This window comes from Juglans microcarpa x Juglans regia, chromosome 6D (genome assembly GCF_004785595.1).
Source record: "Juglans microcarpa x Juglans regia isolate MS1-56 chromosome 6D, Jm3101_v1.0, whole genome shotgun sequence".
Taxonomy (NCBI): Eukaryota; Viridiplantae; Streptophyta; class Magnoliopsida; order Fagales; family Juglandaceae; genus Juglans; species Juglans microcarpa x Juglans regia.
This window is the reverse complement of record NC_054604.1, coordinates 1,297,614-1,439,836: the sequence shown is the minus strand read 5'-3', so window position 1 is coordinate 1,439,836 and position 142,223 is coordinate 1,297,614. Positions and strand designations below refer to the sequence as shown.

At 36.3% G+C, this 142,223-nt stretch overlaps 13 protein-coding genes and 1 pseudogene across 20 annotated transcripts; 8 read left to right on the top strand and 6 right to left on the bottom strand.

Moving 5' to 3' along the window:
- The first annotated feature begins 3,708 nt into the window (after positions 1–3,708).
- On the top strand, positions 3,709–6,170 carry LOC121268781 (annotated as a pseudogene).
- Positions 6,171–7,220: 1,050 nt separating this feature from the next.
- Positions 7,221–12,752, top strand: LOC121234840 (uncharacterized protein in hydrogenase 1 5'region). Of its 2 annotated transcripts, XM_041130960.1 has the most exons (12): positions 7,221–7,549; positions 7,658–7,786; positions 8,241–8,435; positions 9,098–9,145; positions 9,215–9,343; positions 9,632–9,756; positions 10,096–10,206; positions 10,738–10,846; positions 11,080–11,198; positions 11,654–11,807; positions 12,135–12,279; positions 12,421–12,752. In XM_041130960.1, the coding sequence occupies exons 1-12, from the start codon at positions 7,433–7,435 to the stop codon at positions 12,483–12,485; spliced, it is 1,446 nt and encodes a 481-aa protein (XP_040986894.1). In that variant the 5' UTR covers positions 7,221–7,432; the 3' UTR covers positions 12,486–12,752. The 2 variants fall into 2 exon arrangements, with proteins under 2 accessions (XP_040986894.1, XP_040986895.1); XM_041130961.1 differs by lacking the exons at positions 9,098–9,145; positions 9,215–9,343.
- A 24,127-nt stretch (positions 12,753–36,879) lies between these two features.
- Positions 36,880–38,756, bottom strand: LOC121235303 (GRAS family protein RAD1-like). The gene has a single exon (XM_041131639.1). It carries the CDS (start codon positions 38,715–38,717, stop codon positions 37,134–37,136), a length of 1,584 nt encoding a protein of 527 aa, XP_040987573.1. The 5' UTR covers positions 38,718–38,756; the 3' UTR covers positions 36,880–37,133.
- Positions 38,757–47,232: 8,476 nt separating this feature from the next.
- Positions 47,233–48,578, bottom strand: LOC121234537 (stemmadenine O-acetyltransferase-like). The gene is made up of 2 exons (XM_041130500.1): positions 47,812–48,578; positions 47,233–47,701 (listed from the first exon to the last, which is right to left on the bottom strand). Exons 1-2 carry the CDS (start codon positions 48,576–48,578, stop codon positions 47,233–47,235), a joined length of 1,236 nt encoding a protein of 411 aa, XP_040986434.1.
- An 18,442-nt stretch (positions 48,579–67,020) lies between these two features.
- LOC121234745 (glyceraldehyde-3-phosphate dehydrogenase 2, cytosolic-like) lies at positions 67,021–71,229 on the top strand. The gene is made up of 12 exons (XM_041130825.1): positions 67,021–67,074; positions 67,180–67,203; positions 67,322–67,422; positions 67,884–67,999; positions 68,130–68,229; positions 69,269–69,415; positions 69,499–69,559; positions 69,649–69,746; positions 69,914–70,056; positions 70,271–70,354; positions 70,510–70,599; positions 70,881–71,229. Exons 1-12 carry the CDS (start codon positions 67,071–67,073, stop codon positions 70,924–70,926), a joined length of 1,014 nt encoding a protein of 337 aa, XP_040986759.1. The 5' UTR covers positions 67,021–67,070; the 3' UTR covers positions 70,927–71,229.
- A 708-nt stretch (positions 71,230–71,937) lies between these two features.
- LOC121234032 lies at positions 71,938–76,798 on the top strand. 3 transcript variants are annotated; one of them, XM_041129830.1, is made up of 8 exons: positions 71,941–72,748; positions 73,468–73,635; positions 73,932–74,030; positions 74,171–74,272; positions 74,397–74,516; positions 75,680–75,817; positions 75,969–76,286; positions 76,485–76,798. In XM_041129830.1, exons 1-8 carry the CDS (start codon positions 72,245–72,247, stop codon positions 76,767–76,769), a joined length of 1,734 nt encoding a protein of 577 aa, XP_040985764.1. In that variant the 5' UTR covers positions 71,941–72,244; the 3' UTR covers positions 76,770–76,798. The 3 variants fall into 3 exon arrangements, with proteins under 3 accessions (XP_040985766.1, XP_040985765.1, XP_040985764.1); XM_041129831.1 differs by lacking the exon at positions 73,932–74,030 and having other exon boundaries at positions 71,939–72,748; XM_041129832.1 differs by lacking the exons at positions 73,932–74,030; positions 74,171–74,272 and having other exon boundaries at positions 71,938–72,748.
- Positions 76,799–77,693: 895 nt separating this feature from the next.
- LOC121234031 (transcription factor GTE10-like) lies at positions 77,694–85,803 on the bottom strand. Its single transcript, XM_041129829.1, is given in 11 exon segments — positions 77,694–78,500; positions 78,584–78,714; positions 78,827–78,893; positions 79,001–79,086; positions 79,089–79,115; positions 79,196–79,276; positions 79,413–79,482; positions 79,585–79,655; positions 83,149–83,307; positions 83,403–83,451; positions 83,556–85,803. Coding segments are annotated over 11 exon segments (2,337 nt in total). The 5' UTR covers positions 84,876–85,803; the 3' UTR covers positions 77,694–78,224.
- Positions 85,804–91,777: 5,974 nt separating this feature from the next.
- LOC121235241 (malate synthase, glyoxysomal) lies at positions 91,778–94,802 on the top strand. Its single transcript, XM_041131564.1, has 4 exons — positions 91,778–92,604; positions 92,898–93,223; positions 93,341–93,671; positions 93,936–94,802. The coding sequence occupies exons 1-4, from the start codon at positions 92,212–92,214 to the stop codon at positions 94,590–94,592; spliced, it is 1,707 nt and encodes a 568-aa protein (XP_040987498.1). The 5' UTR covers positions 91,778–92,211; the 3' UTR covers positions 94,593–94,802.
- An 11,216-nt stretch (positions 94,803–106,018) lies between these two features.
- On the top strand, positions 106,019–107,341 carry LOC121236201. The gene has a single exon (XM_041132736.1). It carries the CDS (start codon positions 106,162–106,164, stop codon positions 107,083–107,085), a length of 924 nt encoding a protein of 307 aa, XP_040988670.1. The 5' UTR covers positions 106,019–106,161; the 3' UTR covers positions 107,086–107,341.
- A 3,646-nt stretch (positions 107,342–110,987) lies between these two features.
- On the top strand, positions 110,988–116,071 carry LOC121268779 (cyclin-dependent kinase G-2-like). 4 transcript variants are annotated; one of them, XM_041173038.1, is made up of 9 exons: positions 110,988–112,997; positions 113,244–113,379; positions 113,484–113,569; positions 113,714–113,825; positions 113,924–114,027; positions 114,160–114,242; positions 114,702–115,328; positions 115,640–115,701; positions 115,780–116,071. In XM_041173038.1, the coding sequence occupies exons 1-7, from the start codon at positions 111,511–111,513 to the stop codon at positions 114,803–114,805; spliced, it is 2,112 nt and encodes a 703-aa protein (XP_041028972.1). In that variant the 5' UTR covers positions 110,988–111,510; the 3' UTR covers positions 114,806–115,328; positions 115,640–115,701; positions 115,780–116,071. The 4 variants fall into 4 exon arrangements, with proteins under 4 accessions (XP_041028972.1, XP_041028973.1, XP_041028974.1 ...); XM_041173039.1 differs by having other exon boundaries at positions 114,336–115,328; XM_041173040.1 differs by having other exon boundaries at positions 114,150–114,242.
- An 882-nt stretch (positions 116,072–116,953) lies between these two features.
- Positions 116,954–120,618, bottom strand: LOC121234723. Its single transcript, XM_041130793.1, has 4 exons — positions 119,862–120,618; positions 119,010–119,441; positions 117,940–118,246; positions 116,954–117,439 (listed from the first exon to the last, which is right to left on the bottom strand). The coding sequence occupies exons 1-4, from the start codon at positions 120,291–120,293 to the stop codon at positions 117,408–117,410; spliced, it is 1,203 nt and encodes a 400-aa protein (XP_040986727.1). The 5' UTR covers positions 120,294–120,618; the 3' UTR covers positions 116,954–117,407.
- A 3,895-nt stretch (positions 120,619–124,513) lies between these two features.
- Positions 124,514–128,214, bottom strand: LOC121234722 (4-coumarate--CoA ligase-like 9). Of its 2 annotated transcripts, none has more exons than XM_041130791.1 (7): positions 127,052–128,214; positions 126,471–126,660; positions 126,157–126,302; positions 125,985–126,052; positions 125,490–125,592; positions 124,858–125,002; positions 124,514–124,825 (listed from the first exon to the last, which is right to left on the bottom strand). In XM_041130791.1, exons 1-6 carry the CDS (start codon positions 128,102–128,104, stop codon positions 124,877–124,879), a joined length of 1,686 nt encoding a protein of 561 aa, XP_040986725.1. In that variant the 5' UTR covers positions 128,105–128,214; the 3' UTR covers positions 124,514–124,825; positions 124,858–124,876. The 2 variants fall into 2 exon arrangements, with proteins under 2 accessions (XP_040986725.1, XP_040986724.1); XM_041130790.1 differs by having other exon boundaries at positions 124,514–124,831; positions 124,864–125,002.
- Positions 128,215–130,558: 2,344 nt separating this feature from the next.
- On the top strand, positions 130,559–137,316 carry LOC121233994 (WD repeat-containing protein DDB_G0290555). The gene is made up of 12 exons (XM_041129787.1): positions 130,559–130,737; positions 130,856–130,971; positions 131,702–131,731; positions 131,833–131,969; positions 132,106–132,285; positions 132,427–132,490; positions 132,593–132,700; positions 133,178–133,331; positions 134,329–134,418; positions 134,768–134,823; positions 136,187–136,244; positions 136,659–137,316. Exons 1-12 carry the CDS (start codon positions 130,656–130,658, stop codon positions 136,949–136,951), a joined length of 1,368 nt encoding a protein of 455 aa, XP_040985721.1. The 5' UTR covers positions 130,559–130,655; the 3' UTR covers positions 136,952–137,316.
- Positions 137,317–137,779: 463 nt separating this feature from the next.
- LOC121233995 (mitochondrial pyruvate carrier 1) lies at positions 137,780–139,669 on the bottom strand. The gene is made up of 5 exons (XM_041129788.1): positions 139,498–139,669; positions 139,090–139,209; positions 138,837–138,891; positions 138,603–138,738; positions 137,780–138,018 (listed from the first exon to the last, which is right to left on the bottom strand). The coding sequence occupies exons 2-5, from the start codon at positions 139,180–139,182 to the stop codon at positions 137,979–137,981; spliced, it is 324 nt and encodes a 107-aa protein (XP_040985722.1). The 5' UTR covers positions 139,183–139,209; positions 139,498–139,669; the 3' UTR covers positions 137,780–137,978.
- Positions 139,670–142,223: the final 2,554 nt, after the last annotated feature.

Sequence of the window (142,223 nt, the reverse complement as noted above, 5' to 3'; positions counted from 1 at the left end):
CATTAACAGTCCATCTTACTAGAACATACTGCTATGACAGTCTATCTAACTTCGATTTCGTGGCAAGGACACATAGGATATGCCTATAGAGAATCCTCATAAACTCAAATATGTGGCATGTACATGTTGCATGTTCTTCACCACTCTCGAATGTCACATAATAAAGAGGTGTTTTTTTGCCATAAGGTGCCACTCCATATGTCTTCCTTCCGCCCTCTTTGGAATTTTTTGTTGATTTGTACCGTTGACTATTAAAAAGCTCTTCTTGGAAGATCATGAAAAACTTTCTTATATAAACTATAGCCGCCTCCTCTTCAATTTTATGACATGTTTTCAATATCGCCCGTGTAGATTTTTTCTGCACATCCTTCTCTTTATCTTTAAAATAACGTGCATCTATAGCTTTCTCATATTGATGCACAAAGTCACTAACCATAATGCTTGACCAAACATAATCCTTGAAAAACTTGTTCTTGCTTTCACTCCTTTGAGTTGTTGACATACCGGCACAGAATGTTGAACGAAGGTAAGCCGGAACCCACTTATCACGTCAACTGTAAAGATTTTACAGCCAATTATTTTCTCCTAGTCCATACTTCACTAATATCGAACTCTATTCCTCTTCAAACTCATCAGTTGCAATTGTCTCATGTATACAATGACGAAAATCTTTTTGAAAGTCTGGAAACTTGTTATACACATGAGACAAGTGTTCTGGAAATTTCTGTAAAATATGCTACAATCACAACCGGTGAGTTGTATTTAGAAATACCTCTGCAATGGCCTTGGCCATGGCTTTGTCATCATCAGTAATTATGGTTGAAGGGGCACGCCCAAGTATTGCCTATTGTCATGTTCTCAATAACCATATATATGATTCGGCTGTTTCATTAATTAACAAAGCACAACCAAACATTATGGTTTAGTGATGATGGTTAACTCCAGAAAACGGCACAAATGGCATCTTATAAATATTGGTCAGGTAGGTGGCATCGAATGTGACAACATCCCCAAAATATTGGTATGCAGCTCTCGATCGGGCATCTGCCCAAAAAAAACTTCTCATGCACCCATCCTTATCAACTTGCATGGAGTACACAAAGCCGTGTTCTTTGCATTGTCGATCAAGAAAGTAGGCGTATAACCTTTGTGCATCCCCCTCAAATAATTTTCTCATTTTGTTTCCTAAGTAATTTTCAACATCCTTACCAATACAATCAATATTAAAGTCTCCACCTGATTCTTTACTTAATGCCAACATTATTTTCCTTGTTGGTACACTGGACTCATTCAAAGTCATAATAAGTTTTTTTTGGACTTTAGTAACTCCCTTATGTCCACGGAGCAAACTCGTACTTCTCGGTGTAAGTAAAATATGGTTATGTTCAAGTATAAACTTTTTAACTATCCATTTTTCACCATCTTTTTTTATTCCCATCAAAGTTTTACATCCAATCTTTGTCTCAGCAGGTTCAGGAATTGTTCGTTCTTTTTGTTTCTGACTTTCCTGCCGGTATCCTTCCCTTGAATAAACATAGTCGACTGCAACTAGTTTTTTCTCATCTTTTGACAAACAAGTATGGTTGGTGCGAATTGCAAAACAATTTCGTCTTGCATATGCCTTGTAAAATACTTGGGCGTCTTCCACGTCGTCAAATACCATACCAATGAATGGCCCCATAGGACCACTACTCAAACATGGGTTTAACACATTGACTCCATCATCCATACTCATTTCATTTTCGACATTCACTCCATCTTCTAAATTCACTATATCTTCGACATTCACTCCATCTTCCAAATTCACTCCCTCTTCCCTACATTGTTCTTCTACACTTTCAACCTCAAGTCCTGCATTCTCAACTTCTTGACAATCTTCATACATCTGTAATGATATACATGATATTTACGTTATGAAATGAAAAGTTGTAAAGAAAAACTAGATAATAATAATTTAATTTAAAAGATAAGGAATTTCTCATCCAAACAAGTAAATTATTATAAGTACCTATTTTTTTATTTTCAGACTCTAAGTACTATTGCTTTCAACAAATACTTTCTGTGCATAAGACTTGAAATGCTTTTTGTGCCTACCCTTTTATTTCCAAATTCATTTGACTACCAGACAAACTTTCAACAAATGTTTTTTGTGCATAAAACTCAAAAGTTCTCAAAAGCGGAACACCATGATGTCAGCTTGAAAACAGAAAACTGCAGAAAATAGAAATATCGGCTAAAAATATATATCGACTGAAAGGATTGAAAACTGAAAATAAATTGAAAACTAAAATATCGGCAACAAACTGAAGAACCTAGCTTTGAACAGATTCCATTGACCTCTAATATTCTAATGGTCTTGTGTTTGGTTTCATACTATGAAAATAATAGATTGCTGTTGATGAGAAAGAGATGGAGAGGGAGATTTCTGCATCTACGAACACATCTCCTACCCGAGAACCATAGGAAAAACCCCAATTTGAAAATTACCATGAAAGTGGCTGAGGGGACGGGCGGCGATGACGGACGACAGCGACGGACGACGGAGATAAGGTTGTTGAAGTGCACTCCTGCGGCAGCTGATGAGAAAGAAACTGTTGAAGTATTTCGGGTGTGAATACTGAATAGGGCTCGAATCAATATGATGTAATAAGTTTCATGCTGATTTGATAGACTTGTTTACGTGTCTTAATTTTAACTAAAGGCTGTTAAGGCCACAAAGACAGCCCGACCAGTCCAAAGAGGACCTGGGATGAAAATCTCGCTTGTACAATAATGAATTATTGTAAAATATGATGTGACTAAATAATTAATCAACGAGTGGAAAACATTTTCAATACCAAAATAATTTGTTTGAAAATAAGTTAAATTAAAGAATGATTATTAAGGAGTTTATAATGTTATTTAAAAATTAATATCTATTTATGTAAAAATATCAAAATTTTAAAAATTAAAAATTTATTTATTTAAAATATTTAAATGAGTTACATAAACACCGCAAAATACACAGTGGCAAATACAAAAATATAGAAAAATTTTATTCATTATTCTCATATCATATTACATTTTATTTTTTAATTTTTTTTATGATGAGTAGATGAATTTAATTATATTAAAAAGAATAAAATAAAACAATTTATAAAAATATGAAAAAATAAAAATAAATGTGTTTTATGATTTGTGATGCGAGAGAATGATGAGTATCAAGCCAAATATAAGAGTATTGGTATTGGCTTCATCAAAAGCCTAGTCAAATGCAAAATACAACTTATTTCTTTTAAACACAACTGTATTGAATTAGTTAAAAGATAAATAGAAAACTTTGAGTTACAATAAAACACTCTTTTTCTTCATATTTAGAGTGATATCGTCCACAACCAAATGTGTTTTTTATTCTGATTTAATCCCAAAACCATCTTTTTATTTTTCATGTGCAGGTACCGATAAAGGTAAACAAGTACTTGAGATATAGTGATGGAATGAGAGTCATTAAATTTGGCAAGTAATAATTATAATAAACAAGTAATAGATGATAAGGCTATAGAAGTATGACGTGGGTAATTAAGTTGAAAAAAAAAATTAGTTGAGAGATAATAATTTAAGTTTTAAATTAAATTATTAATATACATATGATTATATATGAAAAATATATTATTATTTTGATAAATTACTATATAAGATTTTGGATTTATTAAAAACATATATTTTCGTCAAATTTTGAAGATGGTTTTTATGGAGAGAATGACAATGCTCTAACATCTCTCACAATCACAGTGCCCCCTCACTCAAGCAAAGCACAGATTCACCCAACTCGGGGAGTTCGCACCGACGAGTCCCTATGGAAAGCCAGGAAGGAACTCAGGAGTTACATCTCGTGCTTGCGCACAAGCTCTTCCTTCTGAGGCGCCCGGACGTCCAGGACATCGAAAAGGTCCGCCTCAAAGAGGAGGTCTTCGCCATCGTTAAAGCCGATGGTAACTATCGATTCTCACCCAGCTTCACAATCTCATTTCTCCGTTTCCTTCTCACAAAACGGTCTTTATCTTTTTTTTTTTTTTTTTTTTTTTTTTTTTTTTTTTTTTTCCTGCATCGTGCAGATATGGCTCCGTTATATGAAACCCTTGTTGCCGATTCGGTGTTGGAGAAAGATCAGGGCGTTCTGGACTCGATGCGCGTGAAGATCGACGAGGAGCTCATTTGGCAAAATCCTTGTTTTTCATTCGAATTGGTGACAAGGTACATAAATTTCATTACTTATTGCTCTTGAAAAGTATTGCCTGCTTATAATGGTGTCACTTACTAAAAAACAAACACACAAAAAAATGGCTTCTAATTTTCACATCTAATTGCTTCCCTTCATAAACCCAGGATAAAGCATTGGAACAACTCAGGGTGACAGAAAACAAAACAGTTGAAGTTGGGCAAAAGATGGACTTGGTGTTCTATACGCTGCAGCTTGGTTTTTTCTACATGGATTTTGATCTAATTTCCAAAAGCATTGATAAAGCAAAGAGGTAACTAACATGAAATTTCCGACAATGCTCCGTATTTCTCTTTTTTCTTGAAGTTGGGGTGAAAAATGGAAGCATGAGTCATTGAATTCTAACTGTTTGCTTAATGGTGCCAGCTTGTTTGAAGAGGGTGGAGATCGGGAAAGGAAGAATCGGCTGAAGGTGTATGAAGGCTTGCACTGCATGTCCACTCGAAACTTCAAGAACGCAGCGACTCTATTTTTGGATTCTATTTCAACCTTCACCACTTATGAACTTTTTCCATATGACACCTTCATATTCTACACTGTTCTTGCAAGCATCATATCCTTGGATAGAGTTTTATTGAAGCAAATGGTATTGGGCTCTCCCCACTGCATCATTATGATTTAATGAAGTAATAACATTTTCTTTTTCTACTTCTGAGCAAGTTGTGTGCTAGTAATTTTACGAATTACTATTGACCTTGTTAGGTAGTGGATGCTCCAGTGATCTTGACAGTGATTGGAAAAATCCCGCATCTTTCAGGGTTTTTGAACTCTTTGTATATATAAATCATTTTTCTCAGCATTTGGTGAGTGGAGATCTAATTTGTTCTGTGATCTTTTACACAAAAATTGAATATGTTAAGAACTAGAAGTTCTTTTGGTTTCTCCGCACGGACTGTGCTCCTTGGCAGTATTTTCCATGATTTTTATCCATTTGGGGTTTGTAAAAATTGTGTGATATGGGATAAGAGCCCCTCCTAGTTGCAGCTGTTGATTTGTTCATAAATTGTCTGATTTTCTCAATATCTCAAAACTAATGTTTTGGATTTTATTTTCAGCTGGTCTGGCGGAGCAAAGAAAATTGGACCGCTATTTGCATCTACACTTCAGGTAATATATGAGGGAGGTCAGAACTGTTGTTTATTCCCAGTTCTTGGAATCCTATAACAGTGTTACGATTGAAGCAATGGCCAAGGCATTTGGAGTTACGGTGGAGTTTATTGATCTGTGAGTATTCAAATTTCATTGGTGCTATTATTTGTAATCTAATTTAAAAAAAACTCGGATTTTCTTTTGAGACACTAGTGTATTTAATCGAGTTACTTAGCCACCCTCGTCTATTATAGGGAGCTCTCACGATTTATTGCAGCAGGGAAGCTTCATTGCAAGATCGATAAAGTTGTAGGTGTTCTCGAGACCAATCGTCCAGATGCAAAGACTGCTCTTTACCAATCAACTATAAGGCAAGGGGACTTCCTATTAAACCGGATCCAGAAGCTGTCTCGTGTTATAGATCTATGAAGTATTCCCTTCCCATGCAATTTGGAAAATGGCGTCAAAATTTGCGCGCGCGCGCGCGCACACAGTTATATACGATAAACCTGACATTTTCACTTAGCTTAGATGCCACAAACAGGTTTATGTTTCTTTCGACCACTGGAAACCAATATTAGAATTGTTCACTTATCATTTATGATGAAAGGAGGTGGTTGGTTGATTTTGTCAAAGAAAGTTATTAGATTGAGGAAGCTTGGTGGTGATGGTGTCATTGCAGTTAATGTGGACCCATTTCCTTTCATTTCATGGAGCATGACAACAGGCATGGGGCTGCTACTCACTATCACGAGACCTACTGCTATGTTTTCTGTGGTGGTGTGTTATGTGAGGATGATGAATAGTGTTGTTTTCGTGTAAAGTTAAATACCTGAATTGCAGTCCAAGGAAACTAGTCAAAAAAGTCTAAATAACATACTGATATGTACCTTATACTCCACTTCTAAAAAGAAGCAAAGAAAAAGAAAAAGGAGGAGAGTCAATATTATAAAGTCGTACCATCACCCAATGAAGTTAGCAAATTAAGCAATACGTTACCCTCAATGCCCTGATTAATCCGGTATCTCTGAAGTGATTATTAAGGTTGTGTTTGGATGTTGAAGTGAGTTGAATTGAGTTAAGTTGAGTTGAGATGATAGAATATTGTTAAAATATTATTTTTTAATATTATTATTATTTTGGGATTTGAGAAAGTTGAATTATTTATTATATTTTGTATTGGGATTTGAAAAAGTTGTAATAATGAATTGAGATGAGTTGAGATGATTTATAGTTTCAAACGAAGCCTAACATTTCGAACTCTTAATACTCAACAATAGGGCATCCACTGAGACTTATTATGGAATCTTAGTATTAATTTACTGTTTTTTTAGTTACAAAGGCATGATAGAATTAATTAACATATTATTTATCAATTCGCCCTTATAATTGGAAAATGGAGAGACAAAATTATAAATTCGCAAAATACAATATGGTCTTTTCCAAGCACCAAATACTTTGATATCTTGCTTTATGAGGAATTTTACATAGAAGTCTTATACTACACACCTTTACCTAATCAACATGTGATTTATCAAATTTATTCTTCTGTTTTATGCTTAAATATGTGTTTAAATAGAATGACAAAAATGACAAATCACATGTTGATTAGACAAAGGTGTGTGGTGTAAGGTTTACTTGTAACATTTCTCATTTTGATGTAATTGTATACAAAGAGGTAAAGTTATGAGTAGTTACTAACGGCTCATAAGAAATATGAAAGTATTTGCTTTTTTTTAGCTCAATGAAATGTTGTTCTTGGGAAGAAAAGAAAAGAAACAATCGAACAGGCAACACACTGTAAAACAAAGGACAAGGAACAAAGTAAAAAACAGGGGAGAGACGGTGGCCCATGGGTCCAGCTTCCCGGCAGGAAACGTTTTAGCAATCCAACAAGCAAAAGACATACAAGGCAAGCAAAACAAACCTCATACGTTTTCACTAAGATCTCGCTAAGATTTAGAACAGTGAGTGAGAGCTTTGGTTTCTCAGCCACAATTCACGAATGTAATGGATAGCACTCCCACCCAAACCATGCACTGATTTGGTACATGCGTGGACAGGCGCACCACAACGAAAACCACTATGCTACCTCCTCTTGATTTCAAGGGTATTCAAGAAAAGTTCTCCTCCCATTTCAGACCTTGGCACCGCTCCTTTCAGTTCTGGGTACGAACCGCTGATATCTACACTGGCTACAAGGTCTTACTCTCTCTCCCTCTCTATGCATGATGTGCCTTTATGTGTGGATGCTTGTCTTTTTAAGAATCCGAGTGGGTTTATTTTTCCTTTTTGCTTGGGATTTCTTAGGCGTTTCAGCTTCGAGTGAGTTTCGAAAAGGATGTGCAAAAGCAAGAGGCAATGTGGGAAAGACAACATGAACTCGCGGCTGAGAAGATATATGCCATGTGCTTCGACCTCGGTGGATTTTTCCTCAAGGTACTTCAAAAGTTTTCCCTTCTAATTTCACATACGTACTTTCTCATGTGTTTCTGAATTTGAATTAAGGCGAAGGTCTGGCCTAATTAAAATGGGTTGTGGTCTATTTTCTTTGCCGGGTTCATATTGTCCTGTCTCATTTGTTCTCTCTGTTGTTTGTCAACTTCAAATCTGGATATTACTGCTTAGGATCTTAATCGGTTATCTTCTGGGAAAAATGATCTGTAATTATCGGCTTTGTGACTTAACCCATGGATTGGGAAGTTGGAAAGCCATAATTTATATGGGCTATGGTCCACTTGTCTTGCGATTATTCTCTATGGTTTGCCTTCTGCTCCATCTCTGGTTATTATCCAATTGGGTTTCTCGTTTGTGATAGCTTTTATGATATGAATTTTGGTGGATATTGATAAATTTTGTTTTATAAACGTCTTGGATATGAGCTGCAAATCAGGTTGCTCAAATTGTGGGGAAGCCTGACTTAGCCCCGGCAGCATGGGTGAGAAGGCTTGTGACCCTATGTGATCGAGCTCCTGCGACCCCATTTACCGACGTACAACTTGTGCTGGAGAAGGAGTTTGGTCGAAGTATTACTGAAATATTTGAAAGATTTGATGTGGATCCTATCGGTTCGGCTTCAATTGCCCAGGTACCTCTATCCATGTGAAATTTCTTGCTGGCTATCATGTGGAGTGGCATGAGGCACAAAGTGTGGTCATGATATGTGCTGAGATAATAACCACTTTGCACACACCCATAAACGAGCAAACAAACGAACTGACACTCCCACAGAGAAACTTTTTCTAGTTAATGCACACAATTACTTGTCAAAGTAAATCATTGAACCGGCCACAACAACCGACATTTAGAGTGAAGCATGTTGATTTGATAATATTTTCTCGGGCTGAGCCAACTTTCCTACTAATACTATAGATTTTATGATATTATGAACCTCAAATAACTATGCAGCAGAACATTGGCAGCACATTTTTATGCTTTTGAGCTGGAGCTTGTAATACCCAACTTTTTGTATTGTTTTTAACCTCCAATGTTTGTATGGCTTTCATAAATTAATTCTCGTTTTTCTTCTTGTTTCAGTTTATTATGAAGTCTAATTTAATTTGATGTCAAAGTTTAAAAGCTGTTTCAATCTGTGGCTTTTCTAAGTTCCACAGTGCTCCATTGTCACGGTCCATTTTATCCTTTTCTTTCACATTTCATTCTCTGTCAGGATGGCTGTTCAGTAGTGGAGTGAATCATATTGGAAGACTCCTAACTTTGCACATGACATGTCTTTTATGCTCAAATTAGGTACACCGAGCAAGATTGAGAGGTGATAAGAGTGATGTTGTTGTTAAGGTGAGAGAAGGTGGACTAATGTATGGCTCCATATTGTCTTCAGTATTAACTTGTTTGGGCATTTGATAGGTGCAACATCCTGGAGTTCAGGATCTGATGATGACAGACATCCATAACTTGCAAGCTTTTGCGTTATATATGCAAAAGACAGACATCAAATTTGATCTGTACTCAGTAACTAAGGAAATGGAGAAACAGGTCCCCAGAATTTCTTTACTGGTTTTTGTTGTTGTTTTCTCCTTCTCTCTCTCTCTCTCTGGTTTGGTTTTTGCCCGACATCTGAAGACAATAGTTGCCTGAAAAGATGGTGTTCTTTGTTGAGTCTGGTTCTTAGTTGTGGAGGTCTTTGATTCTTAATTGTTGAAGTTATGCTATACTAAAACTGAATCGCCCCAGGTTATATAAATGTAGTATTTCTTCTTTTGTGACCTTGAATCTGGCCATCAATTTCTGGATGCTAATTCTTTGTCCTTTATGCCATTCAAGATTGGATATGAATTTGACTTCGCCAGGGAGGCCAATGCTATGGAAAGGATTCGACATTTTCTATATGAGAACAACAAAAAACCTCCTGTTTTGGTTCCACGAGTGATACGGGATATGGTCAGCAGGTATATGCTTCATGTGGTCAGGACTTGCAAACATGGATGATAATTAAGTTATTTGGGGATCCAGTGTTGGCATTGAGAAACATCGTAAATGAAAATAGAACGTATTAAGTTATGGAACTAGCCATAAAGACGCCAAAAATTGCTATAACTTTGTCCCTATGTTACAGTCCATCACTAACTGAGAGTCCTCTGAGTGATGTTGAACGTGTTTTTTTACCTATAGAAAAATGTCCCTCTATTGCATCTGTAAATTCCACTTGATCAATTTCTGGTATTGATGGTCGGTATAATTTTATTTGATATACCTTTTAGTAATAAATTTTTTCTCTGTTTGGTTAGGAGGGCCTTAGTGATGGAATATATTGATGGAATTCCAATCCTGAACCTTGGTGATGAAATAGCGAAAAGAGGGATAGATCCTGGTGGTAAGATTGCAGTGGTGGCAAAGCGGTAAGCATCTAGACTATCCCTGAGAGCATGGAGTCCTTTTTCCATATTAATTTGGGTATAAAAGTAGCTGTTAAGTGCTTATAAAGTTCTATTTATTTATTTATTTTCTTGTTATTTATTTAACTTCAAGTCTCTTTCATTTTAACTTGAGCCATTCAATGATTCTGACTAAATGTAACTTTCTTTAAATCTCTTATTTTCTTGAAAGGTGACTTCTTGTTTGCTGATAGCATAATTTTTTTTCTTGCCTTCCTTTTTAAAGTCATAATTCTTTATATATTTTTTCCTAGATCAATTCCTTTTGAAGAGTCCCTTTTTTGAACTTGTAACATATGTTTGTCTGAAATCAAGTTTTCGTGTTTCTAAGCCTTCATGAATTTTTACGTAAACTTGCTCTATTTCCTTTGCAACCAATCACTTATGAGCCATTTTTTTTTTTTTTTTTTCCTGGCTCACCTTTCTAATGATGAAGTAGATATCATCTTCTTCGAGGTGATGGAGCAAGAATACTTATATTTTCTGTAACTACAGGAAAATCCTCGAAAGTTTGACACTAGCATACGGTCAAATGATACTGAAGAGTGGTTTCTTCCATGCCGATCCCCATCCGGGAAATATTCTGATCTGTAAAGGTTCAGAGGCAAGTACGCAAGCAATAACAGTTTCCTTTAAATCATTCGTTCTGTTATCTTGATATACATGCTCCTCATTTTTCTACTTATGGTCTTCTTTAAAATCAATCGCTTAAAGAAGAAAGAATATTTAAAAAGCTAATAATAAGAAAAGAAGAAAGAATATATCAAACTAATTAAACCTCAGTTTTCCATTGTTATATTAGCATGACAAACTGGTGTCTTTTTGCCCCCAAGTTAGGTTGGCTTGCTAGACTATGGGCAAGTGAAGGATCTCCCAGAAAATTTGAGGCTTGGTTATGCTAATCTTGTTATTGCCATTGCTGATAGTGATCCTATAAGGGTGTCTGAGAGCTACAGGTAGGTACCAAGGCATTCCCTGTTAATTGTTTACTTTGTATCCGATGAATTGCGAGTTGGCTTGCCAGGAAGCATACTGCAAACTGTTGTGCTGCAAACTAAAAAGTTTTGAATCTGGCACAAATGGAGATTCAAATGGAATAAGAGGAAATGAGAGATTTAACACCCTAATTACAGATTGCTATAATTTAACTGGCAGCTAGATTTGATAAATGAAAGGTTTGAATCCAATTCATGAGATGGCGGTGATCATTAGCCAAGCATGGACATAATGTGCTATTTTCTTCAGATTCATTAGAAACACCTATAGAAAAAAGTGATAAATGTCAGGTTTATGCAACCAGTTCTGTTTTTGTGAAATATGGCTCGGTGGGAGATGATGTTCAAGAAATTTTTGAGGTTTTATTGGTTTTGACTGCTATTTTTGTATCTAATTGATTTCTCCTACTTCATAGGGAGATGGGCATTGATACCTTAAGCAAATGTGAAAATGAACAGCTGGAATTGCTGAAGTTAGCAGAGACGATGTTTGATACAAAACTACCACCAGGAGTAATGATGCTACAACCTTTCTCAGAAGAGTCTTCAATAAAAAAAATTGCTGTTCAGGTATGTGTTAGACTCCGACCTTTCATCAATTATCCATGGTACTTTGCTTTTTGGACAATTCTGCTTGAAGGATGTGCGCTTGCATGCATGCTCAGGGGCACATTCACAAATGCCCCCACCCACCTGCCCAACCACACAGTTTTTATTTATATGTTTACCTACTGTCTAGTATAGACATTACTTTAAGTTTTTTCAACTTTCTTTTCCCCATTTCAATTAAAACGTTTGGATGTATCAAGAAACCAGACAGAAGTAAAATCATGTTATGCTGCTACATTTTCTTCTGATCTACTACATTGTATCATTATTGGGACTTGGCTATGGCAGGCTTTTCCAGAAGAACTTTTTTCTGTACTTCGGACGGTGCATCTCTTGAGAGGACTTAGTGTTGGTCTTGGAATCAACTACTCTTGTGCAGAACAGTGGAAACCCATTGCAGAAGAAGCTTTGTATCGTGCAGGCAGGTTAAAAGGTGACTATTCTGAACTTATATGTTTAATAATGGGCGTACATTGGTACACTGCATGGCAAGGATTTTTCTTTCTGCAATGCCATTTTGGCGTTTGAATGCTTAGCTTACGTATTTTAACATTCTCAACCGGCCCTATTACAGGCAAGGACATCAAGCCTCGGACTCGTAGGCGCAGTTTCTTAAGAAGATTATTGCAAAGTGACTAGCTGGCTTGCTGACATGAGGAGACATGAATCGATTTCCTGATATTCTAATTAAACATTTCCTATTTGTTTAACTAAAAAAAAATATAGAGGGAGAGGGGGATATGAGGGGGGTTGCTCAATCCATGTGTTGCATATGTTCAATCATGTGATATTGTTTACGATCACTGCAGGCACCATGCGTGCTGAAAATGCATTTTGGAGTTGTGAGTTCTCTAATGATCTCTCTCTCTCTCTCTCTCTCAATGAACTAGTGTTTTTTTTTCCCTTTTTAACACTCTTGAGACGTTTGCTCAGTAGATTGGATAATAATAACAAGGGTCGAGCTTCTATTAGCTCGACTTCAGTTTTGTTTATTTAATAAATGAGTTATCCGTGAACATTGATTTTGGTTCAAAAATTAAATATGTCAAATACATATAAATCTGACTCCGTCGGTTTGAAAACATAATTGTTCTCAAATATTCACAAAAGAAAAACTCTGGAGGCAATTACTTTTGCGCACTCCTTGTGCATGAAAAAGAGCTGGCATGGCAGCTAGAAAATAAGACGGTGTAACGGTCAAATGAAAAGGGGTTGGGTTATGTTATGCATGGGAGAGGAAATACGTCTGCAAATGTGTGGGAATTAAAAGTGCAGTTTGTCCCATCTAAAATGGTGCGTTTTGGAAATATTTGAGCCCAAACTAGTCAAAAATGAAACGATACGTTTCATTTTTTTCTCAAAACGCACAGAACATCCCTTCGTCTTCTCCATTTCTCCTTCTCCATTCCCCTGTAGCGAAGGACCCCTCCCTCTCAATTTGTGAACCCTAACCCTTGGCAAAGTGCAATTTGTCCTATTCTTTATCCTCATATCCTCTATTCGAGAGAAACTAGGCTTTTCATGTAAGCAATCACCTGCAACGTTCTTATTTTTCCATCAATGTGAAGATTAGTCATTTGCTCGGTTAAAGGTTCATACAAGACCAGCCATCGATCATCTATTTCTAGAAAAGGATGCCATTCTTCCAAAATTCTAACGGCCTTAAGGATCCTTTAAGAGGACCAACGATGTGTAGCTTTGTCCAAGACTCCTGATTACCATATTCATGTAACAACCACACATCCAAGAACAAACCAGATCGAAAACTAATAGCCATAGCAATCGATTCATTAAACAGGAAAAGTTTGGTCGAGCAATACCATCATTATTTTCACATATTGCATCTGGTTGCAACGTTGAGAAGAACACCTCGTTGCTGATATCAAATGACAAAATACACGCCCAATCGTTTCCCTTATCGTCTTCCTTTTCCAACCAAGAACCTATCACATTCTGGTCTGTCCTCATACTTGTCCAGTAAGCACTGACTTCAAAAACATACTGGCTGTCAATCTATCTCCAAAAATCTGTGCTCAAGTGGTATACCTCGCTAGTGTATATGAATTCCTTTCCATAAAAGGCCAAGAGTAAATAAATCCCGATTATCTTGTAGTTGTGAGTTCTGCCATCGAGAGTTTTGCCATCAAAACCAAATCCGATAGCAATAAAGACTGGACTATAGGCAGAAGGAAAGAGGGCCTGTTTGATATAGGGACAAGCTTTGTTTCTTGAGTTGCAGGGTTCTAGAGAACAATATTCAAGTCATAATTATCGTGAACATAAACGAGATTGTTGCAAGAACCCACGATGTAAACCCTTTGATCGTTCGTATTATGTATTAGAGGTAGACGTGTGGGAATATCTAGAGAGTTTCATAAGAAAGCCTGGAGGCAACAAAATCGAAGGTGGTTATATCACACTGATCAACGAGAAAAAGGGCATTCTTAGCCTTATTGGAAGGGGTTTGGTGTGGAGTAGGTGTTTATAGACGAAGTTTTGACCAGAAATGAAAGCGTTCTATGATTTGGAGACACACTTGAATCGCATGAGAGAAATGATTGGTAGCCGTAGCAGAATCTCTTGCAGCAATCCATCAGGGAGTTCGTCCTCCATCATCAAAATGGTTCTTTATTACAATGTAATAAGAGGAAAAGAAAAAGATGATTACAATGATGTAAACAACAACAAAATTAGGAAGAGAGAATAACAGTTAAAGGATTCTAGTTTTTGAGAAAGGTGAGAGGGAACAAAAGTTAGAGTATATATATATATATAAGTGTGTGTGTGTGTGTGTGTGGGTGCTACTCAAGGCCGACTCTTTCAATAGGCGACTTAGGCAATTACCTAAGGTCCCAAAGCTACAACCTTGCAAGCATAAGATACTCAACAATCGTTTAGTGCGAATGTCTTAACTGCAGCCTGCTGCCTATAATTAAATATAGGTTTCTAATTTTTGTACCTTGTTTTTTAATACAAGAAACACACATTTGCTAGAAGTTGGAAACTCCAACTGTTATTGCAGTGATGGAGGAGAAGCTAGGATCAAAAGGTGGTCTAGCATACTTTATCTCTTCTATATTTGTCGAAATTCTATATCTGCATATAATAGTTTTTATCAGGTGGAGACAAATGTAAGGTGGTGTTGCTGATGTTAGAGTTGATTTGGGTGCTTCCTCTAGTGAAAGTTGTGTTCTCTTCCAGACTGGGGAGTTGTCCACAAGGGATATTATTGTATTGTGTAAGTGGTTGGCAATAATTATGTATTCTACTGCCTGTGTCAGAATTTCCTCAAGCACTATAGTTTATAAAGTTGGTTGCAGTGGCTAGTTTGAGCTTAGTGTTGCTTTATTTTCTTATGAAATAAATGAATTATTCAAGAATTCAGTCATTCTAAGTGATAGATTGTGATAAAATTATGGTCAAGCAATACTATCATTATTTTCACGTTCAACATCTAGCTATAACATTGAGAAGAATACCTTGTTGCTGATGTCAAATGACAAAATACCTTGCCCAGTTGTCTCCCTTTTCCAACCAAGAATCTATCCCATTATGGTCTGTCCTCATACCTATCTAGTAAGTACTGACTTCACAATCATACTGGCTGTCAATCTGTCTCCAAGAATTGGTTCTCAAGCTGTATACCTCGTTAGTGTATATGAATTCCTTTCCATAAAAGGCCAAGAGTAAATAAAGTGTGATTATCTTGTAGTCATGAGTTCTGACATCAAAACCAAATATGATACAAATAAAGACTGGAAGATAGGCTGAAGGAAGGAGGGGCCTATTTGATATAGGGACAAACTTTGTTTCTTGAGTTGCAAGGTTTTAGAGAATAATATTCAAGTCATAATTATCATGAACACAAACGAGATTGTTGCAAGAAGCCACGATGTAAACCCTTTGATCGTTCGTATTACTAGAGGTAGACGTGTGCAGAATACCTTGAGAGTTTCATAAGAAAGCCTGGAGGAAGCAACAAAATCGAAGGTGGTTATATCACGCTGATCAACGAGAAAAAGAGCATTCTTAGCCTTGTTGGAAGGGGACTTAGCATGGATTAGGTGTTTATAGACGAAGTTTTGATCAGAAATGAGAGCGTTCTATGTTTTGGAGACACATTTGAATCGCATGAGTGAAATGACTGGTAGCCGTAGTAGAATCTTTTGTAACAATCCATCAGGGAGTTTATCCTCCATCATCAAAATGGTTTCTTTATTACAGAGTAATAAGAGGAAAAGAAAATGATGATTACAATGATGCCAACAATAAACGAGCTAGGAAGAGAGCGTAATAGTTAGAGGGGGTTCTAGTTTTTTAGAAAGGTGGGAGGGAACAAAATCAAAAGCAGGAGTGTGTATATATATATATATATATATATTTGGGTGCTGCTTTGGGTCGACTCTTCCATTAGGCGACTTAAGCAATTGCCTAAGGCCCCAAAGCTACAAGCTTATAGGCATAGGATACTCAACAGCCGTTTAGTGCGGACGTCTTAGCTGCAGCCCACTACCTATAATTAAATATAGGTTTCTAACGTCTGTATGTTGTTTGTTAATACAAGAAACACATTTGCTAGAAGTCAGAAACTCCAACTGCTCTTGCAGTGAAGGAGGAGAAGCTGGGATCAGGAGATGGTCCAGTAGACTTTACTTTTTCTGTGTGTATCGAAATTCTATATATGCATACAACACTTTTTATCAAATAGAGACAAATGGTAGGTAGTGATGTTGATGTTAGAGTTGATTTGGGTGCTTCCTCCATTGAGTGTTGTGTTGTCTATTGGATTGAGGAGTTGTCCACAATGGAGATTATAGTATTGTTTAATTGGTTGGCAATAATTATGTATTTCACCACACTTACTACTTGTATCAGAACTTACTAAAGCACTATTGTTTACGAAATTAGTTGTAATGGCTAGTTTGAGCTTAGTGCTGCTTTATTTTCTCATGAAATAAATGAATTATTCAAGAATTTAGTCATTATGGATAAAAAGATTTTGAGAAAAATTCTGGTCGAGAAATCGATATATTCAATAGGAAAAGTTCAAGTTGAGCAATACTATCATTATTTTCACTTACAACATCTGGCTGCAACGTCGAGAAGAATACTTTGTTGCTGATATCAAATGACAAAATACCCGCCCAGTCGTCTCCTTTTTCCAACCAAGAACCTATCCCATTCTAGTTTGTCCTTATACTTGTCCAATACGCATTGACTTCACAATTGTATTGGCTGTCAATTTGTCTCCAAGAATTAGTACTCAAGCTATATACCTCGCTAGTGTATATGAATTCATTTCCATAAAAGGCCAAGAGTAAATAAAGCCTGATTATCTTGTAGTCGTGAGTTCTGGCATCAAAACCAAATCCGATATCAGTAAAGACTAGACGATAGGCAGAAGGAAAGAGAGGCCTATTTGATATAGGGACAAGTTTTGTTTCTTGAGTTGCAGGGTTCTAGAGAACAATATTCAAGTCATAATTATCGTGAACACAAACAAGATAGTTGCAAGAAACCACGATGTAAACCCTTTGATCGTTCGTATTATGTACTAGAGGTAGACGTGAGCGGAATACCTAGAGAGTTTCATAAGAAAGCCTGGAGGCAAAAAAAATCGGAGGTGGTTATATCATCCTGATCAACGAGAAAAAGGGCGTTATTGGCCTTGTTGGAAGGGGACCGAGCAGAGTAGGTGTTTATAGACAAAGTTTTGACTAGAAATGAAAGCATTCCAGGATTTGGACACACTTGAATCGCATGAGAGAAATGACTGGTAGCAGAATCTATTGCGGCAATCCATCAGGGAGTTTGTCCTCCATCATCAAAACGGTTTCTTTATTACAAAGTAATAAGAGGAAAAGAAAAAGATGATTACAATGATGCCAACAACAAATAAATTAGGAAGAGAGCGTAACAGTTATATGGGTGCTGCTCAGGGTTCTAGTTTTTTAGAAAGGTGGGAGGGAATAAAATCAAAAGCTGGAGTGTGTGTGTGTGTGTGTGTGTGTGTGTGTGTGTGTGTGTGTGTGTGCTGCTCAGGGCCAGCTCTTCCATTAGGCAACTTAGGCAATTGCCTAAGGCCCCAAAGCTACAACGTTGTAGGCATAGGATACTCAACAGTCGTTTACTGCGAATATCTTAGTTGCAACCGATTGCCTAGAATTGAATATATGTTTCTAACGTCTATACGTTGTTTGTTAATACAAGAAATACACATTTGCTAGAAGTTAGAAACTCTAATTACTACTGCAGTGAAGGAGGAGAAGTTAGGACCAGGAGGTGGTCCAGCAGACTTTACTTCTTTTGTGTGTATCGAAATTCTATATTTGCATACAATATTTTTTATTAAATGGAGACAAATGTTAGGTAGTTTTGTTGATGTTAGAATTGACTTGGGTGCTTCCTCCACTAAATGTTGTGTTGTCTATCTGCTTTGAGAGTTGTGCACAATGGATATTATTGTATTATCTAATTGGTTGGCTATAATTATGTATTCCACCACACTTACTGCATGTATTAGAACTTCCTCAAGCACTATTGTTTACAAGGTTAGTTGCAGTGGCTAGTTTGACTTAGTGTTGCTTTATTCTCTTATGAAATAAATGAATTATTCAAGAATTCAATTATTTTAGGTGACATATTTTGAGAAAAATTATGGTCAAGCAATCGATTCATTCAACAAGAAAAGTTTTGGTCGAGCAATACTGTCATTATTTTCACATACAACATCCGGCTGCAGCATTAAGAAAAATACCTTATTGCAAATATCAAATGACAAAATATTCTCCCTTTTCCAACTAAGAACCTGTCTCATTCTAGTCTATCTTCACTATTATGCACAAACAATTTATTACTATTTACAAACTTTTAATTACTATTTTACTATTATTGACAAATGATTTTATTACTATTCGTATATGGTATGAGATATTCTTAACATTGATTAAAAATAAAATGAAAAAAAAAAAACAAACGTGTGTTACTTATATGGTTTGTGTCGGGGTAGCCCATGAAGAATTTAAGGCCCATATCCAGACTTGCAGCAAAATAAGTAGAAGCTTGGGGAGTATGATTCCCGCTCTTCTTGTGAGAGAGAGAGAGAGAGATGATGTTTGGGAGAATTAGAGCGTCGTCTTCGGCACCAGAAAGCCTGGAGAGGCCGCCTTCCAAGATTTTTAAAGCTTATTCTCTATCCATCTACGATATTATTGTCTAACTCATAATTTCTAAAATTGACCGATGTTGAATTTGTGTTTTCTGTGGGTGGGTGTTGTAACACTCGGGCCAAGGCCCAGGCCTAAGCCCACGAAGGCCCTAACCATGGAGACCCCAAACGGCATCTTTTAGGTAAGTTTTCTCTTCCCATTTTTAGTTTTTCTTCTCCCCGATACCCCCTTCTCCCATGCCTTACTTCCTCATTTCTTCTCCCTCTATCAGTTTTCTTCAACCCGAAAATCCCTCCACCCTGATCTCCATCTTCCTCTCGTCCACACAGTTTTAGTTTTTTCCTCCTGTTACTCAAATCCCTCTTGCTATTACCTTTATTTTTCTCTCTTCTTTTGCGGTTTGTAATCGATCCTCACATATCTCTCCCTTGCAGAGCAGCGTCACCTTCCTCCCAGTCGTGCACCTCCACCATCAAGGGCCATTGCCAATTGACCTTTTTCACACTAGTAAGCCTTTCCCCTCTTCCTTCTAATTTCTAGGTTCTCTATCATTCTCTGTTTTCCATTCATATTCACGCACACATGGATTCTCGCACCACTCTCACACAAAATTTGATCCACACTCACAATTTTCTCCACAGATTGTCCCTCCCCATCGAGCAGTACCACACACCACAGTCATCACCGTTGTCGAACACCCCATGCCGGTAAGCCCACTGTTCATTCACTTTTGCCTCTTTAAGTTTCAGACCACCTTCTCCCCCTCACTAAGTTCATCTCTTCACCAATAGCTATAGGTTTATTTAAATTTTACCTCTCGAAAATTTATTTATTTTCTTTTCCACTGAGTAGCCTCGCGAAACCCCTGGTTCGAGTGCTTTATTTTCTGTCGGTTATCGTCAACTAGTTGTTGAATTTTTAGTGGAACATCGGTAAGATTTCATCTCTACCGATAAATTCATTTTCTATTAAGTGCTTCTACACATCTACCTAATTCTCCACATACACCGCATGAAGCATGATGTGACTTTTTTTTTAGTTAAACGTGCATTTAGAGAGAAAATACCCAAATCATTAATTTTTGAATTTTTTCCCTTCCCCCTGCCCCCCTGCGTTCTTCCTTCGCCAGCGGCCTCTTCACTTTTGCCACCATCTGGGACTGCTGAAGAGATCCTAGCCACCACCGACCCACCTCATTCTGCTCGTGAATCTTCTCCTCCATGGTTCAATGTCTCCACATTGAAGTTTAGAGATTTTTTTTCTCTGTTTTATAATCTTTGAGAGGGAAAATATTTAAAGATTTTACCTTTTAGATAAGTTTCATAGGTTTATTTTATTTGCCCAGGTTATGGTTTTTTTTTTGCCTTTTAAGATAAAGTAGATAAAGTTTGCTCAGGTTATGGTTTTTTAGATGAAGTAGATAAAGTTTTCGGTGATTTTCTTTGCTAAGAATATGGTTTTTCAGATGAGAATCTTGTAAAGCTTTTCTTAACTTTATTTGGGCTTGAAGAAGCAGAGAACACTGTGGTTAGTTTTCCAATTAGCAACTAATTATTTTCTGGGGTTTTATTGTTAAATTTCCTTCTTTCTTGAAAAATCTTTAAATGGGGCTATAATGACATTATGGTTTTTCTTTGCCTATGTGGTTATTTCAGTTCAACGTGGAAAGTTTGGGTTATGGTTTGGGTTTCTCTTAAAAGGCAACAATAGATAAAGTTTGAGTTTTTCTTTGCGTTTGTTTTTTTTTTGTCTACTTCCTATTGAATTTTATGAACCGTGACTTGGCTATATGATCATCATGTAAAATGTAAGCATTGGAATTGGCTATTGCAAGTTCATTACATTAATTTTCACTCTTTTGTCTATATATTTGATAGGTTTCATTTCTCAATTTGTTTGAGAACTTTGGACTTGGAGTGTTAGTGCAGGGTAATTTTTTTTTATGCGCTGTATAAGAGTGGGAACTAATTTTTTGTTTGTTTTGGATTCAAGTCTAAAGAATGATCAGAGCCATACGTAGAATATTAGTTTGAGTTGGGTAACCATGTTTTTTGTTTTTTTTGTTTTTAGTTGAGTAACAATTTAATTTCCATATCTTCAGTTGAAATAGCGGGATGGACAAAGAGGAAGATGAAACACCATTTACGCCTTCTACATCGATTCCACCGACTCAATTATGAAACATATTGGTCATTTGGAAATGTAATTGTGTCCGATATTGCCATTTAGTTAAATATATTTTTTATTTGCGTATTATAGGGATATTATAGTCCAAGAAACCTTTACTAACCACCATTTATCATGCCTCAAAAGATTTTAGGATTACACTCGTTGCTCATATAGCTCTGGTTTTTATTTTCAAGCAAATACATAGGATGAACTTGGAGACAGTTTAAAAGAGTCCTAAAGCAAGACAATAAAGATTTCAGATTGAACCAAAAGACTGACAAAAAGGGAAACAAAAAGAGAAGCATAAGCCGGCTAAAATGGGAGATTGGCTTTGTGTGACCACATAAATATCAAAAGAAAACTCTCCTGCACAAGACAATGCAATCTACAATCTTATAGTTAGCTTGGAGAAAATCCATCATAGGTTGAAGCAATAGAAAGAGGAATATTGCGAAATGAGCAAATGTTTACTTTGAGGGGCAGAATGTTTTCGATTTTTTTTTTTTACAAACACATGCTATTCATTTCTCAAAGTGACATTATCAATCCATATGCCTATAGATTTCCATAGCCCAGATTACAATCACTTCGTACTTTACATGGCATTTGAAAATTTTGAAAAAATGAGTGTTACCTTTGTGAAGAACCCCTGCAGGAAGCTTTCTCTCTCTCTTGGGGTCGAGATCCGACTCTTTTCTGGGGGTCGAGCTTAGCTCGTCGCGGCTTTGGGTGCTCTGTCCTACACTTGGCTCAGGGGGTCGAGTTGCCGTCATGGTAGTCAAGAGTCTTGAGAGGGAGGGATTTATGAAGGGAGGTCTAGTCTCGAGATTTAAGGAGGGGAGAGGCTTGAGAGAGGGAGTGAAGAGGCAAGATTCAGGGAGGGAGAGGCGAGAGAGGGAGACAAGACATTGAGGAGATGAGAGATACAAATCTTCTATTTTCCTTGATGCGTGATTCAGGAGACAAGAGAGGGAGAGTCGAGATTTAGGAGATGAGACAAGAGACGTGGGTTTCGTGTGGACCGAAGTTGTTGTTGGACCAGTTTTTCACGTGGATTTCGTGTGGTGTGTGATAGGAAAATCAAATGAAGAGTAGATTTTTCCTTTTATATTTTACTCTTTCTATCAAATCATTTCCATCACGTGTTATTGTCGAATACAAAACCTGATGGTAGCGTTGTGTGTTGGTTCACAGGACTGTACGAACGATTTCGGACAGCATGGCCTAGTTAGCTTATTTTATCGACCACTTCATGACACTAGGTATGACACTTCTCTGGTATTAGACTCGATTGCTCATTTACGTGCGCTAATGAGTAAAGTATGCTTGATGAAAGTTTAATGAATGACAATTATATGGATATTGTGAATTATAGGTTGGTTGTATTAGTGTTGTGTGCTGATTTGTTTGAGTTTATGGAGATTGTTAGGAGTAGTTATGTGCGTGATAAGATTGATGGAAGTTGTTGGAAGTTTTAATTGGGTTATGTTTGAATGGTAGGATCTATAAACGGTGTTATGTTCTTTTATGTGGCTGGCTGGGAGAAATGCTTGGCTGTTTGGGGCATTACGTGACTAGTTGTCATGATGTTGTGGGGTAGATTATTATGAAGCTATACGGGTTGATAAGTGGTTGTTGGGTGGAGATTTATTGGTTGTGCTGGAGTGTAAATATTGATGGTTTGAAGAGGTGGCTGTTCAGGTTTCCTTTATGGTGGATTCTGGGTTAAAAAGGGGCTGGGTATGGGTTTTATTAAAAAAGCTTAGTGATATACTTGTTTGGGTTATTAATTGTTTAGTAAATGTTTACTGTTTTAGGTTGTAATACTGTTAGAGGTCGGACCCAAGGCATAACTTATACATGGCAAGAGTCAAATAAGCAGAGTTCCTGTACTAGTATTTGCATTAAAGAAAATGACTAAGGTTGATTTGAAAATATGCAAGTTTGTTTTAAAAAGAAATCTAAAAACAACCTCATATAAGTGTTCTGCATACTCATGAAATTTTTATAAGAGTCAAGTATTTTCTGTCATAACTGGTGTAGACATGAGCAGCATATTTTTAGCATTTTGTTTTTTGAACTATGCAAAAATAGCGAATATAAAACTTATGAAAATTGTGCATTTGATGTGAAGATGTTCCAAAGTCTTTTTTTTTTTTTAAAATATGTGAAATGATCTGATTCTGTTCAGTACTCTAATTTTGATATGATGTAGCATTTGAAAATCTTGTCATGAATTTCTGATTTTGTATCTGACTATAATTTGGTTCCGATGTTGCTTCTATTTTGTTCCGTCAAGGCCCCTCCATGGGTATAATAGTAGTTTATAACCCTATCACGAGAGTTAAACATGGTATATAGCCTTGTCACGGTATAATAGTGGTATACGGCCTCACCATGGGTATAATAGTGGCATACGGCCCCACCACGAGTACAATGGTGGTTTATAACCTTATCACAGGGGTTAAATATGATACATGCCCCGATGTGATACTCTGATATGATATGAAGATGAGGTCTCAGTTTATGATATGCCAAATGATTTTATTTTTGAATAAAAATATTTATGAAAGTTTCGCGCTGATATTTTTGATAACATGTTTTGATTACGCATTTTGAAAACAAATAATTTGATTCTGCATTTTGAAAGTAAATGTTTTATTTTGCATTCTGGATTTTATAAATGCTCATGTTTACATACTAGTATATGTCATTTGCTTACTGAGTTGTTGATAACTCACTCATTTATCTTCACAATATTTCAAATGGGTTTGGTGTTTCAGCTGAGGATCAATAATAGAGTACATAGGCAAGATTAGCTGAGGATAGTAAATGAGTATCTCGTGGTACTAGTGCTATTGGTGGATTTAGTTATTCAGTAGACGCATTTCAGTATGTTTAGATGATTATGGAGACTTATGTAAACCCTATTTTATTTTATTATGTTAATTGAGACATGTAGAGATGTTGGTCTATTTTATCTGATTTATTGAGGATCTGATTGTGGTTATGTGTGGTTAAATGAATTTAAAGTATTTATGTTTGATTTGGAGCCGTTGGAAGAATATATATATTGGATTCTTGGAAAATTTATTAGCATTGTAAAGTTGATTATCAGGTAACAGGAGTTAACTTTCTGGACCTCCGAGATTGGGGCATTGCAGGTGAGATAAAGAAGTAAAAGAAAACAAAGATATGTTTAAACAGGCACGTGTTCTGTGGTGAAATTACCATGATCTTAAATGGGAAGTTTTCTGCAACTTTTCTTCATGATGTGATATGATTCATGCATTTTATTACTTATTTGGAAAGTTCTCATAATCAGGAGCACAATTGCAACCAGATTTGGATGTCATGTTACGTGGATTTCCTTTAAACAAACTTAGCCCAATTTTATTTCCCAATAAAGCAATCTGGTTGACACATTGTGTTGATGGTGGAGGATTAAGTTTCTAGTTTGATAATATCATCGGTGATGTGTTCTTGATTTTTATTTTGTAAAATTGATTTCTTTGCAACAATCACTTTTCGAATTGACTCGAAAAATGGAGAAATTTGGAAATCTGTTCGATGATTGAGTTTCTTTGAAGAAGTTTAATTTCAAACTCTTGGAACTGCTCCAAATTGTGAAAAAAAAGGCTATTCTGGAACGATGAATGATAATGAACTTCTATATTACTGACTGGGTTGGTAGGAAGTAGCTTCATTTAGAATTGAAAAACACTTTAGCAATAAAGTAATTACACAAAAGTAAACTTACAAACTGATATGACTTGGTGTCATATGTCAGATTATAAAGTTATTTTTATTATAAAGTAAATCTAAGAGATTCTATAAAACTACATCAGTGTGTAGATTTACTTTGTATAATTTCTTTGTGTCTGTATCAGTTCTCGAATATCTTTTCTTTGGGATTTATTTAGTTGCATTTTATCCTATAGAATGGTATTTTACGACTTGTTTAATGGATGCAATCGAGCATGATATTAGATTCAATTCCTTTTGTTGCAGAGGCTACACTTGCGAAGCTCAAATTAGGTTCTCAACGAGAGCTAAGTTCACCCTCAGAGCAGACAGAGCACGTAGAAATGGATTTTGATTCAAGCTCATCCATTGCTTGGGCTGCTAGTAATCCAAAGAGTTCACAAGACACTGTAATCTTCCTTCATGATGAGGTGGTAATGGATACATGGTTTTCTTCCAGAGCTGGTTCACCGGGTTCAGTTGATTCGCATTCCATGAGTATGGGAACATGAATCATTCAGTTATTTATCTCTTCTCTAAATTTAAGAATTCTCGAGAGGTTGTATATGCTCATCTAGCGAGGGTTCAATGCCAATAGAGGATGGTTGTTCTGCCAGTGTTTTAACAAGTTCAAGTGCCTGTAAATCTCATGGTAGCATGGAATTGCAAATAGATCAGGAGTGTTTCAACTCTTTACCTATTTCTCATTGGTAAGATTCGAACAAGAAGTTTGATCTGGATAAAGTAGTCAGAAAATTTGAATGTTGCTTGGTCGAGTGCTTAATTTGAGAGCATGATTTGGTGTTCTGCACATGAGCAGCACGTGCAATGAATTTCCATTAAATTTGACGCTGCTGGTAGATGGAAGGGGGGATTGAAAAGTTTTGAAAGTTTGATGGTCTATTTTGATACAATTATTAGTTTCAGAGGCACATTATGAATTGAGTAAAAGTTCGAGGGGAAAAATGTAATTGACCCTTTAAATTTCCTTAAATAAAGACAAGAAATTGGGCCCGAAGCCTTATAACCTAATAGAGAGGTTTGTGTGTAAGGCAATAGATAATTTCAAAATCTTGACCTTTCTCCCTATGCTCTGTCGACAACTAATCACAACATGGTATTGTTAAAAATTGCAAACAAACAAGAGTAAAGCTTACGAATCCACGTTGAACAGTCTGGTTTCACCATTATCTAATTCTCTTCAGTTTGTTCATGCACACAAATCGAATCGCGCGCGCGCACAAAGTTAACATTTTCATGTGATATGGGGTTCTAATAAGCTATAAACTTAGCAAAAACCGAAGAAAGTGAGAGAAAAGTTAAATGGGATTTAAATAATTTGTGGTAAGATTTGAAAACAGAGAAAGGAGAGAAAGCAAACTATGGAAGCAACTAAACGGGGGAAGGAAGATACGATTTTCATGTTGGTATCTTCTGAGAGGGTTTAGCATGGAGCCATAGGGAAATATGATAAAATATGTGATTTTAAGAGAATGCAGCTAAACCACCAAGGTAGTAGCTTAGTCAGCGAAGGCTAGAGGATCCCTCTAGAGGTCATAGGTTCGAAACCACTTGTGTTAAGAAAACTTGTGAACCAAAGTCTTTGTGTGCTAGCACTTTAGTGGGGTTGCGGTGATGTGCTGCTTCCATTGGGATCAGTAGTTATGACTCAAACCGAACATATCACAGCGAGTGAAGGTCCTTATGGTCATGTCCAAATGGAGAAACTACATTAGCGCCTCTCCCCACTCTCTTATCATGAGAGAGAGAGACAGAGAGAGAGAGAGAGAGAGAGAGAGAGAGAGAGAATGCAGCTAAGTATGATGGTGGGTGGTGCCCAACCATTCATCGAAAAGTCTTTAAAACTGTTAAGGTATTAATTTGGTTAAACATCTTAACTGTCATAGTATTCTATTGTGCGCCTAAATCTGACATCCACGGCAGCCCACTTTATCGATACTAATCCAATGATAGCTATTTCCTTTTTGACGATTTCATTCATCTATTAATATTTAATGATTTAACACTATGTCCATTATAATGCACTTTAATCCAGTCTAGAGGTCGTCCCCTATATAACTTTAACTCGTGACGTGATTCTTGTTTTAATACCAATCATTAAATATCCAACCATTAATCTAAAAAATTTAAAATTGTTGGATACTAATTTTTGAATAGTGCTATTTGAAAATATTTACACTACACACCATCCACCATCCACATTGTATAATTTGATTTCTAAAATTTAAATTTTAAAATTGACCTTCTAAATTAAATTATATCTTATAAAAAAGTACTCATTTAATTAAGCCTACAACGCTCAATGTCATAATAGCTGGACAGCCTTGTACGTAGGCGTAGGATAAACTACAAGCTCTCTGAGTCGATCATGAGCGTGGAAGAGATGACGAAAGAGATGGACTTCCTCCAAACACTGCCCGATCTTCCACACATACACAGACACTCTCTCTCTAACAGACACCAATGCGCGTTTATTTCGTGTTTTGTCCTTGTTGCTTTGGTAGTTCCGTTGTTGTTTATTAGGTAATTGATTTAATTATCACTTCAATTAGTTTTAAAATAAGGATTTTCCTAACAAATATTCCAACCACATGATGATTTGACAACATTATAAATTAAACTTGTTAGAATGCACAGCGGAAAAGTACCTCAAGCTCAGCTTAAAGAATTGCTCCACAAGTTTTTCCAGATTGATAAACTTCAAGCGTTTCCTCTTAGTGGCGAAAGTGTACTACGTAGTATGGAACTATAGTAACACTTACAAATCCACAGCCTAAGTATTTTATCAAGAGAGAACAAAAAGAGAGAGAGTCTTTTTTCTATTTTTTTCAGATAGGTACACTCAAAACACAATTGAGGAGGACTATATATAGTCCTCCTATGCACGGCTGGCCTTAAAGGCCAGCCTTCAATAGTCTTGTGTAAGCCATGCGTTACACGAGATACGTTACAAGTAACGCATGGCTTAAAGCCATGCGTTACCTAGCAGGAGGGGTCAGCCCCACGTGGGCGCCCCTCCAACTAATATCTCCCACTCGCACACAGTGGGCATGACCCCAGGTCAGCATCTCTTTAATGTTCTCAATCTTGTTCATACAAATAAATAGGCCGTGCGACCACCAAGCACATTTGTAGAAAGGAGGGAGTATATACACCAAATCTCTCCCGGAGAAGACCAGCATAGTAACATCCCTAAAGTGTCTGGTCATGTCCTAGACTTATTCGATCGCATCAAGATCAAGCATTTTCGAACTCTCTTGAGTTTAAACAAAAAACTCAGAACAATGCTTGACTACCTCCATATATTTCAATGTGCTCACAACCTTTAGCCGCTACCAAGATGTAGTGTCATTTGTATGACGTCAGCAAACACTATCGAAGATACGATATCGAATAGTCTTCCCTTTACACTCATATCACTCAATTTTGGTCGAACTGCTTTCCCAACAATGCCTCTTTAGACCGTATCAATCATGGCCATAGACAGCATGTCAAAGTAGCAAACATCACAACCTCCATCTCGTGACATAGTCAAAAGTAAAGGACATTTTTTAAGAAATGAGACTCACACAGTGAGAAAGAGGGAAATATTTTACTCACTTACTCACATGGTCGTATAAGCACATATAGTATGAAACACATGCTACGGTGGATTTCTCTTTCTCAAAGAGCATATGTCTATATCAACACTGTACAGATCTTAGTCTAGCCGCTCCTTAAGCGTCTAACCCGAATTCCTCAATTTGCACGTCTCCAAGGCGTCAAAGAGGAACTCGCATCTGGCTTACTACAGGTTATATGGATGGTGGGGTAACTCATGCATAGTCCTATCAATGGACCTCATCTTAGCTCCCACTAAGGCGACATAACTTTGTGTCAACCAACTTATCCCTTTGGACAAGTACCTAGGGACACAATGTCTCATCTCTACTCGCTACTTAAGCGCTAGAGGCGATCGCTCGTGTGAGTGAGCCGATCTAAGCCTGTTGACATATCTTGTGTATGCGTATTAAAAACAATACGATAAAGATAAGAACTGAATCATATTGTATTAATATCCCAAAGGAAATGTTACATCTTTATGTCATTTGAAACACAAATTACATTTATAGTCTACGCAGTCCTAGATTCCTAACATGAGCCTCGAAGACATCTCTTGCTATAGGCTTCGTTAAGGGATCAGCAACCATGCGACTCGTAGAAAGATGTTTCAGAACCACTTCCTTTTGCGCTATCATGTCTCTGATGTAGTGATATCTGATATCTATGTGTTTGGTTCTTCCATGATACTTTGAGTCCTTAGCATATGCGAGAGCTGCCATGCTGTCACAGAATATTGTCACCGGATCTGAAGTATCCGTGCCAATGTCTAAATGCTTGAGGAACCTCCGTAACCAAACAGCTTCTTGAACTGCTGCAGAACAAGCTATGTATTCTGCCTCCATGGTGGATAAAGCTATACAGGGTTGTTTCTTGCTGCTCCACGTAATGACGCCTTGGTTGAGCAGAAAGACATACCCAGTGGTTGATTTGCGCTCATCTAGGTCGTTGCCCCAATCGGCATCACTGTAACCTCTTAGCTGCAAATCTGAACCCTGATAGCACAGCACATAGTCCGCAGTTCCCTTGAGATATCGCATAATCCTTTTGACCGCTTTCCAGTGAGCTAGTCCGGGGTTTGATTGGAATCTACTCACTAAGCCAACTGCATAGCATATGTCAGGTCGAGTACACATCATTGCGTACATTAGACTACCCACAGCATTAGCATAAGGGACACGAGCCATCTTTTCCTTTTCTTTTTGAGTCTTAGGACACATCACTTTAGACAAGTTTTCGCTCCTTGCAACAGGGGTGTCAATGGGTTTACATCCATTTATTAGGAAGCGCTCGAGGACTTTCTTTATGTAAGTCTGTTGAGACAAACACAAAAGTCTCTTTGAGCGATCTCTGTAGATCTTAACTCCCAAAATGTATTCTGCTTCACCCATATCCTTCATCTCAAAATTGAAGGATAACCACTCTTTTGTGGCGACTATCAACCCTTTATTATTTCCAGCTAGTAGTATGTCGTCAACATATAATGACAACATAATGAAACTCTTCTTAGACCTTTTGACATAAACACAATGATCCTCTGTGATCATCGTAAACCCATTCGAGAGAATGGCTCGATGGAATCTGAGGTACCATTGTCTAGATGATTGCTTTAGGCCATATATAGATCGTTTGAGCTTGCACACTTTCCGCTCTTGACCTTTGACCACAAAACCAGTTGGTTGATCCATATAGATCTCATCATCTAGTTCTCCATTGAGAAATGCTGTCTTAACGTCCATCTGGTAGAGTTCCAAATCCATGTTTGCTACTATAACTAGAATCAGGCGAATTGAGGCAAACCTCACCACTGGTGAAAAAGTCTCCTCATAGTCTATACCTTCCTGTTGGGTATATCTTTTCGCCACAAAGCGAGCTTTGTACTTATCTATTGATCCATCCGACTTGCGTTTGACCTTAAGAACCCATTTGTTCCCAATAGTCTTACGTCCTATTGGTAGATCAACCAGATCCCAGACCTGGTTAATCTTCATAGACTCAATCTCATCATTAAGAGCTTTCATCCACTCATCTTTTGTAGAAGATGAGAGAGCCTCATAAATTTTCCTAGGCTCGTCATCATCATGCGGAGCTACCATAAAAGCTTCCCCTTCAATCTCAAAACGACGACGGGGAATACTTTCGCGTGTGCTTCTACGCGGCTGAGGTTGTTGTGATTGATTGACAAGTGATGTGCTCCCACTCGGATTCAAATAATTTGTAGGAGCTTGAAGAATTTCTTCCTCATTCTCAACTAAATTCCTTGGAGCACTATCTTCTTGTTCTACAATCTCATGAAGTTCTAAACTCCTATCAACCTCACCTCTACTTGGAAACTCATCTTCAATAAAATCCACATCTCGTGACTCAATCTCAGTCACACTTCCATCAGATTGTTCACCTATTAATACATACCCTTTAGAGTGTTCTGAGTACCTTATAAAGATACACTTCTTCCCTCTAGGGCCTAACTTCCCATACTTATGAGAAAGATTGTGAACAAAACCCGTTGAACCCCATGGCCGCAAGTTACTCAAATTGGGTTTCTCGCCGGTCCATAGTTCATATGGGGTGGAAGTTACTGATTTGGAGGGCACTCGGTTGAGAATGTAGGCAGCAGTCAAAAGTGCATCCCCCAAAAAGAAATTGGTAGGTTTGCTTGCGCCATCATTGACCTAACCATCTCAAGCAGTGTTCGATTTCTCCTTTCCGCCACGCCATTTTGCTGGGGCGTATTCGGCATTGTCAACTGTCTTTTGATTCCTTTTTCATCATAGAGCCTTTTAAATTGCTCAGAGAGATATTCTCGTCCTCGGTCAGTTCTTAGAGCTTTTAAACTCTTGTCTAACTGATTCTCAACCATTCTTAGACATCGCCTAAAGCATTCCAATGCTTCAGACTTATGGGAGATTAAGTAAACATGACCGTAACGTGAAAAATCATCTATAAATGTGATGAAGTAGACACCTCCGTGTCTTGCCCTCACACTCATTGGACCACAGATGTCTGAGTGGACTAATTGCAGTGGAAAAGATGCCCTTGTGGCTTTTCCAAACAGTTTTCTCTTAGCTTTTCCCATTAGACAATGTTCACATGTGGGTAAGATGACCTTAGCGAGATTGCCTATAAGGCTTTCTCTAGCTAACCTAGTCATTCTATCTTGCCCTATATGGCCAAGCCTAGCATGCCATTTATATGAATCTAAATTATCAGATGTAGAAAGAAAAGCAATTGACTCATTTATATTTGAATAATCTAAATTCAATATCATAAAACCGTCTTGTAGAAAAGCATTGCCATAAAACACATGGCCCAAATAAAAGGAAACATAATTGTTTTCAAATACAATACGAAAACCAAATCTTAATAGAGTGACTACAGAAAGTAAGTTTCGTCGGATCTCGGGAGCGTATAGCACATTGTGAAGGAAAAGAGTGCGGCCATCCCGCAAGTCTAGCTTGTAGGTACCAAGTCCCAGTACCTCAACGCTAGCTCCATTCCCCACCTTGATATCACGACTCCTAGCTGGAATCCGGCGATACTCAACAAATCCAATTCTATCTCGCGCTATGTGTTCGGTCGCTCCTGAATCAACAATCCACACAGGATAGGAGTGAGCAACCATCACATGGCTAGTTACAAAAACAATGCGAGAAAAGTCAGAGTGTACCTTCTTCGGCTTAGTGCAGTCACGAGCGAAGTGGCCATTCTTTCCACAGTTGAAGCACTCTAATTTCGACTTGTTCTTCCCGCGCTTGCCCCTCTTGCTGCGCTGAGAAGTTCCTGACACCTTCTTAATTTGTCCAGCAGCGACTCCATTCTTAGACTTCTTGCGCTTAGGCCTTGATGCCTTACGCGAACCAGAATCAGCCACATAAGCCGTGTGATTGGGCTTGGCAGCCTCTAGGCGCTCAGCCTCCAATTCCAAGTGACGCGAGACATCATCAAAGTCTTTGATATTCTCGTTATGCGTCAGGTTCTGGCTCATATTCTCCCAAGAATTCGGCAGTGATCTTATCACTGCCTGGACTTGCTGTTCATCAGTCAGGTTGTTTCCTGCCGACTTAAGTTCGCGGATCATGGTTGACATAGCCCTAAGATGCTGCTTCATCGTGTGGTCAGAGCGCATCTTATAGGAGTCAAACCTCATGGTTAACCCACGCAACCTAGTGGCTGAAGTTCCACCAAACTTCAACTTCAAAGCCTCCCACATGCTTTGGGCAGTGTCATAGATCTCGAACTCACACATTAGATCATTGTGCATGCTGCTTAACATTATTATGCGCGCGCACCGACTTTTCTTAGCCCATTGAGTATAGGCTAGTTGATCTATTTTGTGTTGTTCCGAGGTCCCTTCCCCGGGCTCAGTAAGGGAGTGAGATAAGGCCTCTAAGACCTCTTGCTCATCTAAAACATATTGGATCTTGCGATGCCAAATGTCGTAGTTCTCCCCATCCAATTTCTCCCCTTTGTTTAAATCGGCAACTATACTCTTGGATGCCATTTCACTACAATACCCAAAGAAGGGATATTACACACACACCTAAGAAATCTGTTGCGTCTATCCAAGTTTAAAAAAAAAAATAATTTAGACATATCGCAAGATCGAAAAATCGCTAGGCTTCAGAATCATCTCTTGCGTCACAATATCCAATTATTAAATTTTTAACCTAATTCCCGCGCAAATTCAAAAAAAATATGGGAGAATTAATCATAATTCTCAACCATACTCCCACTATCTTAAGTAGTCATCTAGTCCTAGTCACATGTAAAGACATAACCTACTAAAATCACAGTAACCTTTTGGGCCAGTCTACAAGGACAGCTACTCCAACCATAGTAACCTGTTGGGCCAGTCTACAAAGATGGTTCATATAAGACCATTACAGTCCATTTTTCTTGTTCCATCAGTGCATTTACAGTTCTTACTGGGGTCACTGTAATTTTTTTCAGTCTATCATCTACACTGACATTTCTAACTAAGACTACTTAGTGGGAATTTTCTATTTTATCAATAAAGACTAATGTATAAACATTCAAGCCTAACATTCATAAATGATAAAAACAATCACATATCCACATGTTCAATTCACATATACATGTTATCACATTTAATATAACAAATTAAATAAAAGATCACATGTAATATAACATAATGGAAAAAAAAAATAGCATGAATATAACTATATATTCACATGTGATCACATTTAATCTAAAAACAATTAAATAAAAAAAATCACATTTAATATAACAATATATCTTAGAGCAAATTTCATCCCCTCATTTTATTTTCTGTTTTAAAAAAATTGGGCTTGAACAAAGTTGGGTTTAAAAAAAATGCCCAGTAAAAAATGTTGGGCCAAGCCCAGCCCATATTTAAAAAGAAGGAAAAAAAAAAAAAAAAAAAGAGAGTGGGCCGGGCCATGAGGCCCAAGCCCATGGAAATCAGATGACCTAATGGTCATCTTCTTCCCCCCTTCGGCTACTGTTCACGTGAACAGTAGCCGTTCGAAGCAGCACGCCCTGGAGCCTCCCACGCAGCACTGCAGGCGGCGGAAGTGATCGGTCCAAGCAGCAGGGTGCTGCCGACCACCTCGCCGGTGCGCGCTGCGCCTCTGTGGTGGGAGCAGCACCTCTCTGGTGCGCGCAGCACCGCGGGGGTGCGCGCAGCACCGCGGTGGTGGGCGCAGCACCTCGCTGGTGCGCTCTGCACCGCGCTGGTGCGCGCTGCACCGCGCTCTCGCAGCACCGCGCAGGTGCGCGCTGCACCACTGTGGTGTAGCAGCGCCTTGCGGTGGTGCGCGCAGCACCACTGCGTTGGTGCTCGCAGCACCACCTGCTGCGCGTTTTTTTTTTTTTTTTTTAACAAAAAAAAAAAGAGGATAAAAAAAAACACCATACAAATCTCAAGCATATGCGAGAAAAAAAATTAAAAACTGGAAGCAATTCAAAAAATAGCTCTGATACCAATGTTAGAATGCACAGCGGAAAAGTACCTCAAGCTCAGCTTAAAGAATTGCTCCACAAGTTTTTTCAGATTGATAAACTCCAAGCGTTTCCTCTTAGTGGCAAAAGTGTACTACGTAGTATGGAACTAGAGTAACACTTACAAATCCACAGCCTAAGTATTTTATCAAGAGAGAACAAAAAGAGAGAGAGTCTTTTTTCTATTTTTTTCAGATAGGTACACTCAAAACACAATTGAGGAGAACTATATATAGTCCTCCTATGCACGGCTGGCCTTAAAGGCCAGCCTTCAATAGTCTTGTGTAACGCATGGCTTAAAGCCATGCGTTACACGAGATACGTTACAAGTAACGCATGGCTTAAAAGCCATGCGTTACCTAGCAGGAGGGGTCAGCCCCACGTGGGCGCCCCTCCAACTAATAAAACTCAATAATGCAAGCACTTGCAACCAAGGCTTAACATCAAAGAATTTATCTCTATGTAAATATTCGACTCCTTACAACTTTTAATATAAACATCTTACAAACTTTGGTGATTTGTGATACATCAAAATAATATATATTGGTTTGACTTATTTTTTTTTATTTAATGACAACTAACTTTATTATAAAGATTGCCTAGTAAAAATGACATGTTGTTGTGTGTGGGAAATAATAAGTAGAATTTTTCAACTAAAAACAACCCCTTATGTCCCTTATGTCAGCCTCAATCTCCTTCTCTTCTCTCTACTTCCTCATCTCCTCTTCATTTCCTTTATGTTAAGATTGATGAGAGAAAAAATGTAAAATCAATCATACACGATACAGAATTTCTTAACTCCAAGGGGTTGGCCTAAGTGGTAAAGGCCTTGGTCTTAGAGTATCACTTCCTTCAAGGTCTAAGGTTCAACATCTCATGAGTACAAACAATCTTTTAAGACCATACCTCTTGATAAAAAGTTAGCAATTTAACTAATTTCGTATAAAAAAAATTTCTGAAAATGCAACCCACGAGACCAATTTACTTTGCAGGAGTAGGTCCATAACGCCCTACCTTAAAAAGATTTTCCAAAAAATAAAATTACGCAGTTGGACAATATGTCAATATTCAAAAGTTATAAAAATAAAAAGTTTATTTTAGATGATGACAAAAGAGTACGGCTGGCGATATAAAAGTACTATAACACAAGATACAAGTAAACCCTAATCAAACAGGTCGGATAGGGTCAGATCAAGAGCAACAAACATATAACAAGTTTTTCATTGAAAATTCACAAAAATATCAAAAAAAAAAAAAAAAAAATTACAACAAATCTTTAGTGAATCGAATCAACAACCGGACTACACAAACAAAACCAAGCTCCACGCTAAGGCACTACAATCTATATGCTGTCAGTGTTAAGTAAAAACAGAAACGAGTTTTTTAGTTGGAAAACAAAAATAAGAAACCGTCAATATATGATAGATCATTTACAGGATAACATAGGTTACATTCTATCGTTAGGAATTATGAGGAAACTTCAAAAGCATTTTTAAAAAAAAAAAAAAAAATATATATATATATATATATATATATATATATATACTGTGCCAGCCAGCTAGCTGCAGCATGCATGCCAGTATGTCACAAGATGTGGCCGTATAATTAAAAATTATTATTAATATTAATAATACGTATCTTGTTAATCGTGATAGAGTAAGCTAGCTCATCGTGAGAATATCATCTTTATCTATACTAAGGGGATACCTAATTAATATAAATAATAATTCAAGGCTTTGTCAATACTCAACAGTCGTTTAGTGCGAATGTCTTAGCTGAAGCCGACTGCCTAGAATTAAATATAGCTTTCTGACGTCTGTAAACATTGTTTCTTAGATGGAGACAAATGTTAGGTAGTGCTGCTGATGTTAGAGTTGATTTGGGTGCTTCGATCCTCCACTGAATGCTCGTTAGCTGTGTTGTCTGTCGGATTTGGGAGTTGTCCACAATAGATATTATTGTATTAATTGTCTTAAGTGGTTGGCATTCCACCACACTTACTTCATGCCTGTATCAGAACTTCCTCAAGTACTATAGTTTATGGAGATGGTTGCAGTGGCTAGTTTGAGCTTAGTACTGCTGCTTTTTTCTCTTAAGAAAATAGATGGATTATTCAAGAATTCTATCAATCTGGGTGACAAATTTTGAGAAAAATGAAACATTATCACTTCATCTTATAATCTCATAATTTACATGAATTACAAGGCTTCTGAAAGAGAGAGAGAGAGAGAGAGAGAGCCAATTACAGTCATGAATTACAGTCAGTTTTATTCATCAAAGAATAAAAGAATTAACAAAACCCGGCCTCTATGTACAATTGAACCGCCAGCCCCATACTCACACCAAACTGCAGAAACTTGTCTTTATTCCAATTGTCCAGTCACCTGAACTGCTTACTTTCAAACTGAAATAATTTTATTTTCACTCCAAAGTCAGTGTTTGCACTCACTGAATTGGGTATTGAAAGATGACACTGGCATGGTGTATCCACTAAATCCAGTGTACAAATTATTTAGTTACATAGCAAGTTAGTTCCCATTGTATGATCCGGAACTCTTTATTGGAATTTGCTTGAACTTTCACTTTTGCAGCTGTGAGCGAGCTAGCACTTCCAGCAAGAAGCTGCAACAATTGGCCTGGATTTCCAACCAAGCACCAAGCAACCCTTGTCTTCCACAATTGTGTAACCAAGAAAACCCTTATTTTTTCCAAGCCATTGTTTGGCCTGGGCAATCAGTTTCATTGGAGCAGCCTGAAATCCTGCCCTGCTCAGCCTCCTGCGCCACTGGTCTACCTTCTCATGCCTCTCCACTCTTGCTGGCCCCTCGCAACTCACAATGTTCTTTATCTCCTCAGCAAAGTAGAACTGTTCCATCTTGGCACGCTTTGTGTCATATTTAGGTAACATGACATCTAGGGAGTCAAAAATTGCAGAGTAATAGTGCAGAGCTTCCATGAATCTCCCCAGAAAGAAAGGCCCATTGTGGCTTGAATCTTGCTCAACCACAAGTAAAACCTTTGGCGAGAGCTTGTGAATTATCTGCAGAAGTGAATTAAGAGCTCCTCGACTTTCTTTAACAACACAATGCAACTGAAGGATGCTATTGACAACCAGAACTTCACCATCCTGGTGTTTAATGTCTTCAGTCTGCAGATTTTCCAAGTTGCTTTCCACCACTGAGAACTCAAAACTAATGCCCATGTTTTTTGCACAAGTCCCCAGCTCATCTCCGATGACTCTGAATCTGTCAACAGAAAGACCAACACCAGTTATTCGGAGATGACAAGGTGGTTGACCATCACGGTCGGCAAGTCTGTGGATCAGTGCACACCACTGGTGGCCATGGGCCAAACCAAGGGTCATGCCCAAATCCACCACATGGAGAATACTCTTTCCCTCAAAGGCTTCCAGTATTGTTGTGTTGGCCACAAAGTGACCAAACTGGATATGTGGACAATTTTCATAAATAAGGCTTAAAGCCTCTTCCTGTTTATCGGTAGCAACGTCCATTATGTTCATCATGGGAGCAGCAAAGCCAACAGCGCCGAGGGGTTGAACCAGAGCAAGCCTGTCTGCCAAGCCTTGCACAAAGCAAGAAGCCACACGCTGAAAGGAAGAGCCAAAGACCAAAGCATTGGCTCGAAGCTCGGAGAGTAAAACTGACGCATGTGTCCTGTCGCGACAAGCCACAGCTTCAGCACAGGCAACGAGAAGTCGAACGAGCCTCATCCCATCAGCACTGCCATCTTCTTCAGTACCACTTTCCTGATAATCAGCATTGATCATGGCTTCTTCAATAGCCTCAGCTGCATGATATCGTAAAGTATAAGTCCGAATATGATCTCGAAAATGGAGCTTTGACAAGCTATTCAAGCTGCTACTGCTCCTGGCACGGCTTATGCTGCTGATATTATTGTTGCTGCTTCCCTCATTATAGAGATTACTAACATTACTCCCGGTGGATTCGGCTGTACTTACAGTTCGCTTCAGCCTCTTATGATCTTGGATTTCATCTGAGAAGGGCTGGCGGATCAAGGTCGAAGCAGTACTGTTATTGTCCAATATAGGCATATATGGGTTATTAGGATAACAAGCCGTGGCAGAAAGACAGAAATCCTGGGCACTCACTGCTTCACAGCTTTCAACATTATAGACCTCATGATTTGACAAGAAGTTTTGTGCCATTTCTTGAATCTATCCTTAAAAAACACCCTGCCTGCTTTCTTAAAAAATATTCAACGAAGCTCTGAAAGAAAATTACATCAAGCACACATGATATAAATAAGCTTGAAAACGCGCAAGCTTTCGTTTTCCTGGAGATATCTTCGAGGATTAATATCTGGTAATAACAGCATAAAGCAACGGACCAAGCCTGCCCCTGTCGTACCCCAAAGCTTTTGGATGTTTATTAATTGTCCTTGATATTCCGGTCTATGCATGCCTATAGCTAGGACCCCACCATATTAAATATGAAAGAATATTAAAATGTCAAAGGTGATTGTCTTCTTCTGATCAATTGTCCTGATTACGAGGTGAAAAAATAATAATGGTTCTATCCCATACATTACTTAGAGAGGGATGAATGGATGCGGTTCAAATTTTCTAATCTAATAAAATTTAATAACAAGAAACAATTAAAAGATGATACAAATCATACAAATAATTAACACATAGATTTGGTCACGAAATGAAAATTCATTTGAAGAACATCTTCAAATTCTAAAACCACTCTGAGTGTAAGCTACTACCTAAAATTTACTATAGAAAAAGTTTGTTACAACCAATATAGAGACACTCACAAAACCTTTGTAGTTCCTAAACTTGGCTTGCAATATTACGAGTGACCCACTCGATCTCTACACGCATGTAGTGTCGGAACTTCGACCTTTCTATAGCATCCCTCGAGAACCTCTCGATCTTAGCAGCTCCGGAAACCTTCCAGCCAAACAAAACGTCCACTTCAATGGACTTTGAATAAGATTTGATCTTGAGTGTGGTGTGGTGGAGATGTGTTTGTTCAAGAGAGATTCAACAATGTGGAAAAGCTTCTCTCTATAGCTCTTGAGGCAACTAGGGTTTTTGCTCTGTTTCTCCACACCAAAGAATAAAAATAACCTGTTCTATTTGTAGTCCCAGCAAGACACGACGCTCAAAATCATGAATTTTAGGTTGTCTTGAACATTAGCTCGAGCGAGGTGTCGAACGAAGGTCGAGCGCACGTTGTCTTCTGAAACCGTTCAAGCGAGACGTCGAGCGCACATCGAGCGAACCTCTCTGGATAAGTTCTGCTCGAGCACCACGTCAAGCGCAAATCGAGCGAACCTCTCTAGATGAGTTCTGCTCGAGCGCCATGTCGAGCGCACCTTGAGCGAACCTCTCTGGATAGATTCTGCTCGAGCGCCACATCGAGCGCACCTTGAGCGAACCTCTCTGTATGGTTCCGCTCGAGCGCTGCGTCGAGCGCACATCGAGCGAATCACTCTGTATGGGTTCCGCTCGAGCGCTGAGTCGAGCGCACGTCGAGCGAACCTCTCGGGAAGGTCCCGCTCGAGCGCCAGTTGAGCCATGTTGAGCACACTTCAATCTTTTTCATATTATACTGCTTCAACACTTGTTACAACTCAATTTTACACAGATTTTCACAAGAATATACCAATCAACTAATTTTTCCCTCAACACTAGGTTCATCCCCTTTTCACCCATTTGAATCTACATATAATACTCGAACGGAAAAATTCATTACCCATTCATTTGAATCTACATGATCTTAAAGTACTTTAGCTATTAGAACAAATGGTAATTTCACATGATATCAAAGCATAATACTAAGTTCGAAACAATTGTGATTTGTTCGAAACAATTGTGATTTGAATTATCGAAAGTATCGTTTAGCCAATCGAGTCGAAATAAAAAAAACATCAAATTAATTAATCCTTCTATGCTTGTAGTTTTCTATTTAAATTATTTGGTGTATGATGAGAATCGGCCAATCGGGCGTTAGGATTTACTCACTTATATATTATCTATATCTAATATGATGTATACTTCACCTATCACACCCATATTGTAGAATCTTAGTACATAACTAAAGAAGGGCCATTAGACTGTTTCACTTCACCTAGAAATGTACAAGGACGGGGAGCAAGCTATATTTTTCTTCCTTGTTCTCTTTGCTTTGTTCCTTTTTATTATATATCTATGATCTGTATTATATTAGACTTTTTTGGTGTTTTGAGATACATAGACAATGGAGTTATTTCCTAGGACCAAGGTAGCTAGCTATGTACGTTTACCTTGAATAGTTAAATCTACCAATTGAAAAAGAATGATTCCTATATATGAGGCAGACATGGACAGCTACAGTAAGAGACAGAAGTACTTTTGATGCAGTGTTAATGTATGAACCAGCTCAAGTACTACTTGTGCATTTTGCAGCTTGCAAATCGACAGTATATCTCTAAGCACTGCATAGCTTGTATGTGGAATTAACGTTGTTGCCGTCCCAAAAGAAAACATTGAGAAACTACAAACACAAAGTTTGTGAGGCAACAACATCGGGAGAATTAGTTTGTCTTTTGATTTGAGTCCCCTACGCTACAAAGTGTAAATATTATATGTATATATTTTTCAAACCTTAGAATTGATCTTGTTCGATATGATCTATATATGCACGCATATTCCTTTTGTCCAAATCATATATATACTGCCCAACAATATTGAATTAAATAGATTGAGGAAATATTCAATCACCCTCAACATTTTTATTATTTAAATTCTCTTTCTTAATTTATTCATCCACTCTGATAATCAGATTTTTTTTTTTTGAAAGAAAAAATGATTTTGAAACATAAAAAAAAAAAACTTATTTAAGTAATTATTGAGCATGCAACGTCTGTTTAAACGTCTGATCTCACGTATAGACAAAAAGAAAAAGAGCAATCATTTAGGTGTCATTTGCATAGTGAGTTCATGAGATGAAATGAGTTGAAATGAGATGAAAGTTAAAAGTTGAAAAAAATGTTGTTATAATATTATTTTTTAATATTATTATTATTTTAGAATTTGAAAAAATTGAATTGTTTAATATATTTTATATGAGAATTTTAAAAAAAATTATAATAATGAGATGAAATACTTTCATTATCCAAATAGGGCCTTAACTGATCTCACGCCCAAATAAATCCAGGATTATTTATGCCCACTAAAATCCTTCCTTTTATTTGCCAAGGAAATAAAAAAGCTTCTTCCTTCTTCTTCTTCAGTTTTTTTAGGCTTAACTTCCCATTAACGTAGTAATATTGTTTTAGCCTCTTTTGGATGGGATTTCTTAAAAAACATGAAAGGCCTTTTAATTTGATCAGGAAAGGTCATATCCTAATTTATCATATATATTCTAAAAGAAAAAAGAAAAAAAAACCCTATTATCTACATGAATAGTAATATCTCTTTATATATATAAAGAGCCTATCAAACGAATTTTTCTTGGTTTAACGGAATTTCCTTATTTCCGTTAACTTTCCATTAAGCCTCCGTTTGTATCCATTTTTGTTATTTGTGTCCATTTATATTCCATTATAATAACTTTAAATCAACAATAAAAACAGTGCATAGGGATACAATTGTATTTTCCTATACATTCCGTTTGTGGCTATTTTTGTTGTTTCTGTCGGCTTGTATTCTATTATTAATATCTTTAAATCTGCTAATAGCAGATTTATTATTATATCCTATACATTGTAATAGCAAAAAATTATAATAATTTACAATTTGAAAAAACACAGCAACTGAATTTAAATAGCGATTTACCATTATTGTCCGTATCCCATCAACTGAATTTGTGAATACATGCATTGGAATGGTAGCTGCAAACAGAGAAAATATTTTAGAAATTAGATAACAGATTATATTGCATGCAGTATTAAATCTGTGGAGGCAGATTTTAATCACATGTAAGTTATAATATGTTGTATAACTCATCATTTTTAATAATTTACTTTTTATGTTGGTTTGTCTAGGTAGTGTAAATTTGAAATTTATAATCACATGAGGCAGCTGAATGGCCAGGTCAAGTTCAATGTTTGAACACCAAAAGACATATTTCGTAGCAACCCTTGAGGCATTGAACTGTGTTTAAGAAAACCTTTCTATTACTTTCAATGCATTGGTGCTAAGGTTTGAAAAGTGACTTGATATCTTCTATTGCCTTCTTTCTCAAATAATCCTTCTATTACAAGCAGTGCAGTGGTGCTACAGTTTCAAGAAAGATTGAAAAGTGAGTATAACTGCCTTTTGTGTTTATAGTATAAGCTTATCTATGCATTACATATATTTGTTTATATTTCTAAGAAATGAAGAAACTGATACCATAAAACCTAGAAATTCATAAAATTTATTAAAAAACCTATCAAAAAACTCAATTAAGAAAACTTATTCGTACAATTGCATATTCAGTTTATCTTCTATTTTTTTTATTTTCTTCTACGCTCCGTTTCTCTCAAATCAGGTGTGTGGAAGCAGTGCAGTGGTCATAAGGTTTGAAAGAACATTGAAAAGATCAGTCTAACTGCCTTTTGTGTGTTTATAGTGTATATATATATATATATATATTTATATATATAGTTTATCTATGTTTTGTGTGTTTATAATATATATATATATATATAGTCTATCTATGCATTACACATATTTGTTCATATTTGTAAGAAAAATGTAGTAGAAATAATTTGAAAATCAAGTATAAAAACTGAGGAAAACAAACATTTTTTCCTAAAAAACAAACATTAAAAAATAAACCCATATATTTTTTCCAGAAAACAAACATGCAAAAAAAGAAAAAGAAAGAAAGAAAGAAAACAAACATCCAGGAAAAAAAAAAGGATGAGAATAAAAGAAGCAAAATGATTTCAGAATGAGGAGAGCTTCAGTCCAAAAGTCCATGAAAAAATTAAACCATCAATACAATACAAACCAAGAAAATGAAATCCATAAGAAAATAAACAAACTATGAAAAATTAATTTGTATCTTAACAGATTTGAATTACAAATACTCAGATTTAAAGTTAGAGGTATAAATCCGTTGAAATTTATAAAGATAAAGACAAACAAATAGACATAGGGGATCTAAGGTAAGATCTCTCAAATCTGGGATTTAATATAAAGATAAGTCCAGATTCTAAAAGTTAGAATAAAACTATAGATCTGCACAACACAAAAAAATAGAAAAAGAACAAACCTTGTACAATAACATATCTTAATCAGAATTCCTCAGATCTGCAATAAATGTCTACACCTGCCAAGTTCAGAATATAAAAAAAAAAAATCTCATGTGAAAAAAAAAAACTAAATATGTAGTACAATATACTTGAAGAAAAACTATATAAGCAACAACAGAGAGAACTACAAAAAAAAACAAAACTGATTTCAGAAGGAAGAGAGCTTCAGTCCAAAAGTTCATGAAAAAAATAAACCATCAATACAATACAAACCAAGAAAATAAACAAACTAAGAAAAACGAATTTGTAACTTAACAGACTTAAATATTTTTATATTTGTTAGTCAAACAAGAATAAGAAATAAAGAAGAGTGGAAAAAAAAAAGGGAAAAAACAAGAATGTTCAGATCTAAACAGTAAATTTATACAAACTTCAATATTCCTTCTTACAAGGGATAAAAGATCAACCTCAATGAGTAAAACAAAACATATGAGTTTCTAATCCTAGAAGGAAACCGAAGATACCCATTGCAAAAATCTATAAAGCAAATGCAAAAAAATTAGATGCAAAAAGAAATGTACACAAACGCCTTCGCAGATATAATTGGTCTTCTTAGAACTATAATACCCATCTAACATGATTATATAGAGTATGTAGAACCAAGAAGGAAAATGCCCAATTCGTCCTCTGTCTCTGCGTCTCCCTCTATTTCTCTGCGAGTAAATTCAGACCTATTAAAACAAATGAACATTAACTCCCTTCGAAAGATCTATAGATCTGTAAGAAAATGAACGAAAAAAAAATAGTTAGATCTGAACACAACCTCTTCGCACATATGAAGATCTGTTCATATTATTAACAAACCTAATAGGAATTAAAAAAGGTAACAGAAAAATAGATAACAAACAAAACAAATAAAAGACAGCGAATATTGGAGTGAAAGTAAAAAAAAAAAAAATTAGACAGAATCACAAAAAAAAATCCACCTATTTCTTCATCTACATCCAAACACATCATATAAGGAAAAACAAAAAAATGAAACAACAGAAAATGAAAGCAAAAAAGAAATTCGCAGATCAACCAAAAAGTAAAAAAAAAAAAAGAATTAAAACCACTCAGATCTGGACACCATGTTTGTTATAAGGACAAGTCTCTCAGAAAGAAACAATATTAACATCTTACACGTCAAGTACTTGATTTACATCTCAGAAAGAAAAATGGAGAAAATGGAAAAAAATGAAAAAAAAAAAAAAATTTGCAACTCTGAGAAAGAAACAATATTAACATCTCACACAATAACATCACAGATTTATATCACCAAAAAAAATTAAAACCACTCAGATCTTTAGAGAATTACAAAACAAGATCAGAGCACTCTCATTGGATTAACCAAAGTTAAATTACATTTTTTATGAATGTAAGAGAAATTTGACTTTTGGTTATTTCATTCACATAAATCTCCACATTGGAATGACTATTTTTTCATTATATAACAATAAAATAATATAAGATGAATTTGGTTTTGGTTATTCACATCAAATCTCTACATTAGATTATACATTTATTCATTATATAGTAATGAATAACTAATAATTTTAAAAATATTTAATTTTTTTAATTATTATTTTATTTTATTTTATCATATTTTACTATTCTACCTATTATATATTAATTAATAATCATATTCTTATTAAATTAATATATTACTAACTCAAATTAATATACCAATTGTGATAAAATATGTGATAGAAATAAAGGGGGAGAGAAATAATTAATAAAATATATATTTGATGTATGTACAGTAACTTTTAAATTTAGAAAAACTTTTGAAAGTCATTGTAGCTAAATTTTAACTAATCCATTGTAAGCATATTTTACTCTCTAATAACTAAATACTTAATGGATTTAATTTTTAACTAATCCAATGAAAGTGTTAAGCCTTATTCGCACGGGGAGAGAGAGAGAGATTGAGCAGAGCGAGAGCAAAGAGGGAGCGAGAAAAACGTAGTTAGAGGGAATAGAGGTGTGAGTGAGACTTTGTTGGTGATAGGTTGTCACCAGTTGTATATCTCAGATGAGCATCATGACAATCTACAATCTAAATTCTAGAAAATCACTAAAAGCTAGCCAGCTTATCAAGTCATGAGTTCGTATAAGCTAGATAGTAGATATGTGCCCCTTACATTCACGTTTCAATGATTTATAAAATATATTATAATATTATTATCAGTAATGGGTAATTATAATAAAGCTCATACATATATATATATATATATGTATGTATAGTTCGATCCATCGAGCATGCAATTAATTTCTATGATCGAATAGTTTCAAAACTAATGCAGTTAACAAACTTAATAGGATTTAAACAGAAAGGATTTAAACAGATTTTTTTTTTCTTTACATATGAGAGTATTAGCATTGGTTTCATTAAATTTATCTTTAAAATTTGATAAAAAGTACATATTTTTCATAAATTCAAAACTTCTTTATTCATAACACACATTGAATTAGCCATTAGATTCATCAAAATAATAATATAATATTATTTTTTAATAATAATATTTTTAATTTTTTTAATATTTTAAAATTACACTAACCATATATATATATATATATATATTAATAATTTAATTTGATACTTAAATTATTAATACTAACTAGAGGGTCATTTATATTGTTAAGGCTAGAAAATGCAACAACACCTACCATGCAGTAGTGTTAGTAAAAAAGGCACTCAAAAGAAAAGATGAAAGATTTTTAATTGATAAAAAGATTATTTCCTTTCAAAAGCAATAATCAGAGCAAACTTTCTTTCCCACTATTTTTTGTTTCCCCCTCCATTTCAAACAGTGAAACTAGTACAAGTCAACTATGGATGATTCAACTTTATATTGACGGCCCTAATCGACTCAACCAATAACAGCACAAGAATTTCAACATCGTCTCTGTTGATCCGGTACAGAATGACACAAAATGAAACTTATCACAAGAAGCTTTGCCAAAATTATGGATGTCCTAAAGATTAATATCAAACTCATGATCTCCGACATGCAATAGATCAAATTAGTCACAGCCACTAATGAAGGCATCGTTTGTCATCTACAAGCTAGCTAGGATTGCCTACAAATTAAGTCTCTATAGCTAGTTGTACATGCACATTAATATTGCCCCACGAATACTAGCCATGCATGCGGATAGATGGGGCGCGCATGGGCAGGCATCTACCAATTTCAAAGTGTGTGTGTAAGTGTGTGTGTGTGTGTGTGTGTGTACACTATATGCATTTCCTTAAAAGATCAGCTAGCTCTCATGATTTCTCTCCATCATCCAAGTTTGAAGGACCCGACATGAACGTTTGTACTTCCTAAAAAAGAAGAAGAAAATACCAGACTAATAATTTACATGTGTAATTAGTTTCTAGCTGCATGCAGCTTATAACTTCAAATTGCCAAGTAAACATTAGGAATTACACATGATATTTCTGATCAATGGAGGGAAACGAATGAGCAGAGGTCTTGGTTGTTCTCGAAAATGGACATGTCTTGCTCATCCATGCTCACCCATGCTTCAATTCCATGATCATGATCATCCCCCGTTAATTTCTCGATGAATACTATAGTATTCTTGAACGCTGATCCGGCTGTACTCACCCAAATAGGCTTTCCCCACCCAAAATCTGCTTCATGTAGCCGGAACTTTGCCCAACTGATAAACCTGAATACTTCCACCTTCTCGGGTACTAGATCTCCAACTTGTTTAAGACACTCACTCATCAATGAAAATCCATTTTCACCTTGCATCTCCCTCGCGTAATCCTTGTCTATTGTCTTTATTGCATTTCTGATTTGTTTCACCAAGTCCTGGAGCTCTATGAGGCTCTTTTCCGTTGCCGGTGCCGGTGCCGGTGCAATTGCCAGCCAGGAAAGATTCCCAGAAGCAGATTCTGGCAGGGTACTGGATCATTTCTCGGACGCAAATTCACAACATGTGTCATAATCGACGGACTTAAGCACCCCGATCTTTCTCTAGACACTTCCATCATACATCTCCATATTAGAGCAGACACCACTTCAATTCGGGTTGGACTGAAAATTATATCAGTTTTGCTAGCAAGAAGTACTCTTTCCTTCAGTGCAGCAATCTTTGAGGCCGGGAACAGAAATCTCTTTGTAATGCACTTGGCTTTTGGAATTTCAAACCTTGGCACTGATAAATTTCTTGGTGGGAAGAGTTGTGACCCCGGAAAAAATGGAGTGAAAGAATCTCCGGCAGAACCACCACTGGCATTAATGGCACCCCACATGTTGACAAAAAAAGACAGCGTGGCCCCGTCAACAAGCTTGTGCAACGCGCAGATACCAATGGCCATTCCCTCACAGCTAAAGATATTGACTTGAATGGCCAATTGCATTAATTCCATGGATGGATTACTACAACGATAGTCACGAGGAAGGAGTTGATCTAGAACACCAACTTCCGGTCGCCTGAGAATTTCCGACAGTGGGCAATTTACTTCGGCTTCTGAAAAATCTGCACCCTCATCGTTACATTCAATAAAAAGGTTGTCTTTGACCCTTCCAGCAAGAGGAGAGATTCGAGTTAAAGCCTGGGATAAGGATTGCTTTAGGTGATTAATTCGTTCCCGGGTTTCGATGGCATTCGATTCTTTCCGGCCAGTACTGGGTATTGCATAGTAAAAAATCCATGGAACGTACAATGGAGGGGCAATCTGGTCTAGGAGGGAGAGTTTGAAGATTTTGAGGTTCTGGGATGTTGGTGAGGATGGTTTGATGATCTCTCTGGCTTTTACATTAACCTTCACCCCTTCCATCGACTTTGGTAGCTTTCAAAATTAATGGAACTCCGGTACGATTGAGTGAATAATTAGCAGCTTGAAGATCATCGAAGTTCTTTAATTTATAGCCCCTTTTTTTTTTCCTCTTTTCAAGTACAAGACTATTGAAAAACCATAAAAAAAAATTAAAATTTTTGGATTTTTTAAAGTGCCTTACAAGTCTGGTTGAAGTTATCAAAGTTCCCATGTCTGCAGGCCACTAAAAGATAAATAATATTCTCAAGAGCTAGGTTGGATCGTTAAGGAATCTAATCTAATGGCATGAGCCATGCAATATTATATACAATAAGAGCCTCCCAGTATAACATATATGTTTAGCATGTTGCAACTAAGGATGTCAGCTAGAACAGTTGACATGCGTGCATTTTTGTCCCTACATAGAGATAGCCGTCCTAATTGATTGGTTTGCATTTGGCAAGGAATCTAGCTAGCTGCTACTTCTTCTTCTTCTTCCTTTTTCCTTTTTTTTTTTTTTTTTTTTTTTTAATTTAAGAAGAAGACGGAGCTCCAAGTTTATTAATAGCCCTCACTTGTGGCAGAGAAAAACCGTGATTACATCCAGATGCCTGGAGATACAAATAAACATAAAAATCCAAAAGTCAGACCTCGAAAATCGTAAGGCGCTAGACAAAGTACAAGAAAAACTAGAAGGCAAAACAAGTGACAAAAGCAATATAAGAACCTACAAAAAGGACACAAGCAAGTGAGATTATCAAAAACAAAAAGGAGCACGAACAACCTACCAAGAACGACATTAAGAGATCCATAGATAAGAAAGGTCAATTTTGTCCATGCGAATAATGCCTCTTAAACTAGTAGGTAACATGCATCTATCTCTAGACCAGTCCATTTCTGAACCCTCAGCTCCACTCTTGGCAAGGGAATTAGCTACGGCATTTCCTTTCCTAAAAGTATGATTCACGTTGTACTCCATAGACTCCAGATAAACAATTAGCTCATCCCAAAAATTCTCTATATAGCAAATATTACATTGACCCCTAGTGACCCAATCTACAAGAATTTGGGAATCAATCTCAATTTCAACCTTGTGAAAGCCAAGTTGATAGTACCTCCGAACCTCTTCCAATAAACTCTTCATTTCAGCAAAGTTATTAGAGCCCTAACCCAAGAAGACAGAATAAGTCACATAGAACTTTCCATTTTCATCCCGAATAACACCCCATGCTCCTGACGGCCTAGGGTTACCAAAGCTACTTCCATTCGTGTTAAGTTTAACCCAACCCTGTTGGGGCTTGTGCCATCTTACCACACGAACCTTCTTAGGTTTAGGAAGTAAAACCGGGATCTCTAACCGATTTAAAATAGCCAAATTCTGATTGGGTAGCCTTAACAATTTCATGATCATTTGCATAATTTGGTGAAGCCACAATTTTATAGCGTGCCAAACAGATTCAACCATGTCAACCTTATCTTCAAATTTAGCTTTGCAGTGCCTCTGCCAAAGCTTCCAAGATACCATCAAGAGGAGGAGACCAAAAACAGTTTGTAATTGAGAATACTTACCAGCACGACGGAATCAAAATTTTATTTGCTCTTGCCAATTTCGAAAAATACCCATATGCACCCCTAAATGAGTCGCTGCCAGGCGCCAAATTTGTCGAGCAAAGTCACCAATGCAAAGAACATGATTAAGATCTTCAATATGACCGGTGGCACAACAGTTACATTTAGAGGCAATGGGAAAACCTACCATTTAAATCTTCCTATCAAAACTCAAACAGTTTTTGGAGGCCTCCACATCATAATCGAGATTTTCTTAGGAAGGTGATTGTGCCAAATCCACTTAGCCCAAGGTAAAGGCGAAGCTCGGACTCTGATGCAATCTCAGGCACTTTTCATGGTAAACTTACCATGAGAGTCCTTCAACCAAAAGAAGAATATCTCACTCATTTTCAATGTGACACTCTTTAATCTTAAGCAAGGGGTTCTCAATCTCCGAGTAATGACCATGCTAAGGGCCCCCTTCCTCTCAATTGTCAAACCAAAAAGAAATATCACCATCTCTCACATTTTCAAGCCAGGAGAGATAAATGATTACCCCTAACATACTTAGCTCTAAAGAAATCAGCCCATAAGGAGTGACCCTTAATGAGACGTCAGGCAAGCTTTAAATGCAAAGCTTGTTGGATGTCTCCAAAATCTCGAATCCCCAGCCCCCCTTCATCAGTGGGTTGACATATATGTTTCCAAGCCACCCATTCTCTCTTACATTTTCCATCAGACTCACCCCAAAAGAAATAACTCGGGATCTTATTAAGAGCAGTGAGCACAACCTTAGGAAAGTGTAAAATAACTAGGAGATGAGTGACCATACTGGACAACACGTGCCTTAACAAAATAATTCTACCACCAGTAGAAAGCATTTTCATTTTCCATCTTGTTATTTTCTTTTTAACTTTTCCGAGTAGCTTACAAAAGTCAAAGGCCTTAAGTCTCCCAACCACAATAGGCACGCCCAAATATTTAAAAGGAAAATGACCTTCAGTAAAGCCAGTAATGTTGAATAAGGAGTTTTTCCTGAAAACTGGATTTTTTTTTTTTTTTTTGAAAAGTAGATAGCACTTTTCTCCTTATTAAGGACTTGACCCGACCAAATTTCGTAGGTAGTCAAAACCTGCATCAAACCTCTCATAGATCTCTTATTCTCATTAGCAAATATAATTTTATCATCAGCATATATGAGGTGGGAAATAAGAGGAGTACGTCTAGCTTGAGAAAAATGCCAAATTTTACCATTATCGAATGACTCTTTTAGGAGACGGGAAAGCATCTCTTGCATAATAATGAATAGGTAAGGCGAAAGTGAATCACCTTGCCGCAACCCACGTTCACCTTTAAAGAAACCCAAATGAGTGTCATTCATCATGATAGAGTACCAAGGCATAGAAATATACATTTTAATCAACTCACAAACATGCAAAGAGAAACCAAAAGAAGCCATGACATGAATAAGGAAGTCTCAATTAACTCTATCATAAGCCTTAGACATATCAAGATTGACTAAACATTACCACCATTTGAGTTTTTATGAATAGAGTGGACCATCTCCTGGGTTAAGCTAATGTTCTCAAAGATGCTACGACCAGGGATGAACGCCCCTTGCTCCTAAGAGATAATCTTAGAAAGCAAATTTGTCAGGCGATTCACAATAATCTTAGCACAAATCTTGTAAGTCACTGAGCAAAGACTAATAGGCCTGAATTTATCAAAAGTAGATAGCTTATCCACTTTAGGGATCAGAACAATAAAAAGAAGCAGTATAGAATCTGGGGATAGAACAAATTAGGAACAACTCAGAAATTGCTTCCAGTAAATCCTTCTTAACAATATCCCAATAGACTCTGAAAAAACCCGACCCAAAACCATTCGGGCCAGGACTACTATCAATAGGAATACTAAAAAGAGCATCATTTATTTCTTCAAGGGAATGGGCTCTACAAATCAACAAGTTATCATCACTATTAATCACTGGAGAAATCAAATCACTTAAATTAGGTAGATTGCAAGTGGTGCTTTGGCCCAAAAATTGTTGAAAATAGTCCACAGCAACATTATGAATATCCAAAGGGGTATTTAAAACAGTACCATCGGCCAAGCATATCTCATTAACTCTTTTTTGTTTCTTAGCGTTGAGAATAGCATGAAAAAATTTGGAATTTTGATCCCCATCTTTAAGCCAACTTTTCTTAACCATATGAGACAATCCAATATCCTCTCTACTCATCCAAGTTGATAATTCCAATTTAGATGCCAACAAATTATTCTCATCACTGTCATTAAAACAAATTTGAAGGCTATTTTACAGTCAAACAATACGTTGCTCTAAATCATTAATAAGGACCTGAGTCCTGCCAAACACACACTTATTCCACTCCCTTAAAGTCACCTTAACCTTTTTAAGTTTAAAAGAAAAAATTTCGAGCCCAGGACCAAACCCTTCTTGATTCCACACCCTCTCCACAGTACTAAGAAAATCCACATGATCAATCCACATAAACTAAAACCGAAAAGGATTAGGCCCATTCCTGAAAGGGTCCTCACCCATTTGGATTGCCAAAGGAGAGTGATCTGAGCTAGTGCGAGCCAGAACCTGGTAAAAAAACATTAGGAAAACAGTTAAGAAAATTAGAATCAATAAAGCATCTATCTAACCTGGCCCAGCTCCGAGCCAATCCGCCTTGGCCATTACTCCATGTCATCCTCGGACCTTTGAAGCACATATCCAGCATTCCATAAAAACTCATTCTCATCAGGTTTGCCATTGAATCTGATTTTCTTAAAACTTTTGCGAGGGAGTCTTGTGAGGTTGAAGGGGTCACGTACCATGTGTTCCAATGGTACCCTAAGTTTGATGAAAATCATGAATCACCCATGGTTTCAATATGGATTGTGTTGCCTAGTCTGCCACCAAACTACTACCATGAGCCATTCCTATGTAACATTACTCTACCACTTAGGCAGTTCATCCGAAGAGATAACAGCACAAGATGTGCAACACGCATAGATGACGCCTGAGTCTATATTAGTATGGACGTGTCTAAGCCTTCAATAGAGTCTGTTTGGATTGGAATGCCCTAGCTAGCTTGAATATATATTGACTTATTCTATTGCAGTTTTACACTACATATTTGTATAAGAACTCTTTTATTTTATTTTATTTTTCATCAAATATGTGGTGTATGGCTGTTGAAAATTATATATATATATATATATTATTAAAAAAAATCAAAATTATTAGGTCCTGCACACACATGACATGGCTATATATCCCCCAATCAACCACATATATAGATCAATAGATCTAAGCTTTTATCAATCTTGTGAACTGATCATGTGGAGGGATAAAATACTAAGTCCAAGGTTTGGCCCAACCCATCAGGCTATCAGTAGGGACAAAAAAAGAAAGGTGTAGGAGACAAGAAGGGACATGGAGCATGAAGATGTCAGGAGTCAGGAGGTGTCAAGGGGTCAAACACACATCAGTCAAGGGGCATCATATAAAAAGGGTATGTCCAAATGATTTGGGGGGTTCGACTTATTTCTTCTTCTTCTTCTTCTTCTTCAACCCCGGCAAGGAAAGCTCCAAAGGTATTTTCTTCTCCAACAAGTAAATCTTCAGCTTTCTTTGTACAGTAAGATATGAGGGACCATGAGTGATTGTAAACAAATACATTATAGTGGAAACTCCCCTCCCCAAACTTCTGCAGATGTAGACCTAGTACCGAACCACATAAATCTTTGTATCCATCTCTCTTTACTTTCATTACATTTATGTTCTATCCACTACTATGGACGTACGTACAAACACTGTACAAAAGTACCGGAACACTGTCGGGGGTTCTAAACAACACCGATCGAAGCCCAAGTCACTCCAGTGGGTCGGGAATTATTTTTTCTCTCCTTTCTACCTGTTGAACTATTTTTCACGTATCAACAGATCATCTTGTCAATCTTAGCTAGTTAGGATCATTTGTTTGCGTGCGCTTGATTATCATGGTGAAGCAAATGCATTAATTTGATGATCTAGGAAGGAGAGCATGAAGTTCCTTAAGGTACTGATAATCATGGGGTACTCATTATGCAGGAGACAATGGCTTGATTTTCTCCTTGGAGATTTTCTCAACATTCATCACCATCTAATTGCTTCCTAGCTAATGACAACTTGATCCGTTTCTTTTATTCTTTTTTTTTTAATATGTAGTTCCTTTTTATGATACATTAAATCTATTTTATAATAATAATACTTTTACAACCTAATGTACTACCATATCATGTATCGGTAGTTTGTGAGTTTATTTTTATGAAAATATTTATTTAGAATTAAAATATTTCTCTAAAACAATTCAATATTTTTCAAAACCAAAGTCTAAACTAAAATATGGTCAAACGTCAAAGATATTATTAGCTAGCTAGTTCAATTGCATATTTGCGTATTAATTGTCAGTCAATTACTTGCCTGTCTCTTTTTTTTTTTTTTTTTTTAGTTAAGAAAAAGAATAGGTTAGGTGCGTATGATCAGGACTAAATCTTATTCATCCTTAATTAAATGTTTTTGCAGTACTGATTGGTGGACATAAATGACTAGTAAACCGTAAATCGCTGAAGACATGGACCCATTCAAAAATTAGTTCATTTTCAAGAGGACGACATGATCTCATAATTATTTTAATTAAAGCCCTTGCTTACAGAAGAACATTCAATATTGACTTGAACTCTTGGGACCTACAGTTAATGATCTTTTTTCAGCAATTCATGTATTGATTAGTTTAGATGTCTTAAATCTTTTGGGTTAATTAGTTACAAAATCATTACTTAAGTTTTTACATTTTTACAAATCGATCGATACTACAGTTTTTAACTTTTTCATTAATATTGATACTTAAATTTTAAAAAATTTGTAATTATGTTCGTTTGGATAGTGAGTTAAGATGAGATGAGTTGAGATAAAAGTTGAATAAAATATTATTATAATATTATTTTTTACTATTACTATTGTTTTATAAATTGAAAAAATTAAATTGTTTATTGAATAATGCTACTTTGATACCTTATTTTGACACCTCATGTATTTTAATTTTTTTTAATTTTTTTTCTTTACTTAATAGTTAAAAAAGTGACTGTTAGTGTATTGATATTTTTTTATATTTTTTAAAAATGTTTCAAAATGATAAAAAAAATATGAATAAAAAAATTGAAAAAAAAAATGAAAATATGATTTTAGCCTAACGGTAACTTGCAGCGAGCTACTCTGAGTGGCAGAGTAGCACCACTCTTGCTTATTATATTTTTTGTGTGAATTTAAAAAAGTTATAATGATGAAATGAAATAAAACAATTTCACTATCCAAACTGGGTTGTATCCAAATGAAAGGTAAAAATGTTTTATTACATCTTATATCATCTCACTGCCCAAACTGCACTTAAGTATCTCAGTTAATTTTTTATTGACTTGTAACGTGACATTATTCCGTCACACATGTCATATATGCTACGTGACAATTATCCCGATAGTTTTTTAACAGAAATTGACAGAGGTACCTAGCTAATTGCGAGTTTGTGAAATTTCAGATCTCAATATTGCAAAAATTAAAAAACATGATCTTAAATTTTAAAAACTTTATCCAAAACTTTTACCTCTCTAATTACACCCATTATTTATATCACAAACCCGATCTCTTTCAAGAAAGATAATAGCCTAGCTCGTAGATAATATCATAGTTATACGAATCACTATTTGTTCTAAAAGTTTAAACTGATAGAAAGATATAGATTTAATAATTTATATTATATTATTCCTACTTACGTGTGGGCCACTCTCTTTCTATGAGTGGGTCAAATACGTAGAATATTTAATTAAACTGGATATAGTGTGGATTTTGGATTCGAACTCAAGAATTTTGTTTTGATACCATGTAAAATTACTATTTGTCTTAAAAATTTAAACCGGTGAAAATAGGTAAATTTAATTATTTGTATTATATTTTTAACAAGTTAGAATAGCTAGGAGCCGTCTCAGCTAGGCTTTTGCATTGCATTAGAGAATATATATTTACTTCATTAAGAAACAATCCAATATTGCAGGCTTGCTGCTCTCTGGTTTGACTACTACTGTCTTTTCAGGATGGAATGATGCCCAGACTACTACGTTTTTGTGATTATGTACATCTAAATGTTTTTTTGTTGCCCAGACTGCTTGATATATTATGTTGTTGACATGAGTTCGTTGCTTAATTGCTGTTACCAAGTAATATTGGTGCTCATGATGATCAACACTCTGCTGGTTTGATGCCGATCTTAATGACAAGTTGATATGATCAGTTTCATGTTGGATTAAGGTGCATGCATGCATATATACCAACAAATTACAATCATGTTTTTTGTTTTTTCGTTTTGAGTTCTTATTAATGCATGTGATAGTTGCTAAAATGAAGGAAACCAGCCTCGCATGCTGTACTTGAAACGCTGCCTTGATACATGCATATGTTTCTTTTTATTATATACACATGATCACATGTTACAATTATATTAATTAGCATGCCGAGGTATGATACGGAAATATACTTTGTAACGCCCCCATCCCGGACGTCCAGAGAGTTAGCGACTCTTAATATCTAATATCAACTTCAATAACACAACAATAAAATCCAAAAAATTTCATAAAATATTAATTCATTTACTCAACCCAAAAATCTATGTTCCTTCATAGGGACAACAAAAAAATTCTCAATAACATAAATTAAAACTCTCCAAAGATTCAAAAATATCCTTAATTCATCAAATCAAAATAACCGAAAATAAATCAATTTATTAACTACGACTCTCAAATAAGCACTTGTACCCTCAAGTACTTATTTCACTACGATCATCACACCTTGCTAAAACTTCCTACTGAACCATCAAAATTATCTGAAAAATATATGGAGATAAGGGGTGAGTTATCAACAACTCAGTAAGCAAGGAACATATGCTAGTATGTAAACATGAGCATTTTCACAGAGTTCAGAATGCAGAAACAAAACATTTCAGTTTCAATATGCAAATTTCAAAAATACATATTATCAGAAAATCAGAGCGACTTTTCAAACATTTTATATTCAGAAACCAACTTTTCATATTCATAGACTCCTTTGGCACAACATGACTGAACATCTTCATCTTATCATATCATATCAGAGCATCATATCAGAACAGAGATCATATTTAACTCCCATGATAGGGTTGTGCATTATGCGGAAGGTCAAGCAGAACATAAATCACCATGAATATCAAAGCGATTGCACTCAGAACAGAAATCCACTATTATATCACATGGTAGGGCCAAAGGTCACTATTATATCCCGTGACAGAGCCAGACGTTACTATTGTATCCTGTGACAGGGCCAAATGTCACTATTATATCCCGTGACAGGGCCACATATCAGAGCAAAATAAAATCAGAATCACATATCAGAATCAGAGTCAGAGTCAAAACATAATCAGAACATCGTGCCAAAGGTTTTTCAGATGCCAAATCATTCCAAGACAAAGTACTAAACAAATTTAGATCATTTCACATTTTTTCAAAAAAAATAGATTCAGAATATCTTCACGTCACATGCACAAATTATCAATTTTCATATTTGCTCATATTTTTCTGAGTTCAATAACAGAATGCAAAAAATAAGTTCATGTCTACACTAGTCATGCTAGAAAATATTTTATTCTTATACAGAATCTCATGAGCAATGCAAAACAAATAACTGAGATCGTTTAACATTTCTTTTCATAACACGACATGCACATTTTTCAAAATTGACCTCAGTCTATTTTATTTTTATGCAAAGTCTAGCATAGGAACTCCGCTTACCTAGACTTCTTAGCTTTTCAGAATTTTCTTCAAAAAATGTCGAGTCAACTGTAAATCGTCACCTATAAAATAATCACGTAATTTTGTAAATTTCCAATCAATCACAAATTTAAACCATTTGAGCCTAAGCTTCTAAAATGTCCATTTTAATTCTTCAATACCTAAAAAATTCTCATAACCTTAAAATATCCCTTAATTCTAAAATATCCTCTTTCTCTAAATTTCCTTGATATCAATCTACACTTAAGATAAGTACTAGTAAAAAATTCGTTAAATAAAAAACGAAATAGCTTTAATCATATTTAAAATGTTCAAAATAAAATTACACACTTACTGTAAAAATAACTTGCTACCAATAGTACAATTTAAAAAAATCCTATTTATTTTCTGTAAAATTTCTTATACATCCCACAATGACCACGTAAAAACAACTTTAATATAAACATAATTCCAAATTGAACCCATCCAATAATAAGGGCAATATTGTAATTTTTTATCAAAATAAAATGTAAAACTAAACTTTACATAGCCTCTGAAAGTTTGTAACACATAGCTATAACTTTACATAGCCTCTGAAAGTTTGTAACACATAGCTATAAGAAAGAAAAAATGTTTTCATGTGTTACGTAGTGCAACCGTTGGCGAGGCAGGGGCGCGGGATACTCACCGAGAAGGGAGGAGCTGCGTGAGGTGCGGCGAAGAAAGATGTTGTCCCGGCGGCGTCGTATTGAGAGAAAAAGTGACGAGTGAGAGAGAGAGATATGAGAGCACCAAGAAGGAGACGGAGAGCTCCTTACCGAGAGAGTTGCGTGCGGCTACAACCTGGGTGACTATCGATAGTGGCATGGCTAGGTGTGGCTGAGATGCTAGACTATAGGTTCCCTTTACACTGTGAAGGAGACGTCCGAAAGGGTTGGTAGCGCAAAAATTGTCATGCTTGGAGGAGCAACCAATTGCTCTGTTTTTAGGCCCCAAAACAAAGGAGTTTCAGTTCACTAAGCAGGTGGTTGTTCTCGACACTTTGGTGGTGGTGCAGTGGTAGAGAGAAATAGACAGCAAACACGAGGTGGCTCCAGTACTCTTAAGTGTTGTAGAACCGCCGTTGGTGACGGGTATATGTGCTGCCGGCTTGGGGTGTGTTTACGTGACCAAGGCGTGGAGGAGTTTTTGCAATGGGCTATCTTTCGGTGTTGGTGGTTTGTGGTGGAGGGAGTCTGGCTCACAGTTGATCTACTCCGAGGGTGGTGCAGAGACGGCTTGTGACGGTTAAAACGTAAGGCTTGGCTACGGCTTCGTGTGGGTTGTTTATGGCGTCGGTTTTACGTGGAGATGGAGGTTGGCGTCGAACAGGGAGAGGCTGGGTGATTCTTGTGGCTGATTGCAGTGACGGTAAAAAATGCAGTTTCCAAAAGCATGAGATATATGTATATATTTATTTGGGTGATATGAAAACCCTAGAGAAATGATAGACATGTACGGGTAGTATCGCAAGTGATGGGTGGGGAGTTGGAGATCAAAAAAAAAAAATGAGGGATTTTTAGGATTAAGAGGAACTGTGAAAACAATCTGCTCATGTGAAAATAATTTGCTGAGCGTTTAAACGTTGCGCTTTGCATCAAGTTGGGCTGGGTTTGACACTGGGCCAAGGTGTTACATACTTTGTGGCTTCTGCATAAATGCTGAGAGTAGAGACAGTAGAACTCACTTTTCAAGCGGTAGTTTCTTAGCTCGCTCCATTAATTGAGAAGGGAATTCTTTTAAGGCATTCCTCCCTCCCACTGCTTTTGATCAGTAGCTAATCTGGGATTTTAGGCAAAAATTAATATAGGCTGAGTTCTGGAATCATGCATATATAAGATCTCGATTCGAAAAGCACATCATGGTCACTAGCTATGCATGGTGGCTGTTAAGGACGTGGTTTGCACCCCAACATTTCCTATCGGTCACTTAAGATCAGAAAGCTTGATGTCTCGAAGTGCCAGAAAATGCATCCGATGCCTAAGTTAGTTTAGGCTTCAGATTGAGAAAAAAGGAGCATGAGTGAATAGTCCATCCTAGAATTGTACATATACTAAGACTTTTATACTTCCCTTGTCTGGTGGGTCATCTTTCTCCCTATGCATGGAATGTATGTCCTTGTTTTGGACAGTATGTCGTCTCATTTAATACAACAACCTCTGTCAGGGTGTCTTGATCCACGTTGAGTCTTTGTGTCTAGGAGCAACGTCTTATCGCATTTAATGCAGTACTCCCTGTTGGAGGCTCTCAACCCATTCCGGGCCTCTGCATCTAAGTGCGGCATCGTGTTGCATTTAATGCGGCCCTCTTGTCAGATATGAGATCTCGAATCGTATCTAGTTATTCAATGCGATGTGGCTGTAGACGTGCCCAAGTAGGGGTTGGCTCGTCCTTTCCCATGTTGGCCTGGGCCTTCTCCTTGCCATTTGTTGAGTCTTTTAACATTGGATTCTTAACTCTGATAATCGGACCAGGCCCAACCCAGCGAGAGATGAATGTGCCCTTTAGTGGCCATTGTTTTGAACTCGAAATACATTGTTCTCTCTCATTAATATTTTTAGGTTGTATATGCCATTTTAGAAAATATTTTGTTTCTCGTTTTTGCAGTAATTTTAATTCCGATTTGAGTCAGATTGTAGCAAAATTCCAAACTTAGTTCGCATCATGACTTTATCCAATAATTGGGCTTTTACTTCTTTGCACAGAATTTTCATAACACTGTTTTTTCTTCAACAATTAATATAAGCCCAACTTGTGGACTTGATCTTTGGGATGTATTGGATTTTTTCTTTGCTGAATTGCCTTTCTGCTTACTATTTTATGTTTTAAGTTGGAACAATTTAAGTGGTGTCAATCAAGGTTTTCACTGTCAGAAGTAGTTCTTAGTTTGACTTAAATGCATATTTAGCTCTTCTTAGTGGGTTTGTAAGGTTAAAGTCTTGTTGTTGAGTTCCATGCTTTGGTGGTTAATGACACTTCAATTTCTTCATATGCAGAAAATTAAAAGTTCACTGAAAATGAAAGAAGACAGATATATAGGGTAGTAGTTACTAAAATAAGATTTGAATTCATATTTCATACAACAAGGAGATAGAGTTGAAAGGTTTAATGAAGATAGAACAATTAAGAAAATAGGTGAGGAAGGAGCTTTGGCAACTAATTAAGCATATGCCTATCTATATATATTTCTCTAAATATGAGGATGCAAATTAAGGAATTACTGCCAGGACATCTTCTGGCTATTTATGACAATGTGCCTATCCATATGAGGGAGCACAGGCGATGCAAGCAAGCAGGAGAATGGCTGAGGAGGCGCCGTCCTCTTCAAGATTGGAGCTGCTTCTCTTGAACTTGCTTGATTTTCCTTTGTTGCACTGCATTATTTGCTTCTGCAACTGCTGCTGTGGAGGAGGCTGCTGCTGCTGCTTCCCCTTCATGGCTTCTTCTACTTTGGACACCATCTCTTATTATTTTCCCTCAAACCCGATTGCTATATCTATGGAGAATGCGTGTGTGAGAGAGAAGACAGCTTGTGCATGGGGAACAGCCATACATGCATCTCCTCCTTTTATAGCCTCCAGTAGTCCCAAAATGCCTTGGATACTCACATTTATCACTCTATTAGTAATTGCTATATCAATCAATTTAGTTGAGAAAACCAGAAAACTGCATTGTACAACTTGGCATCATGTCCATGTGAACTTTATATTCTTAGCACTGTCATCATAATAATCATATCATTATCGCTGCAGTCTTCTGTCAACAAGGCGCATTGGATTCTCTTTGAATGCCCCATCATTGATGAATTAGTTAGTATCTTCTTAGCTGGTATTAAGTTAGTTAATAGCTAGTGCTTCCCTTTGAAAATAGTCTCTCAAACATGCATAAAGATATACAAAAGTCTAATTGAGCAACCAACCACCATCATTATTAAGCAAAGCCAATGATTTGTTGATTGGATTTCTGTCAAAATTAAGTCAGAATATCCATGTTAAGATATAAATAAACAATAAAATGTATCTCTTTCCATTAGTTTAAAATTTTGGAATAAGTGATGATTACACATGATATCAGAGTAGAGGTCATAAATTCGAAACCTGACTCTACACTCTACTCTATTTAATCAAATATTTCACGTGTTGTACCACCTATTGAGGGAGAGCCTGATCCAAACGTGAGGGAGAGTATTAAGATATAAAATAAATTAAAAATCTACTTCTTCCCTGTGAAATCACCACTTGTCTCAAAAGTTTAAACTGATGGGAAGAAACATATTTTATTATCTATTTTATATCTTAACAATCCATGAAAAAAAAAAAAAAAAGATGAATCAAAGAGGAACAAACACAATGAAATGCTTTAATAAAAAAAAAGGAGGCTAAATTGTTATATATTGCAAATATATGCCCTAAGTTCTAACAGAGTTTACCCAGGTAGTCTTTGTCGTTACTGTGAGTGGTAGAGCCCTTCATGTGCAAAACCATGTGAACATGTGTCGATGTTCTCCTCCTCGCCTAGCCTGAGATACTCTGACCCGCCTCCGCAGGAACTAAACGTTGTTTTATATTCTCCAATTATCCATAGCCCGAAATTTATTATATTTTTTTTTTTCTAGCTTTTCCTTAATATTCTTAATAATCACATTAGGTCTGCTCTAAACTCCAGTTTTATCTCTCATTGGCTTCTAAAACATCATTGTTTTCGAGGTTCACAGATACTTTTGATATTTTGAAGTGTGCAGTGCATGCATGTTCCGTGTAAAACTAAACTTGGTGGTGGATGTTTTTGAGTGTAACAGTAAACTAGCAGGTAGAGGTACATCCCCTTTTGTTTACTTCGGCAGGATTAACGTGCCTTTGGACCCCAAATGAATGAACCATCAAGGTGCATGGGGGACAGCCATACGTGCATCCAAATCAATATACTGAGTAGATCTAAAACAACTTCATTTTCAGATTTCGAAACAAGCATTGTCAAAGAAAAAATTAAAAGGACATGAATTTGTCTTTTCAAGCGTGCTTGTGAATAGTTTCCACGAAACCTCTTGTTGAAATTGCACACAATTCAAGTGTTCAAGAGCCGTTTGCAACTAGGAAATGAACTGGAGATGTCCATGAATAGATTCACCATTAACACATGGAGTAGATGTACATGCATTAGAAACGTGAAAGGAGGGGGCTGGAAAGAGGGAGAATGATCTGATTTTTTGGAGATAACAAGTCTAGGAAGAGGGAATGCAGACCAAGCATTAATTGATGTTTGCTGGGAGTGTAAATTATCTTTCAACAGCAAGGTGCCAAGCTTGATAAGCTCATGACTGACCTTTGTTCTTATTGAAACAGACAAGCAATGTGAGTATAGAGAGCATGAACCCATAATTCTGAGCATGCAGGGCCATGGTTTTAGAAAATGGGATGTTGGGCATTCAGATAACAAGTCTTTTCGGTCAGTTTGACCCTTGCACAGATTTCATGGAGAACTTCATTGACCCTGTTAATGAACTCAAGTCCATTAGATTCCATTATAATTGAGATTTTTGTTCATTACATGGTGAATCTTTCTCCATTATAGGGCCCCAAATTCCATTCAGCCTTACACACTAGATACCTTGGATTGATCCTTGCATATTGGCACAGTTTGGTTGGCTTCCTGGCTCTAGGATTATTGATACAGACCTTACCCAAGCTTCTCAACAATCTTAAGCTGATTGTCTTGCTTTGTTTACCTCAACTTGGGCATCTACACTCCCAAAAACTGAAAAAATTGAATCATTTCGTGCCATTCTACAGAGAATTTGTCTGCATAAGTTTATCCTATATGAGTATTTCCTTTTTATTTTTTTTTTATACATTTGGGGAGGGATTTCGAATCCAAGACCTCCATTTTGGAGGCTAAGAATTTATGTTAATATAAGGTATAGGTTGATAAATATTTATAAAAGAGTAATTGATATAATTCATCTTTGATTTAATCATCTTTAATCATGCCGACTGATGTGACACAATTTAAATAATTTTATAGGTAATCTATGCAGATTGAAAAGCCTTAAAAAAAAACTACAGTGCACTCTTCGATAGAAGGCATGGCCCACTAATTCACACAGCCTCAAATTAAAGGATTTGTGTTAGGAATCTAATCTGGCCAGTGGTTACCATTCAAGTATAAGGAGACTCGTTTTCCATATCACAGATTTCATGTCTCTCATATTAAAGGGAGAGAGAGGGAGAGAGGGAGAGAGAGAGATGAATTTCTATTCAACGGCTAGCCTGTTGAGCACGTTGGCCAGCTCAATACACTAAGCAGTGCACAGAGAGTACAGATGGATTACAAGACTCCAGTGAACATTTAGCAATGAGCAATGATGATTATCTTAATTTTGCTCATATTAAAGTATTAAAAAGAAAGTTATCATTTTCTATGTAAGAACATGCCTTGAATAAAAACTTTAGTCGGATCTGACAAAGGTATCGTTTGGATTCGAAGATGAGTTGAGATGAATTGAGATGGATTGTGAATAGTAGTAAGATGAGTTATAAATAATAGTGAGATTTGTAAGTTAAAGTTGATGAATAATAATAAATAATAGTGAAATAAATTGAAATGAGTTGAGATAACTTACGAATATAAATTGAGCCAAAAATGAAAGGAAAACGACAAAGACCTATCTTGCATTAGAGCTTTAGGACTTGTCCTGAATCTGATGCATGAACACTTGAGCTTGGTCTTATCCAAACCTAAAGACATCTGTCTCAACTTTAAAGGCTTTGAGCAGTGAATTCGGCTGGCTTGGGTCCATGGACTCCATTTCAAAATAGAAATATTTTGTTTAGGGAAATTACTAATTTTTAACAAATTTTCTTCTTATAATAACCAGAATAAATAAAAGTTTTGGATTTATTCTAAAATTTTGGCCTTACACTTGGTAGAGTCACATGTGCAACATCTGTGAGTGGGTCCACGGTATGTGATATGGATGTAGATGCAGTGATGTTGGCTCCTTGGTAGTTCGGATCATAGTTTTGAATTCCGTTCTATTTCAGTATAGTACCTGTTATATTACACATTCTTATTCCGTTTTGTTCCAAATTTCAAAACTATTTTAATGGAAATTTTGTAATTTTCTTAAGCTTGAACGACACTTTTGTAAATTTCAAATCTAAATAACATTAATGTAATTTTAAAACCTAAAAGACATTTATATAATTTAAGTCTTTTTAAACTTTAAATATGTACCCTTATTCTCTTTTTTTAAGGCTACGTTTGATTGAGTAGTGGGGTTATCTCAGATGATCTGTGAATAGTAATGAAAAAATATTGAATAGTAATAAAAATTAATGATAAAATATTGAGATGACTCCACTATCTAAACGCATCCTAAATCTCATTATTTTTAATAATTTATTTGCTATTTTATTATTTTTTTTTCTCAATTCAATTTTGTAATTTTTTTAATATTATCTTTCAACACCAATATCTCTACTTTTTTTACTTTTTTTAATATTTTCAAGGTATATTCATTTTAGGAATCCTTAATTCTTTCACATATATATATATAGCTAATTTCAAAATGATAAAACAGAATGTATTAATATCGAAATATTTCGTTTCAATGTTAAAACCAAAATTATCTCTAACAAATTTTTTTTTTCTTCTGATTTTACTGAATATCTCTTTTGAATATCTCCCGTCCAAGAAAAAAAAAAAAATTCCAAGATATTAAGCACTGCTATGGATATGCCATGGGCTCTGTGGCCAACCCAACCTAAGAGTCTAGAGTTGTTTCCACAATTTGGGCTGACGACAGTCGAGAGTAGCATGGAATTTGACTCGAAGGTATGGCCAATATAGCCCAAATCTATAGGATTGGAAATGCGTTATATTTGGCGCCATATCCCTGTCATTTTCCTAATATATTATAGTTTTCAAGTCTTCACTTCTTGTGCGAGGTTCATCCTATAAATATTTTCTTAATAAAATATAAAATATTTTATTCACATCTCTATATTATTTATCGAGATTTACTATACATCAATTATTATTTACTCTTATACTCAATATTTATAATTTTTTTTATAAAGTGTGAGGTATTTTTCATAAGATATGGAAGTAAGATGTAGAGTGTGAGATATGGAGTGGTGAATAGTGTCTTATGAGAATAATTATTCTTATTTATCTGTTTTTATTTTTATTTTATTTTTTCCCTTGTCACTTGACAGGTATATAGTATAGAGTAACACTATACCTACCGAAAATTTGTCCCAAATGTGTGTCCCGAAAAGCACATTTCACTTTTTTATTTTTCTTTTATTTTTTTCATATATTTTTTTAATCATTATAAACATTTTAAAAAAATAAAAAAAATCACAATATTATTAAAAAAACATTTCCTTAATCATTAAATAAAAAAATTAAAAAATGGGGACACCGAGTTTAGCATTTCTGTATAGTATATGGACTATGAGTAAACTCATAAAATATTATTATTTTTTAAATTAAAAAAATCATAAAATTATTTAATAAAATTATTTATTTTTATAACTATGTGTATATTTTTTTATTCAAGTTACCTATAATTAAATTTATGTTGGAAAACTCAGGAGATCCGGATGACCAAAATGGATCCATCCGGGCAAGAAGCCTGGGGTGTTTTTCCCTAGAAAAGAAAAGAAAGCTACGAGTCAATGTCAGCCAGGATGGGCCTAAAATCAAAGTCCCCCAGGCTGTGACGTGGCCACCTAACGGCCTCCGGCCTTTTTCCTCGTGAATAATTGCATTTCTCTTGACGGTAGACACACATACGGATCACCAATACCGTTGACTATGACCGCACCGAAATGCAGCGCAACGCAACGCAACGTCACGTCGGGTGCCATTTTTTTGAAGGAATTTTAGCATCAAGCAATTGCTTGCGTCCCACGCGCTGAGACTTTCTACATAATCGACGGTTAAGCGTTTCATTACGTGAATCGGACGGCCAAATGAAGCTCAGCGTACCCTCTGTCTAGCAGTAGCGGGTCCATTCCCTGCCCTTTATCTTTAAACCCTAATTCTCATTTCTCCATTCTATCACACTTTCTAGAACTCATGGGTAGAACCACTAATCCTACCTTTTCTTTCTTGATATTTTTTTTATGATCTATTAGATTCTTACTGTTTTTGTTTTTTGTTTTGATTGGGTTTTTTGGAATTACAGGGAAGGTCAAGATCGGAATCAACGGTATATGATCCTATACGTATACGTTCTTATAGATTTTTGAACGATTTTATTTCCTTCGCTTCATATTTGATTTGTTTTTTTAAGTTTTGGGTTTATAAAAATAAATGAATATCATCAGGATTTGGAAGGATCGGCCGTTTGGTGGCTAGGGTTGCTCTGCAGAGAGACGATGTTGAACTTGTTGCTGTTAACGATCCCTTCATCACCACCGACTACATGGTATTATTACCGCTCACTTTTCTCTACTTGGCTCTTCTTCTTTGTTGTTGTTGTGTGATCGTTATGTGGTGCTTTTGAATCGGTGCTTTGATTGATCAAAGGCTCTTCGCGTTCCGATCGGGATTTGGTCCCCTGTTAATCTGTTATAGTCTTAAGGCGTTCTGTCCCTCCAATTTTTTGTTATCGCGTCATCTGATTGTTTTGTTTGGTCCTTCTAAGAATTGATCCCCTGATATAGTCTTAAGACGCTTCTCAATCTAAGGTCAACAGTTTTCGTGAGAAATGCTAGTGGTAACTTTTTTAGCTTTCAGAATATACTATATAGTGCAACGGTTGGTAGTATACTTTGGCGCATAGAATTCAGTTATATGGTACCGGTGGTACAAAGGAGGCGTTTGCCTTGATTTCTGTGTATCTATTAATGGTTTTCTTTTGGTTGGTGGTTGGTTTCTGTTCCGTAGACATACATGTTCAAGTACGACTCAGTTCATGGTCAGTGGAAGCATCATGATGTCAAGGTCAAGGACTCTAAGACCCTTCTATTTGGTGAGAAACACGTCACCGTTTTTGGTGCCAGGTATTACACCCATTGTTTGATTCTACTTCGTAAATATTATGTAATCAATTGGTAGTTCAGAGAATACATGTTATATTTATGGAAATGTGTTGCTGGGATGTGCCTGTAATGCGTTCTGTGCAATTTATAGGAACCCAGAGGAGATCCCGTGGGCTGAGACCGGAGCTGAGATCATTGTGGAGTCAACTGGGGTTTTCACTGACAAGGAAAAGGCTGCCGCCCACTTGAAGGTTTTTCATTGATACATTTTTATTTTAAATAATATTAACTCACGTTTTGTTTATTTTATCTGTTCTCTTCTTCGCCCTAAATAATTTTTTTTTTTTTTTGTCCCTCTTCTTTGAGGGTTTAGGTTATTTAATTGAAAATTTCTATTTATCATCATTTTTTCTATCATTCTCTCAACATCCCTTAATATGGCATTAAATAATTGGTTTACAAGTAAAACATAACAAATAGTCTCCAATCATTAAATACCGCATCATGGGATGGTGGGAGGATAATGGTAAATAGGATGGTGATCCACATTACTCTATTTAATTTTACTATTTTGGTCGTACATGGTATAAAATTTGTATTTGCTTGTCCAAATTCTGTTCCTGCCTTTTTTTATTAAAAAAAAATGAAGGATTTCAGTTGTTCGCTTCAGGATTTGCTTTGTGCGGTTTCCTTTTTTTTTTTTTTTGTTAGCTACATAGACTGTTTTATATAAAGGCAACCTAACCATTAAATGCATTGAAGAATCGGTTCTGCTGCTTTGTTGTGGTGAATTTACAAATCATCTATACTTCTTCAGTAAATTGGTTCCTAAATTGTAATTTGGAAAACTAGTCTGTGTGTTTTATGGAACCTGCTTTGATATTCATGTTAATGCACGTGCCTCCCTGGCTAATAGGGACCGAGTCTATACCATAAGCGTATATAAAATAAAATTTTGCTTGCGGGTTCTGTCGATGGATTCATTGTGATTCATGCCAATTGATGCTTTTGGGTTGCTCGTGGTTAATGAAGTGACTGGCAACCTACTGTTGCTAGCTTGCCCCTCTTTAAACTGTATCAGTTTGGAAACCACCCCATCACAATACTTCATTTGACTAATATGTGTTACTCATGGAACTGTGTCATTCGAAATAATTGTGGTATCTTTCTATGTTCACTTGCTCTTTTAGGACTTACATTTCTTGCTTTTTCACTTGTGAAGTCCTTTTTTATTTTAATTTTATAGTGGCCTTGATGGAGTTAGTTGAGTTCATTTTGTCTCATTATCAGGGAGGTGCAAAGAAGGTCATCATCTCAGCCCCTAGCAAGGATGCTCCCATGTTTGTTGTGGGTGTCAATGAGAAGGAATACAAACATGAGCTTGACATCATTTCCAATGCTAGCTGCACTACCAACTGCCTTGCTCCCCTTGCGAAGGTTCTATCAATAATCATGTACACTGGTGCTATTCTGATATCAGTTATTTTATTTGCTTCATTTATCTTGTATCAACTCTGCAGGTAATAAACGATAGATTTGGCATTGTTGAGGGTCTAATGACCACTGTACACTCCATCACTGGTGCGTTTTTCAGTTGTTTTGCTCAGCGTTGACTAATGATATTTCTCCATGTATTCATTTTGTTTGCTTATTTATATTCTGTAATTCAGCCACACAGAAAACTGTGGATGGGCCATCTAGCAAGGACTGGAGAGGTGGTAGAGCTGCTTCATTCAACATCATTCCTAGCAGTACAGGAGCTGCTAAGGTGAGGAGCCTTGTCATTTTGTGTGAATTGTACTGAGACCCTCTACCGATTAGTCTCTGTACAATTCTTTTGAGAACTGTCTTTTTTTCTTTCTTTCTTGGCATGAAAACTGTCTTCAGCTTTTGATATCTAATCTAAAGCACTAATTCTAAATCTTGGATGTGAAGGCTGTCGGGAAAGTATTGCCCGTTCTGAATGGGAAATTAACTGGAATGGCTTTCCGTGTTCCTACCATTGATGTCTCTGTGGTTGACCTTACCGTTAGGCTGGAGAAGGCGGCTACCTACGATGAAATTAAGGCTGCTATCAAGTAAGGGATTATATACATCTGTGTGTGCGTGTGTGCATGCACTTTAGTCTGTTACTTGTATCGTAGGTAGTGCTGCTATGTGAATCATGATGACATGCTGTGGTGATGAACGTTTAGTTGCTTTACTTCTCTGACCATTTATTTGGTGAAGTGTTTACTTATAAAAAAATATATATATTTGGTGAAGTGTTCTCATTCTGAATCTCTTTGTCAGGGCGGAGTCTGAGGGAAAATTAAAGGGTATCTTGGGTTACACTGAGGACGACGTGGTATCCTCTGACTTTATTGGTGACAGCAGGTGGGAATGAATGTACATCTTTTGCTAAATGACCAGTCCCATATTGTGATTGTTCCTTCTTTTCATGATCCTGCTTTTTTAGTTTTGGCCCATCAGTTGCTGCATTCTATTGTAAAGTATAGATCCCTATAATTTTTCAATATTTAATTGTTCAGGTCTAGTATTTTTGACGCAAAGGCAGGAATTGCTTTGAATGATAAATTTGTTAAGCTTGTCGCTTGGTATGACAACGAGTGGGGTTACAGGTAATTAATTCCTCAGATTTCCTACTTCTATTGTTGGTTCACTTCACAGGTGATGTTGGGTGGCTGTTTCTGTTTGGCTTTTTAAAAACTACCGCCTTTAGCCATGTACCATCACAATATTGCTGGCATTGTTTGTCTCACTTCTTTGAAGGCAGATTTAAAGAACTCAGAGAAGCTTGCTTTTATTGTATTGGATCCATGCCACACATTTAAATTAACTTCAAAAGTCGATGATTTGATATTTGTTGTTCATGCTTGCTCCTTTTGTGTGGTCTTTGCAGCTCGCGTGTGGTTGATTTGATCGTTCACGTTGCATCTACCAAGTAAGATGGCAAGACTTGCGAATATGAACTGTGTGCTTATGGTGTCCTGCTTAGCTAATACTTAAAACTCGTGTGTCTTCAATGGTCGTGAAAGGCAGCGATTGAGAATAAAACTGGGGCTTTTCTGTAAGTCTTTGGTGTTTTGTGTTATGATAAAGTCTTTACCAAGTCTTGTATTTAGAGTTTATAGGCACGATGTCAGGGATCCTCGAGTTTATCTCCAGTTTATCTGTTGAGGAAGTGGTCTCTGAAAAGAGTATTATCTGCTACATTGTGTTTTGTTTTATCAACTTACAAGTTACAACTCTCTCTCTCTCTCTCTCTCTCTCTCTCTCTCTCTCTCTCCAGCCTCTTGTATTTGGAGAGTTTAGCAGTCTCCGTCCGTGTAAAAAATACGTTGTAATAGCCACCATTTATTCCCGTAAATGCTCGCTCCCGCGAATATTTTATCAGAAAAGCCAAATATTTTGTCTACGGTAATTAAAGATAAAAAAAGTTGACAGTCAGACAGACATATAGCAACGAAACGAAAGAGTCGTCGCTAAATGTTCGCATGTCGATCGATTTTGTGTATTCAGCTCATCTATATACAGTCGATAGATACAATTGGCGTATAGTCGTCGATGACGTTCAGATTTAAAATGAAAATTTCTTCTTCTCTCATCAGCTCTCGCTCTCTCATCAGTTCGGTCTCTCTCTCATCAATTCGGTCTTTCTCTTTCATCAGTTTCAGAAGTTCGGTCTCTCTTTCTTCAGCTCAATCTCTCTCATCAAGTATCTTTACGTCAGTTACCTTTACATGCTATTTGTACCGGGCGCTTGTAACAAGCATTTTTCTTGTGTATTTAAGCATTAATATTTCAAGTTAGGTATAATTCACTCTTTGTAAATTTATGCGATATTTATTATGGCCAAAAAAGAAGAAAAATAAAAGATACATATTACTTGATGGTGTAGTAGCTGCACATGATAGACACAGACAACAATTGTATACCTGCCCAGCCAACTAAAATGAACTCAACCGTCAAAATGGCAAATTCGAAATATCCGGCAAAATTCCATACCTCATTCAATTCATATTCAATCCCTTCCCTCTACTCCTGCCTTAACCAGCTCAGTTAATTCAAATTTTCCCAAAATATCGATCTCTCCGCCAATCTTCCTCTGCAAATCATTAAAATCCTCTCTCTCTCTCTCTCTCTCTCTGTGAACTGTGGATGTAGTAGATGCAAACTAAATGCTCAAATTACTGAGTTTTAAGCCTTAACCTTCCATATGTAGATATTTATTATTTCCGTTGGCTTCTTGGTTCATGCGTTCAAATGGCGACGTCGGCGTTCAAATCCACGACGAAGAGAACCCCGATAGGAGCCTCATCGTCGTCCTTGGACGACTCCGGCTCGTCCAATCATAGCTCGGCTCACCGCCGCTCGCGAAGTCTCAGCCGGTTCTCGCGCCGGTTACCTCCATCGGGAGCTGATGACTTTGAATACGACGTTCCGCCTCCGAGAGGAAAGTTTGTGAACACGGTGAGGGGCTCGGGTTTCCCGGAGATCACCCTCGACGACCTCGCCACCGAGTTCTTCGGCTCCGGCGACCGAGGACGCTCGGGTTCAAGGAGCCCTGAGAGCGTCCCTGCGAGTCCGTCTCTCGCGTCGTTGTCGCAGAGACGGGGGAGGTCGGTGTCGAGGCAAAGCTCGAGAGCGGGTGCAGATGGGAGGGGCAATGTGTGTAACAACTCCGGTGGCGGAAGGGTGGCTGCAGAAAGTAATTCGAGGAGGCGACGTTCGGTTTCGGTGGTGCCATGTCGGATTAGCGATTCCGAGGTGAGATTTCGGTTTGCATGTTTGTACTTTTAAGTTTTATTTTGGAATTTGAATTCACGGATTTTATTTTGTAGTAAATTATTTTCGTGCCGAAGATTTTAGCTTCATCTCCTGCTTTGCAATAAATAAAGCATTGTCTTGAAGATTGTCTATATTTACACACTTATCTTGAATTTGAATTTTTTAATTTGATTTTTCCTTACTTCAAATTGATTTATACGCATTCATATAGTGTATATGATGGGGGCTTTGAATGAAATAGATTACGAAATGCACACAAAATTAAGCGTGGTGTTTATTGCACAAAGAACTTGTACTGGGAAACCAATCAAGGCTACAACTGGGATATGTATTATGAATGACAGTTTCCATATTTCTGTGTATATACACCTTGAAATGTGTTGGATACAGTACTAAAGTTATTCTTCATATTCAAGTGTTCGTTGTGATATTCTATTTATTGATAATAGAAGGATGTTATGAATTGTATAATAACTTTTATGGAGTATCTGACGGTGAGTTACTTACCAAAAAAAAAAAAAAAGTATCCGACGGTGAGTTTGATGGACGAATTCAGTCAGAGAGCTTGCTGTAGTAGTGGTGGAAATTAATATCACTATTTTTTTCCTAAACAGGAACACATTTCTTCTTAGCTAAAGTTTGAGTTTGAGAAAATCTTTTAGCTTGCTTACATTTGTATATACATTTCTAAACAACAGAGTGATATAGACCATTCTCAGAGTTCTAGCAATTGTGCTAATCAGAAGAGTTTTGGTAGCGGAAACAACCAAATGCCATTATCCAATCGGCCAGTAGTTTCAAATCAAAGACAAGTGCTGAGAAGGTCTTTTAGTCAAAAAGATCTCAAGTCCCATGATGGCTATTCTGTAAGCCTTTTCTTTCTCTTATGGCTCATTGTCTTGTCTTGTTTTTTTTTTTTTTTTTTTTTTTTTTTGTCTGTACTTGTTGAAATTTAGAAAGCTTTGAGTTGGGAGTTCTGTAATAAAGACACCACCCAGACAGACAATCTAATGCTTGGGTTGAGACCCTGGCATACCTTAATTTTAAAGTTATAGTTAATCCCGATAAAAGATTTCTTGTCGGACTTGTATTCAGAACTGAGTACTTATCAAAACAAAAGTATTCAGAACTGAATTTAAAACAATGTATCTGGACCTTTCAGAGCCAGTCTTCTGTCCTTACTGATGATGAAGGAAAGGATGCTGATTCCAGTAGAAGGGGGATTGAGAAGAGAACACGAGCAGCTTCCACCCAAAAGAAGGTTTTTTTCTTCTTTTTTCTTTTTTCCAGTGTAAAATGACAGTGACGCAATAACCACAGCCTCACTTTTATTTTTACCTAGACCAAAGGAAAGAAAGTTTATATTTTTATGTCAGTCAATGTCATTTTTCCCCTCTTCAGGCAGAGCACCCTGCTGCAGATGATGTTGACAGAAAATTGTATGCAGCAATGCGGGAAGAACTTATAAATTCTGTGGAGGAGATTAGAATGGGACTTGAACAAGTCAGTAATTTATTTCTTGTGCAGAATTTGCACGTGTGGGATATAGAACATTGGCATTGGCAAATTTGGTTCATTCCTTGTTGTGATTGCAGAAACTAACTAGCAGTCCTTGCAACTTTTTCAGGAAGCAGCTAAAACAAAGACCTCTTTTTCAGGAAGTGATGATTGCTTGCAACCAAATAATTCCAGTGCTCTTCAGACTGTTTCTTCAATCAGAAAGAACTACTCAACAATATTGGAGCAGGTAATATCAAATTGTTTGTTCCATGGTAATTTCAACCCATACTACTCTTGCAGACGAGAAATGCAATCAACGATTCTCTATCACTCATGGTGATTGTTTGTTAAGAGGATTTGATTAACCTATCAAATCATTCTAGCTTTCGTTGTGAGTTTTCCATTAATATGCCATAACCGGTTTTTAGAAGGGTGTTGCATTTATCCTTTTGAGAATTTAAAAAATGTACTTCTTAATAATTTTTCACAATAGATATGTTGTCTTGTGAATATCTGAGTTTAATTTGCACTACTTTTTTAACTTAGTGTTGCAGTATTGGATTCCAATATTTGTGCAAACAGTACAAGATCAGTGGTTAGAGTCAGCTAACTGTCTCCTTGGCTTGCCGTACTCACTTCGTATTTGTCTTGGGATGGTTGACCAAAGGATTGGAAGTTGAGTAGAAATAATTTTTTATGTTTGTATGTACCAAGACTTTGTAGCTGTTAGTAGCTTGGATCTTACTTGGAAGAGTATTCGGAGTGTGAGGCATCTTTGAAAGTAGTTTTCTTTGTTTTCAATAGCCACGTTGGGGAGAATTCTTGCAAGGATAATCTTATAATACCGGAGAATTCTTGTGCACTGGTTTTGTATCCTAAAAAAGGGGTGAGAATATCAATCTTTGTTGCTCCATTGCTCAATCGCAATGGAGTTGTGGCCTTTGTCTTTGTGGTATTTGTGCATAATTTAGTGTTGCTTCAGTGTTCGTGGAAAAAACCTAGCTTGTACAGTTATAAATTTCGAAGGTGGTCTCTTCATGTCTGGTGGATTATATGCAGGGAAGTAGAAATATGTGAACTTTTAAGGGGCAGGAGTTCCTATAGAACTGAGTCTGGGTTTGTGTGCTCCTTATTTTTTGGATGTTAGATGGATGTAGTCACTATACTGGGTTTTTGTTATCTAGGGAAAATACTTTCATAAATGGATGTTGTTGTCAAAAATATGTTTTAGAACATTAGACCACATTTATTATGAGTTGCCTTCCATGCGAGGGGGAAAGAAGCCTGTTTAAGTACATTTTATTCAATTTGTTTTTTGAGGTTTCATCCAATAACCTTTCACTCTTTAGATAGTGCCATCTTGTGAAGAGTTTTTCAGAAAGTGATGGATCTTATTATTTGAATTCACAGTCAGAGAAGCGTAAAAAAGATTTGTTGTCTAAAATAGTGTTGGAGGAGCGTCGTGGTCGGGAGCTGTCTAAGATTGTGAACAAATTGCTTCCTGATCCAAAGAAAACTGCTGTAGAAAAACCTTCAGGAACTAGAAAGGTACTGTCTCTCGTTTGCACTCTAGCAGATTGTTGGGTTTGCATTTATTGACAGACAAATCTCTCCATCAGTTATGGTTATTTCCAAATAATTCTCCTCTTTGCAGAGGGTAAAAGTGAGTTAACTTTTCAGTTGATATGGTTATTGCCAGAGGAGTAAGGATAGAAGTAGGATGTCAAAGCGATTGACTGAGGAGGCAGAGAAGTATATCGAAGACTTCATTTCTAACATCGAGGATACAGACATTTCCTCTCTTGACGGAGAAAGGAGTGATACAAACTCATCTTTAGGAGGAGTTATCAAGCTAGAAACTCTTCAAAGTCCAGCGGTATCTGATCCTCTTCCTGTAGAAATGGATGGGGTTGCACTGCCTTGGTTGCACTGGGAAGCTAGCAATGATGCCACTCAATCATGCATGAGAAAGGCAGAGCCACCAGTAACTCCAAATAGATTACTGGATGCAACCCAGGTACTTTTTATTTTTCTTCTGGTTGCAATTCTTTGTTGGCAGAGTGGGGTGGGGGTGATCAGGTCAAGGCCTGCGCCGAGATTATACATTTATGCTCTAATTTTGCCTAATATGCCACTGACAATTCTTATTCCTAAACCTTTTACTTAGCTGTATCTTCATTCATAATTTTCTGTTTCCCTGGGACTGATATTATAGGAAGTGTCCAGTGCACAAAATCAAAGAAATCATTCTGCCAGCAGTTGTGGGAGTTGGAGCCCTGAAGTTATTCATGGCCTGTTGATGAAGAACATAGGAGAAGATAAGAATGGAGAACTTAGGGGCCAATCTTGTTCTGGTGAATCGAGAGGATTATGGGTTGATATGGACGAATATCTCAAGGCTCAAAGCAATGAAAATTTTCTCTTCGAAAAATGGAACCAAACTGAGAGAATTAATTCAGGTGGTCTTCTACTCTGTGACCGCATGTTCCTCAGGCTCTAATGCCTTTTTATTCGAGGATATTTTATCCACATTTTACTTGGTACAGAAAACGTGTTTCATTCATCTTCGAGCAGTGCATGCTGGACTTGTGTTCCTTTGTATCCAAGTTGTAATGATTGTACGTCCTTGCAGCCTGATGGCATTTGCTCTCTTTCTTAGGAGAAATGTTCGGGAATGCACTGACCCTTCTTGTACAAGGGGGAAAAAAAGACTGATTAGTCAAATTTTTTAAGGCATGACATATTCAGTCACATTGAGGTTGTTTTCAATAGCAGCAACCTATTTATTATAAAGAAATAATATTTACAGTCTTAAAATGTGCAAGTGCCAAGTAAATATAGAATTTACATAAAAAGATTAATTTTTTTAATAATAAATTTCACTATTTTTCAAAAGGAGTGGACATTGCCACAACCATGACTGTATAGCATTCTTTTTAATATGACATAGCAATTTTTATGATGTGGCAATATATCTATAATTATAGTTGTCAATGCCACCGTGCATTTATGTATCAATGGTTGCAGATTCCTTATTAATTATAGAGAAATAGTTTATACAATTTTAGAATTATAAAAGTTGATAATTTTGAATATGCATATTTTAAGATTGTATCTAATATTACTATTAATTATACAATACACCTACTATCAGTTTAGTATTTTAACAAAGGGATGGGATGATGACCCCAAAAATCTTGGAAAGTTATTCGAAACTTAAGAAACAATTTGGTAAAAAGTCAAGTCGCAAAGATCTGTAAAGCAATTTTCCGTATAATTTAGGTAAGAGGAAAATGTAATCAAAGAGAAATATTGATACAAAACCCGCAGTATGCATATACGAGATCTTTTCATCGTGTTAACTTCACATTTATAGCCTCGTTTACACTTTCGACTTCCAGACAGACCGTGGCTCAGGGAATAATGACATGAAGAAATGAGTAAATGCCATTTGTCTCAACTTCAGAATATATTACATTTTCGCCTCTCTAAAATTATCACGTGGACTACTACATATATGGATTTCCTCTTTCTTTTTTTACAAAAAATAAAACAAATAAGAATATCCTGACACCGTACATCTCCTGTCAAAAAAGCCACAGAGCACATCAATGATCAAAACCAAGAAATTTCATGCCAACACATTTCAGAACTTCACACCACATCCCAATCCAAAACCATGTATTTTATCATAAACAGCCAAACCCAAACCAAACCCATGGCTACTATATTGATCATGCTTCTGCTATTATTCCATCTCCACTCATTTCAAAGGTTTGACGCCCAACAATCAAGCAGGAAATTGCCCCCTGAAAGCTGAGAAAGACGCAATTTGGAGATCCAAGGTGCAAAATGAGTGTTGATCATGATCTTCGAGTCTTGTTCCGCGACTGGTGATCGGTTGGACAATATGAAGATATTATCTGATTAATCAAGCTATGAAGATATTAACAGATCAATCAATTTCTCCTTCCTCGACATCGTTTGCTGGTTCTGGAGCACTCTCAGGTGGTTCAACTTCTTCTTCATCCTCATCATCGTCCTTCATGTATAGTCCAAGTTGTTCCAAGGGGTTACTACCCTGAAGTTTGAAACTACCGAAACCATTTTCAGAATGATCTGGGCTCGTCTCTTCAGCGAAACTTTGTAGATGCTCATCGTGGGCAGCCCTGAGCATTTCTAAATCTTCCATAAATTGACTGTTCTCATTGATATCTACCGTCTTCTCCATCTACAAAAACAGAGAAGCATTTCAATAACATTAAAGAAAAGATTGTAGTCCGCTTCAGCTGTAGGATGCTCCGTCCAACTTACCTTTAGCAATGCCTGCCGTGCAGCTTCTCTGTCTAATTCCCTCTTCCTTTTTGCTTCAGCTGCAGCTTCTGCTTCAGCCTTTCTTCTAAACTCCTCAGCCGCCTTCGCCTCAGCTTGTAATCGAGCTTTTTCTAATGATAACAAATGAAGAAATAAATGGAATGTCCCGTAACTAACTGGAAATAACTCCAGACGGGCAAATGATTAATGACATCAAATGTTCAACATAATGCAAATGTAAACCTTCTTTCTGCCGCCTTTCAAGTTCCTCCCTCTCAAGTCGCAGTTTTTCAGGATCCCGCTTTTCATCCTGAACCCAGCCAGCATCACATGGTGAATAACAAAATTTCAAGGAAAAGTTGCAATGATATTTGTACATACACAGCTGGGTTAATAAACAGCAGAAATCCAACCAACCTTTTCAAGTGCCTTTTCTCGAGCTTTAAGTATGGTGTCAGCAAATCGACTCCTCAATAAAGCTGCACGATAAAGCTTCTCGGGGAGACTTGCCTCTCAGATGGAGCACTCTCCCCTATAAGGTTACATCATGAAGCGATGAGATGATGCCCCAAAACTAACAGCAGATAGTTTTCTTCGTGATTTCATGCTTACCATCTTGATGGCCATCTGCCTCGGCAGACATTGGCTTGCACTGGGAGTCCTGCTCAACTAGCCCCACTCCATTTACCGAATCTGTACAAGAAATGGGATAAAAAGCTTCAGAACATCGACTGACACAGTCACACAAGATATTCCCATTGGAATACAAAGGCCGCCACATCATAATCCAAGAGCATCCACACATCACATAATTAACCTAGAAACTCGCAATTTTCAATTTCTGAATCACCAAGATCGTTTTTCTTTGGGTCTGAAGTGGCCCCAGAGCCCAGATTTTCCTGCCATAAAAAGACGACATGAGAAAAACTCCCCACTGAAAGAGGACAAAGTTTCTGTCCATAATGTTCCTATACGATACTTTTCAAGATGTTAAGATATACCTTAACATCAACAGGAACTGGACCTTTAGCAGCATCTGTTTCACTTCTCGATGAACTGCCTGAATCTGAATCTGTCAATTAAAAACAAACATAGAAGACTTAAAAGACAGGAAAAAGGAGCTATGACATTTTATATACTAAAACGCCAACTGTTCAAGGAAACAATTATGCCAATCACAAGCATATACAGCTTAAATGTAACACGCACTACCCAAAGGGTCATCTTAGTTAACTTTCAGATGCGCAAATATTTGCAAGAAGACTAGAGCAAGCATTTAAAAAATAATAATCTATTTGTAACAATTCAATTAAAACTCAAGTCACATCTAAGTCTATACTCTAAAAGGAATGGTCAAGTTTATAATTGGAGCCCCTTAGGATCATTATAAAGGGCATGAATTTGTCCCTCCCAGGCAAGGTGGGACCCCATTAATCACCCACATATCCTCAATCAGGCATATTACCATAAGCCATGTAAATTGTAAAGAATCAAATACTTTAAAAAATCATTCAAGCTATATATAAAGCAGTTGAAACTTCTAGTTTATTACCAGCAGAAACCCCAAGTACGAAAACTACAACAAGTCCTCTGCCTTGCATTCAGCTGTCAGACAAGGTGGTAGTGGAAAACCAATCCCACAAAAGTAAACACTAGGCCTACTACCCACCCTAATCGCGATGGTACAGTATTGTTAAAAGCGCTAGGTGCACTTAAGCGCATAAGCCACCTAGAGCCTAGGCGCAAAGTGCACACCTGAGCAAAGTAAAGCACACATTTTTTAAAAAGTTTTAAAAAAGACTGATAATATATTTAGCATATTAAATCTTTTATTAGAGTCTCTTATGCAACATGACAACTAAGTGATCAACTAATTATATAAAATTTGAATGTAAATATACATAACCATGATATTCGATAGCCATAACCAGAATAAACTATATGGTTGAATAAAAAATTCATAATACATCTAAAAGGCAATGCCCAAAACAACACAAACAATGTTGGAGTATACTAAAAAATACTCCATTACAATGCAATCCCAGCGTTTTTAATTATCAGGTTTATTTTATTAAACCATGTGTTATATTACTTTTGGCAGCTGGCTATAGCGTCACATGCTTAAAAAATAAATCTTTTTCTTCATTAAAATGTAAAAAAAAATGCATTTAAAGCTCACTGCTAAAAGCACAAAACCCACGACCTTGGCCATGGGTCAAATCGATGCCTTCTTCCAACGTCATGGGTCAACCCATGCCTTCAAATTTTGACCCACGACCATGGCCATGGGTCAAATTTGTGCTTTCTGTGGGTATGCACCTTCACAACCGTGGTTCCAATGGGATGGAGAGGCCCATGGCCATGCCATGAGTCCATGCCTTCAAGACCGATTGGTCATGAATCAAATTCATGCTTTCCATAGGTGTGCACCTTCACAACCATGGGTCTAACAAAACACGGCTGTGCCAATGAGGCCATGCCTTCGAAACCCACGGCGCATTCAATGTAGGATTTAATTGTATATGAACTTAGCTGTAGTAGGCGGGTGGGTGGGTTTTTACCAAGCGGGTGAGGTCCACATGCCCGCATTCTCAAATTTCTTTACATAATTCGCATGCTTGGCCGTTGGGTAGGCGAGGCAGGTCTGACTGACCCACCGCCAACCCTTAGTAAACACCCCGCCAAACATAAGAATAACCTAAGGCTCCATTTGTCTCAGTTTTAAGTATTCTTTTAAAATAGTTTATCCACATAATCTTCCCTTATGGACTGCAGCTATAAACTTTAATGGACTTGGGGGATGCTTGGAGAATGAAATGACATGAGAAATTTATGAATAGTAGTAAAATAGTTTGTGAATGATAGTGAAATGATTTGAGTTATGATGTTTTATGGGATTTTGGAAAAGGAAAGTGAAAAAATAGAATAAAAATATTACAAAGTTCAAATATTATTAGAATATAATTTTTGTTTTGGGATTTGAAAAGGTTGAATTGTTTTTTGTGTTTTGTTTGGAAGTTTGGAAGTTTGGAAAAATTGTAATGATTAGATGAAAAAATTGAAAATTTGAAATTGAAAAGTATTTGTGTTTGAGTGATATTTGGGAAGAAAATGAGATGAAATGAGATGAAACCATCCCATCTTCCAAACAACCCTTAGTTTACATGGTTTTCTAGTATCTTTTTCTTCTACTAGCCAAGTGTCTTCCTTGAATACTGCTTGTGTACTTGAGTTGCGCCTTTGCAGTTATTAACAAAGATCTTGTCAAAACAAAATTATTTCCTATATTGTCTATATTTTGTGCACCTGAAATAAGTTAAAAGAAAGACTTTTCCTGACTAACAAAGTCTACCTGAAAACACATGCCAAAAATTAAAAAAAAAACCCTCTCCTGCACCACTGACACCACCTCCACTCTCCAACAAACAAAATCCATAGCCACAATACAACCCATGGAAAAGTTAGAAGCAATATTTGAGCTATATGGCAAGGCCAATAATGTCATTCTGTGGTCACAAGAACAACAGCAACACCAAGCTCGAGGGGAATTCAGACCATATGGATGCAGCCAATGAAAACATAGATCAATACCAAGTGTAAGGGATCCATATAAATTCTGGTTAACCAAAGCTTAGAGAAAGAAATTAACAAGTGGGCAACTAAGCACCATACAGGCAGACTAGAGTGACCAGACCTGTATATAGACAGGAGGGTAGACTCAGATAAAACTCAGAGGCTCCACTACCTTATCCAATAGATATTGATTTCTAAAAGGTTCCAACTTTATCTCGGATGGGAGTTATTGATATCAATCTCATCGTAAAGGAATAAGGTTTAATAGAAAAGCTTTCAGAAAAATTCCACTTCAAAACATTCAGCTCTCCTTTCCACCCACAAGTAGATGCAATAACAAGAAGCTATTCCCAAAATACAGGTTAGGGCTATTGAAACAAATAACTTTACACTTTAAGATACAATAATATGTGTAGGGACTTGGCAGAAAAAAAATACTTTGAAGGCAGACCTCCACTACAGCATCAATTAGAACTCTACAGGAAAGGCTAGGAGTCATCTTCAGTTCTAATGAACCCCACTTATATCACAAGTTATTACAATCAAATATTCATCTCCATTTTAGCAAGTAATGACCGTTCCAGCCCACTACAGCAGTAACTAAAATTATTTGCCAAGGTGCAAAAAAAGAGTTACAGAGCAACAGGCTGGCTTGAAAACAAGAAGGCAAGAGTAAAAGCTACTATATAAGATGATGCACGGGAAGCATTAATTATATACTTTTTTAAGGAAAAAAAAAAAACAATAGTTTGCAATGTTATTTAAGGATAAGAAAGGTTGAAGCCAAATTCCAGAAGGAAAAATGTCTCATCATGTATATAATAACTGTACAGCAGTATATTAATTTGTGTACCATGTCTCTCCACAGAATCCTGATCTAAAACGGATTAAGTATAAATGTTGAAACCATACACTCCATTTTCCAAATTTTAGTAGATTAAAAACAAACTGTAAATCCAAAAAACACATATAGGGTATGCAAATACACGAACCACTGGATGAAGAGCCTGATTCCCCACTGGAGCTACTTGAACTACTGAATTTACTGTTCCTATTGGCTATATCATTCTCTATCTCAACTGGAGAGTGACTTGAAACAGGAGGATCATTACCGCCAACGACATCCACATCCTCATCTGCATGGTCATTGCCTGAGAGTATGAATTGAATGAGATTAAAATGGTCCCTGGAACGATATAAAGGCCTATTCAGCATGTGAAGATGCAGAGTAAAGATAGTAAAAAACCTTTACATGGTTGCAAAGATGAATTGCTAAACCCTGACTCGTTATGCAACTGCAGCAAGAAAAGAATGACACTTATCAGATATAAGCACATATTAGTTGAAATATTGATTCGCACAGCAAGAAAAACACAAGCTTTAAGAGAAAGAAAGATACCTCAATTTCACAAGGCTCAGCTTTTTCCTGGTTTTTCTGTCTTTCCAGCATATAGTCATCTAAAAGCTTCCTTAGCGTGAACAGGGTATCATCACTAAGAGCATCAATATCAATCTCAATCTCCTCCTCATTGGTTTGCCCTCCACTATGTTCCTTTAAGAAATCAACTATGCTTTCAGGCAATTCTACCAGCAAAGCCTGCAATTCTGTGCTCAGTTTCAGCCTCTCATCACCAGTCATTACCAGTCTAACAGGCTCTGGCTCAACACTGGCATCATTCTGTGTGACGGTTTTCTTCCTTTTTGAGGGTGGAATTTGAGTATTAATTTCACTTTCTAAGTGATCAGCAGCTCTTGGCACCGATTGCTCATCAGTCGTCAATGAAAGCTTCTTCTCGATAGCCTTCCATTTTGCTTCAAAAAATTTACTGAGTGTTTTTGCCATGATATGGACATCATTTCCAGGTGGGTTGTAAGTCATAGCATTAGAGAAAGTAAGCCGCACATCTGCAGCAAACTCGAGTGGGCTTAAATATCCACCTGAAGCTATCTTACTCTTCACCGTACCCAAATCCATTGGATGTTTGATGACGGTGAAATAATCTGGGATTTTCAACTTCACAACATCAACTGGCTCATTAAAAACCCACCCATACTGATGTGATCTCGTAACGTCTAGCAATATCTTACACTTTTCCATCAACAAAGCATTTGAAGTGTTTGCTGGTGCAGCCAGTTTAACTGGTTCAAAGTGGCCAGATTTACTCTTCTTTGGGCGCGACCCATTACGCCCCACTGCAGGAGGCCGCTTCTTACCATGCGGAGCCAATACTTCAGATGACCTCTGGAAACTCTCAAGTGGAGGCCTCTTTTTCCCATCACTACAGCTCCGGATATCACTAGATGGGGATAATACTACAGCATTTGAACTGAGACTAAAAACCTTCCCCTGAAGTGTCCGGACCTGTTCAAGTTCCATTTTCAACCTCGATTCTAAGTCCTTCCTTTCCAACCGTGACATTTTCGACAATGACAAAACTTGCGTTGGGACAACAAAACTATCACAACTATCCGCATTCAAGCTAATGCATTTCCTCTTGCGGGTATATGAATCCCCAGAAACAGTCATCTCAGTGTCAACCCTTCCAGAACTACCAAAACCTTCTGATTCACCGATCGTCTCAACTGCATGCCGGAAATCTGGGACAAAACCAGACGAATGCCCTTTAGAGTACTTCCTTGACTTCCCCATCATTGGGGGCAATGAAAACTTCCTCGATTCTTTCTGTCCAGTGAACTCTATGGGAACGGTCGGTGCCATAAGAAAAACCTCCAATAACTGCACATATCAACTGTGGCAATAATCAACGTCACCCTGATCAATCTTAGAAAATAGCAGATTCCCAAATCTATGAAATAAGCCAAAATCCAACTCAAGTATCAAATTAAGACACGTGTGAATATTTCCATCATTACCCAATTGGATTATTTTCCTTAATATCCAAAAATGATCTAAAAATCAATACTTTAGCCCAAAATTGTGGCGCTTTGCTCGGTTATCCTCAATAGCATTCGACTTGAAAAGATGCCAAAAGCTCAAAATTCCGGTACCAGACTGTTGGTATAATAATGTTGTATTCTTTTATTCTCCAGCAATACCAATTTCAAAATTCAGAAATTTCACAACTTACAAATTTACAAAATAGTTGATCAAGTAGTAATTTTAACAGGCCTAGATTATAAATGACGACGGGGACAACCTTAACCACGACATTATGCACTCACCCAATCCACGCAATGTAAAACCCCAAACCTTACTAAACCCACAAACCAAAGAAAACCTCACTTTCTCGGTCGGTCAATAACCTAATAACCCTCCTCCTTTGTTTCGGATAATAAATCTCTTGAGGGAATTCAACAGCACAACGGATAATAAATAATTGGGAGAAAAACCTAAACAGGGGGAAAAGAAAACCCTGAAATCAATAACCTAGATCGAGAGGAAACACCATTCCGATCTAAAGAATGCACGAACCGCACAACACAATGCGAGAAAACGATACAAACCCTAGATTTGCTTCGCTCGACTCCAATTCAAAACCTGGATCTCTCGAACAGAGACGTCGCAAATTGCGCAGGGCACCAAACCCTAGTTTCAAAACCACTTCTTCGCTGACCTCCTCACCGAGCGAACGAAAAACAGCGAGAGAAGGGGGCAGGGGAGGGGGGGAACTACGTGAAAGCCTGAGAGAACTGGGCTACTTCGCTCCCCTACTTAAAGGCCCGAGAGCCGCAATTCCGTAAATCCTATCCGTTCATTCGACAATTGACACTATCTGACGGTCATAATTAAACTTATTGTTGTGCGTCAGATTCTGATCTAACGGGACCCGATGGCTATCAGTCGTGCTAAGTGGATCGTAAAAATAAAAATTGTCGATAATTCATGACTACGAAGCCGCGAGACTACGAAGACTGCCTATACTCGCCTCTTCATTGGCAATGTCGTGGTTTTAAAACTAAAAGAGACACGTGGGCGCTTGATTTGGCGTCTAGAAGGGATCTTTTTCTATAGAGAACGTTGTCTGAGATTGATAACGACGTGTCGGTCTTTGACTTTTCGCCGCCATGCGACGCGGAAAGTGGACCCACCTTATTGCCGCGTTCACACGTGCTAGATTTCAACCTGCCAGCTCAGAACTGCCGTTACGACGGTGAGTGAATCGTCTATATGGGCCGGAACAACATCAGAACAGCCCAATCAAAAGTGCTCGTGGGCCTAATGGTTTGGTACAAAAGCTGAAGTTGTGGTTTGGTGTCTTGTAACAACAAATTTAAATCATAATGAACATTTTGTTATTTATTTTAATAAATAAATGTGGCAAGCACCCAAAAACAAGTTGGTTGAGTTAAAAATCATGAGATAAAAATCGAGAAATAGCTCCAAAAAAATTGAGCTATTCCATGTTCCTTAGCATGGTGTCGGGAGGTGTTATCACAGGAGTTTTTTTTTTTTTTTTTTATGCAATTCAGTTGTAGATTGTTATGAGGTGCGCTTTGTAAAATATTAGTTTAGAGTATTTTTATTGGCTTCGTCAAAATTTAAAGATTGCTAAAATTTGGATAATATATGCTAAAAAGACCTCACATTTGATTGGGCAGTACTAAAATAATTTAAATTTCAGCTACAGTCATTCAACAAATATAGAAGATTACAGTAACTTCAACAAACATTAAAATAATAGTTTCTCATGTGCAGATTTATGTAGGTGTTGGTAGTGCATACATGGTAATTTCTTGTAGGTGTTTATGTAGGTGTTGATTTCTTATTGACATGAACATTGGTATATTGCTTGATATTTGGTTAGTAATTAAGAAATTTATATAGAATTTTAGATGAGTTTAATCAAATATTTTTGTTATTAATATTAAATGACCTTTAAAAATATGATTTTTTTAATATTAATTTAATTTAAATATAATTATTATTAACATTTAATTGGTAGAACTACAAAATGTGATAAAAATAAATTAAATAAAAAAATTATTAAATTAATAATATTTTTTTATTATATAAAGAGTAAATAGATAATCTAATGTGAGGTTTGAATTTAAATGGAATAGACAAATGTAAATTTATGTTATATTAACTAAATTTTGAAAATGTTTTTGGCTAAGCCAATGAGGATACTCTCAGCATTTGCTATGAAAGATTTTCCATTACATTGTTAGAGAAAGACAATTGTAGTTTGAGTAATGCTTTAACTACAAAGAAATCTCATAAAAGTAAATTTATAAATTGATATGACTTGATTTTATATGTTAAATTATAAAATTACTTTTATTTTAAAGTAGATATATGAAATCATTTTAATTTACGTATTTATTTTTATAAAAATTTTTTGTTGTCGTAACACATCTCATAAACAAAAGGTAGATAGAATGCAATTGAGCTCAAAAGCATGTGAAGACCACGCACATCCATCAAAAGCAATTTTGGCTAGAGGCGATGGTACATGAATACCATACATGCATCTACGTTGACTACATGAAGAATATGCAACCATTTAAGAAAATGAAAAATCTTTTTTATCATCATCTTTTCAATATCTCTTAATACGACATTAAATGATATGTCTACAAGTGAAATATAATAAATAATCTCAATCATTTAATATCACATTATAAAATAATGAAAAGATGATGAGTAATATTACTCTTAAAAAAACTCAAATTATGTTTGAGTCTATATTTCAAAAGGTTGCAATTTTATTTATATTATAAAAGATTAAAAGAAATATATCTTAAAAGAATGTTGGATTTCATTTACGGTATTCTTATCTTCAATATAAGATATATTTTAACATCCCATTTTAAAGACCTGACATCTTCATTAGAGCATTCCATCATAGGTGATGGTATAACTCGAGTTTCACACTTCTTGCTGAGATTAAGTTTGATAACGATTAATTTTGATAACATTTGCCCAAATCTACCCTCAAATCTTGTACTAGAGTGATACACAAATTGATGAAAAAGGAACCTGGTCATGGAATGAAAATGGTGTTAAATAAAATGTTCCAACAAATTTTGATGATGATGATGAGAAAGGGCAGCAGCGTATGGAGAATGAGCAAGAACAAGAAGCCACTCAAAATGTTCCAATAGCTTATCAAAGCCCAATTGCAACTAAATCACAAATGCCTCAACGTGTTCGAAGAAGACCAGCATGGATGACTAATTATGAGCTAATTAGAGTTGACCAAGGTAATGACCCACTTACACACTTTGCTCTATTTTCAATATGTGATCCTACCACTTTCGAAGTGGTTGTCCAAGAATCAAAATGGAGAAACGCTATGAATGCTGAAATTATAGCCATCAAAAGAAATGATACTTGGGGAGCTATGTGATCTTTCAAAAGGGTAGAAAACAATTTGTGTAAAGTGGGTTTACAAGACAAAGCTAAAGTAGAATGGTGAAGTTGACAAGCACATGGTACGCTTGGTGGCTAAGGGCTACAAGCAGGAGTTTAGTGTTAATTATAAAGAAGTCTTTACTCCGGTTGCAAGGCATGACACAATCAGATTGGTGATTGCATTGGCAACTCAAAACTCACGGCTTATCTTCCAGTTGGACATGACATCAGCTTTCCTCCATGGAGATTTGAAAAAAGATGAATTTATCAATCAACCTCCTAATTATGTGAAACTTGGCAATGAGCATAAAGTGTGTATAAGTTAAAAAAATGCTCTATATGGATTAAAACAAACTCCACAGGCTTGGTGTAATCGTATAGAAACTTATTTTTTGAAGAAATGATTTCAAAAATGTCTTTATGAACTTACACTTTTCATAAAGATTGAAGATTGAGGGAAAATACTCATTGTTTGCTTATATGTAGATGATTTAATCTACACTGAAAATAATACAATCATGTTTGAAAGTTTAAAGAAATCCATGACGGCTGAATTTGAGATGTCTGATTTTGGTATGATGCATTACTTCCTTGGCATTAAATTGGTGCAGTCCTCTGCTACAATTTTATTTCTTAAAAGAAGTATGTGCGAGAAATCTTGGACAGGTTTCAAATGAAGGATTATAATCATGTAAATACACCATCTGAGTTTGATTTGAAGCTAAACAAAGATAATGGAAGAAAGAAGGTTAATGACACTCTTTACAAACAGATAATGGGGAGTTTAATGTATTTGACAGCAACAAGACCTGATATCATGCATGTTGTAAGTGTGATCAATAGGTACATGGAGTGTCCTACAGAAATTCATCTCTTGCCAACAAAATGAATTTTTCGATACTTGCAAGGTACTAAGGAGTTTGGATTGTTCTACAAGAAGGGAGAAAAGTCAAATTTGTTTGGCTTTACGGATAATGATTATGGAGGAGAATCAGATGATCGAAAAAGCACATCTAGATATGTTTTCATTAGGAGTGTAAATTTTAACCGAAAAATTGGACCGTACTGGCCTGAACCGGTGGAACCGGTTCGGTTTTGGATCAGTCCAGTCCGGAACTGGTTTCTAAAATGTAAAAATCGGCCGGAACCGATCTGGAGTTTTATGATTTTTAGGACCGGACCGGACCAGTTCACTATAATATATATTTAAATTATTTTTTTAATATTATATATAATATTTTTTATATTATATAATATATATGATAATATAAAGTATAATTATATATAATTATAGATATTATAATTATATATAAGATATTATATAATTATCACTATGACCATATATTATTATTATTATTATTATTATTAATATCACTATTAGTATAGTATATAGTATTAATAATAATTTGGTATCAATGTATTATTATATAATATATAATATATATTCCATAATGTAAACATATAGTAAAGGAAAGTATTCAGAAACTTTCATTTGAAGCCTCATCTTCTCTCGTCCAAACCTACCTTTCTTTAATCCTCCTCACTTTCTAAAATCTATTTTTTATAAACCTTCATTCATTTATGTCTTCTGCTTCAAACCCTCCTGAGAATTAATCTCTCTGTAAGTAATATGTCTTCAATGAAGTTGATTTTATTATATATCTTTTTTATCTCTTATACTTATTCATGCATATAGTCGGTTATATCGCATGTACTACTTGTTCTCATGCATATGGCTGGTTATATTGCCTTTTACAACTTTTAAGCTATTATTAATTATATATATACTAATTTACATATTATTTGGGATACGTCATACCTAAGATACATCATTGGGCCTGTTGAGCTAGTGATAATACGGATTGTTGCAATGGAGATAATCTGATTGGATATTGTGCATCTTCTTCTTCATCATTGTCTGATACTTGTGACATTACCTTAGTTCATTTTTTTCAAATTCTTGCTTTATAAAAAATAAAAATAAAATAAAAAAATAAAAAGAACACCATAATAGTATAATGGTGGTATATATTAGTATATTATAAGAGTTATAGTATAATATATGTATAATAGTATAGTTAACTTAATATGTTAGTATTAATATCATTATAACTATAAATAATATTAATATCACTATTAGTATAGTATATAGTATTAGCAATAATTTAGTATCAATGTATTATTGTATAATATATATTCCATAATATATAACATATAGTATTAGTACATTGACACACTCTTAAGTTAGTAACAAATTAGCAATTAGCAATTAACATCATAAATAATTTTCCTTTTATTGCAGATTTTTTGTATAACATTTTGTTTTATAGTAATTTTTTTATAGCAGATTTTTTTTGACATTGCAGATTTTTTTATAAAGCAGATTTTTGTAAATGATAATAGATTTTTAATAAAACAGATTTTTTAAAGTAGTTTTTTTTAAACATATCTTTTATGATAAATTTGCAAATTATTAAAACCGGATCAAACCGGACCGAAAACTGGTAAAATCAGAGGTACCGGTTTAAGAGAGTAACCGGTGCGTAATCAGTTTTGAAAAATACAAAATTGGTGCATACTGATTTGGTTCTAAATTTTGTCCAAAACTGGATCGGACCAGATCAGTTACATCCCTAGTTTTCATGATAGGGACATGAGCTATTTCATGGTCATCAAAGAAGCAACCTATTGTCACATTATCATGCATTGAAGCTGAATTTGTTGCTACAACAGCTTGTGCTTGTCAAGCTATTTGGCTAATGAAAATTCTTAAAGAGTTGCATTGCAAGGAGGATGGGCCTACTCAGATTTATTACGATAAAAGTTCAGCATTAAAGCTTTAAAAAAATCTTGTTCTACATGATCAAAGTAAACATATAGATGTGAAGTATCATTTCTTGAGGGATCTCACAAATGATGGAGTCATTAATCTCATTTATTGCAGAAGTGAAAACTAGATTGCTAACATTCTAATTAAGCCTCTCAAATTTCCTACATTTCAGAAGCTCAGGAAGCTATTGGTGTTTGCACTTCAAATGATTCAATTTGAGGGATGACGCTTCAAAGTTTGTCTCTTATTAAACTGAATTTTATGTCTGGAACATAGTTTAAGGGAGTGATTGTTGAAGAAATTAGCAATTTGCACGTTTAGAGTTGTCCTAGTCTTTAGGATTATCAGTGAGCTTATTTGTGTTTACCTAATCAATAGGAGTCTATTTTTAGATGTTGGGTAGTGCCTATTTTCATGTTATTATCAGTTATGTATTAGCCTTTATAGAGGCCGCTTGTTGATCAATGAAGTTATGAGAAAAACGTACTTGCAGCGTTTCTCTACTGTTACTGTGTAAAAGCTTCCATCTTTTTTGTTTTCATCACAAATAGCATGACACAAAAATAATCAGATCGTGTCTGTAATGAAAATTGCAAAGTGCCAGTGACTCACCGATCGCTGCTGCATCTCCCGAGGCCGGCACAACACTCGAAGCGATCCCCTTATCCTCCACGCCCACCATGCAGAATAATAGCGTCACCCATGATCATCATTACGCGCATAAAGCCATTGCACTCCAAAATTAAAATCCTATAACGATAACGTTAGACATAGCTATCCGCATCTCTGTTTTTTGGGCACCGATTAGAAAAGAAACTTTCCCTCTCTCTATATATACGTTTCTCTAGCCTCTCGCATTTCCACACCAATAAAAGAAAGTTCAATTTTGTTGAGAGAAAAGCGCAGAAGATGATGGATTTGGGGACATATGGTAATTCCACTCCCATGGCGAGGAAGATTGCTTCGGGATATGACGTGCCGGAAGGAGTGGACATCAGGGGACGTTATGATGAAGAGTTTGCGAAGATCCTGACAAAGGATGCTTTGCAGTTTGTTGCGGATTTGCAGCGTGAGTTCCGAAGCCATATCAAGTATGCAGTGGAGTGTCGGAGGGAAGCTAAGACGAGGTACAATGAGGGGGCGGTGCCGGGGTTTGATCCTGCCACAAGGAACGTAAGGGAAGGTGAGTGGAAGTGTGCTGCAGTCCCACCATCTGTTGATGATAGGAGGGTGGAGATTACTGGACCTGTGGAAAGGAAAATGATCATCAATGCACTCAACTCTGGTGCAAAAGTCTTCATGGTTAGTATGTCTTGGTTTGTCGATTTGCTCTCGAGAAGAGAATGTTAATAGTGCTAAACCACCATTTGTCTAAGCATATATGAAATATTTTAAGTAGAGTCTGGTTTGAACTCAGGATTCATATGCATGCTGTGATATCAATTTAATTATATTTTAACACAATTGAGTAGGGAATCTAGAAAGCTAGAAAACCTTATCATTGTACGAAGTTTCTGTCTTTAGATAGTAATCAAATCTGTTGTTAGTTTACTGAATGGAAACTGAGAATAAAGGTTTGTTTTTTATTTTCATAGGCCGATTTTGAAGATGCACTGTCACCAAGTTGGGAGAACCTCATGACAGGACAGGTAAACTTGAAGGATGCTGTGGATGGGAGTATAACCTTTCATGACAAGGCCAGGAACAGGGTTTACAAGCTGAATGATGAGATAGCCAAGCTCTTTGTCCGCCCGCGAGGCTGGCACTTGCCCGAGGCACACATCTTTATTGATGGTGAACCTGTTACTGGTTGCCTTGTGGACTTTGGCCTCTACTTTTACCACAATCATGCAGCATTCCGCCGCACCCAGGGTGCTGGGTTTGGGCCTTTCTTTTATCTTCCTAAGATGGAGCATTCAAGGTATGTAAAAAGTTGATGAAAAAAATTGATTGCTTGCCATTGTTGTTCTTAAAATTACTCCAAAAGCACAGTCAGACAAATTGTGGAAGAGTGAAATTAAGCTCCCTCTTATTGCAGGGAAGCGAAAATATGGAACAGCGTGTTTGAGAGGGCAGAGAAGGTGGCAGGGATAGAAAGAGGAAGCATCAGGGCCACCGTTCTAATCGAAACACTTCCAGCAGTCTTTCAAATGGATGAAATTCTGTATGAGCTAAGGGATCACTCTGTCGGTTTGAACTGTGGAAGATGGGATTACATCTTCAGCTATGTCAAGACCTTCCAAGCACATCCGGATCGCCTGCTACCAGACAGAGTTCAGGTTGGCATGACTCAACACTTCATGCGGAGCTATTCTGATCTCCTCATCAGGACGTGCCATAGGCGTGGTGTCCATGCCATGGGTGGCATGGTATGTAATCCTTAGCTCCCAGTCAAATGGATCATTGATACATCATATTGCGAAACTTCTTTTACTAATCTAGATATGACATCTACATACATCAGTTTGTAAGGTTTTTTTTTTTTTTTTTTTTGTGAGACTTCTTTGTGAATCTAACACTTCTTATCATTATGTATATATATATATATAATACTTGTTATTTGTAGCTATTTATCAGTTTGGGACTATTTGTAGCTCAGTAAATTTTGATAGCTTTTTTATTTTCTTGAACAGGCAGCTCAAATTCCTATTAGGGATGATCCAGCAGCAAATGAGGCAGCATTGGATCTGGTGAAAAAGGACAAGCTAAGAGAAGTGAAGGCAGGGCACGATGGAACCTGGGCAGCCCACCCTGGACTGATCCCAGCTTGCATGGAAGTCTTTACCAACAACATGGGCTCTGCCCCTAACCAGATCCAAACCATGAAGCGCGAAGACTCAGGCACCTTAACTGAAGAAGACCTCTTGCAAAGGCCTAGAGGAGTGCGCACCATGGATGGTCTTCGGCTCAATACTCGAGTTGGGATACAGTATTTGGCAGCATGGCTCACTGGATCAGGGTCAGTGCCGCTTTACAACCTCATGGAAGATGCTGCAACTGCTGAGATTAGCAGGGTTCAGAACTGGCAGTGGTTGAAATATGGAGTGGAATTGAATGGAGATGGGCTTGGGGTGAAAGTGACAAAGGAGCTCTTTGGAAGGGTGCTGGAAGAGGAGATGGCTAGGATTGAGAGAGAGGTTGGCAAAGACAAGTTTAAGAAAGGAATGTACAAGGAGGCTTGCAAGATTTTCACCCGGCAATGCACTGCCCCAATACTGGATGACTTTCTGACTCTTGATGCTTATAATCATATTGTCATATATCATCCCAAAGGATCATCCAGTCTCTGAACCACTCCATTGCCTTCTTCCGTTGCTGATTTGGTGTTTGTCTTCAAGTATCACCACCTGCATTTCTGCTGAATAATAATTCCTTGTTATTTCCGTACTTTTCTCACAATGCTCATGTTGCTTCTATACTTTTGCCAAAACTTCTGATCGTTTGAATAAGTTGTATTGGGTGCTCAACTTACACCTTATGTGTGAAATTTTGATGAGACTCCGACTCAAATTCTTGGGTTTACTGGGCATATATAGTACTAGTGTGGAGAGAGAGATTTATAAAGTGAAAGCAGAACGATAAAGACTTTCTTAATTTTCCATATTCGTAGCTTTAATCTAGTGACTGCTAACTGCTAGCTTACAGAGATTTACATGATATGCTTTAGATGCTTATCAAATCAAATGACGAGCAACTGGTGCACAGAGAATCATATTTTTAGGATGATTTAAGGACCAGTTCTACCTCTTTCCTTTAGTTCATGTATATTACCATGCAATCAGCTGGTACCCTGAAGAAGAAGAAGAAGAAGAAGAAGAAGAAGAAGAGTGCAAAAAAGGTAAATGTCTCTATAACAATAGAGACAATGAAATGGTTTTTTTCGAAAAATCATGTTTTTTGTTCTAGTCCTCTCTCTCAACTGGGAAAGCCTTGGAGCGACTTTTGCACTGTGCTCTAGATTCCCTACAAGGCTACCACTCATGTGTGGTTGGTACACGTGTCACAAACCCACCACCATCAAATTTTGCACAGCATTGAGAATATTGGGGTTTTCCAGTAAATCCACTAGATCTCTAAAACTGGAGAATAATTGAACTGATCATAAATTACACCAGGATATATTTAATTTCTTTGATGTGTTAAGATCTCATTGGCTGGAGTCTGGAGATGCTCAAATCAAGGAGGTTGTTCCGACGACGCCGGTTAGAATTATTATCTCAATAAATAACTGCGGTTTTGTGTCTTTTTTCCTAAAATACATAAAGGAGCTTTTAAAATGGACATGATCGTAATAGCTCATGGATATCTGATGCAACTTTGAGCTAAATATTAACCAAGACTTGGAAGACACTAAAAAGGACAGTTTGTATGGTGATAATTAAACATGCAAAGTAGCATAAAGAATCACCATGCATGCACGCACCTTTTCTTCTCACTTTTTCTCTCTTTACCAAAGTGAAGAACAAATCAAGATATTCATGAATTTACGAATGAGTGTAATAAAATACAAGGAAGTTTCTGTACATTATGGATATAAATTATATCTTATAATCAATTTAAACTTTTGAAATAAGTAGTGATATCACAGTTCCGTAGTTAGAAAATGAAAAGGGGCATAAAAATGCTGCTTAATATCGATCATGATCATGATATCGATCATATACTCATGATAATGCATGGCTAGCTTACCCAGCCATAGTGATGTCGGCTACCATCCAACTAAATAAATTTCCTTTATTTTTAAAATTACTGTCAATTCATCTCAATCTAATCATTATAATTTCTTTAAATTTTTACACAAAATTAATAAAATAAATAATTTAATTTTTTCAAATCTTAAAATAAAATAATATTAAAAATATATATTATAATAATATTTTATTTAAATTTTAACTTTAAAATATCAACTCATCTCATTTGACAAAACAAAGAGGCAGTTGGTGTCATAATCAAATCTCCCCACCTTGCTTCTAGAGGACCATAATATGGATGGTAAGGATGCACGTATGGACAACAAAGGTTAGCATGAATTAATATTGAGTAAAACGAGTAATATTATATATAATTATAAGGTGTGTAAATTTTATATAGTCACTTTAAAAAAAAAATTAAAAATTACTATTAAAAAAATATATTATTTTTTATATAAATTTCTTATTTGTTTATTTTTTTTAAAATAATTACCTGACTTTTACGTACTAATTATATTTTTCTGAGTAAAATGTAGCACTCTCTGCCTGTCCTTGTCAATATTAGACAAGATATTAATTTAGTCATGAGAATTATTAAAGGATCATCGATCATGATTATGTTATAATAATCTCGATCGTAAGCACTGTTTTGCTGGATGGCGGATCGACTGCCGGGCTGTCCATTACTCAAGAGGTAGACCCCGCCATGCATTACCTCGTCAGACCAGAACGGGAAGATTTTCATCCCTACATAGTTCGCACCATCCGTCGATCGACGGTCGACCCAAATTATGGCATCTCCCCATATTTAAGATCTCCCTTCTAAAAGTCAAACAAACTAAAATGAACAAGCTGAATAATTTGTAAAATGATTTTAAATACTTGACCAGCAGGCTCAGCTAGCTCGTACATTTGGAACGGATAAATGTTTCGTACGTACTGAAATTTTATAAAAATAAATTTATAAATTGATATAATTTAATATGATACATTTAATTTATTTTATAAAAAAATTTAAACTGAATTTTACAAGCACGTCACATTTAACTACATCAATTTGTGAATTAATTTTTTTTTATATTTATTTGTGAATATATCACTTCTCTTCAAAATCACCGATAGAAATATGAGTGTTATTTTTTAAGGACAAATGAATTCGATTAGACAGCGAGCCTATTTCTACCACGGAGATTTAGATAGATATATCTTAGGATGCGTTTGGATGTTAAAGTGAGTTGAGTTAAGATTATAAAATATTGTTAAAATATTATTTTTTAATATTATTATTATTTTAAAATTTGAAAAAGTTGAATTGTTTATTATATTTTATATTGAAATTTAAAAAAGTTGTAATGATAAGTTAAGATGAGTTGAGAGAAGTTAAAGATCCAAACTAAATCTTAATGTGTATGATCATAAACTAAATCATTTTAAAATTAGTTTATTTTGGTAAAATTTTTATATACATGATACATAGCACTTAATCGTTATACCTTATTAGAAAGTGAGCACTGTCATTTGATTTTATCAAGAAAGAATTAAAGAAATGTTGTTCCAAAAGTTGATGACAGTAGTGCACATGAGCTCGTTCCTTTCCCAGCTTCCCTTTGATCATGGGGTCTACATTCTGTATCTTGAAAGATGACCTAACTCGATTGGTACATATTTAGGATATGTGTGGATGTTGAAGTGAGTTGAGTTAAATTGAATTGTGATGATAAAATATTATTAAAATATTATTTTTTAATATTATTATTATTTTAAAATTTAAAAAAATTGAATTATTTATTATATTTTGTATTGAAATTTAAAAAAATTATAATGATAAATTAAAATGAGTTGAAGTGAATTTGATAATCAAACGTACCCTTATTCTAAAGAAACGAGAGAGAGAGAGCGCCCTGCAAAATAAAAAAGCCGTATTCTGGGCGCGCACAAATAAGATATTTTCTTATTGAAAAAGTGAAAGAAGTGACATAGTCACTTAGATCCGACATGCCACTAAGAGGCTTATATACTCGATCATTGATCCCATGCAGCCTTTTCAGCCAGCTTGATAAAAGGGTTTGCAGCCAATAATTAATGTTTGTTCAATAATATGTATGTGTGTATATATACACGTATATAAAAGAGGAAGACATCTTTTGTTTGTTCGTAATATCTGGTTTATTTTTATAAATAAGAGGAGATAAATTAAGATTAAAATTAAAAAATTAAATAAAATATTATTAAAATATATTTTTAATATTATTTTTATTTTAAAATTTAAAAAAGTTAAATTATTTATTTTATTTTATATTAAAAGTTAAAAAATTATAATAATAAAATGAGATGAAATATTTTTTAAAAACAGACGAGATCTTAATTTATTATCTTAGACTTTTGTCGTTATATAACATGACATATATACTTGTATTTCCTTCACATTTAAAATGAACAATTATTTAAAATATATTATATTTATGACATATTTGTTCTCAATAAAACTTGGAATTAATGCTTTGATTTTGTTGTGGAATTTGGATTCCTCTACATTAATAAATGAGATTTTTCTACTAAAACAATTAGAGTATTATATTCTAAAAAAAGGTTGCATACAATAATTAATTAGCGTGATGAAAAACGATATTAACCAAACATTGATTTCATCACCGGCTGGCCACTCCAAAGGTAGGCTTGAAAAAGCATGAACTCTATATTCTATCCTTTAATTCAACAGCTGTGGCACGGCGGCCAACCCCATCAATCAACATTAATATCCGTCAAAGTTATCCTGTCGCCCAACATGTTTACCTAGCTATATACACTGAATTGGTTGTAGAGTGGAAGACTTTGTGAAGATAGATCGATAGAGACATGCATGAGATAAGGTCTACGAGGAAAAGTGGGGATATTAGGCTATGAATTGATATTAAAGTTAAAAAATATTAAATAAAAATTATTATAATATATTTTTTAATATTATTTTTTTAAAATTTAAAAAATTAAACTTTTTGTTTTATTTTATGTGAATATTTAAAAAAATTATAATAATAAGATAGGAGGTTTTTAAAATTTTTAAAATTTAAAATTTTAATTTTAAAAGGAAACCAAGCCTAACTTACGTTAAGTGTCTTTCTAAATTCAGGTACGTTAGTATAATAATGTCATCTTGAATTTATATGGCAGGCTAGGACGAAAGATCCTAGCTTTGACAGTTACATTGAATCAGTAGTGATCAATAAACACCACACTCTCGGACAATTTAGTCCTTCCAAGTACCTACATGATTTCCTTAAGTCTTGAATTTGCATGCTAACTTGGCATTCATGAAAATGACTTGTTACTAATGAGTACTCCAATATCCTAAGGCTTCCAATTACATCTTTCATTGACAGAGGCTTCCAATTAAATCTACATAGCACGAAACATATATAGAGGCCATTTCTCATCATGATTTCATCTTGATTGAGATCCTGATGATTAAAACTAACCGATTTCATCTTGATTGAAATATTGGTGATTATACCAAACTATTCTTCCAGCGAAGTGGTATAATTTAAGCCATTTTCGGCACAAAGACCCTTTAGAGAGAAGGGCGTACTAGTTCTGGAGAGCGAAAACTAAAGAACCTACTATAAAGATAGGGTTCTGGGTACTTATTCTAACTGAAATGAGGCTGTCAACTGCAACTCGATTGGAGGAAAGGGTTGCAAAGTGACCCCAAAACCCAGCTAGTTTGGGTTGGCACTTTTCATTCTTCAATTCATTCAAACGGGTAGAGTTTTTATCACCTAGCTATATTTGCCTAGGTTTTATTTGGGTGGGATGTATTCGGATTTCATATCCGTCCCTACCCTGATACATGTACAATTATATAACACGAATACTTGGTACTTATAATCGGTTTAACATTTTTTTTTAAAAAAAAGTCAACTTATAATTATATCAACATCATTTTGATTTTCAAAAAAGGTTATACAAAATAATTTTTTGACAAATCCGATTACAACTCAAGTAATTGGAACGAATACTCAGATTTTTATAATCGGGTAATGTTAGGTACCAGCCCGCTTAGATTATAATCGGATTAATTCGTATGGGTGCCTAGTTCGCATAACAAACCCGAATGTGGATTCAGGTATAGTTGGGTACCTTGATTTGAATTTGGGTGAACAACCTTAAATTTTCCTAAGACTACTTTGTTACAACCTAGCTCTAGTTACAGACCTCATATATCATATGCGCCATTAATACCACGAAAAATCTTACACAAAAGTCTTGGGTGAGAGAATGAATCCAATGATTTGGAGAAACCAATTCTCAATGTGTGGGGGTGCGATGTGTACATGAGTGTTCGGGTGCATATTCATCATGGCAAGCATGCAAATTTTCGATCACTAGCAATTTAGAATATTACATATGCTCGAGTTGCAAGGAATAAATTGTAGTAAAGCAATCTTTTTGGATTCGTTTCACCTTATAGCCTTACTTACTATTGTAGTTGCCCTTATAGCATGGTCCAACCCATAAGGGAAGCACGAGCTTAATTAACGCGGTTTCAAGGAATGAATCTCACTAATACAATTGTTTTATATTGAATTATTTTATTATCAAGTCAATATATAGAATACATCATTTATCTACACCGAATTGCTTTTCGATTTGCTTGATCACATTATATATTATAGCCTTGCTTCCTATCGTAATTGCCATTAATTATAGTGAGGTGGAATTCTTCACTATATTTTTCTGTGATGCATTACTTGGATTCACCGCTGTTATTTTTTACAACTATTGCAACCACCTTTGATTCCTTTTTTCTTCTATATAGGGCAACACATTTTAGAATTTTTCAGTAAAGTTAGGATGTTAGCCGACACCCTTGCAGCAACTGGTAATCCATTTTATGATAAAGAATTTGTGACCTATCTTCTCAATGGTCTTGGACCCTCTTATGAGCAATTTGTTACCTCATTCACAACAAGAACTAAGCCAATTACCTCCCATGAACTTTATCATCTCCTGCTTATTCATGAAAGCATAATGTCTCACATCTCTCGCATCACTAGATCTCCCACTTCCTTTGCACCATCTGCTAATTTGAGCACTGGAAATCCACGTGACCAACGAGGTAGAGGCTCTTATCGTGGCAACATGTATGGCTGTGGCCAAACTCTATCCTTCAACAACCGTGGTCGTTCTTCCTCTTCCCAACCCTTCCCAAGCAACTCAAACCCAAATTGACCTATCTGCCAAATCTGTTTTAAACCAGGTCATACTGCTCTCTAATGCCAGTATCGATTTGACCATGGTTACCAATATGAACCACCATGCTCCTTCTCGGCCAACTACACCTCTCCCTTTACCATACCCGATTCCACCTGGTAACCTGATTCAACAGCCACCAACCATATCACCCATGATCTGTCCCAACTCAACCTCTCATTGGATTCGTATTATGGAATTGAACAAATTCGAGTTGGCAATGAGACTGGGTTAACCATCAATAACATCGGTAATTCCTCCCTCATCTCTAATCTTTCTTCCTTTCGTCTTTATAATTTACTTCATGTACCTGTTATTACAAAAAATCTTGTCTCGGTTTCTCAATTTTGTATTGATAATTCTTGTTTTTTTGAATTTCATTCTAATCATTTCGTGGTTAAGAACAAAGCAAATTGGAGGCTCCTCATCAGTGGTCCAACCCTTGATGGACTCTACCAGTTTCCTTTCCATCTGTTCTCCTCCCTCCTAACAACTTCTTTTGGTGAACGAACCACTCTTAATCAATGGCACAGAAGACTTGGTCATCCTTCTCTTGATTTGGTCTCTAGAATATTGCGCTCCAACCATTTGTCTTATTTCTCCACAGTCTCTAATTTTACATGTCATGATTGTCCATTAGCAAAGGCACGATAGTTGCCTTTTTCTTCAAGTTGCATTAGTACTAAAAGGCCTTTAGAGTTAATTTGGGCTGATGTATAGGGCCCAACTCCTCTTATGTCAAGAAATGGATTTAAATACATTTGTCTATTGTTGATCACTTCACTAGATTTTCTTGGATATTCCCTCTCAAATATAAATCTGATGTTTTATAAGTTTTCACCTCATTCACTAATTTTGCTGAAAGGTCTTTTAACACTAAAATCATCTCTCTACAAACTGATGATGGAGGTGAATTTTGTCCTCTCATATCACTTTGTAAAAATCTTGGCATCACTAATCGATTTTCATGTCCTCACACCCATCAACAAAGTAGGCTTATTGAACGCAAATACCGACATATTGTAAAAATTAGGCTCACTCTTCTAGCCCAGGCTTCTCTTCCCCTCTCTTTTTGGGATGATGCTTTTGAAACTGTTACATACTTAATCAACTTGCTTCCCACACCAGTCCTTCGCAACAAATCTCCATATTTCATGGTTCATCACAAACCACCAAATTATTCATTTTTAAAAATTTTTGGCTGTGAATGTTGGCCGAATTTATGACCCTACAACCATCACAATTGAATTTTCAGTTTACTTCGTGTCTATTTCTTGGGTATGGTTCTTCCCACAAAGGTTACAAATGTCTTGATCTTAAAACCAATTGACTTTACATCTCAAGAGATGTCTTTTTTGCTAAACACAATTTTCCACACAAAAAACCTATGCCCACTTCTACTCATTCTCAACCCAACACCCCCATTGTCTCACTACCATGCTTCCTTGCTTCCATATTAGACCCACCCTCTTCAAATTCATCCAATCTCTTACATTCCAACTCACCTAGCCCACTACTCGTTAATTCGTCTGGCCCGTCTTCTTTACAAGTAACTCCAATCAGCCCAGCTCCGTTCAATCAGCCAATCATTTATTTTTCTTCCTCTTCTACTTCTTCTTCATTGACACACCTATATTCCCCTTCCATTTCGATCAATCCCTCCCCTGCCTCTCAACCTTCACCATGTTTAATTCCCTCCAGATCACAGATCATCACACGATCTCGGACTACTCCTCATGTCCTTGTGTTCTCACTAATGAGATCATTCCCTATCCACCTCGCAGATACCTCATTTCCACTACAATCGTACCCGATGAACCTTCCTCGTTTACCCTAGCCTCCAAATTTTCAAAATGGCGAGAAGCTATGACCAGAGAATATAATGACCTTGTTCAAATCCAAACCTGGACTCTTGTTCCCCTACACATGCCTCGAATCTTGTTGGTTGCAGGTGGGTGTTTAGAACCAAATTACATTCAGATGGCTCAATTGAAAGGAGGAAAGCTAGGCTGGTTGCCAAGGGTTTCCACCAACAGCCCAGAGTTGATTACATAGAAACATTCAGCCATGTCGTCAAGCCCACCACCATTCGGTTAGTACTCTCCATTATTGCTCAAAATTGGTCCCTAAGGCAAATAGACATACAAAATGCCTTTCTTCATGGATGGCTCAATGAAGCTGTTTTTTATGCAATAGCCTCCTGGTTTTGTTGATCCCGAACACCCAGATTATGTATGTAAGCTCCACAAGGTCATCAATGGCCAAAAATAGGCCCCTCGTGCCTAGTTTTCAGAGTTAAGCTCTTGGTTTCTTAGCTACAGCTTCTCAGCCTCCAAAGGGGACCCCTTTTTGTTTATTTTTCAAACAGAAGATTTCTGCATGTTTACATTAGTCTACGTTGATGACATGGTAATTACTTCATCCTCATCTATTTCCATTGATAATTTTCTTTATGATCTAAGCCAAGCCTTTCCAGTTAAAGACTTAGGATGCCTTTCATATTTTATTGGATTGGAACTCGATTATATGCCTAATGGAATGTTGCTTTCACAAAGGAAATACATTTCTGATATCCTTAGAAAAACAAATATGATTGATGTTAATCCTATCTCCTCTCCTGTGTCTGCTTCTACTAAGCTTTCAAAGTTTGATTCCCCATCTTTTGACAATTCCACATTATTTTGAAGTGTTGTTGGAAGTCTCCAATACCTGTCATTAACTAGACCTAACATTTCCTTCGTTGTTAATAAGGTTTTTCAATTTATGCATGATCCTAAAGTCACTCATTGGACTGCAGTGAAAAGAATTTTGAGATACTTAAATTTTCTATCAATCATGGTCTATTCTTTGCAAAACAATCTGGTTTTACTCTTAATGCCTACTTGGATGCCGACTGGGCTGGTTGTCCAGATGATAGACGCTCTACTAAAGGCTTTTGCATTTTTCGGGGTCATCACCTAATATCATGGAGCTCTCGAAAACAGCACACAATAGAAAGATCAAGCACTGAGGCCAAGTATAAATCTCTAGCCAATACCACTGCTGAACTGATTTGGTTACAAACTTTGATCAAAGAAGTTGGCTTCTCTCTTTCTCATCCACCAATTTTATGGTGTGACAACTTGGGAGCAACATACCTTACTGCTAATCCTGTCTATCACTCACGTACTAAACACATAGATATAGACTTTCATTTCGTACGAGACAGGATAGCTGCCAAGACTCTTCAAATGTCCTTTTGCAGTTGCAAAGACCAATTGGCTGATATCTTCGTTAAGTCCCTTGTTGCTGATAGATTTTCTACTTTGAGGACGAGTTTCATTGTGTTTGACACTCCATTAGACTCGAGGGGACGTATTAACCTGAGTCCAAGCAATGCATGCGCATCACAGAAAAATAAAGTGAAGAATCCCACCTCAGTCGACCCACTAAAAACTTCAGGAATATTCTCATGACTTTCAAATCTGTTATTTTTTATTGTTGTTGTAACCACCTTTGATTCCTTTTTTTCTTCTGTATACTCTTATTGCCGTTACATGTAACCAGGTGCCTTTATAAAGGGACGAATGATACTGAATACAATGACAGAAAATATTTGAAGAATATTATGTCTTTCTTTTCATTTTTCTCTGTTCTAACATACACCACCTCACAAAACGATCGTCTCCCTTCCTGATGCGTATCGATCATTGGCAGTTCCTGGTGACTTCAGCACGTACGCATGTCTTCGTTTGTTTTGGAGCCGTTTTGACCAAATTAGTACTAAATCCACTACTGCATATCGCACGCCATGGCTCGAATGTCAAATATTTCTATGGTCGTCACCTACAACATAATATACATGTGGTTTTTTTTTTTTTTTAGTTGTTGAAAGGCATAATATATATGATTTGAAGATTTGTACCTATAGTTTCAAGCGTTGGGCGTCTAATGGTTTAAGAATAGATTTTTAAATATTTTAAAAAAATAAAAAAATTTATAATATCATTAAAAAATACTTCTTTAATCATAAAGTAAAATAAAAAAATAATTATTTATTTTATTTCGTGATTAAAGAAGTATTTTTTAATAATTTTCTTTTTACTTTATGATTAAGGAAGTATTTTTTTAATAATACTCTAAATTTATTTTATTTTTTTTAATATTAAAAAATATTAAAAATTCTCTATAAAAAATAATTGAAAAAAATATATGAAAAAATACATAAAAAAAAATGCAAAAACAGAAAAAACAAAGCAATTGCCAATTGCATCCCAAAGATGCAAAAACAGAAAAAACAAAGCAGCAGATCTTTCAACTTCTCACTTTCGGCCAGACTAGGGTTGTCCCTAAATACCCATACAATTAATAAAGGGCAAACCTCCAAGAAAATTTCAATAACTCAAGGCCATTTCTGTCCTCTAAAAAAATGGCATCCAATCCTTTACGCCTTCTTATTCCCCAACCACGGAAACGAGAAATATCGTCGTCGGTCAATCTAACGTCAGGAAAATCAAAACGTTATCTGTCCATCCACGTGGCGCAATCTTTTCCAGTTTCAATCCAACTATAGTAAACCAGAGAGATACATGTCCCATCTCTCCACGTGTTCTCTTTCTGGAAAACTTTACACGGGACTCAAGGCATACGTGCCCCCCACTGTCTGCTATACGAGACACTTCTCCCACTCCCATTGGCCCTTCCGTGGGGCCCAATCACTTGTGGGGTCCACGTCGACATTCACTGCCACGTCTCGGTTCTCAACCAATACCTACTCTGCGGTGTTCACGCCGCAGTTTCGCACGTACGCGCTCTCACACTTTTCTACTTCCCCACTGCCCCTATAAACTTCCTGGTTCTGGTGCCTCCTAGCCTTCAGAACATTGAGAAAGAGAGGAAAACGAAGTAAGAACACCGAGTTCGGAAGAGAGGGAAATAAGTGATGGATGGGAGAGGAGGGTGCTGTGTTGGGATAGCGAGGTACGGCGGTGGATTTTATCATGATACGTCCAAGGCGGAGAGGATAATGCTCAGGTTCCGACCGATTGCGCCGAAACCTGCCGTCGGGGGCTCAGATCACGGTAGTTCCTCGTCGGAAAAAGCAGACGTGCATGTCAAAAGTGGGAGAGGAAAAAGAAGGTACGTGAGAGATAATAATAATACTGTTAATAGTAAGAGGTGCAATAGGAAGAGAAAGGCTTCGCCGGAAGAGACGGTAGTTACTTTGCCTTTGTTGCCGGAGGTCCCTGACCGGAAGGATTTTCCGGAGAGGGAGTCTCCAGTTGAGAACCATGACCGAACGGTGCTGACGAAGGAAGCGCGGAATGTGCCCATGTGGCTCAGCTTTGACGGGAATTATAAGGTGGGCAATGGGTTAGATCGGTTCAGTGGGTTATCAGATCGGAAAGTGATGGTGTCTCCGGACGTGGAAGTGGTTGATTCTTGCGTGATAGTGGAATGCGTGACCGACACGTGGGTGGATGGTGTTGGCCTGGGGGAAACGGATGCTGAGAGGATGACAACTCTGGGGAGGGACACGTGTCCGGGGTTCGTATCAGATGGTCTGTGTAGGATAACGTGGACGAATGGGGCATACAGGAGGATGGTGGAGCAGGGATCAGTCGCTGCAGATCATGAGGGAGATCATGATCATCGGGAGTTGAGGCTGTGTCTGGTGATGAAAGACGAGAGTGTGATCAAGAGTCTAAACTATCCGGCGTTCAGTTGCAGGGTGAGGCTGGTTCAGTACTACACATGTGGGAAGGAGAGAAGCTCTCTGACACTTCCCTGTGATGTGTGGAGAATGGACGGTGGTGGATTTGCATGGAGGCTGGACGTCAAGGCTGCCCTCAGTCTGGGCCGGTGATTAGAAATACGTACAAGACAAGCCAAGCCAAGCCAAGCCATGCCATGCCAAACCAATATTATATTATTGTATTCCTGTGATAATCATCACTGCGTGTTTATTATGTTTTCTGATGATCCATACGTACGTAAATGAATGGATTAGATGGCGTAAGTGGTATGCATAACAGCTAAGCTTTGGTACCTTACGTACTTTCATAATTGTAAATACTTTAATTTTGGCCTGTAGATGATGTGTACGTGTATGCTATTCAACTTTTCTAGCTTCTTGTACTTCCACGTTCTTGTCTCGATCGTGTTCTTAGATCGTCTGGGACTCGGGGGTATTTTGGAGTTACGTATACATACTAATACATGAGTGCCTTTGTGCTGCGGTTCTGATCAACGTTTATATGAATATTGAGTTCTTTAAATACAGGGCGTCGCCGTTGGATGATTGATGCTTGATTTAAGGCTTTTTTCGGGTTTCGCGCGAGAGTTTTGGACATGATTAAAAGCCAGCACAGAAGAATCAAGAGAGCAGTAGTTAGGCCGGGAGGGAAAGCACTAGATTTTTCCGGAGGAAAAGGAGAGGAGAAAGAAGAGGGACAGTTGGAGGAGAGGAGTTGGGTCGTGTGTTAGGAATGTCATAATTTCGAGATCTTTTGAACAATCTTTTGGCCTGTATAATGTCGCTCGCTTTAACTCACTAGATCTGTTCTCTTCAAACTGAACTCTCTATTTATTGCACCACGTCGCTGCCGCTGCACGAACACCGTTTTCTCTTCCCACTTAATTTAATCCCCGTGATGTTATTGGTCATTGGATTTATTACCTATATGTAATATAGTAAGCAGACAGGAATGAGTACATGCATGGGTTTTTGGATCAAAAAGTAATTAATTAGCTGGATTGAGATGTGAAATAATTAATTGTTTTATATTTTTATTAAAATAAAATGAATTAAGTCAAGTTTTATAATCCATTTATCATTGTAGGTTTGGTTTAAATAATTATACTTTATTCAGTGAGGGTCGTTTATGTAAATTAAGGTGCGAGAAAGGTCTTGTCGTTACTTTTATAGGCTTATATCCAGGGTTGAGTTTTCTTTACTTTTTTTTTTAATCAAGCTTTATTTTTATATATATATATATATTTATTTATTATAAACAGCTACAAGATTTAAGAGTATAGCGCATATAAACGGATAGGAAACCCAACAATTATCCCAAGTTAATTAATACAACACGTAGAAGAAAAAGGAAAAAAAAAATCTCACGAGGGGAAGTCGTTTCTTTACAGTTTGAAAAACAAATTACGACTAAAAGCCACAGCAGGTGTTGTGCTAAACTTTTGTAACACTCCGCTTCCTGCGATTAAAAATAAAGTCAATTTTAAAAAATTTTGAAAATCAAAATGTTATTATTGAATTTGACTTTAAAATATATACATTTTTTAAAGGAATCTTCAAATAAAAAAATGGAATCTTCAAATACAAAGATTTATTATAATAAAATATTTTTATATTAAAAAACTGAAATAATAAATAGAGTTATGATAGTGTCTTATAAAATTTTTAACACAAAATCAATCATGACGCGATGGAGGGATGACATTGGCTATGATTCGGAGGGAGTAAGAATCGATGGTGACCTGGTAGTGTTTCATGGTGGGGGAGATGAGACTACGACATGTTGAAGGCAAAAAGAGAGTTAAAAACCAAAAATCTAGGCTTGAAGAGGTATGTGCACGTTATAGTGCATGAGACTTTATATGATGGTGTGGGTTGAGTTTAAGAATTTTAAGGTAAATAGGATTCTAGAATTGTAATCCTAGTCTGTTTGAAATTAAAGACATATTTTAGTAGTTCGTTTAATGTAGGATTAGAAGTGACGGAACTGTGTAGGGAATTTTAATAAGTGATGATTTTAAATTGAAACAAATTTTTAATGACCGATCTTTAAATTCTAAAAGGAGTCTAACTCCTTCAATAAATAATAAATGAGATTTAACCTAGTTATTGAACCAAATTAAAACTCATAATCAACATCAATAATTTATCGCTCGTGGACTTATCCAATATGATCCATTAATATAATATAAGCCTAATAAAAATTATCAATATTTCAATTTTATAATTATTAGGCCGGATTATTATAACTTTATTGGTCCAGCTTGGTTGAAAGAAATATCTATTTCTTTTTTTTCTCATGATCTTTAATTAGAAGAAGTGGTAACATAAGAAAATAACATCCGATAAATGGTCCAATACATCAACGTACAACCATCAGTGGCTGTGAAGGCGCGTGGGGATCATGTGCCATTGCTGGTGAGAAAACACTTGTTGGATCTACAAGATCCAAGTCCGCTTATCCCAATTCTATCGTGCTTGGAGACAAAATGCGCATTGTGAGGCGACGGTGCATGGATCTCACACGCTACTCATATGGACGCGGTTCTTTAAGAAGCCAACAGATTGGCAACTGATAAGTCTTGTGGAGTGGCGTGTGATGGTCGAAGGTGGCCGAAAAGCAATACATCAACCCATCTCCATGCTATTTATGGAAATTAAAAAAAGAAAAAAATCGGATAAAAGTTAATGAACATTGTCGGAGAATTCTGAAGCTCACCTTTCTCTAGACGACAGAGGGAAGATCTTAGGAGATTGGTTTTGGGAGAGCTTTTCGAAAGGTGAGAGAGAAAAAAAAACAAGGGGAGTCCTTTTGATTTGAGTTTGGCTCGGTTTGGATACACAGTTCAGATGAGATGAGATGTTTTGAATAATAATGAGATTTTTTAAATTAAGATAAGACAGGATAGTTTATAAAAAAAAAAAAAGTGTATGTTTGTATAGTGAGATGAGATGAGATAATTTTGACTTTTTAGGATTTGATAAAGTGGTGAGTCCTACCAATAATTGAAAATCATTTGATAATTATTAAGTAATAATTATGAATATATTAATAAAAAGTTATATTATTGAGTAATTAAAAAATCTATCATAAATAAATTTAAATCCCAAAATATATTTTGAAGTAGTTGGCCAAAATTACTCTATAATCCCAAAAAATAATTTCTCTTTTTAAAAATATATTATTCTAATTATTATCTAATTATTTTTCTATATATAGGAAATTTTTTATTTTTTATTCTAATTAATTATAATAATTTCGATTATTGTAATAAATAAGTATATGTATTAAAAGTGTTGTAGATTTGTTTTAAATAATTTATTAGTTTCGAATTTCTTAAAAACACCCAAAATGCACCGTATTCAATAGTCACAAAAATATCAATTTCTTTGTCAAAATCTATTATTCTAATTAACATAAATATATTATTGAGTAAGGGAGGAATGTTCTTAGTGTTTTGGGATTGTTATTATGATAAGTTTTGTTATTGCTTAAAAATTAAATAAATATTTGTTAGATTTCACATTTTTTCCTATATGCATTAAATTATTGATTGAAATCAACTTTTTTATGAAATATATACTATTTTTTAAAAATAATTATTTCACTGAACTAGGCAAACATGCTTTACATGTTGTTCCGACCTAGTACGTGTATATATATATATATATATATGTATAACACTACTCATTAAATTTTATCGATTGTGTGGATAGTATGCCTGTCGTCGACCTGTAAGTAGAAAGAAATTCGCCACCACTGTGAAATTTGAATCGCATAGGGTTAAAAACTTGAAAGGTTGAATCAGGGATATGGGCTTGAGCTCGCTGAAGAACGACTTTGCATTGTCGCAATGTTTCAAGAGAGGGCCTAAAAAACTTGAGGGTAGTAGAATGGGCTATCTTTAGCCCAAAGTAGAGGCCTATTAGGGTTACTGTCGGAAGCATTTGGCCCACCAAATACAGCACCGTCTAATGCCTAACTGATTATATATCCCACCACACCACAAAAACGCGTCTAAAATTACGCGAAGAGCAGCAGCCTTTTGATTCTGAAGCTGTCGGTTTTCTATCGCCTTTTTCTCTCCGATTGCTGTCGTCGTTACTGTGTTTCTATCTTCTTTCCCTCACCGGTAAGGCCTTTATATACCTGTGAAATTCCCGAGGCGGCGGTACAAATTACAAGTACGATATTGATTTCTAGGGTTTCGTTCGTGATCTGATTCGTTAGCTCAAATCCCCGATTTTTGTCTGCCTATTCTGATACCTTCTACTGATTTTCAGGCATTATTGATCATATTTGTATCAATTTTCATACACTTTGTACTGTATTGACTCTTAGTCTGCTTGAAAAAATTGAATTTTCGGTTTTGGGGTTGGGGTCGTAGTTTAAAAATAAATACAAGAAAGAAAAAAGAAAATTGACTCTCGATTTTAGGTGTTGTGGTTTGTATTCTCGAATTGTTGGTCAGGGTTTGTATTTCTTGTATTTTTTAGTTTTATTTTTGATTGAGAAGAGTTGTGGTTGTGAATCACATGGCGGCAGGACGAGTCAATGTTTTCAGGAGAACGGACTTATATAAGCCCTCCGAAAGTGAGTATGACTATTACAGGAATGATTCTTGCGGTGTGGAATACAATAGGGCCTGTGATCGTGCTGCCAGACGTAAGAATGGGTACCATAATTCATCAAGAACTCGTGATTCGGGGTCTAGAAGAGACAGGTTTGGCGCTAGGACTGAAGATCGAAAATTGGATGAGTTTTCTATGGGTAATGAACTCATGGCTCACAAAGATGGGGTGCAGATGCCTCCAGAGAAGAAGAGGAAGTTCTCTTCAATTGTATGCAATAGAGAAGAAAAAGACATGAGAATTTCATCTAAGAACAGAGTTGTCGCAGTTATTTCTCCGTCTCCTCCTCGGCCATCTTCTCCCAGTTCCGATAGTGTGCCACTGGATGTTGATTCAGATGTTGGTATTTTAGAATGCAATATCACAGGAAGTGTGGTTTTGGGGTTGGAGAATTCAGCAGATGAGCCTGTTGTGGCAGATTTGTTATTAGGTTGTTCTGGATTCAGTTCTCAAGCTGATTTGCCTCCTTTGGTGCCGTCAGAGCGATTTGGTGATGATGAATATGGAGAAGACAATGTGGAAGAGGAAAAGGTTACTCAAGCACCGAATATTGCCATGTCGAGGTGGGCGTCTGACAGTGATTCTCCTTCAAGGTCAAGTCCTGAAAGTGGGGAGATTCGAGTAGGACTCTCAGGTGGTGGTAGGACTAGGTCATCTGGATCGGATGGAGAAGGTTCTGTTGCAGTGCTTGTCAGTGAAGATACATTTGGTGAAAACGAATTTTTTGATGCTGATATGATCGATATTGATGAAAAAAGAGATGGACATGACTATGTTAACCAGTCAGACTCAGAATCGGAGGATGATGGTGGTTCCCATCAGATTAAAGAGCCCAGCATGCTTAACCAAAGAAGCATAAACATGCTTCAGTGTTGCAGAAGTGTGTTTGAGTTTGAAAAACTTAACAAAATTAATGAAGGAACTTATGGTGTTGTTTATAAAGCCAAAGATAAGAAGACGGGGGAAATCGTGGCCTTGAAGAAGGTGAAGATGGGTGTAGAAAAGGAGGGTGGTTTCCCTATGTCATCTTTGCGGGAAATAAACATTCTCTTGTCTTTTAATCACCCTTCTGTTGTTGGTGTTAAAGAAGTTGTTATGGATGATCTCGACAGTGTTTTCATGGTTATGGAGTACATGGAGTATGACCTCAAGGATCTCTTGGGGGTTATGAAACAGCCTTTTAGCATAAGTGAAGTCAAATGGTTGATGCTACAACTATTGGAAGGTGTCAAATATCTTCACGACAATTGGGTGCTTCATAGAGATTTGAAGACTTCAAACCTTCTTGTGAGCAAGGAGGGTGAGTTGAAAATATGTGACTTTGGGTTGTCTCGCCAGTATGGCAACCTGCTGAAGCCATATACACCTATTGTAGTCACCCTTTGGTACAGGTGAGCTCCGGCTATTTACTTGTTATTTGAGGACAGCTGTTATCTCTCTCCTAATTTAATTGTTTTGCATGTATGTCTGAAACTTGCATGGGTAACATACAGAATTGGGATTTGTCCCATTGATGAGTCTTGCATTTTAAGCCCAGGACTTCAGTTTGCCCATTTTTTCCCCTCTGGGAGTGTTAGTTTAGTTCTCTAGATGAAATTTGTCGATATCAAATAATTTTTTAATGGGTCACTTTGCAGAGCACCTGAACTACTGCTCGGTGGCAAACAGTACTCAACAGCTATTGATATGTGGTCAGTGGGATGCATAATGGCTGAATTGGTGGCAAAGGAACCGCTTTTCAAAGGGAAAAATGAAATTGATCAGCTTGGCAAGGTTAAGCTTTCTCCTTATTTGCTGCATCTTTTTGTTTTGTCCCGTAGATGTTATATGATTTATTTTTGGGTTGTCCAGTAATGCTGTTGGTTAAAATTTTACAGATTTTTCAAATTCTTGGTGCACCAAATGAGAAGATTTGGCCTGGACTAACAAAATTGCCAGGAGTTAGACCAAATTTAAAGCAACCGTAAGTGTCTTATCTTTTTAACCCTCCTGCTGTGGCTGTCCATTGCTTTTGCCGAACCTGCTCAGCTTGTGGAACTTTTCTACAGAACTATTTGCATATCAGCATATTTTCACTCTGTAGTAGTAATTATTGAATTTGTTTCAGGCATAACCTGTTGCGGACCAAATTTCCTGCAAGATCCTTCACAGGATCACCAGTTCTCTCTGATTTGGGATTTGACTTGTTGAACAGCCTTTTAGCATATGACCCGGAAAAGGTAAATTGTGTTTGCAAATTCTTGAAGTAGAATTTGATTCCACAACTCGGGGGGTTTTTATGCTCCTGAAATTTATGAAGACCTTCTTGTCTTTGCAGCGGATAACAGCGGAGGCTGCCCTAAAGCATGATTGGTTTCGTGAGGTTCCTCTTCCTAGATCTGATTTCAAGTGTAACTTTTCTGTCTGGCATGGCCAAGAGAGGTAGTATGGCAAGCTGGAAACCTAATAATACTTAAAAGAGCGAAGTTCTCAGCTTTGTGCAATAGCTTATTTTGCAAACTTTATATCCACCTAATCGTTCCTAATTGTTGGTCATCTTCAAGAATACCAGAGAGCAGGATCCTTTAGAAGAGCAGTGAGAAAGGAGTTTGTCTTGGTCAAGAGTAGTGGATTGATGCATAATGGTCTTTGGGAAGGTTTGGAATAACAACTAACCTTTTTGTTTTTGAATCTACATCCTTCCACCTCCCTTAGATGTGTTTGAACTGTAACTTGTTTACATATGTCAGGGATACCTCATTGTAAATGACGAAGCCGTGGCTTTAAATATTAATACAGTATTTCCTTCTATCATACTGCTGCTTCTTGTTCTTTTTAATACAGTATTTCCTCGTCTTTTTAATCATTATTTGTTATTGATATGACAATCAACTTCCACTGTAGAGAATTTCATTAATTTATTGAACAGCTAAAGGAGTTCTAGTATCCGGTATCTACTACAACCATTAAAAACTCCAGAATAAGTATTGTTATGTTCAGATGCGTATCCTCGTATCTTCAAAAATAAATAGTGATTAAATAGATATAAAACATATTATCAATTTTTTTTGTACTCTGATTGATGGACGATTTTATGTGGTCTGTGGAGGTATCAGAGGGTTGCTTTGTTAGTTGTGACCTCGTGGATGTTGAAGACTGTGGACTAGTCAACACTCGGCCAAAGCAGCTATGTTTCTGTTTGCAATTCTGTACCTTGTGATTTTATTTTTCAATCCCTGTGCATTTCACATACTGTGTCCTGATAGGAGGACGTTGAGGTAAAATTTACCTGTGCCTCCATTAAGTTTTTATTTTGGTACAGATGCTATGGTTGTAGCATGTATATAATTAGCTGGCAAGTCTTTTGTTTTTTAAGTTTTTAAGTTGAATGTTTATTATGATGATAGGTAGTGATTTGGAGAACAGCTATGTCACTAGTTATATTCAAAATTTTATAGGTTAGATTGCTATACTAAATGAATAAAATTGGAAGGAAAAAATGTCAAATTTTGCTTCCTGTATTCTGCAATTTGTTGGCTCGTGATGATAACTATGATTTCATACCTTTATTATTATTATTATTATTATTCCTTCCTTTCCACTTTTTCTTATTATTTTCAATTTTTGTCGGTACATATGAATTGAGTTGAATTATCACTTGCTGGGGGGTGGCAAAGGTGTCTTCCACTCACAAAGGCAAGGCACTTTGTTCTGCAACTTCATCCTTCGAGGCAGTTTTGCTGGTATGTTCAGGACTTGCTCTTGCAGGTTATCTTATGGCATACTGTTTGGTTTCTATTAAAACTGCGGTATCTACATATTGCTCATTGTCAAAAAGCCTTTTTTTAATAAATTCATGCTGTTTGGAGACCATAAGAAGTAAGTAATAAAGTATTCTTTATTCATGTAAAGTACAATAAAGCGATGCGAAAGCTGTGTGATCACCTTGAAAATCTCTCTCTCTCTCTCTTGAGTAAGACATCTTCTAATTTCTGGGAGTATCCTAGTTTGAATATATTGATGGTAAATTATTTTTTCTGAACTCTTCTCCCAGCAAAAACAATTACAAATAGACAATTCTGCCCATGCAATACCACTCTCTTTGGCTGTGTCACGGTATGTCTCAGGTTTCCCTATCAAAGCAAACATGAGATGGCTTAAAGATGTTATCAATGATTACGATGATTGATGTAGGAGGTAAGGTTTCCAAGACTGACAATGCCGAAGGACATATAATGTCCCAAAATTTCTCTGGAAACTCAAAATGGTGTAGAGAACATGGAAATCTTGTACATTCATTGATGGTAAAGTAGGAGGAAGATGGGTTTTCTTTTACTGTCCAAATTTAGATCTCTCTTGAAATTTTGTGTAGTAGTAGTAGTAGATAAGGTGGGATTGTTGTACAGCGGCAGGTGCACTCATTTCACTTTATATCTTTTTTGGGCAGGTGCCCTCATTTCAGGGGTGACGACAAGTTATATTTTGCTATTCATTGCCATTTTATACACGTGCTCATTACCCGCCGACCACTTAAAAATTCATTGTTTGTAAGCAACTTGATGTATTATCAACTTGTTGCTGCAAAAGTGGAATTATTCAATGAATGACACAACCGACTAATATCAGTCAAAAGACAACAGCTCTAAAAGGTTTATTACATGATGGTTTGTTGGAATTGTTAGTATTACATACATATTAACGTGCGAGAAATAAAGAATATATATTTTTTTAATTATGTTTATAACTCGATTTTAGAGTTGTTTGAACTCAACTTATTTTAAATTACTATTTGTAATAAAAAAAAAAAAAAGTAATATAGAAAAAAGAGAGTATTTCAGGCCTTTTAATATTATTCCAAACTATCTCTAATATTCAGTGACGCGAACTCTCAAATTTTGTAAGCCTCAATTATTGAATTTATAACAATTTAATATGTGTGATGAATGATTATCAACACGGCCCAAAATTATATATGTAATGTTATAGATGCTAATGCAAACTGGAAATACTCAGCCTAAGGTTTTTACCAAATATTAACTCCCGCCGCTACAAATGAAGGCATCTTTTATCTATATATACACTCGAGGGTCTCCCTATTCAACGAAATTAAATCATAAATCGGTGCCTCCGCATTCCTCATTCCTTATGTGACTTTAACCATGTAAACGAGCTTCCTTTTAAAGAGCAGAAAACATGTATTCTTTAAGAGTAAAGTTACATATAGTAGTGCATAACTTCAACACAATCGTTTTGAAAAAGAATAGAATATACTAATAAAAAATTAAAATTTTTTTTTTCCATGTGAATCTCGTATTTACTTACTTTTTTCAAAGGGATTGTGCGACATTTGCGTACTCCACGATTGTAAATATCATTTCTCATTCTTTAATGGGAATAATAAACGTATAAATGTATATTGCCTATCTTTGAGGAAATTGTAAGGAGATAGTGGGAAATTACAGCCCAGGACCAGTACACTAGCCTAAGAGAATTAGTACAAGAGAGAGAAGATGAATTCTGCGGAAATGATACAGGAGACCTTCATTACTCCGGAAAATAGAATCAATCTGTTTGTGAAATTGACTTCATCTCTGATAGTCCTACCACACCTAGCAGCAAATTGCAATACTATTATATGTCAAACATCAATACCATTTGAAATGGAATGCAAAGCGCGCAACAGTCCTCCCGACGGAATCTGTGTTAACAGTGTCATTTGGTAGTGAAAGTTATGGTCTTCCCCAGTACAAAAAGAACTAGTGAGAGCTCAATAAAGAAAATTGTATTTAGAAGTGCCCTATCAATTGTCCATCCGAATATGGTCACCCCCCAAGGTTGGACTGCATATACATAACTGCAAAATCGAGCGAGCTTTATTAAATATACCAAAATTTATAGCAGTAGTATTTCAACGTGTGGATGATACAGATTATGTTTGTGATGTGATCATCCTTTACAAGGTAAATGACTTGTTCGCCTTGAGAACCATAAGACAAAACCATATGCAGCAGATTTTGACAAAAAAAGGGAATTATCCAGCAGAACCTAATCAGTATAATGGGTTGATCCCTAAAACATGTCTCTTTTTAAATCTTGTCAACAGCAATCTTGGACTTATCTGTGAGGAAGAGAGTAATTATAGGTCTCCTGAAGACTTGCAGAAAGTAGCTTTGTTAATACCATATATACCTAATTACCTTGCATCAATTTTTAATGAACCAACACTGTCCCAACCAAAAATAGCAAATAAAACCATGAATTATGATCAGATCTATCTTCAGCTGTAATAAGAAAATCTTAATAGATAATTTATGAAATAAAAAAATGCTCTGCAGAAAGTGTTTATGGACATACCGAGAGCTTGTCTTTTATGGTACAGGGACATGTTTGAAGCCAGTTGACTATTTGTGGGCACTGGGACATAATCGATCGATTCCAGATCACTTTCTGAGTAATTTATAAGCAATGGACCTGCTGGAATAGCGGCTTCCATGCTTCTGCCATTATTTGAAATTCCCGTTTGAGATGCATTATCGGAGTTGCATGTAAGTAAAGCATGCCATCTGCTTGTAACTGATGCAAGACTTTGAGCTCTATGTGAAATCTTTGCAGCCGACTGCAGAACGATTATGATCCCAACCAGCTCAACAATAGAGCAGACCTACCACAGCCGCAATTAAGCAGAGTAAGAATGAAGCTCAAGTGAGTTCTTGAAATATTACATAAAAGAGTGTAATTTATCAATTAGTTGTGGGAAATGCTATAGTGCTTCTATGCCCATATATAAAATCAATGAGAAGACAAGAAAACCAGAAGAAAAGCTTCTGTTAAAATGGTTGCTAGTATTGGATTTGGAGGTTTTCTAGGTCAGAATACTGTCCAGTAGGACTGATCCATCCACATAAGAGCCCCTCCCTCCTTTTACAAGTACCCTACCACATATGAGCATGTACAATCAATGACTACTATTCAGTCATGGGTACTTAGTCGGAGATGATGATATTGCCAAGAGGAACGAAAGGCAAAACTTTGTCAGATGAAAGTGATTATGTAATGAAAGTAAGACAAATGCATGACAGCAATTTTTTTTTTTATTGGCACCATGTGTCTAGGAGCAGCGTCCCGACTAATTTCGGGGGTGCACAGGCCCTCAACAAAAAGTTACCCGCAAGTGTTCATTGGATAATTCAAGAGAAAAATCTTCCAATCCGATAGCCCCTAGAGATTGTTTTCACCCAAGAGGATTTAAACCTTAGACCTGGGGGAGCATACCCTAAGCCCAAGGCCTTTACCATTTGAGCCAACCCCTAGGGTTTACATGACAGCAATTCTTTTAAATCAGATCTACAAACTATATATGAAAACTAAATTATGCTACAATCATGGTACTCGAGCTTGAAAGAGCATATTTGATTCACACTTACTGCAAAATTGCCGCCATTGGAGAAGTTGATAATTCCTTTATTTCCTGTGGTTTCTACTAGAGCCAGAAATTGACTAGCCGTCACGAATAAGAACTCCAGAAGAAGAAATATTCGGAACCTGTGGCTAATTTTGGTTAGATGATGCTTGAGTCGAATGTGTTCCTCTATATACAGAGAAACATCCAGATCGCTTTCTAGAAGCTTCCCATAGTTTTCAAAGTGTATTACTTGCAAGTTGCACACCAAATTGAAAAGAGCTGCGCCTGATAGATAGATTATGGCTGAATACGTCCACGATACCAGCAAGGCAAATAATGTAGCAGTGGATTGCCACCATGAGTCATTGTGCACATAGACCATATGAATGACCTCACGAGCAGTCTTCAAAAGGAAGCATGGTAATAGCCACACTGCCAACAAGCGGAAGAAACCCTAAACAAGAACAACTCTCAATACAACAACTCATTGGTGCAGTATAAGTTGAATACATAAGAAAAGGTCTGCCCTAAATCAACTACTCCATTGATAAAGCTCACGGGACGTAGTGATGAGTGACACAACGAAAATGTTTTTCTTTTTTCTTTTTTGGTTCAAGGAAGGGAAAGGGGAAAGTCGGAGATGGTAAATAAATCCTCTGTAAGAGCGATTCTCAGTCGAGTTCTACTGCAAGTAGACTTATTTCATTTAAGGCCTTCTAGTCACTAATCAGTAAAGAGTACGATTTCTATGAACAAATCCAATCGCCATAAATTCTAATTGAACTGGTAATTAGAATTTGATGTTCTTTCACAAAAAAAAACACATAAAAATCAAGGTTGAACTTTCAAAAGGGGAGATTTGGGTATTGCTCACATTGATCTTCTGCAAGTATTCTTCGCGAAACTGTGCCATATTACCATGGTACCGATCGACAAACAGGAACTTTTTTACACCATACTTGCGAAGGTTATGAGAAATGCATAGTAGAGAAATGGCTGCCACTAGAGACTCAGAAACCAGAATCTCAATCTCAAAGCTTTTGATCTCATACTTCTCGCAATCAGAACAATAAGAACGCTCGATCAAAGCAAGTGGAAGTGCAACACCCAGGAGAAGAAATGAAACCCACGACAGGGTGAAGCTTATAAAAGAGAACTGGCAGAAGCCAAAGATTCTGAGAAAGGTTTCTAATCGAAGGAGGGAGTGGTCAAGTTGGGTGTCGTCTAGTACTTCTTCATGTTGGTGTGAGTCTCTAAGCGGGGTATGGGCTGAAGAGGCTTCTGTTTGCTTGTGAGGAAGTGCCATGAAGTGAGAGAAAGTCTGTTGCAAACTGCAAAAAATGGTTCTTTTTCACGAATTGAAAAGGCTGGGAACGAGTTTAACAGAAGACTATGGATTAGAGAGAGAGAGAGAGAGAGAGAGGGAGAGAGAGAGGGTTGTTGGTGTGTATTGAAGGTGAAAGGTGGACAAAAAGCAGATTAGAGCCAAGAAGTCGATGTAAAGCAACGTGGGAAGTGCTTTCATTACAGTTTGAAGAGGAGTACGAGGAGGGAACCTGAGAGGCTCCACACAGAGACTTTGGTTCGAGCAGCACGAGAAGTGCTGGGCTGCCGCCAGCAATCTCGGCGTGACGGTTAGTACAAATTTATATTTATATTTATATTTTATTTTATTAATATATTTAAATATACTAAAAATTATTTTCTTAATTATTAAGTAAAAAAAATTAAAAAATAAAATATATAAGTGAACAAAGTGAAGGAGTAAACTTAAGCGGTCTACCTAATATATGTTTGGCAAGTGGAATTAGATACAAAATTTTCATTTCATCTCATCTCAATATTATAATTTTTTTAAATTCTCACACAAAATATAATAAACAATTTAATTTTTTCAAATTTTAATTCAACTTTTTCAAATCTTAAAACATTAATAATATTAAAAAATAATATTTTAAATTTTAATCTAAAATTAAAAATCCTCCTATCACTATCCAAATCTAAAAAATAAACCTACAAATTAATATGAATTATCAGGATGCATCATATCACAAAACTCTTTCAAAATCCAAGTCTACATCAAATTAGAAATGTGGCTTGTTGCTTAAGAAAATGTCTGAATCGAAATCTATCTTTTGTTAATCGTGAGAGCCTACCGAAAGTAATACAAACTCAATCGAAGAATTTTGTGTTATGTGAGTTGAAATCCGACAAAGACTTTGAGAATCTCTTCTGGATTTCATCAAATGAAAATGACCGAGTGGGTGAATGGATGGTCGGTGTATTTCACATCTCCATTGAAACCTAACGGTCTCTGATTTTAGTTAAAAAATTAAGTAATGATATATACACAATACATTATATAATAATATCATAAAATAATGATATTTTTATAAAATATTTTACAAAAACACTTCTAATTTAAAATATAGTTATGTAAAATATTGTAAAAAATATTATGTAAATCATTTTTCATAAAAGTTATATTCATCATTTCTACACACTATACACTATTTTTTTTTCCCGACAAAATGTGTGATATAGATATATAAATGATGAGTAGAAGAATTTAATAAATTTAAGAAGAATAAAATTTTAAAATAAAAATATATTGTGTGATATATAAAGATTATGAATAACAAATCTCATTAAAATATTCATTTGGTAGGCAGGCCCTCTTGGATATGAAAGTCATCTAGAAGAGAAGAAAAATGCAGTCTGAGCAATGAGGAAAGCAGGAATGGTAGGTTTCCTTCTCATTTCAGGCCTTTTTCATAGTTGGAATATCAGGCAGTACTTTGCAGACACTGTAGAAGTTGCAGAAGTTCGGAATTTGACAAAAACCATAAACAAAGTAAGTTCATGTAATTTTTAATTTTCAATCCATCTCATTTTTTTTAAATATCATTTAAATACAAACTCTTTCGAAACTAATCATTATAATTTTTTAAATCATAAAATAAAAATTATATTCTAATAATATTTTAATTTTATAATATTTTTTATTCAATTTTTTTCTTCTCATTTTTCAAAATCTAATAAATACTTACGAGTTAAAAATATTGAACATGACAAAAGTAGGATACAAGGAATCATTATACAATAAATAGAATGCTTAAAAATAGTGTCAATATTAAAGTCTTGATTTTCAAATCTTGGTAGATTCATAATTTATCTTAACTCATTTTACTATTATTTATTACTATTCATCAATTTTAACTCATAAATTTCATTATTATTTATAACTCATCTCAACTCATTTCTAAATCCAAACGACTTCTCCCTCACTGCTCTTTATTTCACAAACTTTGCTGGATGGAGAGAAAAACAAAGAACTATTCATACAGCATGCTAAAGCAACGTCCCTAATCACTAAAAGTCATAAAGTACATATCTTTAACTTTTTTTTTTTAAGTTTCAATAATATTCCACCGTTAAATGACAATAGAAGTGTTACGGTCACAAATAAATTCTATAATAGTAAATTTACGAACTGATATAGATTCATATGATATATTAAACTTATTTTACAATAGAAATAATTTTATAATCTAATATATCACATCAAATTACATTACTTTGCGGATTTACTTTTATAGAATCTCTTTATTCTAAAGTATTTCTTAGATGGCAAATGCTAAATGTGATTAGTTATACAATTTTAATTCAAAAAAAATTAACTTAATTTACATATATTACTTAATAAAATAAAGGTGGTATGAATGATGTGATGGAACAAGAATCAGAATTCATACTTCCAAAACTTGAGAAATAGCTCAACATGATCATGGGAATTCCAAAACTGAGGATCAGTATCAGTCATCTGGTCCAAAGGATTGTTGAGTTATGAATAGAGTTTTGCTACACAACTACCAACTGTTCACGCAACCTCCGCACTCCCGCCTATGTGGCTTTCTTTTTTCTTTTTTTCTTTTTTAAAAAAAGAAAAAAGACGTGTTTTGGTCCGGTCCAAAAGGTTCGTTTCAACCCCCCACCCCCGCATTCTTCTTCACTTCTTCAGAAAGAAAGAAGTGGGAATGGGGCCAAATGAAGAAAGATTGGAGACATTTGTATACTAGAAATCACAAAAAAAATCAACAACACAGCAAACGCAACAACACAGCATTTGGCCCGCGTTCTTCTTCACTTCTTCAGAAGGCTCACGCCCCCACTATTTCAACAACACAACCATTTGTATACTAGAAATCACAAAAAAAAAAAAAATCAAACAGATAAATCAACACAACCAATCGTAATAAATCAGTGTACGTGCAAAAAAATTGCACGAGATCTACAAAAAATCAACCTTTTCGAAAAAAAATGGTGTTACCATGCGATTTGGGTTGGTGACTTGGTGTCCATGCGTCTGGAGGCAGATCTGCGTTGAGGGAGAGAGAACTGTGGCTGGGGTGAGGGGCATTTAACATTAAAACATTAAAACATCACCCATTTGGAGGATGATTCTGAACGTTTCATGGGTATTGCTAACATTGAATTCCTTGAAGCTCTCGACACAATCACCGCACTGGAGAAGGAAAGCTGGAGCGCTTTCTTGTGAGAATCAAGGAGCTGCTGCTTGTGAGAACTGTAGGAGAGAAGAATGGGCTTGAACAGAGGATTCAGTGGGAATAAAGGAGCTGCAGCTTGTGAGAGCCATTATTAGTTTACTTCTTTCTCTCAGTCTCTTTTTCATCTTCTTCATGGGACTGGGCAACGAGGGACTACCTCTAAATGTCTGTCTGGGGGGCTCTGGGAAGGGAAAGGAAGAAGAGGGTCTGGGGCGCAGCGAAAGAGAAAGACAGAAAAAAAAAAAAAAAATGACTTATTACAATACCACTTCAATTTATGGTATATCTTTGTAACCCCATCTTCTCCGTAGAGAATTGATCAACGATTTAGTCTAAAAAATTAAGAATGACAAAGAAGTCTTTCAGGCAACAATAAAAAAAAAAAGTGGTTGGGTGCTTGTTTTCATGGTGATGGAGAGGGGGAGAAGTGGAGAAAGGGAGAAGGAATCGTGAAGAAATCAAAATCCTGAAGAAATGAATGAACCGTGACGTGGGTAAGGAACTGGATTCGCCACATCAGGAGTGTGGAGTGCGACCCAAAAATTGGAGGCTGAGTAGAGTTTTCGACAATCAATGGTAAGACTAATTTGTTCCAAATGCATCCAATCATGAAGATTAGTTTCAATCTGGAATTGTAAGGGAACATCATAATCAACGCAGTTGTAAAGTTGCAAATAACTTCCACAGCCTCGAGATTTCGAAGGAGCTATAGACAGAGAGACGGAAACGAAGGTATAATTACAAACTAGGAGAGACAATCTATCAAAATCAAATTCATTTTTTGTCTATCCATGTGAGAAAAGAATGACTTTGTGTCATCAAAAATGAGCAGGAGCAACACCTAAAAGATGCTCAAATCGATCATGGAAGAACCCTACAATGGAGAGAAGATAAATGAAAGGCCCCAGAACTATGATATCACATAAAGGCAGAAGAGAAGATAGAGAATAAGAATGACTTTGTACAATAGGAAATTAACCATGATATAAATCATATATAGACAGTGTTAATTGTTAGCGTAATATAAGGAGAGTATTGCAATAGAAAGATAATAGTACAATAGAACTAAGGCATGAGAAGTACTACAGTCACAAAGAGATCTCACAAAAATAAACCCATAAACTGACGTGGCTTGATGTGAGTTTGTTTTTATGGGATCTCTTCATGGCTGTAGTACTTCTCGTTTGGAAAACGAGGATCCATGCTAACACTGACAAATGAGGCTAGTTGAATTGCCTGCTCTTTTACCATATATAGCCCCTTCAACTATATATATGTGTATATATATATATATATATATATATATATATATATTGAATGATCATAGTCTAGAGGAACCAAGAGAAAGAGCACGAGTGAGCAGTTCCCTCCTCAATATCTTTCCCGCAGGAGATTTTGGAATGGAGTTGATAAAAGAGACGCGTCGGACCTTCTTGTATGGTGCAACCTGCAAACAGAAGTGCATGCACCGCACCAGGTCTGAATTATAAGTAACAACACCAACAATATTGTGCAACTTGTGCCTGCTAATATACTATAGTGGTAAAAGCAGGTTATACTTTATCGCGTATATATACACTAAATGATGAACATAAAAAAAAAAAATGTTAAAACATATATACAATGGAGGATCCTCCCTTGGAAGAAGAATATCAAGATCAGATATATGTCTTTCTTTTTTATCCTATCAAGATTTGGTGGGAAAATAATCCAATCAAGAGGTCAAAAACTTACGATCCTTCATTTAAACAGCTAAGAATATCATGAAATCTATAGACCCAATTCACCCAATTAATGTCACCAGTTGATGTCCAAAATTACAGGTACACATTCCAATTAAAGCTTTGGGTTCTTCTTATTTAATGTTTGACCAAGTAGTAGTGAATTTCATGAGTTGTCTCTATTGAATTATCAACTACAAGGAAGAAGGTCACCTGTTTTGCAATGAAACCTATAACTTGAGCCTCTCCGATATTGCTTCCAGGATTTCTTACCACAAAAGCCATGGGAATCTGCCCTGCTTCTTCGTCAGGGTACCTGCAGCTTCCAAGATAACACAACTTATAAGTTAAAACAAATAAATGTTTATTAGGAGTTTTGCAACAACGATTTTTAACTAATACACTATATATGTATATATATTATATTAAAAATACATTTTATTATTTCTAAATTGAAGGCATCGTCTTAGTTGCTAGCCTTAGCCTCAAAAACATGCTAAACCGTCCTAAATCTTCCAAAAAATATGACCCCTTGCACCAGTTTCTCGTCAATAGACAAGCATAAAAAAAATATCAAGTAAATCTGTAAGCTAGTGCAGATGACAGTCACTAGAAGGCTACAAATATGAAAAATTAAGCAAGTTATAATATTTCTCATATGGAAAAAGATGCCAAGCAATACAACTATATATACAAGACATGTCTTACGGAATCACAGCAGCATCTGCAATTTCAGGATGTGATAGAAGTAAATGTTCCAACTCAGCTGGGGGAACCTGCATTAATACAAGTGGAGTGATATTTGAGATGACACTGCCTACTATATATAACAACTAATGTTATTTGTTTGAACTTTGAAGGCTATCTCCAGATCAATCACCTGATACGCTTTGTATTTTATCAGTTCCTTTAATCTGTCAACAATGTAAAGAAATCCCTCTGAATCGAAATAACAAAGATCCCCAGTCTTCAACCACCTTTCTGAATCCAATGTTTCAGCAGTTGCCTTGTCATCACCAACATAACCTGCGTACACACACTCCATGATTCATCTGTCCGTCAAACAAAGCCATTATCTTGTATGATGACATACATAACACAGCATTTGTCACGTGGAAGCCCGCCATGTCAATTAATGTTAAAAAAAAAAAAACAAAAATGGTTGTAAATGGAGTAACTCAAAACAAGCATCACCATTCATGACTGTTGGCCCTCGTAACCAGAGCTCCCCTTTCTGGCCAGGAGGTAAAGCCTCTCCAGTAACAGGATCAACTATCTTGGCTTCCATATTTTCAGATAGGCGACCCACTGAACCATGCCGATGGGACTCCTCCGGTGTCACCATTTCGGCCCCCCCTGCTCCACTCTCCGTCAAACCGTATCCCTGACATAAAGAAACAAGAAAAAGTCTACCTCTTTAATATGACGAGATCGTTGAAACGTAATGTACACCAACGTTTATTGATCAGACTCCAGAGCGAGCCATTTGAATATTAGTCGGCAAAACAGTACTGTTCTTTTACACGATACTCCATAAATTAAAGCCTCCATTAACTGATCAAACCTTCTCCGAGAAAATGGGTTTGATGTCAAAACGAGAGGAGATTTTCAAGCAATCAAATACTAAATCATTGTTAACACCAGTCACTGGTAGTATTTTTTTCACAGTTTACAATAATGTAAAAGAATAAAATAAAATAAAAATAAAAATAAAAAAAGGAAAATACTTCGTAAGCTAGCTGAATCAACCAAGGAGACAACACTCACGGTCTCACCTGCACAATCGTCACGTTGGGGAACTTAGCCGCGAAGCGCTCGGCGACCTCCTTTCCTAGCGGTGCGCCCGAGGATCCTAGCAGCTGGAGCGAGCTCAGATCGTACCTGTTGACGAGGTCAGACTTGGCCAGCGCCACCACGACCGAAGGCGAAACCGGTATGTAGGTAACCCTATACTTCTCCACAGCACTCAACATGCCCTCCAAGTCGAACCTGCTCATCAGAACCAGCGTTTCTCCCCTCGCCACTGCCCTCACGAGCATGACAAACCCGAATATGTGAAAGAGAGGCAGTGTGAACAAGCAAACCGGGTGTGGCTGCAGCATCTCAGTCTGATTCTGATCCGTCTCCGGCAGGAGCTGTCGAAACTTCGCTAAGAGGGCGATCAAGTTCCGGTGAGTTAGCAACACACCCTTGACCCTCCCGGTCGTTCCCGAGGAGTACAGAATCGCCGCCGAGTCCGACTGACTCACTTGGACTTGCTGGAATCGGTCAGTGCCATTACGACTTCCGTTAATCATTGAGAGAAACTCGGGCGAGTCGAGGAGTATGGTACCTAGAGGAAGAGTGGGGAGCTTGTGGGACGTAGACGAGGTGGCGAAGGCGATGACGGGGTTACAGAGTCGGACCTGGTAAGAGATTTCAGAGTCAGAACCTAGTGGGTTAGAGGGTGAAATGGTGACTCCTAAGGCCAAGAGAGCGAAATAGAGAACTGGAACGTGGAGAGAGGGAGGGGCGAGAATGAACGCAACCTGGCCTTTGGACAGAGAGGTTGAGCTTCGGAGAGAAGTCGTAAGGGAATGGATCTGGGACAGGAACAGGGAGTACGATACATGGACGCCGGTGGAGGATTCTACGAGGACGGTGGTAGTAGATTTGAACGCAGAGGATCGGAGGAGGAGCTCAGAGAGGGTGAAGTCGGCGATGGAGAGGGGTTGGGAGAGAGGAGGGAGTGGGACCCCGGGGCGCAGGCTTTGAAAGGTCTTGGTTTTATGGCAGAAGCCGCTGTTGGGGTCGACGGGAATGCTGGGATTTGTTTGGACATCGGCCATGGAATGTGGAGGCGGCGGCGTCGGAGATTGGAGAGAATTTCTGCGCGTAGCTCAGATATATAGAAAAGAAAGATGGAGGGAGTTTAACGTTTGAGTCTGACAGTTGGTTTAAGTTGTTTACTGTTATAAAGGTTTGACTCATAAAAATAAGGACGGCTAGGGTCACATCAAAGAAAAATAATAAAAAAAAATAAAAATATAAAAATCAGCCCACAGTCACAGCACACCATGTGCTGCGGTTAAAAAAAAAAAACATCATATAAATGTGCTGCAGCTATAGTCTAATATATGGAATGATTCTAAAAAATAACATCAACTTGTTTACAAATAAAAGTAGTAGGTATTTTTTTTCTATTAGGACATTTGCCTAAGTGATATGGAAGTATGTTTGTGAACAATATTATTTCTCTTTTTATAAATAAAATTTAGTATCATAATCACAAATAATTGAAAGTGGGGTTTTTCTTCAGTTCAAAGTCTAAATTCTTTTTTTGGATAGATGATCATTTTGATCCGGTCTGATATGGAATCAATAGGCAAGCTTGCTAGATTTAATGGTCAACTGCTCTGTTGCCACAAAATTATGATGACAGAACATTCTATAAAAAGATGTTTTAGAGTCTCTTTCTCTTAATTGCAGAATAGACATTCTTCTAATCTTGAAGGAAAATGAAATCACCAATTCTCGATTTAGTAGGAAGAATATTTCATAATAGTTTCTAAATCAATAATTTATGGCGATAATGAATTTTAAGACTCTACATTAGCTTGAATAGTGATATTAAAAAGCCTTGTTGATTTGAGACTTGGGTTTGCAATGTTGTCTGATAAGATATTTTAACATAGTATTTTCCATTGAATATTTACATATAGAAGTTATTGATTTACATATATAAGTAGATTGATGTACCAGTCATACTCACAAAGAACTTTCCATGGCATGGATCCCTCACATCTGAACTTGTCCAGAATTTGTCTATTGCCCATCAAACAGTCCAAAGAATTTTCATGCAGATTTTACAATTCAGAAGTCACCCACATTCTAAAGTTTCTGATACATCTTGAATTAGTTACTAGAAACACTGTTGGATCAAAATTCTTGTTACTATTTTGATGTCTGTAGAAGAAGCTGCCAGTTCTTCAACAAATCTATTGCAGAGTATACAATACAATACAACACAAGCATTTACATCTAGCTAAAAATAAATGTTGACCATCTAATACATAACACTAACAGCTGTGTAAATTCATAAAGGTTGTGTTTCTGGTAACATTAACAACCAGTTAGATGTAGTTAACTAACTAAAAACTAAACTCACATGGTCAATTTCCTGCATGCATGGATATATATCTAGCTAGCTATTAGATTTCTTAATAGCTATGAGCTAGCTATTAGTAATGTGTTTGGTCTTTTTTTTTTTTTTTTTTTTTTTTTGCTTATTCTTTTTCTACTTTTTCTGTTCCTTATACATGAACAAATGAATTTGAATTTCCGTGCATGGTTGATATAGAAAAGCCTTTTCTATGCTTCATTATATCCTGGAGACATTTTTGCCTTAACCCTGTGCATACCAATTGATCTAAATTGATGGGGTGAAAATTATCTCAATGAAAGCTGTATAATTACACACGCCTTTGAAGCAAAGATACAACATCGTTTCTCTTTTCAGCCACCTCTCCAACAATTACAATCATCACGTTTTTCATTCCTTAACAGATTGTGTGACTTTCAATTTGTTAGCTAGTAGAGCTAAAAGGTTCCCTTGAAAATTGAGAACATTTGTGTGTGAATATGCTTTGACCCTCATTTTGAAGCATATCCCATATCCTTAACACAAGGGTTCTGGATATTGCTACTCATAACTCAAGCAGCTCGAATTTTATAATAGAATTACTTTAGCCACAAACAGATTACACAAAAGTAATTCCACAAATTGACGTCGCTGAATGTGATTCGTCATATTGTAAAGTAGATCAAACGAATCACATAAAGTCAAGTTAATTTATAAAATTACTTTTATTTAATCTTTTTGTGACTATAACAATTCTCGTTCTATATTTGATTATTGACTACATATTCTAGCCATAGCACATGGTCTCAATTTTATAGGCTTGGACATATGAGATCAAAGGACTTTTATGCTTAACCCAAATTTTAATTTCTAGACTAAGCCCAAGGGCCACAGCCCAAACCCTACAAGCCCAAAATCAAATGGGAAAAAGTATCTACCCTCTCATGTACAAAATTCAGCTGCATCCCAGCCCAATAATCAAAGCTGTCCTCTCCTAGGCGATGCGCTCACAGCCTCGCACGGAGTAAAATGAAAGTTTAAGACTATCTTTGGGGTTTAGAAACAATAATTAAAACTATCGGCTTAGGTGGAGAACTTTTAAATTGATAGGGTCAAAAGTAGATATTTTAGTTGAAATACGGGGTACTAAGTAATATTATTCATAGTTTCTTTGTAGAACACAGACGGAGGTAGCGAGGGTTTAAGGAAAAACCTGTCCTGACTTGTTCCTCGGCGGGTCTGTGAAAGAACTTAGGAAGATGCCTCGTACGACCACATTAGAATGCCCTGGTTGCCCTCCTCTTCGAGCAGTAACCTTCGACGCGCTTGGTTTCATCAAAGGTTAATAATTTTGTCGTTACACTTCTCTAAACCAATTGAAGTTAGCTTTGTTTTTGGCATTCCTATGCTTATATACATAGATTTATGTGTACATAAATACATATGCTTTGAATAATAGTTATCGAAGCCCATGGCAAGCAAGGAGCGGTTCCTAAGGTGGTTGAGAGGTGGGGTGAACCGGACTCCTCGAAATGTGTGGTCGCCGCTTCTATCATTGACCGTAAAATCGATCCGGTACGTGTTGGGTATTACAAATTCTTGAGTTAATTGAATATTGCATTTTAAGCATGTGTATATCGGCAATATGTTTCGGTTTATTTGTTTCTTAAATGTTTTAGTTCCGGTTGTTATATTTTTTTTAATGGTTAATGATGTTCAAGGAGTTAAATGTAGAATTGGGTTTAAAAAAAAAAAATTGTATAGATTGCGTTTCTGAGCATTTATATCATGGCAGCTGTTTTGATTTTCACTGGGTTCTTATGCTGTTAAAGGTTTCACATTTGATTTGCTTGTTATGAAGCTAATAGAGTGCAGTTCATTTTAGTAAGTTAACAAATAATATGTGACTTCAGCATTTGCGTTAACTCTGGAAAAGGATCTTACAAATTGCATTTGTAATTGTTCTCGAGTTTTCGGTTTTAAAGCATTGCACACTCCTGCCACTGTCACTGTATGTGTGAATGCTCTAGCCATTCCCTTGCCTAAATGTGGTGACGATGATTAATGGATGGCTTGCCAAAACAGTGGTGCATAGGTTTCCTTTATTGCTCAAAGTTTTAGCTTGTAGGAGGACGATATATATTTTCAAACTACATATGGGTGTGAATTCAGAATGTTTATCAATCAACTTTTAAAAATTTGATTCAGGATCTTAAATCCTTTACTCTGCTACAGTTCTTCCATCATTCACTCTGAATATTAATGTTGTCAACGATTCTCTTATGCATTTTCTTTCCCATTGCAGTTATTAGCAGTGGCAAGAAAAACTGGTATGGTGAGTTTCCTTCCAGGACCATGAACATGTGGGACCATATTTTGGTTTTTAGGCTTATTGGAGTGTCCTCTAATTATTTGTGTTCTTTATTTCTACTACAGATTGAAGTTCTAAGCCCGATTAATGGGGATCGTCGTTTCATGGTTTCTAATGTCGACGATGCTGGTCTTCAACCTGAAGAGGATGCTGTTGTTGGTTTGCATTTATTTGCGACACAGAAATCAGATTCGACATCCAGGTACTGCAAAATTGTAGACTTTTGGGGTTTTGTTACCTGGTTCTACCATATGTTTTTGTATTATTGGTTTCCAGAAGTTGCTTTCTTCATATGTGCCCTAACTTCTGATCTTTGGGAATTCATGATCAACCACTAGGACTTGCGCTTTGCTTTCTTGTACAACAAAAGGAAATACAAGTATGAGGTCAATTCAAGTTCCTGATTCACCCGAAGGTTCTGCATCTATTGGTTCTTCGATAACTTGGAGTGTTTGTGCTTCTGGGAATATCTCATGTTCTAAAGTGGATGGTAGTGAAAATTATGCTTTATTTGGTGGGTGAGTGCTCTAGGGCCCTTAACTTTACATTGGAGTATAGAAGCTTGAATATTAACTACATCTTCCTTCAGTACTCAGATATCATAGACTTTACAAACTTATTGATCTAAAAAATAATGTTTTTCTTGTGACTCATCACAGGAAGGGTGTTGAAGTTAACGTGTGGGATCTTGAAAACTGTGCGAAGATCTGGACTGCTAAATCTGTGAGCCTTTCCATGATCTGTTATTGAAAGAAAGTCGCACATTGATATTTGTTTAACATGCATTTTCCTCGCATTTATTTCAGTTACTTCTACCCTGTGCAGCCTCCTAAGAACAGTCTTGGTATTTTTACCCCAACTTGGTTTACAGCTGCAACATTCCTGAGTAAGGATGACCACCGTAAAATAGTGGCTGGCACCAACAGTCATCAGGTACTCTTTCAAGCAAATTTTTCTTTCATGCTGGAGTGGATTACTTGATATTTCAAGCAGAATAGTGTCTGAGCAAATGGATATTGATTCTATCGGGCATTGGGGTTTCACCTGTACTTGAACTTTTTCCAAATGAAAGAATATTAAATGCCTACATATTTATGATCATGAAATATTAAACTAATAAGGGTTGGTAAAACTATTATCTTATGAATAAAACTTTTTGATTACATATAAAAAACGGCTGGTAAAAAACCACTGATGGTTATACAGTCTATATAGGGAATGGGTCTGGTTGATTCTGTGATATACATTTTTTTACTGCCTGTTACCATTTTCAGAACTTTGAATTTCTTCATATTGTATTCATCCTTGTTGTTCTGTAGAAGTGCAATATCTTGTTTGTCTACTCTAGTTGCTCTATCTCAATTGTGATTATCTTGCCACCCAGAAACTTATATTCGTTGTTCTTAACAGGTTCGCCTCTATGATATTTCTGCTCAGCGAAGACCTGTTATCTCATTTGATTTCAGGGAGACTCCCATCAAAGCAGTAGCCGAAGATTTAAATGGTTATACAGTCTATATAGGGAATGGGTCTGGTGACCTTGCTTCTGTTGACATGCGAACAGGTAAGTACAGTACCATCATGTAGTTGCAATTTATTTACATTCGGAGGATGGATTTAGCATTCTCTCAATGCAATCAGTTAGTATAGGTGTCCGTTTAAATAATTGGTTCTCTTGGACTAGAAAAAGCAGTATTTTCTTTACAATCTGCATTTGTATACTTCCTGTGTACTTGTCTTAATAAAATTTTCTTGCCTATATACAAAATTTCTTTACCATCTGGCTCATGTACGTTGCTGCTTATCCTCACCAAATTCTTGCCATATGGTAACAAAAATTGTTTCTTAAAACGATCATATTTTATTGGGATGGTTTGGGGGGGGGGGGTGGATTTCAGTGTTGTGTGGGTGGGTGTGCATGAAGTGGGTTCATTCTTTTGTATTATTAAATTTTTTTTCTCCTCCATGTACGCTCAAATGGTGATGTATGAACTCACATGCCCTTATGCTTGCTTATATGTGTGGAAAATGGTATTTAAGTTCTAAATCCAAAACATGAGGCACCTACTTCTTACGGCTAATATGATCATTTTCATTTAGCTTCACTTCAATCGTTCTCTTCAACTTACATGTATTCTGTGTTCTTTAAACAACAACATGATTGTTTTATCAACATAGGCAAACATCTAAATGAGTATTGAAGTGCAATGAAAGTAAACTCAAGTCATCTCTAGAATTTTATTCTCTCTTGTTTAGATTAATTATGCGCGTCTGATCTACTCACTTTTATATGTATGTTTTTGTCAGTAATGACCCCACATTGGCCCTTTTCCTGTTTATATGTGAGAGAATTCTTTTTGAACTTCGAAAATGTTAATCGTGTTATGTATAGATTTTTCTGTACTCATAAAAGAAATGTATTGTATTGTCTTTTAACTCTTACATTGCATTAAAGTATCTGTTGAAATTGATATATTGCTTTTGCTAATTTTATTCTCACATTGGTTACTTTGAGTGATCTTTCCTGTAATTTTATTGATGAAGAAAGTATTTCATTGCAGGGAAATTGTTGGGGTGCTTTTTGGGCAAATGTTCTGGAAGCATCAGATCTATAGCCAGGCACCCGGACTTTCCAGTGATAGCATCATGTGGTGAGGATGCCATATGGTTTTCCTTCTGTGTTAGTTTACGTAGGAACTCATACTGAAACACATCCATGCAACCCCATTCACGCACAAAAACAGCAGGAAAGAAAAATAGGAAATGGTGATCTTAGTTTATACTCGAATGACTATTATATCTCCTAATCGGTGACACTTTCTCAAAGTCATTCTTTTTTTAATATATTTTAACTGAAAAGGGTGTAAGCAGTTAACACTTCATCATTTTTGCTTTGCTAAACATTGGTTAAATCATGCTTTAGCCTTTTGAAGTTAGAGTACATTTTTTGAGAAACAAGCTTTCTTCGCTACAAAAACTAAGAACTTGACTGATTTTTAGGACTGGACAGTTATGTACGCTTTTGGGATGTAAAGACGAGACAACTTCTTTCTGCGGTATGTATATAATATAAATTTCCTGACCAGATTTACAATTTTGTCGTTTTGTTATTGGTCCATTGTTTTGGCATGTCTGCACTGTCTGTCCCAAAGGTCAAAACTCTTGATTCTGTTTTGAGGCCAATAACAAATTCCGTGCTCTGATATAAATGAATCTTAAAACTTGTATTAGAGCTAATGATTGATGTCCTAACCATGTCATCTTTCTTCTTTTCAAGGTATCAGTGAAGCCATTATCTAAGAATTTATCCGTTTCCTTGTGGTTATGAGGCCAATGGGAATGTAGAAGTTTCCTTCTTTTATAGACAGATTCAGTTCATTGCTTCTACCCCACATTTCAATTATTTGTTAATTAATATGCTGCCATTATTTCTGTAATTTGGCTCTTGTTGAAGAGCATTCTCCATCTGTGTTTGAAGAATCCAAGCGAGATGGTCAATCAACATGATGGTGTCCTAAATTCTTGGTTAGTTCAAGGTGGAAAGCTTGGAGCAAAAATGTTCAATGGCTAATATATGCTCACCAATCAAACACTAAGGGCCTGTTTGGGTTGCGTTAGGAGTCTTAAAAAGTGCTTAAGTAGCCTTAAAAGCTCTTTAACAGAAAAATTAAGTTGTTTGGATGTTACATATTAAAATATTTTTTTTTAATCTCAAATGAGTTAAAAAAGTACGTTTGAGGAAAATCATCATTTTGATGCTTTTACTCAAACGTGCTTTTCCGGATAATCCAGAATATAGTTCAAATTTTAAAAAGACTGTCAATGGGCGAAAATACCCATACAACTTTCAGATAATTACAACTTTCAAATTTTTAAGGATATGATCATAATCTTTAAAAAATAAGATGATCGTCATTTCTACATCGGAAAACACTTTTTTAATTTGTTTCCAAACAAATGTAACGTGTTTGAAAGTGTTTTAAATTTATGGTTACCAAACAATAAATAACTTCTTAATAATAGAACTTATTACTTAAGTTATAATTACTTGAGTTATAAGCCCTAAAACTATAAGCTATATTTCTCATCGCAATCCCAAACATGCACTAAGCTTTCTTAAACATTAACTGGCTCTTGGTCCATCAGTCTGATGACAGTCATATGTTCACACTAGGGTTTATTGCTGTCTGCTTTGCTTTCCACTTTCATGGTTGGAATATGTTACCTCTCTAAGTTAGGTGGACACTTTCACAGAGATTGTGTACTGATCAGAGTTTGATTTTCATTTGTGGTTATATAAGCCAAAAATATTATGGTGTAGTTTACAGCTAATGAGTTTCCTTGTTTCAGTCTGGTATCCCTGTAAGTAAACTGCATTTGTTTGCATCTAATCATTTTAATCTTTATTGTTGGGTGTAGGTTTTCCTGAAGCAGCATCTTACCAATGTTGTCTTCGATTCCAATTTTGATGATGAAGGTTAGTTTTCCGATTTTCTTGTTATGGTAGCATTCTTAAAACCATTGCACAGTATTTTATACTGTGTTGCTCTATAATTAAATGATTAGCGGTATTCTGTTGTGTGAAACGTGAAGCGATTGCATTTTCATTTGACGACTAGAACTTATAGTAGTTGTTTTGGTAAAATGATGGGAGATATTTTATTTTCATTTGAGGTCTAGGTGCTACATAGCTAATATTATTTAACAAGGTTTTCTACCTAAAAAAAAAAATTAACAAGGCTTTCTAAGGATCAGATATGCTTTGAGTTTGATAGTGATATATGATGCCAGTTTCTGAAGTTGCTTGACCCTGATGTTTGTACACCATTGTCTTATAATTTACATGATGGTCTAAGCCTCCTACTTATACATTTCTTGTTTGTACAAGCAGGAGTTAAACCTTCTGTGGCAGATCCATCTCTAGATGCCGAACAAATTGTAAGTGAGACTGAAATTAGAGATAAGGAAGAAACATTGCCTGTGAAAAGAAAGAAGGTTTTAAAAAAAGATGAAGCGAGCAAGAAGAAAAAGGCAACAAATGAAAATGAAGCAAGCAAGGAGGTATCCATAGAAAACGATGGACTCAATAAGAAGGCATCAAAAGAAAACGAGAGCACCAAGATGCTAAAATCCAAGAAAAGAAGCAAAAGATCAAAACACGAGGCTCTTAACGATGCATCATGATTCGGACGAATTCCATGCTTGTGTAAAATTGCAGTGACAGAGACAGAGTCGAACCGAACCCTGACATGCATTGTGATTAAGGCTGCACAATGAAAGAAACCAAAGGGTGGAGGACAGCTGCTGTGAATCCAGATTTTTGCCAAGAAATACATTAGGGTATCGTAATTCGTTCGGTTACGAGGTGAAAATACAGCTTAGCGTTTAAACCATTTGCTGAGGAAAGATAATGATGTTAATTTATTTGGTGTGGTGACATGTCCTTAGATTCCAGACTACAATATGCAAAAACAAGATTTTTGGTCGGATCGAATCCTTTTTGTCAATGTTTTGTTTGATTATTAAGGAAAATGTTTCATCCTTTGCTTGCTTTTGTGCTCACCACACAATTGCCTTTCATGCAAGTCAACTTACCTTTAAGCATCTAAGTGCAGATTAAAAATTTGTTGGTGATGCATTTGTGCCCTACCCCCCGTTGGCTGGCTGCTAATGGAGGTTAAAAATACTAATCCAAGCGGAATTTGAATCTTTTGCCAAATCTTACTGGCCTATGATACTTCAAAAGTTTAATGTTCATCATTTATTCCTTCTTGGATGGGAATGGGAATACAAAAAAGGTAACAAAACCACTCCTTTTTGGTACCACAATTACTTGCTAGATAAAATGCTTTATTGCTTAACCGTGTGATAGATCGCACAAGTACTTTTGGATCATAACTGTGCTTTCGATCATAGAAACTACAACTATTTTCTTTGAGAAATGGAATACAATGCTTTATTTACTAGAATAAGATGATTCAGCATCACCAATTATGTATTTGGTGCTCAAACTTTTAAGTTAAGCATCAGTTTCCACATCTGATTATGAAAACGTCAAAGTACAAATAAAGATAATATGCAAAAGATTCACTTAATAATGATCTGCTCAATTATGCTTACACTGTCAGAAAGATCAAATGCAAATTGCTTCAAATGAGAAACCGCAAACCAAAAGCAAGAGAACAGGTATGAAAAACATGGTGGCAGCAAGTTACTGAGATGCAGCTTTCTCTTTCTTGTCTGACAAGAGCCTATCAAAAAGAAACCACACAAAACAATGTTTGGTTAAAAAACAATGTTTACTATCAAATTGACTTTCTGGTACAAGAAAGTAAAACTAACGAAAGGAACTCTTAAGTTGCATATGCATACAAGCATACCATTCGAGCTGTCCCCGGGCCTTGGAACAGTTTATTAAGAATTTGGATAGGGCAGACCAGATGTCTCAGATTCAAAGAAGACTATTTGAACAGATGAATATAAGCTTTGATGTAATGGTACTTGAATAAAATGATATCAGAAGCTTAAATAAAGAACAAAATAAAGGTGCCACCGAGATTTCTAATCATTTTTCTTTCTCCACCCCCGCCAAACCCTCCCACCCTTTTCTGGGGCTACATAATGAACTGAAATAGACTTTCTTGAGTTCGGAAATGAATGGTGACTTCAATGGAAGCAGGTCAAGCAGACCCCTTATCTGTTTGAAAAATTGAAATTACGCTAATAATTTGATTCGATTCACATTTCAGTGCTTTTCATTTACACCGAAAACTTGCGTAACAAGGGGACAGCATCTTTGTCGAACATCTTTAATCGCAAGCTAGTTGTTACTTACCCCTGATCCTTTGCCCATCGAGAGAGTTGATAGAGTTGGACGGTCTCATTCGAGGCATGGCATACCAAAAGTAGATAATTGCGGGGCTGTACCATCCACGCAAATCTCATGAACAATGCCGAGTAGACACACATTGCTACAAGCACCCAATTAACAGCGAGATTAGAATCTTGACCAGATAATATACATGCCAAGAAAATCCCTAAACTAACTTTTAAACCAGACATGTTCAACCTGCTGTCATGTTGCCCGAAATCATCTCCGGGGGTTTCTTCATGTCCGCCAACCCCTGTTAAATTTGTTTTGATAAGTTAAACCCAGTTAAAATCCGCAGGACAGAAATTTAAATGACTCACAAAAGCGTGAAAAATAGACCTCCACTTCATAAGAGCTAGATTAATTTATTAACTAGGATATGTCGAACACGCAAACAAAATTCCACATATAAACTTAAATAACAATACAGAATCGTGAAAGCAGAACATACAGCAGCTACGAATCCCCAATTGGCAACAGGTCCCCAAAAGTGAGTTGTTTTCGGACCAACCGGACTGTTCAAGAATGCCCTGAAAGCAGCCATGTATCACCAATCCTTGCCTGAATAGCCCTGTAACAGTCGACAATAAAAAAAAAATCAATAAGTCAAAGTTGTTCGAGTACGAGAAAATTTCAAGATTCAGTTGACAACCGAGACAATTAAAGAAATTTCGGGGGACTAATAGCTGAAATTTGATCAAATACAAACAGCGAGTAGATAAAATTTGATCAACAAGTGCTGGGACATAGTTATATGAAAGCCCAAATCAGCATGTATGACTTTCGCAAGATAGAAACAAAAATACGATGAAGTTGATGAGATTCATCAGCTAAGAACGAAAAACCCTAGCCCTAATACCTTAAGAAGATGGAGACGATGAACGATAGGCAACAGAGAGGCTACGGGAAGTGTTTTGGTGAGGGAAGTGGGAGTTGGATGATTTTGTAACAAAACCTTAAATGATTTTTTTTTTAGCAGGTAAAAGGATAGCTCAATTCGAGTGAGAATCTCCCAAAAATTTATATTTTTGATATATATATAAAACACAGACCGAACATGAGAAAGGGTAATGCTAGAGAAAGAGAAACAAGAGATTCTTTTACCTTCTGAACTTCACCAAGCCAATGTAATTGTCAGAATCCTTGTAATTGTCAAATCCTTGAAAAGAATTCCTTACTTGAGGCTAAAATATAACAAAGAGTATAAAAGCAATCAAATTCTATTCATCACCTAATTAGCCTAAACCGACTGCGGTTAATAATCTAAGGTCCAAATGAAAGTAACAAATATGTTGAATTATTAAGAAAGCTGAATTTTATGCATTAGTTACTATTCATTTTCACACTTTATATTTATATATTTCTTTTATAGAATGCATGAGTGTTTTTATCGAGTGTTAGGGTGTGAAGTAGTGAATAGTGGTGAGAAAGAATTTTTCATTAATAAAAGAAAGATAAAACTTCCAATCACATGGGGTGTGAGGTCTGATTTTACATCCTTTAATAACAAGCGGACACTAAGCGGTTTGAGAAAATATATTTACAACTGTAAATTGTACAACCGCTGCGTAATTGTTTTGAAAAAAGTGAATAAAACATGGAATCCACATGAAAAAAAATAATTTTTTAATAATGGACCCCACTCTTTTTCAAAACGATTACGTGGTGTTTATGCACTTCACGATTGTATATAAAATTACTCAAGCGGTTTATACCCAACACGATAGAACCACCCACACGAAGCTATCTCCCTTCTCTCTCTCTCTCTCTCTCTCTCTCTCTCTCTCTCTCTCCCTAAAGCCCGGTCTCTCTCTTCCTTTCTCCTCCCTTAATTGCTCTCTCTCTCTCTCTCTCTCATCTCAAGCCCATTGCCTCTCTCTCGCTTCAAGTCCGGAATCCTTTCGTCGTCGCGAAGCTCTCTCCTTAATAGGTCAACAGATTTTCGTTGCGGAGCTCTTTCTCTCTCTTCCCTCAAGTTCGTTGACAGATATGAGATGGGGAAATATTGGGCTTGATGTTTAGGCATATATTTGTTGCTTTTAAATATATGGTGTGAATCTATGCATTTGTTGCTATGTAAGCATCTGTAGTTGTTTCTATATCTGGGTTGTGGGACATTTTCTGTCTTCAAGAGACTATGGGCTGATTTGGATAGTGTGATGAGATAAGATAATAAAATATTGATAGAATATTATTTTTTACTATTATTATTGTTTTGAGATTTAAAAAGTTGAATTGTTTATTATATTTTATATGAAAATTTGAAAAAGTTATAATGATGAGATGAGATGAATTGAGAGTGTTTTTATATCCAAACGAGCCTTAAAAGTGTCAGTGATCTGTAGTTGTTTCACCTTATGTGTTTTGTTTTCATGTTCTATTTTGATCTTTCTTTAAAGTGTGGGCAAGGGAAAGAAAGATTTGTTTGGATGTTTTCATAGAAAAGAGGAAGAATCGGTTCATAAATTATTTATGTACATTGGATTTATATTACTTGAATAGAAATGTTCATTGAGACATAGATATAGGTAACTTGTTTAGTTTTGTTCTGTAAGTTTCTGCTTCATTTCAATAATGGCTGAGGCGGAGAGAGTTGCAGTGGCATTTCTTACATATACTCGGTTCTATCGTAACTATGGTAGATAGTATACATGACACATTAATTGCAGTATATGATCTCGAGAATGAAGCTTAACTTCCACAACCTCCAAGCGGACGGTGCCAAGCACATAACTAAGGAGTTGCGGAGGTGGATATCCATAAAGAGCCTCAAAGGAGGTAAGTTTGGTCAATATGTGTAGGGTGGACTTACACCACCACTTTGCTAGTGGTATTGTGATATCCCATATGATAAGAATAAGGGTATGTGGTGTATGAGATCTCATATTGTTTGAGAATGAAAAATTCTTGCTTTTTATAAGGTTTCACTGGGGTTCCAATTGTATCATTGACTAGTCTTTTTGGAGCATAGGTCATGTGGTTTAGACCTTCCATCTAAACTCCATGAAGAGTAAAGAACTCCTACCAAAATCGATTGGTAAATGTATTATCATGGTCTAATATGATTGAAATGGGTAATCCATCTAGCTTGAACACACTTTTTAGGAAGAATTCAACCATAATTTTAGCAGTATACGGGTGCTTTAGGGGGTAAAATGGTTGTACTTAGTGAGTCTGTCCACGACAACTCACATGCTATTGAAGCCATTTGAATTAGGGAGTCCTTCGATAAAACCCATAATTATGTGAGTCTAAGGTTGATTAAGTACTGGGAGTCTTGTAGTAATCCAACAGGGAGAGTATTGTCCACTTTAATCCTTTGACATAGATCACAGTTTTACATCATTTTTAAGACCTGGCCAATAGAAGTCTCTTCTTATTCTGTGTATTGACTTATCATACCCAGAATGTCCTCCCAAAGGCTGATGTGCATCAATTCTAACAACTTATTCTTGAACTCTTTGTGTTGGGGTATGTAAAGTATATTTTGTATAATAGTAATTCTCCCCTTATAGAATATTCCGTTGGTAATTGATTCTATCGGAATTGGGAAATGGGATTTTGTAGTTGTTCATCAGTAGCATA

Coding starts and splice junctions, on each gene's coding strand:
- LOC121234840 (XM_041130960.1), top strand. CDS start 7,433: ATGCTACCTCCTCTTGATTTCAAGGGTATTCAAGAAAAGTTCTCCTCC. Junction 8,436..9,097: donor GTTCGGCTTCAATTGCCCAG/GTACCTCTATCC, acceptor TGCTCAAATTAG/GTACACCGAGCAAGATTGAG. Junction 9,344..9,631: donor CTAAGGAAATGGAGAAACAG/GTCCCCAGAATT, acceptor ATGCCATTCAAG/ATTGGATATGAATTTGACTT.
- LOC121235303 (XM_041131639.1), bottom strand. CDS start 38,717: ATGGCACAAAACTTCTTGTCAAATCATGAGGTCTATAATGTTGAAAGC.
- LOC121234537 (XM_041130500.1), bottom strand. CDS start 48,578: ATGGAAGGGGTGAAGGTTAATGTAAAAGCCAGAGAGATCATCAAACCA. Junction 47,702..47,811: donor CCAACCCGAATTGAAGTGGT/GTCTGCTCTAAT, acceptor GAAATGATCCAG/TACCCTGCCAGAATCTGCTT.
- LOC121234745 (XM_041130825.1), top strand. Junction 69,416..69,498: donor GCCTTGCTCCCCTTGCGAAG/GTTCTATCAATA, acceptor TCAACTCTGCAG/GTAATAAACGATAGATTTGG. Junction 69,747..69,913: donor GCAGTACAGGAGCTGCTAAG/GTGAGGAGCCTT, acceptor TTGGATGTGAAG/GCTGTCGGGAAAGTATTGCC.
- LOC121234032 (XM_041129830.1), top strand. CDS start 72,245: ATGGCGACGTCGGCGTTCAAATCCACGACGAAGAGAACCCCGATAGGA. Junction 74,273..74,396: donor TTAGAATGGGACTTGAACAA/GTCAGTAATTTA, acceptor CAACTTTTTCAG/GAAGCAGCTAAAACAAAGAC. Junction 74,517..75,679: donor ACTCAACAATATTGGAGCAG/GTAATATCAAAT, acceptor TTGAATTCACAG/TCAGAGAAGCGTAAAAAAGA.
- LOC121235241 (XM_041131564.1), top strand. CDS start 92,212: ATGATGGATTTGGGGACATATGGTAATTCCACTCCCATGGCGAGGAAG. Junction 93,224..93,340: donor CCTAAGATGGAGCATTCAAG/GTATGTAAAAAG, acceptor CTCTTATTGCAG/GGAAGCGAAAATATGGAACA. Junction 93,672..93,935: donor TCCATGCCATGGGTGGCATG/GTATGTAATCCT, acceptor TTTCTTGAACAG/GCAGCTCAAATTCCTATTAG.
- LOC121236201 (XM_041132736.1), top strand. CDS start 106,162: ATGGATGGGAGAGGAGGGTGCTGTGTTGGGATAGCGAGGTACGGCGGT.
- LOC121268779 (XM_041173038.1), top strand. CDS start 111,511: ATGGCGGCAGGACGAGTCAATGTTTTCAGGAGAACGGACTTATATAAG. Junction 113,380..113,483: donor AAATTGATCAGCTTGGCAAG/GTTAAGCTTTCT, acceptor AAAATTTTACAG/ATTTTTCAAATTCTTGGTGC. Junction 113,826..113,923: donor TAGCATATGACCCGGAAAAG/GTAAATTGTGTT, acceptor TTGTCTTTGCAG/CGGATAACAGCGGAGGCTGC.
- LOC121234723 (XM_041130793.1), bottom strand. CDS start 120,293: ATGGCACTTCCTCACAAGCAAACAGAAGCCTCTTCAGCCCATACCCCG. Junction 119,442..119,861: donor AATACTTGCAGAAGATCAAT/GTGAGCAATACC, acceptor GTTCTTGTTTAG/GGTTTCTTCCGCTTGTTGGC. Junction 117,440..117,939: donor CCATAAAAGACAAGCTCTCG/GTATGTCCATAA, acceptor TCGATTTTGCAG/TTATGTATATGCAGTCCAAC.
- LOC121234722 (XM_041130791.1), bottom strand. CDS start 128,104: ATGGCCGATGTCCAAACAAATCCCAGCATTCCCGTCGACCCCAACAGC. Junction 126,661..127,051: donor CCAACGTGACGATTGTGCAG/GTGAGACCGTGA, acceptor TCTTTATGTCAG/GGATACGGTTTGACGGAGAG. Junction 126,053..126,156: donor TAAAATACAAAGCGTATCAG/GTGATTGATCTG, acceptor GTATTAATGCAG/GTTCCCCCAGCTGAGTTGGA.
- LOC121233994 (XM_041129787.1), top strand. CDS start 130,656: ATGCCTCGTACGACCACATTAGAATGCCCTGGTTGCCCTCCTCTTCGA. Junction 132,701..133,177: donor CTGGCACCAACAGTCATCAG/GTACTCTTTCAA, acceptor TGTTCTTAACAG/GTTCGCCTCTATGATATTTC. Junction 134,419..134,767: donor TCCAGTGATAGCATCATGTG/GTGAGGATGCCA, acceptor ACTGATTTTTAG/GACTGGACAGTTATGTACGC.
- LOC121233995 (XM_041129788.1), bottom strand. CDS start 139,182: ATGGCTGCTTTCAGGGCATTCTTGAACAGTCCGGTTGGTCCGAAAACA. Junction 138,892..139,089: donor ATTGGGGATTCGTAGCTGCT/GTATGTTCTGCT, acceptor CAAATTTAACAG/GGGTTGGCGGACATGAAGAA. Junction 138,739..138,836: donor TTCGGGCAACATGACAGCAG/GTTGAACATGTC, acceptor GGGTGCTTGTAG/CAATGTGTGTCTACTCGGCA.